This window comes from Somniosus microcephalus, unplaced genomic scaffold (assembly GCF_052327205.1).
Source record: "Somniosus microcephalus isolate GS21.2 unplaced genomic scaffold, FLI_Smic_1.0 unresolved_chr4, whole genome shotgun sequence".
Taxonomy (NCBI): domain Eukaryota; kingdom Metazoa; phylum Chordata; class Chondrichthyes; order Squaliformes; family Somniosidae; genus Somniosus; species Somniosus microcephalus.
The window spans coordinates 46,656,092-46,794,436 of record NW_028225182.1 but is presented as its reverse complement, the minus strand read 5'-3'; the positions used below and the strand labels follow the sequence as shown (position 1 = coordinate 46,794,436).

Sequence of the window (138,345 nt, the reverse complement as noted above, 5' to 3'; positions counted from 1 at the left end):
CCTTGATCCCTTTAGCCTTAAGAAATATATCTAACTCCTTCTTGAATATATTTAATGAATTGGCCTCAACTGCGTTTTGTGGTAGAGAATTCCACAGGTTCACCACTCTCTGGGTGAAGAAATTCCTCCTCATCTCAGTCCTAAATGGCTTACCCCTTATCCTTAGACTGTGACCCCTGGTTCTGGACTCCCCCGACCATCGGGAACATCCTTCCTGCATCTAGTCTGTCTAGTCCTGTTAGAATTTTATAAGTTTCAATGAGATCCCCTCTCATTCTTCTAAACTCCAGCGAGTATAAGCCCAATCAACCCAATCTCTCCTCATATGTCATTCCTGCCATCCCAGGTATCAGTCTGGTGAATCTTCACTGCACTCCCTCCATGGCAAGAACATCATTCCTCAGATAATGCGACCAAAACTGCACACAATACTCCAGGTGTGGTCTCACCAAGGCCCTGTACAACTGCAGCAAGACATCCTTGCTCCTGTACTCGAATCCTCTCGCTATGAAGGCCAACATACCATTTGCCGTCTTAATCGCCTGCTGCACCTGCATGCTTAGAAACATAGAAACATAGAAGATAGGAGCAGGAGTAGGCCATTCGGCCCTTCGAGCCTGCTCCGCCATTCAATGAGATCATGGCTGATCATCCAAATTCAGTACCCTGTCCCTGCCTTCTCCCCATATCCCTTGATCCTTTAGCCTCAAGAAATATATCCAACTCTTTCTTGAATATATTTAATGAACTGGCCTCCACCGCCCTCTGTGGCAGAGAATTCCACAGGTTCACCACTCTCTGGGTGAAGAAATTCCTCCTCATTTCAGTCCTAAATGGCTTACCCCTTATCCTTAGACTATGACCCCTGGTTCTGGACTCCCCGGCCATCAGAAACATCCTTTCTGCTTGCCTTCAGCGATCTGCCGGTTGAGCACGGGCTCGATTTTAAAATTCTCAATCCTTGTTTTCAAATCCCTCCGTGGCCCTTGCCTCCCCTCCCTATCTCTGTAATCTCCTCCAGACTCCGAGATCTCTGCGCTCCTCCAATTCTGCCCTCCTGCACATCCCCGATTTCCATCGCTCCACCTTTGGCGGCCGTGCCTTCAGCTGCCTGGGCCCTGGAATTCCCCTCCCTAAACCTCTCCGCCTGTCTCGCCCCCTTTAAGACGCTCCTTAAAACCTCCCTCTTTGACCAAGCTTTTGGCCGGCTGTCCTATCTCCTTATGTGGCTCGGTGTCAAATTCTCTCTGATAATCGCTCCTGTGGAGGGGGCCTGGGATGTTTTACCAAGTTAATGGCGCTATATAAATGATGTGGCTGTTGTTGGTGTTGTGCTGGCCAGAGGTGTACCCAGTAAGACTCGTTTTAACTTTTGTCTGTTCTGCTGTCTCTCCCAGATGGAGTCGTGCTGGTGGATCCAGAGTACCTGAAAGACAGACGAGGTGATTGCGTAGTTAAGTGTCATTCCTGCGTCGCGACAGAGATGGGCAGAAGTGGCCCAGAACATGGGGCTGTTTCATCTGACAGCAGATGACGAGGCACAAGAAAGTTGGGGTGCAGAACTCGCCCCCCCTTTATATTTACTGAGAACGTGCGTTGGTGGGGATTACTTTAAAATGGAGGATTGTAGATCGATGGGGAGTTAGCGGTGAAGACATAGACTTCTTCCTTGACAAAGACATGGCAGATGCAGTATAACGTGGATAAATGTGAAGTTATCCACTTCGGTAGGAAAAACAGAAAGGCAGAATATTATTTAAATGGTGATAGATTGGGAAATGTTGAGGTACGGAGGGACCTGGGTGTCCTTGTACACCAGTCACTGAAAGTAAACATGCAGGTGCAGCAAGCAGTTAGGAAGGCAAATGGTATGTTGGCCTGCATTGCAAGAGGATTTGAGTACAGGAGCAAGGATGTCTTAGTACGGTTATACAGGGCCTTGGAGAGACCACACCTGCAGTACTGTGTGCAGTTTTGGTCTCCTTACTGAAGAAAGGATATACTTGCCATAGAGGGAGTGCAGCGAAGGTTCACCAGACTGATTCCTGGGATGGCAGGACTGTCGTACGAGGAGAGATTGGGTCGACTAGGCCTGTATTCACTAGAGTTTAGAAGAATGAGAGGGGATCTCATTGAAAGGTATAAAATTCTGACAGGGCTAGACAGACTGGGTGCAGGGAGGATGTTTCCCCCTGGCTGGGGGGGTCTAGAACGAGGGGTCACAGTCTCAGGATCCGGGTAGGACATTTAGGACTGAGATGAGGAGAAATGTCTTCACTCAGAGGGTGGTGAACCTGTGGAATTCTCTACCACAGAAGGCTGTGGAGGCCAAGTCACTGAATATTTTTAAGAAGGAGATGGATAGATTTCTAGACACAAAAGGCATCAAGGGATATGGGGAGAGAGCGGGAATATGGTATTGAGATAGAGGATCAGCCATGATCATATTGAATGGCGGAGCAGGCTCGAAGGGCCGAATGGCCTACTCCTGCTCCTATTTTTCTATGTTGCTATGACAACATTTGGCGTTGCATGATAATTGGCACCAGGGCAAAAGAAGCCATCTTTCACTCCCAGCGGTGGGTCTCGCGAGGTGGGAATCTTTGGAGTGGGACTTGAACCCGCAATCCTCTGTCTCGGAGGAAAGAATGCCGCCCAACTGAGCCACGCCAGGTAACCCCGGACATGGCGAATCGACCGATCTCGTGATCCGTACGGTTTTGGGTAAAGCAGCTCTGTGTTGTTTCTGCCGCAGTGTACGTCACTCTGACCTGCGCGTTCCGATACGGGCGGGAGGACCTTGATGTCCTGGGGCTGTCCTTCAGGAAGGACCTCTTCATTGCGACGTTCCAGGCGTTCCCTCCGCTGCCCGAGGAGAAGAAGCCTCTGACCAGACTGCAGGAGCGGCTCATTAAGAAGCTAGGAGAGAATGCCTTCCCTTTCTTCTTCACGGTGAGTGAAGTGGGGGGGGGGGGTGGCTGGGGAATCCGACAACTCGTAACTGTGCGCGGGACCTGAACCCTCCACCTCTGACTCCGAGGCGAGAGTGCTACCTGACGTAATAAAATTGGTTTGAGCATAAAGCAAGGCTTTAATCAACTTGTTTCAGAACATGGAAGTCTAGTTGTACTTCACTAGCTCCTTGTCTTACAAAATGTCCCCGGCAAGCTGGGCCCACGCCCGAGTATTTATACTCCTTGGACGGCGCCACCAGCTGGCCGTCCAGCGTTATTTCATAAGTTGTTTCTTGATGATGAGATTTATAACACTACCCACGAGGGTTACCACCCTCCCGGAGTCTCCAGGATTTTTAGATTCCGATCCCGGACGCTGCTGCGAACACTTTCATTTACTAGTTATAAAAAAAATTATTGGAATGTGGGCCAAAGGCCTGATTGACCGACAACCAAGAATCAGCCAATCGGGTAACAAAAGAGCCTATTCGCTTTCCGATTGAGCGTGCAAAGGCGAGGGCGCCGCGTGGATGGGCATATCGGGCGACCAATGGCGGGAGGGGGCGGGACGGTTCGAGGCGGGAGGTCATGTGATGCGTCCCACCAGCAGTTGGCAACCCTAGTTACCACTGAGTCGAGGCTGACGCATTGAGGGAAGGGGAGGAACTCGCTTGTCGGGGTCACGGCAATAATGGAGGGCTGCGCTGTCTCTGTAATCTCCTCTTAGCCCCACAACCCTCCCCGAGATCTCGGCGCTCCTCCAATTCCGGCCTCTTGCGCAACCCCCGATTTCCACCGTTGGCGGCCGTGCCTTCAGAATTCCCTGCCTAAACCTCTCCGCCTCTCTCTCTCTCTCTCTCCCTTAAAACCTACCTCTTCGACCAAGCTTTTGGCCACCTGTCCGAATACCTCCTCCTGTGGCTCGGTGTCGAGTTTTGTTTGATAATCGCTCCTGTTGAAGTGCCTGGGGGACGTTTCACCATGCTAAAGGCACCAGATAAATGCAGGTTGTTGTTTAAATTTGTGTCTCTTCAGCTCCCACAGAACCTGCCATGTTCCGTTACCCTGCAGCCGGGCCCTGAGGACACCGGGAAGGTAAGGAAGCAGACTTTTGTTTCCTCCGACGGTTTTAAGAGTGGCTCGTTGGACTGAACCCGGAGTAATAATGTTCCCCTCCTCTCTCTCTCCACCAGGCCTGCGGCGTAGATTTTGAAATTCGAGCGTTCTGTGCAAAAACCATGGAAGAGAAGATTCACAAGAGGTAAGCCTTGTCCCACCATCCGTGGCCGGTGGAGAAATAAAGTTCAAAGTGAAACACCCCCTTTTTAGATGTTGCAAGGGTGCGGGGCGAGGCCCGATCCTGGGATTAAATCAGTCCAGGCGGCCATCAAAGGTGAGGGCTCATGGCCCAAAGATGCCTTTAACAGAAATGAAAAGGATAACCTATTTTTTCAGGGCAAATGGGTGGTCCATGGCCTCACCCCCCCCACCCACCCCCTCCCTATCTCTGTAACCTCCTCCAGCCCCACAACCCTCCGAGATCTCTGCGCTCCTCCAATTCTGGCCTCTTGCGCATCCCCGATTTCCATCGCTCCACCATTGGCGGCCGTGCTTTCAGCTGCTTGGGCCCTGAGCTCTGGAATTCCCTGCCTAAACCTCGCCGCCTCTCTACCTCTCCTCGTTTAAGACGCTCATTTGGTCATCTGTCCTAATATCTCCTTATGCGGCTCGTTGTCAAATTTTGCTTTAGAACGCTGCTGTGAAGCTCCTTGCGATGTTTCACTACGTTAAAGGCGCTTTATAAATACACATTGTTGTTGTTCTAGGGCTAAATGATATGTTAGTAAATCCACAAATCCAGGGGTCTGGGGGAACCTCTGTTCACAGAACCCCCCCCCCCCCCCCCCGAAGTGCCCCCCTGCACAGCAAGTGGCGTCACCTATCGCTGCTAATGGGTCGTCCTTTCATTTTAATGCAGGAATTCCGTGCGTTTGGTTATCCGGAAAGTGCAGTATGCTCCAGAAAAACCAGGGCCGCAGCCGATGGCGGAGACGACCAGGAACTTCCTGATGTCCGATAGATCCCTACACTTGGAGGCTTCGCTGGATAAAGAGGTCAGTCCAGAGAGAGAGAGAAAACCCTTGCTAGTGGTCAGTCCAGAGAGAGAGAGAGAGAGAGAGAGAGAGAGTAGCAACACTAGTGGTCAGTAGAGTAGATGGGGAGGAACTGTTTCCAGTGGCAGGAGGTTCGGTAACCAGAGGACACAGATTTAAGATAATTGGCAAAATAACCAGAGGGGGAGGTAAGGAGATATTCGGGCAGATGGCCAAAAGCTTGGTCAAAGAGGTCGGTTTTAAGGAGCGTCTTAAAGGAGGAGAGAGGCGGAGAGGTTTAGGGAGGGAATTTCAGAGCTCGGGGCCCAGGCAGCTGAAACCACGGCCGCCAATGGTGGAGCGATGGGAATCGGGAATGCTCAAGAGGCCCGAATTGGAGGAGCACAGAGATCTCTGGCCGGGTTGCAGGGCTGGAGGAGGTTACAGCGATAGGGAGGGGAGCTGAGGCCATGGAGGGATCTGAAAACAAGGATGAGAACATTTTTAAATCATAGTGTCGCTGGACCAGGACACAATGTTTCACCCAGTCCCACCTCCACCTTGCTGCAGTAAAAAGGCGGGGTGGTGGGGGGGGTGGGGAACGCGACACCCTCTGATGTCGGTCGGCCACTTTGGGCGGGGGGGGTGGGGAGGTGCTCAGGCGGGCGAATGTTTCCCTAATTCTCGTGTTGCCCATGTTACAGCTTTATTACCACGGCGAGCCCATCAGTGTCAACGTGCACGTAACCAACAACTCCACGAAAACCGTGAAAAAGATCAAGATTTCAGGTGAGTGCTTGGCCCACTGTGACGCCACCTGAGACCACGGAGGAACAGGGGGAGGCCACTCAGCCCCTCCAGCCTGTTCCGCCGTTCAGTGAGATCACGGCCGATTCGTATCTCAACTCCGCCTACCCGCCTTGGTTCCGTAGCCCTCAATACCCTTACCCAACAAAGTCTATCCATCTCAGTTTGGAAATTTCCAATTGACCCCCCCGCCCCGCAGCCTCGGCATCTTTTTGGGGGGAGAGTTTTCCAAATTTCCACCACCCTTTGTGTGAAGAAGTGCTTCCTGACATCACCCCTGAACGGACTGGCTCTAATTTTAAGGCTACACCCCCTTGTTCTGGACTCCCCCCTCACCCCCCCCCCCCCCCCCCACCAGAGGAAATTATTCCTCTCCATCTACCCTATCGAATCCTTTAATCTTCATAGAATCACAGAAAGTTACAGCACGGACGGAGGCCATTTCGGCCCATCGTGTCCGCGCCGGCCAACAAAGAGATATCCAGCCTAATCCCACTTCCCAGCTCTTGGTCCGTAGCCCTGCAGGTTACAGCACTTCAAGTGATTATCCAAGTACTTTTTAAATGTGGTTAGAGTTCCTGCCTCTCCCACCCTTTCAGGCAGTGAGTTCCAGACCCCCACAACCCTCTGGGTGAAGAAATTTCCCCTCAAATCCCCTCTAAACCTTCCACCAATTACTTTAAATCTGTGCCCCCTGGTTTTTGACCCCTCTGCTAAGGGAAATAGGTCCTTTCTGTCCACTTTATGTAGGCACCTCAATAAGGTCCCCCCTCAGCCTCCTCTGTTCCAAGGAAAACAGACCCAGCCTATCCAGTCTTTCCTCATAGCTAAGATTCTCTACACCCGGCAACATCCTTGTAAATCTTCTCTGTACCCGCTCTAGTGCAATCACATCCTTCCTGGAATGTGGTGACCAGAACTGCACGCAGTACTCTAGCTGAGGCCTAACCAGTGTTTTATACAGTTGAAGCATAACCCCCCCTGCTCTTGTATTCAATGCCACGGCTAATAAAGGCAAGCACTCCGTATGCCTTCTTAACCACCTTATCTACCTGGCCTGCTACCTTCAGGGATCTGTGGACATGCACTCCAAGGTCCCTTTGTTCCTCTACACTTAAACACCTCAATTAGATCACCCCTTACTCTTCTACACTCGAGGGTATACAAGCCCAACCTGTCCTCGTAACTTAACCTGTTAAGTACCTTGTATTTCGGACCCACTAGCGGTAACCCAGCAGTCACGGTTGCGATATTTAGCAGATGATGGTTTAGCGTTATCGCGGGACTCTCTCTGCCTGTTGTTTCAGCAGCGACATTAACCCGATTAATTGAACGGATCAGTGTCTAGGTTAGGATATCAGACAGGGGAGCATCACCTGAGTGCAGTAAACATCCGCCCTCTGCGATTACTGATCTCTCGCCTCATTGTTAGGGTGTTTTCTTGGAGCCATTTCTCCACAGAAAAGATTTGGCGGGGGACAAAAAGTGTTGCATTTTAAACGTTGGGGTTTTCTTTTAAAGCAAAGTGTATTCTCCTCGTTTAAAGAGAAAAATCAGGTCAGCAACAAAAAGTGGTTCAAAATGCGCACTTTTCCCAAAGACCGCACCAGGCGCGATTTGTTAGCTTCTCTCAGTAATTGATGAACACCTCACACCTTACATTGGGGGGTCCATGGTCCCAGGAGCGCAGTGGAGAGTTCCTCATGGGGGCCTTCCCTTCAGTTGTGAACAGAGGGCGGTCTTAAAAAAAAAAAAAACAATACAGAGGCCCAGTCAGTCAGATTTCGAAACAGAAATCTGCAAGCACAAGTTTCTATGATGGCAAATTTGAAGGGGAGGGGGACAGTACCTGAGGAGAGGCAACCATTAACAATATCGGCCAACATGGGGATCCAGGATGGGAAGTTGGATGGTCAGCAGTTTGGTGGGAAGAGGGTCGAGCGAGCAGGAGGTGGGTCTCGTGGGGAAGATGAGCTTGGAGATGGCATGAGAGGAGTGAAACTAGAGAAAGAAGCGAGTCAAGGGCTAGGGCAGGGGGGAGCTTTAGGGGAAGTTTGGCCTGGTGGGCTAGGGGAAGGTTAGGGAAGCGGCAGAGGCAGCTGAACGGGTGGTCTCAAACTTTTTTAATAATTTGTTTTATGGGATGTGGACGTCTCTGGCAAGGCCAGCATTTATTGCCCATCCCCCAAATTGCCCTTGAGAAGGTGGTGGTGAGCCGCCTTCTTGAACCGCTGCAGTCCCGTGTGGTGAAGGTGCTCCCACAGTGCTGTTAGGGAGGGAGTTCCAGGATTTTGACCCAGCGACGATGAAGGATCAGCGATATACTTCTAAGTCAGGATGGCGTGTGTGACTTGGAGGGGGACATGGAGGTGGTGGTGTTCCCGTGCGCCTGCTGCCCTTGTCCTTCTAGATGGTAGAGGTTGCGGGTTTGGGAGGTGCTGCCGAAGAAGCCTTGGCGAGTTGCTGCAGTGCATCTTGTAGATGGTGCACACTGCAGCCACGGTACGCCGGTCGAGCTCAAACTTAGTGACAAAGAAGTCCATGAGCTCCTCACACTTGTTGTCGGAGGTGAGGGTGGAGGAGACGAGAGAGGGGTTTAGAAAGACGGTTAGCCTGAGAATAGGAGCCTGGGGTTATCTTTGTATTCCAGGATGATCCTGGAGTAGTGAGCAGCTGTGGCAGATGAGAGCAGGACCCGATAGTGCTTTATGTGGTCCAGCCAGATCTGACGATGAATGGCTGAACCAGTTCTCCTCTATAAACGTTCAAGTCTGCGTCCCTTGGACTTAAGGGAGCAGAGATAGGGGCTGTACCGGGGTGGGGGGGGAGCGGAGATAGGGGCTGTACCGGGGTGGGGGGGGGAGGGGGGATGATCCGGCTAAGAGAGAGAGTAAGGGTTTAACTTAGGGACAAGGGCAGCAAAGGTGGTGGTGAGGGTGTGATTGAGCAGATCAGTAGCTGCAGAAATGTAGTGGCGAATTGAGGGTCAAAGGCTAGACAGACTGATACCTGGGATGGCAGGAATGACGTATGAGGAGAGATTGGGTCGATTGGGCTTATATTCGCTGGAGTTTAGAAGAATGAGAGGGGATCTCATTGAAACTTATAAAATTCTAACAGGACTAGACAGACTAGATGCAGGAAGGATGTTCCCGATGGCGGGGGAGTCCAGAACCAGGGGTCACAGTCTAAGGATAAGGGGTAAGCCATTTAGGACAGAAATGAGGAGGAATTTCTTCACCCAGAGAGTGGTGAACCTGTGGAATTCTCTACCACAGAAGACAGTAGATGCTGATTCATTAAATATATTCAAGAAGGAGTTGGATATATTTCTTAAGGCTAAAGGGATCAAGGGATATGGGGAGAAGGCAGGGACAGGGTACTGAATTTGGATGATCAGCCATGATTGCATTGAATGGCGGAGCAGGCTCGAGGGGCCGAATGGCCTACTCCTGCTCCTATCTTCTATGTTTCTATGTTTTGAAAGTGCCGTTGTAAGTGACTTGCGGGAGCGATTTTTCTAGGGGCGGACACAGAAGGAAGCGGGGTTGGGAGGGGGAAGGGGGAAGCGAGTGGAGAAAGATGCAAGGAAGTGATCAGAGATGACCATCTCCGATTAATTCTGGTTTAACCCAACTTGGGCAGGGTGCTAATCGCAAAGTTACTGGCCTTTGGAGGCTGTGGATAAGGAGCTGCACCTGGCTGAACCCAACTTGGCGAGCTTTCTGTATCTCTTACTGATCCTCCTTTCGTTCTGTGACGTGCGGTGCGACTGATCCCGTTTAATCCTGTGCGCCTCTTCTCTTCCAACAGTGCGACAGTACGCGGACATCTGTTTGTTCAGTACAGCCCAGTACAAGTGTCCCGTGGCTCACCTGGAAGCTGAGTGAGTATCATCAACCCATTCCCGCTTACTCCCATTTCCGTACAGCTGCTCGCAGAGCTCGCGGCAGATGTGTTGTGTTCAGTTTAACAATAAAATAATCTGGAAATTGCTAGGCCTACTTCAGATGGGCAGTTAAGAGTCAACCATTTTGGGTGTGGGGACTGGAGTCACATATAGGCCCCGACCAGGCAAAGATGACGGGCTTCCTTCCCTAAAGGGACATTAGTCGGGTTATTAATGACAATCTGACAGTTCCACGGTCCCTTTTATCGAGTAACACACTGCATTGCTTTAACTGATGGCGGCCTACTCAATGCTTTCCTTCCCTCGCAGGGTTCGCTTGCCTTTGAGAGATCGGACGGGCTCCTCGTTGTGTTTGTAAATGTCTTGCGATTCTGTTCCCAGTGACCAGGTCTCTGCGAGCTCGACCTTTTGCAAGGTGTACACGCTCGTGCCCCTGCTGGACCACAACAGGGAGAAGCGCGGCCTTGCGCTGGACGGGAAACTTAAGCACGAGGACACCAACTTGGCCTCCAGCACCATGTAAGTCTTGACGCGAGATGCGGAGAGTGACTGCGTCCTCTGGGACGGGCAGGGCTCGAACTGCCTGCTGGCACCTCGGTTTAAGCACAGTGCAGACAGACGGGACGGAGCTCGGTCTCGCTAATGCAGCTGAGCGACTGGTGCCGGGGTGTGTTAGAAAACAAGTGCATTTCCTCTGTCTGCGAGCCTCTTACTTTCTCTCCTTCTCCCGTCTCTCTCCTCTGGTCCACTTCTCTCCTCACTGTCGCACGCATCTCCCTTTCTCCCTTTCTCCCTCTCTCCCCCTCTCCCTCTCTCCCTTTCTCCCTCTCTCCCCCTCTCCCCCTCTCCCTCTCCCCCCTCCCTCTCTCCCTCTCTCCCCCTCCCTCTCTCCCCTCTCTCCCTCCCCTCTCTCCCTCCCCTCTCTCCTCCCCCTCTCTCCCCCTCCTCTCTCCCCCCCTCTCTCCCCCTCTCCCCCCCTCTCCCCCCCTCTCCCTCTCTTCCCCCTCCCTCTCTCCCCCTCACACACTCTCTCCCACTCTCTCCCTCCCCCTCTCTCTCTCTCCCCTCCTCCCTCTCCCTCTCTCCCCCTCGTTCTCCCACTCTCCCCCCTCTCCCTTTCCCGCTCCCCTCCTCCCTCCCCCTCTACACCTCTCTCTCCCCCTCCTCTCTCTCCCCCTCCTCTCTCTCCCCCTCCTCTCTCTCCCTCTCCTCTCTCTCCCACTCTCTCTCTCCCTTCCCCACTCTCCCTTCCCCTTCCCCTTCCCCCCTCCCTCTCTCTCCCTCGCCCCCCCCTCCCTCGCCCCCCTCTCTCGCCCTTTCACTCTCCCTCGCCCTTTCACTCTCCCTCCCTCTCTCTCCCCATCTCTCTCTCTCTCCCTATTTCTCTCTCTCTCTCTCCCTCTAATGATTATCTTTGATGAAGTAGTTGGATTAACTGTACCGTTATTTTGTGACCTGGAGTCTCCAGCTAGCCCTGAAGTGTTTGATGTTTGTGTTACAGAGTGAAAGAAGGCGCCAACAAGGAGGTTTTGGGAATCCTGGTTTCGTACCGCGTGAAGGTGAAGTTGGTGGTATCGCGAGGCGGGTATGTTATAGCACCGCGAAAAACACCAAACCCTGCTCCGAGTTTCATCAACGTTCCCTTCTGTACAGTGACCCAAATCTGAAAGGATCAGATCAGGGATTGGGGTGGGATCAGGCTGGGATTGAAATGGGACCTGAGGGTGGGATCAGGCTGGGATTGGAATGGGATCTGAGGGTGGGATTGGAATGGGATCGGAGGGTGGGATTGGAATGGGATCTGAGGGTGGGATTGGAGTGGGATCTGAGGGTGGGATTGGAATGGGATCGGAGGGTGGGATTGGAGTGGGATCTGAGGGTGGGATTGGAATGGGATCTGAGGGTGGGATTGGAATGGGATCGGAGGGTGGAATCAGGGTGGAATCAGCAGGTGGGATCGGAGGGTGGAATCAGCGGGTGGGATTGGAATGGGATCGGAGGGTGGGATCAGCGGGTCGGGGGTGGAGTCGCTGCTTGCCTTCAGGTACGGTGCTGTGCTGAATGTTAATCTGAGATTCTAAAGTCATCATATCGAGAGACACAGACTGAGGGGAACAATGTACTTGTTCTTTTAAAAAAATATATAAAGGCTCTCGTTGCCCAGTTTAACAGTCTAGAAATGTCCTTTCCTGTTTACCTCTTTCCTTTCCCCATTTTTCTTTTTCTTCCATACTCCTTGTGACGGTCTTTCCTTCTTTAACCCCACGGCCGCCGCTGGGATTTAGCATGGTGGGGAATCAACGTTGGTGCCTTTTAAGTTAGTTTCAGTGAAGTTTCATGTCAAACGTGACATGGGAGTAGGGGGTTCGTTGTGACCCCATGACAACATTTCACCCCCGTGTCTCTTCGTGAGGTCTCCCCACAATCTTTATCAAGCTGGGCAACGTCCCTTCGGTGTGTGGACGATGGGCCTCTTGGGAGGAACAGGTGACTTTGAACCTGTGGTCCCCAAAGCTCTGGGGGGGCTTTCCTCACTCCGTGTCTGCGTCTGGTCTGCTGTAGACTCATTGATAGAGATTGATCACCATGATAAGTCAACAACTCCACTAGTGTTGTGTCACGTGACTGCCAGGATGGTAGAAGGCGAACTAGATGGATCTTGGTCTTCTTTCATCCAGCAATTCCTATGTGTCATTCAAGGAATGAATGCAGACTCTACCAATCTGTCCTTTCCAAAGAGACTAAATTCTGAAAGATTGAACAGGCCGGGGCTCTTTTCTCTAGAAAAGAGAAGGCTGAGGGGGCGACCTGGTGGAGGTCTTTAAGATTGTGAAAGGGTTCGATAGGGTAGACGTAGAGAAGATAGTTCCACTTGTGGGAGAGACCAGAACTAGGGGCCATCAATCAATATAAGATGGTCACTAATAAATCCAATAGGGAACTCAGGAGAAACCTCTTTACCCAGAGAGTGGTGAGAATGTGGAACTCGCTGTCACAGGGAGTGGTGGCGGCCAATAGCACAGATGCATTTAAGGGGAAGCTGGATAAACACGAGGGAGAAAGGAATAGAGGGATGTGCTGATGGGGTGGGAAGAGGCTCGCGTGGAGCAGAAACACCGGCACGGACCAGTTGGGCCGAACAGCCTGTTTCTGTGCTGTGAATCCTGTGCAATATTATGTTCATCTGACTTTCCTACTTTGCTCTCGTTCCAGGGATGTGTCGGTGGAATTGCCCTTCGTGTTGATGCACCCCAAACCCATCGAACAGCCCGCTTCCAGGCCACAGTCAGGTAAGGCCATCACCTCCCTCGACCCTTGACCCGGCTACCCTTGTACGACCTGCGGTTTCTAGCCTCGGTGTATGTACCGATTGGGAGATTGAGTAGAACGGGCCTGACGTGAATCAACTGAGCAGCCTGCAGGTGGCGCTGCCCAGGGAGAGTATAAATACTCTGGCACGGGCCCAGCTTGCACAGGACATTCTTAACAGGAACTAGTAAAGGACACAACTAGACCTCCATGTTGTAAAACAGTTGATTAAAACTTCGTTTAACGCTTAGACCAAGTGCCTAGTAGTTTTCTTATGTCAGGGCCTACATTCTCTGGAGTTTAGCAGAACGAGAGGTGATCTCGCTGAAACGTATAAAATTCTTAGAGGGCTTGACAAGGTAGATGCTGAGAGGCCGTTTCCCCCCTGGCCGGTGAATCTATGAACCGGGGGGTCGCAGTCTTAGGTTAAGGGGTCGGCCATTTAGGACTGAGATGAGGAGAAATTTCTTCACTCAGAGGGTGGTGAATCTTTGGAATTCTCTGCCCAGAGGGCTGTGGATGCTCAGTATATTGAAGAGCGAGATCGTTAGATTTTTAGGCACTAAGTGAATCAAGGGCTATGGGGATAGGGCAGAAAAGTGGAGGTGAGGTTGAAGATCAGCCATGATCTTATTGAATGGCGGAGCAGGCTCGAGTGGCCGACTCCTGCTCCTAATTCTGATGTTCTGTGCCCAAGCGGGAGTTGATGCTGGGGAATGGAACCCGTTCTGTTGAAGGCACTCGGTGTCAGCACCTTGTAGCTCACCTATAGCGTGGGTTTAGGTGGACAATAAAGCTTCTCTGCTCCTAACATGAACCTTGAGCGCACCCTGTTGTACCGGCATGATACTTTTTCCATTTCCCACACCAGCCATCTCTCTGGCCTCTTTTGAGGTCAGATGACCAATTAGCCACGAGTTGGGGCAGTTTTTGTTTTCGCAGCGGGCTCCCCTTCCCCCACCACCAGCGGGTGGGGGGGTGGTCAGACTGCCACAGACTCAGAGGGTGGCGGTGACGGGGGGGGGGGGGGGGGGGGGCGGCATTCACCTCGTCAGCCTGGTGGGCCGGGCTTTGAACGTGACTGCCCAAAGGCGAATGGCCAGTGTCTGAAGATCAGGGTTATCTCAGATAGAACAGGAGCGTGGGCGAGACAGACTGCTGCAAGAACCAGAAATGTTTGCGGTGCTGGGGAGCAGGCGGGGAGGGAGGGTAGGGAGGGGGGGGTGGTAACCAAGCCGAACCGCGATTGAAGGGTTTAATCTTGCGTTGTTTCCGTCCTCCAGTTCTACCCGAGTCCGAGGCTCCGGTTGACACAAACCTGATCGAGTTCGACACCAAGTAAGTTGGGTTTTCTTTCTCGATCTTCCCGCGTTGCCAGCATGGCCCTATTGTCAGGCCATTAGCGTAGCTAAATGTTAAATTCAAGTCCCTCCACTGCCTCCCTATCCCTGTAACCGCCTCCAGCCCTACAAACCTCCCAGATCTCTGCGCTCCTCCAATTCCAGCCTCTTGCGCATCCCCCGATTTTAATCGCTCCACCATTGGCGGCCGCGCCTTCTACCGTCTAGGCCCTAAGCTCTGGCATTCCCTCCCTAAACCTCTCTGCCTCTCTCTCCTTTAAGACGCTCCTTAAAACCTACCTCTTTGACCAAGCTTTTGGTCACCTGTCCTAACATCCTTATGTGGCTCGGTGTCAAATTTTGTCCGATGACCGCTCCTGTGAAGCGCCCTGGGACGTTTTGCTACGTTAACGGTTGCGAGACTTGACCACCTGCCCAGACCCCACACGACCGCCACTCGTCCATCCGCCACCATCTCGCGCCAGTTGGAAAGGGAGCACCCTCTTTGTTACTCAGTTGGGCTCACCTTGATTGTTGGTGAACCAGCCTGTTTTCCCACCCCACCTCCCCAATATTTTTAGAACTAATAATTGAAAGTGTTTGAAGAAAAATGAAAAAAAACGCACAATATTTTTATGAGCCTCTGATTTTTTTCTCCCGGGGGTTGCTATCGGGTTGCCAACTCGGGTTGGTCTTTTTCCTGACGGTTTCATCACATGACCGCCAACCGCCCCGCCCTCTCCCCCCCACCCTCCCGCCATTGGTCACCCGACATGTCAATCCTCCCGGCACCCCGCCTTCCCGCGGCCAATCGGCAAACGAATAGACTCCTTGTTATTCACCTGAACAATTAAACAGCCTTTTCAAATTATTTCTATCACTAATGTACGGAACTGTTCAAAGAAAAATGAGAAAAAAACGCCCTTTTTTGTTTGCCGCCTTTTTGTTTTGTCTCCCGGGGCGTTGCTCGGAGTGATGCCCTGGAGATTAATCTTCAATTCCTGGAGGCTCCAGGGCAATCCTGGAGGCTTGGCAACCCTAGGGATGTGGGCGTCGCTGGCAAGGCCAGCATTTATTGCCCATCCCTAGTTGCCCTTGAGGAGGTGGTGGTGAGCCGCCGCCTTGAACTGCTGCAGTCCCGTGTGGTGAAGGTGCTCCCACAGTGCTGTTAGGGAGAGAGCTCCAGGATTTTGACCCATGATGGTACAGCCGATGTACTTCCAAGTCAGGCTGGTGTGTGTGTGTGTTTGTGACTTGGAGGGGAACTTGGAGGTGGCGGTGTTCCCTCGCGTCTGCTGCCCCTGTTTTCTCTCAGCAGCGTCCTGGAGATCAGTTCCTGGAGACTCCTGAAGGGTTGGCGACCCCAATTCCCAACGCCCGGACCCGCTCTCGAACGTGCCACGCCTTTAATCTCTCCTGTGTGTGTTTGTGTGACCTTTTTTTTTTCTTTGAATCCTCCAGCTTCTGCCAAGACGACGACATCGTGTTCGAAGACTTCGCCCGCCTGCGGCTGAAGGGGCTGAAGGACGACAAGGACGACGACGATCATTTTTGTTAAAGTGGAACTGTGAGAGGGGGAAGAGGGCAGGACGGCGGGGGGGTGGGGGCGGAGAAAACAGAGAGAGAGAGAAACCCCCACCCAGAGCGCGCGAGCGTGGGTCAGCGGCTTAGCGAGAAACCATTACCAACGAGAAGTCATCGTCTTTACGTCTGTGTGGGAGATGTCACTTTTTAGACTAACACTGAATCAAGGATCCATTTTATTTTTTCTCGCCTTTGAAGTCCGGAGTTCGGTGTCTTGTGAGAGTATATAATATTGCCTTTTTTTTGTTCATCCGATAACCGATTCTTGTAATTTGTTTTTCTTGATGTAAGAGAACACGTGTCTGCTGTCGCATATTCGTACTTTGAATTAGCCGGGTTTGTTCTTTTCTGTGTAATTCTTCAATGACAACATAAACCACCCAAACTGCAAAAGGTTCCCTTGAGCTGCCTGGAGGTTCCCCTGATCCCTTCGAGTGTTGGTTGGAAGTGGAGGTTGCGGGAGGAGAAGGACGGGATTTTCTGGCGTGGGATCTGTTCCGTTCTTCTCCTGAACTGTTCCGGGGTGGGGGGGGAGACGGGGTGAATGGGGGGATTGAACCAGCTCGAAAAGCTCCCGCCAATCAGCACCAAGTAAATCCAGGTCGCCATGTCCCCGCCTCCCTCCCTCCTTGAACTTTTTTTTTGTTGCAAATCCCAGACTCCAGTTGAGTGGCTCTTCAACCAGGTGATGCATCCGGTCTGCCGGTTTGGGACAGTGCAACCAGATGTTGAAGGGTTTGTTGAGGCGAATGCACAGGACGGCCGGGTCCCTCAGCCTGAGCAGGCTGCAGGGCGAGGTCTCAGAGTGAAGCAAGGGGGCTGTGCTCCTCTGCTGAGGACCGCCACGGTGCTCCCAGACTCCTCCCCCCCCCCCCCCCCGGTTCCGGCCTCGGACGATGTTTTAAGCTCGCTGGCGCTCTCTTTGGGCAGAAAGCAAGTATCGCGGGCACTGTGGGGGCTCGTGAACTGAAGTCCTCGTCGCTCTTGTGGTTCTCTCTCTCTCGCTCCCTCGTTCAAGGAGCAGGCTGTGAATCTCGCACCTGTAGGATTTTTTTTTTTAACTGTTTGATGTCTATTCGAGTGCTTGAAGATGTGTTGGTTCACGAACTCCCTCAGTTCTCGTTCAGTAGCGGTCGGCTCCTGCTCACATTCTTCCCTTCCCTCCCTTGATCATCTTCCCTCTCTGATGAAGTGGGCACAGTCGCAATGCCAGGAGAGGTGAACATTCTCCGCGTCTGAGCCCAAAGACTGACTGTTAGCAGTTTACGAGTGACAGCCCAGCATCGTCCCTTCATCATCCTGAAGGAGAATTCCCCGGGGGCCTCGATTTAATGTCTCATCTGAAAGACTGCCCCTCCGACAGTGCGGCGCTCCCTCACTACTGCCCCTCCGACAGTGCAGCGCTCCCTCAGTACTGCCCCTCCGACAGTGCGGCGCTCCCTCAGTACTGCCCCTCCGACAGTGCGGCGCTCCCTCAGTACTGCCCCTCCGACAGTGCGGCGCTCCCTCAGTACTGCCCCTCCGACAGTGCGGCGCTCCCTCAGTACTGCCCCTCCGACAGTGCGGTGCTCCCTCAGTACTGCCCCTCCGACAGTGCGGCGCTCCCTCAGTACAGCACTGGGAACTTGTCTCTGGAGTGGAACTTGAGCCCATGATCTTCTGACTCCGAGGTGAGAGTGCTAGCCACTGAGCCACGACTGACACTTGCAACAATGCCCTCACTCACTTACTCTCTCTCTCGCTCGCTCACTCGCGCTCTCTCTCTCACTCGCTCGCTCACTCACTCGGTTGTTCTCTAAATCAGAAGCTTTTATTTGTTTTCGAAAGCTCTCTCTGTTTAATTGGCGTTCTTTGGGGAGGAGGGAGGGAGGGGTGGTGAAATATCTCTTAACTAATCCGGGAGGGAGTGGCGAGCCGCCTTTTCTTCTGTGATCTGCGATTGGTGAACAAAATTGCCTTCTCCAAAATCGCACATTTCTAAGCCTGTGTCTGTTCGTGCGACCGTTGGTTGTGGAAGTGCTGGAAGCGGCGCTTTATTCCACCTGCCTTTTCCCTCCCCTCCCGTCCCTTCCCGAAACGTAATCACTCTACTAAAACGTTCACCGTTTAATAAAAGCTTACAAGAACATATGGGTCAGAAAAAGGTCGAGATGGCGAGAGAGAGAGGCGGGAACGGCGATGAGATGTTGCACTGTCGGCAATCCTAGGTTTGAGTGTTTAAATCAATTTTTTTCGGGCTGTGAGCTGCCTTCTTGAACCGCTGCAGTCCGTGCGGTGCAGGTGCTCCCACGGTGCTGTTAGGGAAGGAGTTCCAGGAATTTGACCCGGCGACGATGAAGGAACGGCCGATATACTTCCAAGTCGGGGATGGTGTGTGTGACACGGAGGCGGAGGCAGGGTGGAGGGGGGCGCGGGGAAACCTAGAAGTGATCTGTTTGGGATCATTCTGTTTAAGAATACATTTCTAACAACTCTTTCAACTTTCAAATGTCTGTCAAAAATGTCTCGCTGTAAAAGTTTTTTAAAAAAAAGAACACGTTTTTAGAAGTTAGGACTAGTTCTAACTTCCATGTAACTTGTGCTATATAATTTGTGTATATATAAATAATCTGTATAAAAAAAAAAAAAACGTTTTGTTGTGAAGCAGTTACGGCCCAGGCTTGACATAGCTTTGTGTCTGTTGTCAACGGAAACAATTCCCATGTCGGAGAACAGGAAGGGACAGAGGCTGCGGACATTTTGTTCTTGGGAGGGGGAGGAGGAGGAAGGGGCATTCCAGCATTTGCACCCAGCTTTTTCAACTGCCCCTAACCCAGCTTAAGAGGGAAAGGATATTGAAGGGCACAGTCGCAGCAGACGGCAGCTCTGCTAATAGACAGGCATGGGTAAATTGGGGAGCCCTTTGTGTCGATCGTACGGGGTTGTGGGTTGCTTTCGCTTTGGGGGTTATTCCTGCGAATCGTTAACTCCGGCCGGGAGCGCGTCTGGATATTCGGGCGGGCGCGCCAGAACCGGGCGTACCGCGGCTGGACCCGCGAGAGTTGGGGGTGGGCGGGGAGGCGAGTGTGGGGGCTTAACGCTGGTACTGCGTTCCCTCCAGGTGAGGTTTCTTGCACCTCCGTCTCGCGACCTCAGTGGAGGGAGAGGTAGGTTGGCGGGCGTGCGCGGTCCGGTCGTGAGAATTTGCTCAGATGAAACTAATGTGTGTGTGTGTGTGTGCGTGCAACGGGGCAAAATGTGAGGGTTTTGCTCCCTACAGTTCACCGAGTGCTTCTGTTTGTGATCTTGTGCTGCTTCCGGTTATCGCTTTGACCTTTCCCCTGAGGTTTGTTCCCCATTTTTTTTAATATATATTCGTTCCTGGGATGTGGGCGTCGCCGGCAAAGGTCAGCATTTACTGCCCGTCCTCTAATTGCCCTCGAGAAGGTGGTGGTGAGCCGCCTTCTTGAACCGCTGCAGTCCGTGTGGTGAAGGTGCGCCCCCATCCCCTCCCCTCTTCCTGTAATCTGGACTGTGCGTTGCAACATGAACCCCGGTGTAAGTATTTTTTTTGTGTGATATGTAAATACGTCGACCGTGTGATTTCCCCCCCCCCCCCCCCCCCCCGTGCTAAATGTATAGGCTGACTTTATTTTTTTGCGGAGCAGGTGTACAAAACATAGGAACGTTTCCTTGGAAAAGCAAAATGTGTGCGTTTTTTTTAAAAGTAGCGGTCGGTTAACCCTGTCAGTACCAAATGTCCTCAGCCAATTTCACAGCAACATAATCTTAAAGGGGACAATTGAGTTGGGGGCGGGGGGGAGTGGAACTACAAATCGCTATAACTTTGGGATCATTCTAACCTAACCAGTCCGTCGGGAAGCTGACAGGATCGGGGCGGGGTGCGGGCTGGTTTTGCTCTCCACAAGGCACCAGTAGCTGCGATGTGACTGCGGCCTAAAACTGGCGAAGCTTAATGCCCGCGTTTCTCCTCTTGACGCTTCTACCGATTCAGCGCTGCCGTGGGTGTCAGAGGGGTGACGCTCTGGAATGGTGGGCTCCTCCGGATTCTAGGAAGCGCTTGGCGGCAATGGTCAGACCTCGCCTGGCTGGGCTAAACGGGAAATGGCCTCTCTGGTATGGTGGGGCAAGGTGGCTTGGAGCTTGTGGTTAAGGGAGAATTAAGAGAGAGAGAAAAAGTGTTTTTGTTTTTGCTGGGCATCAGACCCATCGGCCCGCTCACTGGGGGAGATGGGAGGTGCTCGTTGTCTGGAGTAGGGGTATTGCCATCTCCGCAGATTGACGGCCATCACGAGCGCCGAAACCAAATCGAGCCTCGCTCGCTAAAGAGCTCTTGTCGTTCCTGGCTTTAGCTGCTGGTTTTTGATGTCACCCGCTTGATCCATGACATCTAGCTCTCGCAAGATCCGATCACAACTCGTTATCTGGACCCTTTTTAAAAAAAAAAAAAAACCCCAACCAATACCAGGTGTTGACAAGGGGGGAGGGGGGGAGAAGGGAGATATTATTAGTGCAGAGCTAGTGGAAGAAAAGGGTTTAAAAGAGGAGGGAGGAGGCGGAGAGGGTTACGGAGGGAATACCAGAGAGTAGGACCCAGTCGGTCAAAGGCTCGGCCACTCATGGTGGGGTGAGGGGAGGGAGGAGATGCATAACAGGGCCAGTGTGAGGGGTAGAACGTGTTTGGGGAGGTGGGGCGGAGGATGTGTGGCGCTGGAGAAAATGACCGAGTTTGGACGGCGCTGGGGCCGTGGATGGATTTAAAGGGGCAGGTTTTATCCAGTTGGTTACAGGAAACTTTTTTTTATCTGGGACCGGCGTGGTGCCGGTTTATCAAAAAGTCCGGATTACAGAGCGGTATAGTAAAAGGTACGAGAGCCCCGTACACAGCAACAAATCCAGGCTTCCCTGTTGCTTAGCAACAGGTGCAGGAACACCGGTTACACAGCCACAGATCCAGGAACGGCCACTAATATGAAGTAAAACTTACCTGAACCTACTCCTGAATTTTGCCGGTTAACAGAGATTTCCGGTTATTTAGGTGCCGTTAAATCGAGAGTTTCCTGTATATTGCAGTGTTCACCTGATGTGCAGGCCAGTGATGCGCCCAGGGGGGAAGGAAGGTAGGGAGCGATGGGGAGCGGGATGGGCAAGGTAAACAATTAATACTCGGCGGAGGGAGACTTTTAAAAGAGCTTCTTTGCGGAAATATATTTATATGTATAATTTGAGCTTAATATGAATAAATTGTTTGTCTGTTGCCTTTTGCCAACATCAATATTGTGTTTTCAGGGTCTTTGTGGGCATTACAATCAGGGCAAAATATGCTGCATTCCTATCAATGTTTAATATGTCCTCTGAAAAATGTTTGAAAATTAATCCATTTATTATTAAACTGGTGCATTTACTGCAAATGAGCGAGGTTTTTTTAAAAAAAGAACTTGCATTTCTCCGACGCCTTTCACCACCTCGGGACGTCCCAAAGCGCTTCACAGCCAGTGAGGTACTTTTCGAAGTGTGGTCACTGTGGCTAGCAATGAGGTACAGCAGATGATCAGGAAGGCCAATGGAATCTTGGCTTTTATTGCAAGGGGGATGGAGTATAAAAGCAGGGAAGTCTTGCTTCAGTTATACAGGGTACTGGTGAGGCCACACCTGGAATACTGCGTGCAGTTTTGGTTTCCATATTTAAGAAAAGATATACTTGCTCTCGAGGCGGTTCAGAGAAGGTTCACTCGGTTGATTCCGGAGATGAGGGGGTTGACGTATGAGGAAAGGTTGAGTAGGTTGGGCCTCTACTCATTGGAGTTCAGAAGAATGAGAGGCGATCTTATCGAAACATATAAGATTGTGAGGGGGCTTGATCGGGTGGATGCGGGGAGGATATTTCCACTGATGGGTGAGACTAGAACTAGGGGGCATAATCTTAGAATAAGGGGCTGCCCTTTCAAAACTGAGATGAGGAGAAACTTCTTCACTCAGAGGGTAGTAAATCTATGGAATTTGCTACCTCAGAGAGCTGTGGAAGCTGCAACATTAAATAGATTTAAAACGGAGATAGACAGTTTCCTAGCAGATAAGGGAATTAGGGGTTACGGGGAGCGGGCAGGGAAGTGGACGTGAGCCTAGGTTCGGATCAGCCATGATCCTATTGAATGGCGGAGCAGGCCCGAGGGGCCGTATGGCCTACTCCTGCTCCTACTTCTTATGTATAACGAGCAGATCATCCGTTTTAGTGAGGTTGAAAGAGGCTGATAGAATGTTGGTGTTTGTCTCGAGGGGGTTCGAATACGAAGGAGTGGAGGTCATCGTCGCACGTGTCTTCATACTGTTCCCTTTGGGGAACTGTATGAAGTGGTGGAAGGATTTCTGGCCGCGATTAACGCTCCTTCTGTGACCGTAACCATCTTCGTACCAGCCATTAGGGTGGTTAGTCCTATGGCGGGAGGGTTTTACGGGCTCCCACAACCCATACGAGGGGGGGGGGGCCACCCACACCCACGGACGCAAGCATCCCGCTGGATGTCAGCCCAGAATTTAGAGCCGGAGCTCCGACTGGAGTGGAGGTGAAGCTCCGGTTGTACACAGCCTCGGTCAGACCCCACCTGGAGTAACTGCGTTCAGTTTAAGACACCGAACCTCAGGAAGGATCTATCGGCCTTGGAGGGGGAACAGCACAGATTCACCAGAATGATGCCCGGGGGGGGCTAAAAGGGTTACATTCCGAGGACAGGTTGCACAGGCTGGGCTTGTATTCCCTCGAGTTTAGAAAGTTGAGGGAGGGGTGATCTGATTGAGGTGTTTAAAATGATGGATTCGATAGGATAGATAGAGAGAGAAACTATTTCCTCTGGTGGGGGTGGGGGGTCCAGAACATGGTTCACATGACCTTAAAATTAGAGCCAGGCCCTTCAGGAGAGAAATCAGGGCGCACTTTTTCCACAGAAAGGGTAGTGAAAATGTGGAGCTCTCTTCCCCCCAAAAGGCCGGGGGTGCTCGGGGGTCAATTGAAATTTTCAAGACTGAGATTGATACTGAGATGCTGTGTAAGGGTATCAAGGGATATGGAGTTGAGGTATAGATCAGCGTGATCTAATTGAATGGCGGAACAGGATCGAGGGGCTGAATGGCCTCCTATTCCCAAGTGGGGGTATCAACTCCGTTAAATGACGGGGAAAGGAATTTTGTGGGAAGCCTTTAACTATTCCTTCAGTAATAGTCCACTCAGCAGCTGCGATATGCATAGAGTCATAACGGCACAGGAGGAGGCCATTCGGCCCATCGTAGTCCGTGCCGGCTATCTGTGGAGCAATCCAGTCAGTCCCATTCCCCCGCTCTATCCCCGTAGCCCTGCAAGTTTATTTCCCTCAAGTTTCTATCCAGTCTCCCCTTGAAAACATTGAGTGTCTCCGCTTCTACGACTTCCGTCGGCAGCGAGTTCCAGGTCCTCACCACTCGATGCGTAAAAGAGTTTTCCCTCACGTCCCCCCTGTATCCCTACCTCAAAACCTTAAATCTGTGTCCCCTAGTCCTTGTACCATCAACTAGTGGGAACAGCCTTTCCCCGTCTAGCCTATCCAAACCCGTCATAATCTTGTATACCTCGATCAAATCACCCCTCAACCTCCTTTGCTCTAATGAAAACAAATCCAGCTTCTCCAACCTGTCCTTGTAGCTAAGATGCCCCATCCCCAGAACCATTCTGGTAAATCTCCTCTGCACCCTCTCGAGGGCCTTCACCTCCTTCCTAAAGTGTGGTGACCAGAACTGGACGCAATACTCCAGTTGTGGCCTAACCAGCGCTTTATAAAGGTTCAGCATAACTTCTCTACTTTTGTACTCAATACCTCTATTTATGAAGCCCAAGATCCCATACGCTTTGCTAACCAATCTCCCAATATGTCCCGCCACCTTCAGGGACCTATGTACATTAACCCCCAGGTCCCTCTGTCCCTGCACACTCTTTAATACTGTGCCATTAAGTGTATATTGCCGCTCCCTGTTCCTTCTGCCTTCAGCCTCTGGGTGCGCCACCATGTGCCTCTGGCGTGTGGGATTAAGTCCATCTCGGACTCGATTTAACAAAGCAAGTAAGTGACCTCGGGAAATCCAGCACAGACTGAGGGACTGAGCCCAGGTCCACCCTCCCCCTGTACCCCAATCGTGTGGGAGACAATGGAACGGTGTTAATTGGAAAGAGTTCAGGTTTATTTAATAGTTCTTTTAAGTCGGCAGTGTTTGTTCGTTTGGTCACCTGCAGGAAGGGACCGTTCAAAAAACAGCAACAGCTTGGATTTATACAGCGCCTTTAATGTAGTAAAACGTCCCGAAGGAGCTTCAACAGCGGCATTTATCAAACAGAATTTGACACCGAGCCACATCAGGAGACATCAGGACAGGTGATCGAAAGCTTGGTCAAAGAGGTAGGTTTTAAGGAGCGTCTTAAAGGCGGACAGGGAAGGGCTAGGAAGGGAATTCCAGAGGTTAGTAGGGCCCAGGCAACTGAAGGCACGGCCGCCAGCGGTGGAGCGATGGAGACCAGGGATGCGCGATCGTTCGCTCAGCTCCCCCATTGGCAAGACCCATAATCCACCACCCAGCCCTTCACTGCAGCAGCCATTACAAGGAGCCACCCAGCCCTCCAGTGTGAGGGCAGTGGGTGTGTGTGCCCAGTGTGTGTCTGCACGCCTATCCAGCGTGCTGCCCTTGATTTGTGATCCATTTATTTTAGTAGAAGGCATATGATGTTCCCGATCCGCGCTTCTGGTGGGCAAGAAGCCAACATCGATCCAAAAACTTGTCCCTCTGGTTTAAACTTTTGGTGTGAATCAATGATCCAATCCACTGGTCCAGAGACAACCGTGAAACGCGGAGTGCGCGGAACAACGGAGTGAGTGCTCGGGAATGATCTGGCCTGAACCAAGGTTTCTCCGAAGAACCTTCGCACCAGAGTGGCAGCTGTGTGAGATTTGACCCTTTCACCTTGGTGTATTAAAGGAATAAAATGGGGAACCGGGTGCCTCTGTAGGAATTACTGAAGGTTTCTTTTCCGAGTTTCACCTTGTTGGTGTCTGATCCCATTGATATTGCTTACAGCTGTATTAAAGAATGCTACGAGTAAAACACGAACATGTTTATGGTACTCATCAAAGGGTTTCTAAAAATCACAGACAGGTCACTTGTGATGAAAGGTGATTTTGTTATGCCAGCAAGCTGCAACTACATTGGTATAGCAACCAATTAGAGTTCAACTCAACCCAACTGACCCCCTTGGAGCTCATCTCAACTCACTCCATGGAAATTCAACTTACCTCGACTCAATCCACGAGTTCAACTCAAAACCCAACTCAACTCAACCCATGGGAGTTAAACTCAACCAACAACAACTTGTATATATATAGCACCTTTAACGTAATAAAATGTCCCGAGGTGCTGCACAGGAGTATTTTTTAAGACAACAAATTTGCCACCGATCCACATAAGGATAAATTAGGGCAGGTGACCAAAAGCTTGGTCAAAGAGGCAGGTTTTAAGGAGCGTCTTAAAGGAGGAAAGAGGTAGAGAGATGGAGAGGTTTAGGGAGGGAATTCCAGAGCTTAGGGCCCAGGTAACAGAAAGTACGGCCACCAAAGGTGGAGCGATTATAATCAGGGATGCTCGAGGGCAGAATTGGAGGGGCGCAGATATCGCGGGGGGGTTTGTGGGGCTGGAGGAGATTACAGAGATAGGGAGGGGGGGTGAGGCCATGGAGAGATTTGAAAACCAAGGATGAGAATTTTGAAATCGAGGCGCTGCGTAACCGGGAGCCAATGTAGGTCAGCGAGCACAGGGGGTGATGGGGGAATGGGACTCGGTGCGAGTTAGGACACGGGGCAGCCGAGTTTTGGATGACCTCAAGTTTACGTAGGGTGGAATGTGGGAGGCCAGCCAGGAGTGCGTTGGAATAGTCAAGTCTAGAGCAAAGAATGTTAAGGGGAGATTTAATCGAGAGGTTCACAATTGTGAGGGGTTTTGATAGAGTAATTAAGGAGAAACTATTTTCGGTGGCAGGAGGGTCAGTAACCAAAGGACACGGATTTAAGATAATCGGCAAAACGCCAGCGGGGTGATGAGAGTTTGTTTACACAGCGAGTTGTTGTGATCTGGAACGCGCTGCCTGAAAGGGCGGTGGAAGCAGATTCAATAGTAATTTTCAAAAGGGGAATTGGAGAAATACTTGAAAAGGAAACAGTTTTGTAGGGCTGTGGGGAAAGAGCACTAATTTGTAGCTCTTTCAAACAGCCAGCACAGGCATGGTAGTCTGAACGACCTGCCTCCGTGCTGTACGATGCTATGATGACACGCTGAGGACTCGGTAGCTGCTTACAGTCAAAGAGGAACTCCCGCTCATTCTTTTCGGGGCGAGGCTGGCCAATGAGTCTGGGTGTGGCAATTCGACTTTGGGTTGCCTCACTCCTGACCTCACCACCGCCCTCCGACCTATGTAGTGATTCTTGAATGGGGGCCCCAGCTGGGAGCAGAGAACGTGGTACGGAGCGGGGTTTGAACCTGGAACTTTGCATCCCCTGCTATCAGTGGCTAAATGCATTTTTAAAAATTTGTTTATGGGATGTGGACGTCACTGGCAAGGCCGGCATTTTATTGCCCATCCCTAGTTGCCCTTGAGAAGGTGGTGGTGAGCCACTGCTGCAGTCCGTGTGGTGAAGGTGCTCCCACAGTGCTGTTAGGTACGGAGTTCCAGGATTTCGACCCAGCGACGATGAAGGAACGGCCGATATATTTCTAAGTCAGGATGGTGTTTGACTTGGAGGGGAACTTGGAGGTGGTGGTGGTCCCATGCACCTGCTGCCCTTGTCCTTCTAGGTGGTGGAGGTCGTGGGATTGGGAGGTGCTGCCGAAGAAGCCTTGGCGAGTTGCTACAGTGCATCTTGTAGAAGGTACACACTGCAGCCACGGTGCGCCGGTGGTGGAGGGAGTGAATGTTTAAGGTGGTGGATGGGGTGCCAATCAAACGGGCTGCTTTGTCCTGGGTGGTGTCGAGCTTCTTGAGTGTTGTTGGAGCTGCACTCATCCAGGTAAGTGGAGAGTATTCCAACACACTCCTGACTTGTGCCTTGTAGATGGTGGAAAGGCTTTGGGGAGTCAGGAGGTGAGACACTCGCCGCAGAATACCCAGCCTCTGACCTGCTCTTGTTGCCACAGCATTTATGTGGCTGGTCCAGTTAAGTTTCTGATCAATGGTAACCCCCAGGATGTTGCGGGTGGGGGGGATTCGGCGATGGTAATGCCGTTGAATGTCAAGGGGAGGTGGTTAGACTCTCGCTTGTTGGAGATGGTCATTGCCTGGCACTTCTGTGGCACAAATATTACCCGCCACTCATGTATGGTGTGATGCTGAGAAGGCGGGGAGTTTTAACCTCACCTCCCTGGCAGGAAACTGACGGAATCGAGGCAAAGGCCGGATTGGCAGCCTGCCCAAATTTACTCTCGGTGGACTTCAATGTAGAGTAAAATTAGGGCAGGGGGTCAAAACACATGCGGCCCAACCCCATCAATTTTCTGTCAGGCGCGTTAGCTTGAAATTAATTACCCAGTTAGGTCCCAAATGCCATCTCTGTTCTGTGCCAAGATAACTGGCTTCAATCCAGACCACAGTAGAGGGTGCGGGGGGGCTGGGGTGGCGGGTGGAGGAGGAAGCAACAATTGGCTTCAGGGTTTTACGGCTAGGAAAGATGGGCCAGTCAGTCGTCATTCTACTGAACGCTATTCAGTGACTACGCTGCAAAGTGGCGTGTGTTGTAGATCTCACCTGGATATTATCAAGCTTATCAGTTTTTGGTCTCCTTATCTAAGGAAGGATATACTTGCCTTGGAGGCGGTGCAACGAAGGTTCACTAGATTGATTCCTGGGCTGAGAGGGCTGTCCTATGAGGAGAGATTGTGTAGATTGGGCCTATACTCTCCGGGGTTTAGAAGAATGAGAGGTGATCTCATTGAAACATACAAGATTCTGAGGGGAGATTGACAGAGTAGAGGCTGAGAGGTTGTTTCCCCTGGCTGGAGAGTCTAGAACTAGGGGGGCACAGTCTCAGGATAAGGGGTCGGCCATTTAAGACTGAGGTGAGGAATTTCTTCACTCGGAGGGTTGTGAATCTTTGGAATTCTCTGCCCCAGAGGGCTGTGGATGCTGAGTGAGTATATTCAAGGCTGAGATCGATCGGTTTTTGGACTCTAGGGGAATCAAGGGATATGGGGATCGGGCAGGAAAGTGGAGTTGAGGTCGATGATCAGCCATGATCCTATTGAACGGCGGAGCAGGCTCGAGGGGCCGTATGGCCGACTCCTGCTCCTATTTCTTATGTTCTGACGCTGGGGATGTGACTGTCCACAGTCGAATGCCCCACCCACTTTCTGCAGTCACTGGTTGAAAGGCTGGAGGGTTGCACCAATGATCACGCCTCATATCACCAGTTAGCACCTTCAGGAGAGCAGCGGAGAACAGGTGGGGTGGGGGGGGGAAGTCACTCAGGCAATTCCCAGGTTGGTACGGTTTAGATTCTTATTGCTACTGTCACACAATTGAAGAGTTAGGGCTTAGAAGATTGAAGGGTGATTTAATTCAGCTATTCGAAGGGATTCATAAAGGTTGACACTGAGGGCTGGATTTTGTCCAACCTCTGAGGGTCCGGGGTGGGCGATGTCGGTGGCATGTGGGGACCTCGAATCTGTGTCGATCCCAGCCTCCCAACAAGATATTCCGATGATTGGGCTTGTTAAGCCCGCCCTGCGAGGTTCCCAGCCAATTGCAGGAAGCGGGTCTGATGACCTCATTTGATGATGTATCATCAGCCAGTTGCCTTAAAGGGACCATGGCTAAATTCATTTTGACATTTGTGCTGTCTGTTCTACAGCACTGAGGTGTTGCAAACACTGACAATCACTGCACAGAGGTGCACGGCTGCACCCAGGCTCTCCCAGGACTCCCTCCATATGCTTATGCAGGGAGTCACAGCAAGCAGGGAGGTTCTCTTCCCTTCCGAAGGGCGGAAGAGACCTCCCCAGGAGACCAACGCAGCCTGGTTGCACATTGCACAGGAGGGCACAAGCAGGGATCTTGTCAGGAGGACCAGGCTGCAGTGGCGCAAACCTTTCAATGATCTCAGTAGATCACGAAACGTTACTGCAAAGCCACACTCAACCTCATCCTGCTGTGCCTCACATCACATCCCCATCACTCTGCCTTCCCTACCCTACTCCTGCACATCCTTACTCACACCAACTTACCTTGCACCTCCACCCATCCCTCTCTATCTATATTATCACATCCCCATCTCACTAGCCACTCCTCACACTCACCCTCATCATTGTCCAATCATACCAACTAACAACACACAAGGGTAGGCAGTTGGGTGTTATCGCCAATGTTCATGTAAAATTTCTGTTAATGTAGTGTCAAACAATGAAATCTTTATTTTCAACAAATTGCCTTCTTGGACAGATCTGTGTGCACCTTTGGAAGTGGCTTAGTGAGTTGCAGTGAATGGTGAGACATAACGGTACCCCCCGCAATGGCCATGAGTGTGAAAGGAATGGCTTGGGCATTGTAGGGATGCTTTATGGTGTTGCTGTGGGGTGGTGCCAACCTGGCGCATCATCTGGCAGCCAGGGTGTACAGCGTCAGGTGAAGTAAATCTGGCCATGGTGAGGACATCCCTGGTCTCCTGGGCAGCAATGTGGTTGGGTGTTGATGCCCTGTGTCCTGTGCTGCATCAGGTGATTGAGGAGAAGGTTGGTGGTGTTGGTGCTGCTGGTGTTGGGGCTGATCGTGTTGGGATTCTGAAGATCAAGGTGAGATTTTTTCAAGGACACCGATGCTGATGGAATAGATGGCAGGTGAGGTTAAGATGACAAGTGATCTGTTAATGGTGAGAGAGGTTGTTCTAAGGAGGTCACTTTATAGAGAGTTTGCTCCAAACATTTCAAACCTCCAAAAAGCTGAGAAGTGTATCCCAGATCCTGAAGGCTCCAATCCCTAAGATTTGAAAGTGACCAGCTGTGAAATGGTAGCTTATATACGACTTTTGCAGCTGTCACCTATTCACAGAAATGGAGAATTGTTTAAACCTGACACATGGACCTGGTGTGATCCCCGAGCGACATGAACCTCGTGGAAAACTTGGGAAAATGGTTTGTATCTGCTAAAATGCTGATTAAATTGCTTTAAGCACCCTATTAATTCTGAATTGCCTGACCAGCCGCTTAGTGCTGGGTCTGCAAAGCGCTGCACTGTCGGAGGGGCAGTACTGAGGGAGTGCCGCACTGCCGGAGGGGCAGTACTGAGGGAGTGCCGCACTGTCTGAGGGGCAGTACTGAGGGAGCCCCGCACTGTTGGAGGGGCAGTACTGAGGGAGTGCCGCACTGTCGGAGGGGCAGTACTGAGGGAACGCTGCACTGTCGGAGGGGCAGTACTGAGGGAGCGCCGCACTGTCGGAGGGGCAGTACTGAGGAAGCGCCGCACTGTCGGAGGGACAGTACTGAAGTAGCGCCGCCGTGAAATAAATTCTTATCCCCCGGTTAAAGAATCAGGTTGGGAGTGGTTTACTTTCTGGTGAGGGGATCACCAGACTGAGATTAGTACGGGGCTGTGGCACAAGTGGGTTAATTATTTGGGAACTGAGCTCTATAGCTCCCTCAAGTGGCTCAGTGGGTTAATACATTAAGCAGCTGAGGTCCCTGGTCAGTTTGGTAAATACAATTTGACACCGAGCCACATAAGGAGATAGTACAACAGGTGATCCAAGCTTGGTCAAGGAGGTAGGTTTTAAGGAGAGGTCTACAGAAGGAATTCCAGAGCGTAGGGTGGAGACAACAGAAGGCGGGGCCGCCAATGGTGGAGTGATTCAAATTGGGATGCGCAAGAGGCGAAATTTGGACGGATACAGAGATCTCGGAGGTTTTGGGCTGGAGGAGATTAGAGATAGGGAGGGGGATCAAATAGGACACGAAGGTAGTGAATGATCTGGTTCAGACTCATGCTCTGCATGGGGATTTTAAACCGAGGTCCTGTCTCCCCTGCTCTTTTCCGAAATCGTGCCATGGGATCATTGACATCCACCCGAGAGAGCAGACGGGGCATTCGTTTAACATCTCATCTGAAGGACGGGCACCTCCGACAGTGCGGCGCTCCCTCAGTACTGCCCCTCCAACAGTGCAGCACTCCCTCAGTACTGCCCCTCCGACAGTGCGGCGCTCCCTCAGCACTGCCCCTCCGACAGTGCGGCGCTCCCTCAGTACCGCCCCTCCGACAGTGCGGCGCTCCCTCAGTACCGCCCCTCCGACAGTGCGGCGCTCCCTCAGTACCACCCCTCCGACAGTGCGGCGCTCTCTCAGCACTGCCCCTCCCACAGTACCGCCCCTCCGACAGTGCGGCGCTCCCTCAGCACCGCCCCGCCGACAGTGCGGCGCTCCCTCAGCACCGCCCCTCTCACAGTGGGGCGCTCCCTCAGTACTGCCCCTCCGACAGTGCGGCGCTCCCTCAGTACTGCCCCTCCGACAGTGTGGTGCACCCTCCGTACTGCTCCTCTGACAGTGCAGTGCTCCCTCACTACTGCCTCTCTGACAGTGCGGCGCTCCCTCAATACCGCCCCTCCGACACTCCCTCAGTATCGCCCCTCCGACAGTGCGGCGCTCCCTCAGTACCGCCCCTCCGACATTGCGGCGCTCTTTCAGTGCCGCCCCGCCGATAGTGCTGCGCTCCCTCAGTACTGCCCCTCCGACAGTGCAGTGTTCCCTCAGTACTGCCCCTCCGACAATGCGGCGCTCCCTCAGTACTTCCCGTCCAACAGTGCGGCGCTTCCTCAGTACTGCCCTTCCCTCAGTGCGGAGCTCCCTCAGTACTGCCCCTCCGACAGTGCGGCGCTCCCTCAGTACTGCCCCTCCGACAGTGCGGCGCTCCCTCAGTACTGCCCCTCCGACAGTGCGGCGCTCCCTCAGTACTGCCCCTCCGACAGTGCGGCGCTCCCTCAGTACTGCCCCTCCGACAGTGCGGCGCTCCCTCAGTACTGCCCCTCCGACAGTGCGGCGCTCCCTCAGTACTGCCCCTCCGACAGTGCGGCACTCCCTCAATACTGCCCCTCCGACAGCGCGGCGCTCCCTCAGTGCTGCACTGGAGTGTCAGCCTAGCTTTATGTACACAAATTCTTGGAGTGGGACTTGAACCCACAACCTTCTGACTCAGAGGCGAGTGTGCTACCCACTGAGCCACAGCTGACACATAAGCTAAGAGTAAAGACAGTAGTTAAGACGAATAGCATCACTGCATTTAAAGGGATGCTGGATTAGCCCATGAGGGGGAAACGAATTGGAGGATATGCTGATGGGGTTAGATGAAGGACGAATGAGATTTGCCTCGTATGGAGCAGAAACACCAGCTTGGGCCTGCTGGGCTGGATGGCCTGTTTCTGGGCTGTAAATATGATGTAAGCCATTTGGGACGTGGCTGGATGATATCTTCCCCAGGTAGTGGCGCTGTTCTACACTACGGGATCAATGTTTACTTTTACCATCAGATATTGGCCGCCTGTTTTCCGCAGTGCCCAATCATCATGAGCAAAGCAACAAAGCAAGAATGGAAACATTGCTTTTGTTACACTTATTTTATTAACTTGGCGGTGAATTAGATGTTTTTGTATCGCACTGTTTAGGCATTCGCTTGATTTAGTTTTTGCAGGAGTCAGCGGCTGCTGTGGATGGTGCTCTCGATCCACTCGAGGTAATTCCTGACGTTGGTGTAGACCCCATACGCCCCGCACTTGACTCCCCAGGACACGATCCCCGCGACGTAAAACGTGCCGGAGCCCAGGGGATCGTCAAACACGAAGGCGCCGCCCCCGTCCCCCGTGCAAGCGTCGACGCCTTCGATTCCGGCGCACAGCATGTTCTCGGTCAGCGAGGCAGTCGTGCTGGCGGGAGAGAGGTTCCGGCAACTGGCCATCTCCGCCACGGGGACGAGGGCAAACATTAACACGTCGCTCTGGGCGAAACGCTCCGTCTTCCCGAAGCCAGATACGTAGCCCGCCTTGCCCACCCCAACCTTGTATTGGGGCTGCTTGCCCGGAAGGCAGATGGGCGAGATGGTCGGCCCCATCTTTACCTTCTGCTTGAGTTTAATCAAAGCGATGTCGTTGTCGAAGTCGGAGCGGCGCTGGCCGAGGGGCGGTCGGGTGAAGCCAGGGTGGGCGAGGATCTCCTCCGTCTCCAGCAGCCTCCACTGCGCCGCGGCGCCGCGGTCCGTCCCGCCGGCGAACATGCGCAGGGCCTGCTGGCGCTCCACGCACGAGGCGCTGGTCAGCACCCAGCGGTCCGAGATCAGCGCCCCGCCGCACACCGTGGTCTCGAAGTAAACCTGCCAGGGAAAGTTCCCGTCCTGCGCGGGGATGCCTCCGAAGATGCGCTGCGTGAGCGAAGGGGGCTCCCGTGGTCTTCCGCACACTGCCGGCAACAACAAAACCCTGCATTTATCCAGCGCCTTTAACGTAGTAAAAACAGGGCGCGTCACATAGAAACATAGAAGATAGGAGCAGGAGTAGGCCATTCGACCCCTCGAGCCCGCTCCACCATTCAATGCGGTCATGGCTGATCATCCAAACTCAGTACCCTGTCCCTGCCTTCTCCCCATATCTCTTGATCCCTTTAGCCTTAAGAAATATATCTAACTCCTTCTTGAATATATTTAATGAATTGGCCTCAACTGCCTTCTGTGGTAGAGAATTCCACAGGTTCACCACTCTCTGGGTGAAGAAATTCCTCCTCATCTCTGTCCTAAATGGCTTACCCCTTATCCTTAGACTGTGACCCCTGGTTCTGGACTCCCCGGCCATCTGGAACATCCTTCCTGCATCTAGTCTGTCCAGTCCTGTTAGAATTTTATAAGTTTCAATGAGATCCCCTCTCATTCTTCTAAACTCCAGCGAGTATAAGCCCAATCGACCCAATCTCTCCTCATACGTCATTCCTGCCATCCCAGGTATCAGCCTGGTGAATCTTCGCTGCACTCCCTCCATGGCAAGAACATTCTTCCTCAGATAAGGCGACGAAAACTGTACACAATACTCAAGATGTGGTCTCACCAAGGCCCTGTACAACTGCAGCAAGACATCCTTGCTCCTGTACTCAAACCCTCTCGCTACGAAGGCCAACATACCATTTGCCTTCTTAACCGCCTGCTGCACCTGCATGCTTACCTTCAGCGACTGGTACACAAGGACACCCAGGTCTCGTTGCACTTCCCCTTCTCCCAATCTATTGCCATTCAGATAATAATCTGCCTTCCTGTTTTTGACACCAAAGTGGATAACCTCGCATTTATCCACGTTATATTGCATTTGCCATGCTTCTGCCCATGCTTCTGCCCAATCAGCCAACCTGTCCAAATCATACTGGAGTTTCTCGTCACAGCAGTGTTAGCACACGAAATCTGACGCCGAGACACATGAGATATTAGGATGGGTGACCAAAAGCTTGGTCAGAGGGGGAGGTTTTAAGGAGCGGCTTAAAGGAGGAGAGAGGCGGAGAGGTTTAGGGAGGGAATTCCAGAGCTTAGGGCCCAGGCATCTGAAGGCACGGCCACCAATGGTGGAGCGATTAAAATTGGGGATGTGCAAGAGGTCGGAATTCTTGGAGTGCAGAGATCTCGGGGTGGGTGGGGTTTGTGGGGCTGGAGGAGGTTACAGAGATAGGGAGGGTTGCAGGGATGGAGGAGGTTACAGAGATAGGGAGGGTTGTGGGGCTGGAGGAGGTTACAGAGACAGGGAATGCTGTGGGGCTGGAGGAGGTTACAGAGATAGGGAGGGTTGTAGTGCTGGAGGAGGTTACAGAGACAGGGAAGGCTGTGGGGCTGGAGGAGGTTACAGAGATAGGGAGGGTTGTAGGGCTGGAGGAGATTACAGAGATAGGGAGGGTTGTGCTGGAGGAGGTTACAGAGACAGGGAAGGCTGTGGGGCTGGAGGAGGTTACAGAGACAGGGAGGGTTGGAGGAGATTACAGAGATAGGGAGGGTTGTGGGGCTGGAGGAGGTTACAGAGACAGGGAGGGTTGTAGGGCTGGAGGAGATTACAGAGATAGGGAGGGTTGTAGGGCTGGAGGAGGTTACAGAGATAGGGAGGGTTGTGGGGCTGGAGGAGGTCACAGAGACAGGGAGGGTTGTAGGGCTGGAGGAGATTACAGAGATAGGGAGGGTTGTGGGGCTGGAGGAGGTTACAGAGATAGAGAAGGTGTAAAGAAAGGCACGATGTTGAAATCAGATGCAGTAACCGGGGCCGAAGTTGGTCTCCGCCAGATGGGCCAGCGCCAAGTGGTGGCCATTTTATGCAGCGCCTGATTTTCGGATCGACAGGAGTGGAAATCGGACAGTTGGCAATCAGCCGCCGCCCGAGAAAAACTGCTTAGAATCACAGAATCATAGAAAGTTGCAGCACGGAAGGAGGCCATTCAGCCCATGGTTTCCGTGCCGGCCGACAAAGAGCGATCCAGCCTAATCCCACTTCCCAGCTCTTGGTCCGTAGCCCTGCAGGTTACAGCATCCCAAGTGCACATCCAAGTACTTTTTAAATGTGATGAGGGTTTCTGCCTCTACCACCCTTTCAGGCAGTGAGTTTCAGACCCCCACCACCCTCTGGGTGAAAAAAGTTCTCCTCAACTCCCCTCTAAACCTCCGACCAATTACTTTAAATCTGTGCCCCCTGGTTATTGACCCCTCTGCTAAGGGAAATAGGTCCTTTCTATCCACTCTATCTAGGCCCCTCATAATTTTATACACCTCAGTCAAGTCTCCCCTCAGCCTCCTCTGTTCCAAAGAAAACAACCCCAGCCTCTCCAATCGTTCCTCATAGCTAAAATTCTCCAGCCCAGGCAACATCCTCATAAATCTCCTCTGCACCCTCTCTAGTGCAATCACATCTTTCCTGTAATGTGGTGACCAGAACTGCACGCAGTACTCTAGCTGAGGCCTAACCACTGTTTTATACAGTTTAAGCATAACCCCCCCTGATCTTGTATTTTATGCCACGGCTAATAAAGGCAAGCATCTCAATTTTTCCTTTTATAAATCTAAATCTTAGCTGTATAGAAAAGATGGAGGAGCACCACTCACTCACCTGGCTGGCAGGTAGGGAGGACTTCCCCCACTTGGCTGTTCATCCATTTGCCGTTCGCTTGGCAGGTGTACAGTCCTGAAGGAGAAGGACAGGAGCAGGTGACCCGGATGTGAAGGTGGCATGCGCGCAGGCTCGGGGGCGCAAGCGTGCGATCTGAGGACGGTTGGTTGGTTGGTGATGTCACTCAGGGCGCGAGCATTCGGTCAGGACAGTTGGTGACGTCACTCGGGTAGGGTTAGGGTCAGACGTTGGGGTAGGGTTAAGGGTAGGGTTAGGGAGGATTAGGGGTTAGCTTAGGGTTAGAAACATAGAAGATAGGAGCAGGAGTAGGCCATTAGGCCCCTCGAGCCTGCTCCGCCATTCAATGAGATCATGGCTGATCATCCAAATTCAGTACCCTGTCCCTGCTTTCTCCCCATATCCTTTGATCCCCTTAGCCTTAAGAAATATATCTAACTCCTTCTTGAATATAGTTAATGAATTGGCCTCAACTGACTTCTGGGGTAGAGAATTCCACAGGTTCATCACTCTCTGGGTGAAGAAATTTCCCCTCATCTCAGTCCTAAATGGCTTACGCCTTATCCTTAGACTGTGACCCCGGTTCTGGACTCCCCCGCCATCAGGAACATCCTTCCTGTATCTAGTCTGTCTAGTCCTGTTAGAATTATATACGTTTCAATGAGATCCCCTCTCATTCTTCTAAACTCTAGCGAATATAAGCCTAATCGACTCAATCTCTCCTCATACGTCATTCCTGCCATCCCATGTATCAGTCTGGTGAATCTTCGTTGCACTCCCTCCATGGCAAGAACATCCTTCCTCAGATAAGGCGACCAAAACTGCACACAATACTCAAGGTGTGGTCTCCTTGCTTGCTCCTGTACTCGAATCCTCTCACTACGAAGGACAACATACCACTTGCCTTGTGCTTAGAATCATAGAATGATACAGAACAGAAGGAGGCCATTCGGCCCATCGTGCCTGTGCCGGCTCTATGGTAGAGCTATCCAATTAATCCCACTGTCTTGCTCTTTTCCCACAGCCCTGTAATTTTGTTCTGTTCAAGTATTTATCCAATTCTCTTATGTATGTTACTGTTGAATCTATTTCCAACACCCTTTCAGGCAGCGCATTCCAGATCACAACACCTTCAGTTTAACATCAGTGGTGGGTAAGGTTTTAGAAACAATAATCAAGGAAACAATTAATGGGCACTTGGAGAGGTTTAAGCTATTTGTAAAAGGCAGATCGTGTTTGACTAATCTAATTGAATTTTTTGATGAAGTAACAGGGAGGATTGATATAGGGAATGCAATGGATGTTGTCTACATGGATTTTTGGAAGGCGTTTGACAAAGTACCACATAGATGGCTGATTAACCAAATTGAGGCTCATGGAATAGGTGGGTCAGTGGCAGCTTGGAGAAGGAATTGGCTTAAGGACAGAAAACAGCGAGTTGTGGTAAATGGGTGTTTTTCAGACTGGAGGATGGTAGACAGTGGTGTTCCCCAAGGGTCAGTGCTGGAGCCACTGCTTTTTTTGATATATATATATAATTGACCTGGATATTGGAATAGAGAGTAGGATTTCTAAATTTGCTGATGACACCAAACTTGGGTGTGTGGCAAACAGTGAGGATGATACCAATCGACTGCAGCAGGACATAGAAAGGCTAACAGAATGGGGCAGACAAATGGCAGATGGAATTTAATACAGAGAAGTGTGAAGTGATGCATTTTGGTAGAAGGAACAGTGAGAGGCAATAAACACTTAATGGCACAGTTTTAAAGAGTGTGCAGGGACAGAGGGACCTGGGAGTTAATGTACATAGGTCCCTGAAGGTGGCAGGACATATTGAGAGAGTGGTTAGCAAAGCATATGGGATCTTGGGCTTCATAAATAGAAGTATTGAGTACAAAAGTAGAGAAGTTATGCTGAACCTTTATAAAGCGCTGGTTAGGCCACAACTGGAGTATTGCGTCCAGTTCTGGTCACCACACTTTAGGAAGGATGTGAAGGCCCTTGAGAGGGTGCAGAGGAGATTTACCAGAATGGTTCTGAGGATGGGGGATCTTAGCTACAAGGACAGGTTGGAGAAGCTGGATTTGTTTTCATTAGAACAAAGGAGGTTGAATGGTGATTTGATCGAGCTGTATAATATTATGACGGGTTTGAATAGGCTAGACGGGGAAAGGCTGTTCCTACTAGTTGATGGTACAAGGACTAGGGGACACAGATTTAAGGTTTTGGGCAAGAGATACTGGGGGATGTGAGGAAAAACTTTTTTACGCAGCGAGTGGTGAGGACCCGGAACTCGCTGCCGACGGAAGTGGTGGAAGCGGAGACACTCAATGTTTTCAAGGGGAGACTGGATAGGCACTTGAGGGAAATAAACTTGCAGGGCTACGGGGATAGAGCGGGGGAATGGGACTGACTGGATTGCTCCACAGAGAGCCGGCATGGATTACGATGGGCCGAATGGCCTCCTTCTGTGCCATTATGACTCTATGACCTCGCTGTGTAAAAGAATGTTTCCTCCTGTCGCCTCTGGTTCTTTTGTTAATTACCTTAACTCTGTGTCCTCTGGTTACCGACCCTCCTGCCAGTGGAAACAATTTCTCCTTATTTACCCTATCAAAACCCTTCATGATTTTGAACAACTTGATTAAATCTCCCCTTAACCTTCTCCGCTCTGAGGAGAAAACCCCCAGCTTCTCCAGTCTCTCCACGTGACTGCAGTGTGTTTCTGTGTTTGTGTGTGTGTTTGTGTCTCTGTGTTTGCTGGCTTCATTAGGCTTCATTCATATTGTCTTGAGACTCACCATTTCCACCACCTCTCCTGACATAATAATGCTGATTGCACTTGTAACTGACGGCTGAGGCGAGCAGGGTCCCATTACGGCCACTAATGTGTTCATAGCTGCCATTTTCTAGATCTTCAGGGATGCTGCAGTCCACGGCTGGAAACCAAAGCATCAGACGTTAGCTTCACCCATGAGGAAATATTTACTTTAAAAAATATATTATTACAACACAGACCAGGATCGCCCATTGGCCCGGTTCATCAAACATAGAAACATAGAACAGAGAACTTAGAAAAATAGGAGCAGGAGTCGGCCATTCGGCCCTTCGAGCCTGCTCCGCCCCATTCAATAAGATCATGGCTGATCCTGTATCTCAATACCATATTCCCGCTCTCTCCCCATACCCCTTGATGCCTTTTGTGCCTAGAAATAAATCTATCTATCTATCTAAAACTATCTGTCTATCTAAAACTATCTATCTATCTAAAACTATCTAAAACTATCTATCTATCTAAAACTATCGATCTATCTAAAACTATCTATCTAAAACTATCTAAAACTGTCTATCTATCTAAAACTATCTGTCTATCTAAAACTATCTATATCTATCTATATCTATCTATCTATCTATCTATCTATCTATCTATCTATCTATCTATCTAAAACTATCTCTCTATCTATCTAAAACTCTGTCTATCTATCTAAAACTCTATCTATCTATCTATCTAAAACTATCGAGGAATATCATCATCATTGTCCTTGCTTCCATGTACTTTAAGTAGGCTGTAATTGGTCCTTGATGAATTAATTTTAAACCAGCTAAGGATATTGTTGAAACACCTTACCTAGGGAATTCTTGTTGGGAAATATTGCCATCTGTAATATGTAGGCTTATTGTGATAGAAGACTATTAATGATGGAAAGGTTCCCTCTGTCTGCTATGTCTAGTCCAACTTTAGCCTGTTCTTTTCCAAAACATTTGTGATGTTGCTAATTCATACCAACCAAGGTTGGCCCACCCTTCGCCCACATACCTTAGCAAAGTTTTAGGAAAGAGACCAAGTATTTCTGTTGATAATGAGTAAAGTGAGCTCAGAGCTCTTTAAAAGGCAAAAGAAGGTGTCCTGCAAGGAAAAACACATATCCAACTGAAAGCAGAAAGATCAGAATGAATTGTTCAGAAACGGTATGAGGCGGTTTCAATAAAGGTAAATGGGGGGGGTGTTTAAATCAGTTACACTGGTCTGCTGAGTTGATATATGAGAGATATAAATTGAAAATCATCACCAAGATTTTCTGTTTACGTTCATCTTCAATGGACATAAAAATCGGGCGAAGATTCGCTATTGGCCATTTGCACTACAACCCAAGATGGATTTTTAACCTTATGTTCTTTTGGTGATGATTTTCAATTTATATCTCTCATATATCAACTCGCAGACCAGTGTAACTGATTTAAACACCCCCCCCATTTACTTTATTGAAACCGCCTCATAGTTTTGAACAATTCATTCTGATCTATCTGCTTTAGTTGGTTCTCTGTTTTTCTTGCGGACATTCTTTGTTTAAAGAGCTCTGCGCTCACTTTACTCATTATCAAACAGAAATAATTGGTCTTTTTAAAAATTTGCTCAAGGTATGTGGGCGTCGCTGGCAAGGCCGGCATTTATTGCCCATCCCTAGTTGCCCTTGAGAAGGTGGTGGTGAGCCGCCTTCTTGAACCGCTGCAGTCCGTGCAGTGAAGGTGCTCCCACAGTGCTGTTAGGGAGGGAGTTCCAGGGTTTTGACCCAGCGACGATGAAGGAACGGCCGATATATTTCCAAGTCAGGATGGTGTGTGACTTGGAGGGGAACTTGGAGGTTCCCATGCGCCTGCTGCCCTTGTCCTTCTAGGTGGAAGAGGTCGCGGGTTTGGGAGGTGCTGCCGAAGAAGCCTTGGTGAGTTGCTGCAGTGCATCTTGTAGATGGTACACACTGCAGCCACAGTACGCCAGTGGTGGAGGGAGTGAATGTTTAAGGTGGTGGATTGGGTGCCAATCAAACAGGCTGCTTTGTCCTGGATGGTGTCTAGCTTCTTGATTCAGATTCAGATATAGAGTCATAGGCCGGAATAACAGGCTGTTAACAGGCAGTTAAGAGGCTTTTTGCAATTTTGACTGTTCTACTGCGGGTTCCCCGACGTCCGGACACCACACCAGGTAAGCATGGCATGTTGTGGGTCTACTGTAGTGTTTCTGGATTGATGACAGCTGCAGAAGTGGTGTGAAGGATCCAATGGTGCACTGGTGAGTTTCAGAGGTAAGATAATGTTGGGAAAATCATTTTTAATGCACTTAGACTTTTCTGTAGGTAACAAGTTTTGAATTGTATGTGTCGTCCCACCTCTCTCACCAGTGACAGATTGCTCCTGTAACCTCACCATGCAGCTGCCATCTGTTCTAGCCTAAGGAGGGAGTCACTGGAGAGCCTGGGTGCAAGGGCTCACCTGTGAACAGTGATTGTCAGTGTTTGCAGCAGCTCAATGTGGTGAAGGTGCTCCCACAATATAAATGTCTTACCAACAGCTTCGTAAAAGACGGAAAATCCCCGTCGGCTTTCCTGATCCAAGGAATTGCAACGCACGCGAAGTTTAACACTGTGACTGTCAGACGCGGTTAATTTTGAGCTCGGTCGATGCACATGGATCGTCGTTCGGTTGCCGCAGATTTTGCCCAGTCGCTCTCGGTCAGCAAAAACCTGAGGTAATAAATGTGGGAAAAGTACAGAACTGAAAGAAAGGGTGTATCTGAAGCAGTCGCAATAAATGTTACAGGCTAAGGGGTAGATTTTCAACTTGCCCCCGGGCGCAAAGGAAGGATATACTTCCACAGTGCCAGCCATGGCTCAGTGGTTAGCACACTCGCTTTCTGAAGTCAGAAGGTTGTGGGTTCAAGTCCCACTCCAGGGACATGCGCACATAAAGCTAGGCTGACACTCCAGTGCAGTACTGAGGGAGCGCTGCACTGTCGGAGGGGCAGTACTGAGGGAGTGCTGCACTGTCGGGGGGCAGTACTGAGGGAGCGCCGCACTGTCGGGGGGGCAGTACTGAGGGAGCGCCGCACTGTCGGAGGGGCAGTACTGAGGGAGTGCCGCACTGTCGGGGGCAGTACTGAGGGAGCGCCGCACTGTCGGAGGGGCAGTACTGAGGGAGCGCCGCACTGTCGGGGGGCAGTACTGAAGGAGCGCCGCACTGTCGGAGGGGCAGTACTGAGGGAGCGCTGCACTGTCGGAGGGGCAGTACTGAGGGAACACCGCACTTTCAGAGGGGCCATTTCGGACTGAGATGAGGAGAAATTTCTTCACTCAGAGGGTGGTGAATCTTTGGAATTCTCTACCCCAGAGGGCTGTGGAGGCTCAGTCGTTGAGTATATTCAAGACAGAAATCGATAGATTTTTGGATATTAAGGGAATCAAGGGATATGGGGATAGTGCAGGAAAGTGGAGATGAGGTAGAAGATCAGCCATGATCTTATTGAATGGCGAAGCAGGCTCGAGGGACCGAATGGCCAACTCCTGCTCCTAATTCTTACGTTCTTATGTTCTTATGCAAAACTGGCATTGCAGAGATGACGCCGCTTATAGAAACTGTCAGATGCTCATTTCCATTGTTATTAATGGCCCAGAAATTCGGGTCTCCACGGATGAGTACGCACGGGGTACTCACCCGTAGGCCCAATGGAAGTGCCGGTTTTGTGCATGCACTGCGCATGCGCGGGAAACCGGCACTTCCATTCCCCTGAAAGAAGGGGTCCAGAGGTGGAACGCGTGCACAGGAGAGGCAGCGCGTGTGCATCGAACTTACGTATTTTTTGCAAGTTTTCCCGGGAGGGTAAGTCTCCACAATTTACACATTTAAAAAGCAGTCGTAAGGCCTGCTTTTTACAAGGTAAGTGGTGAATTAATTAAAATTAAAACATTTTTTCCACAGGTTTATTATTTTTAAATACTTTAAAGCAAGGTAAGTTTATTTTTAGCCCCGTTAGAAAATAAAATTATTTTTTTCAAAAATGTAAATTATTGTTTAAAATAGTTATTTCATGTAATTTATAGTTTATTTAAAAAATGTGATATGTTTTTAAAAATTATTTGAAGTTTTAGTGATGTTTTGGGGCTTATAGTATTTATAGGTTTGACAGCTCTTCCTGTCAAACTTATGAATGAAGCATTCCCTGCTCCGATTGGCTCTCCATGGCCCACGTGATCCCAGGGGACGCTTCGAACTAACTGCGCCCCTGGGATACGCAAGCACCGCGCGCCGGCAGTTGGAGGAGGCCCAGGATCGGAATCCCACGCGGGCCCACAGCTCAACGGCCGGCGCGCTAGGTAAGTGCAGGTCGGGGGCTTGCACCCGCGGGAAGCCCCCGACCCGAATTTCTGGGCCATTAATCGAAATTAAAATCAGGCGGTTTTTATAATGGGCGGGCAATCTGTAACGGCTCATTTAATGATCAAGGAGTGAATTTAAAATTCCCTGAAGCTAAAGCCTAATTGAGAGTTGTCACTAAGAGTAGGGCAGGGGTGAATCCTCTCAACTGTTGTCTCGCCAAGATGGGATCTGGAAGAAATTGCTCAAATTTTGCGGAAGTACAACCCCTTTATTCAGTCAAGTAAATAATTAGTCCAGTCAAATGAAGGAACAGAAAATAGCGCGTCATTTGCCCAGGGGTTTTGAACCAACTTATAATTTTGGCATTTTGGGGGTGAAATTGACCTCAGCAAGTCAACAAACCGGGCGGAGTGTGAAACGGGCGGCTGATTTGCCGTGAGCTCGTTTCGCATGACCATCAAAGACCAATTTCGGCCCCGTTGGTTTGAGACTAGGCTCGACTGATGGAAGGCAAAAACCTTCCTTTTCTGACGGCTGTAAAGAATGTGAAAGTAAGGAAGAGAGGAGAAGAAGGAAAGAAAGGAAAAAGAACAAAAGGAAGGAGTGAAAATTGCTCTGAAACCTTTTAGAATCTGAAATTAAGGCCCCCTGGTGCAGCAAGGTTGAATTAAGATTCTCCCCCTGTACTATAGCTGACCCACCACCACCAACAACAACAACTTGTATTTATATAGCGCCTTTAACGTAGTAAAACGTCCCAAGGTGCTGCGCAGGAGTGTTACAAGACAGACATTTTGACACCGAGCCACATTAAATAAATTTAAAATGGAGATAGACAGTTTCCTAGCTGATAAGGGAATAAGGGGTTACGGGGAGAGGGCAGGGAAGTGGACGTGAGTCTAAGTTCGGATCAGCCATGATCCTATTGAATGGCGGAGCAGGCCCGAGGGGCCGTATGGCCTACCCCTGCTACTACTTCTTATGTTCTTATAAGGAGATATTAGGACAGGTGACCAAAAGCTTGGTCAAAGAGGTGTGTTTTAAGGAGCGCCTTAAAGGAGGAGAGAGTGGTAGCGAGGCGGAGAGGTTTAGGCAGGGAATTCCCGAGCTTAGGGCCCAGGCAACAGAAGGCACGGCCACCAATGGATAGAGTCATAGAGTTTTACAGCACAGAAAGAGGCCCTTCGGCCCATCGTGTCTGCGCCGCCCATCCATCCCTGTCCAGTCTAATCCCATTTTCCAGCATTTGGTCCATAGCCTTGTATGCAATGGCATTTCAAGTGCTCATCCAAATGCTTCTTGAATGTTGTGAGGGTTCCTGCCTCTACCACCCTTTCAGGCATTGAGTTCCACATTCCAACCACCCTCTGGGTGAAAAAGTTCCTCCTCAAATCCCCTCTAAATCTCCTGCCCCTTACCCTGAATCTATGCCCCCTTGTTATTGACCCCCCTACTAAGGGGAAAAGTTCCTCTTTGTCTACCCTATCTATGCCCCTCATCATTTTGTACACCTCAATCAGGTCCCCCCTCAGCCTTCTTTGCTCCAAGGAAAACAACCCCAGCCTGTCCAGCCTCTCTTCATAGCTGAGGCGCTCCATCCCAGGTAACATCCTGGTGAATCTTCTCTGCACCCTCTCCAAAGCAATCACATCCTTCCTATAGTGAGGCGACCAGAACTGCACACAGTACTCCAGCTGTGGCCTCACCAGCGTTTTGTACAGCTCCATCATAACCTCCCTGCTCTTATATTCTATGCCTCGGCTAATGAAGGCAAGTATCCCATATGCCTTTTTAACCACCTTATCTACCTGTTCCGCTGCCTTCAGGGATCTATGTACATGTACACCAAGGTCCCTCTGACCCTCTGTACTTCCTAGGGTCCTACCACTCATTGTGTATTCCCTTGCCTTATTTGTCCGTCCAAAATGCATCACCTCGCACTTTTCAGGGTTAAATTCCATTTGCCACTTTTCCGCCCATCTGACCAACCCGTTTATATCGTCCTGTAGCCTGAGGCTTTCCTCCTCACAATTTACCACCCCACCAATTTTCGTGTCATCTGCGAACTTACTGATCATACCTTTTACATTCTCATCCAAATCATTTATGTAGATCACAAACAACAAGGGACCCAGCACCGATCCCTGAGGTACCCCACTGGACACAGGCTTCCAGTCACAAAAGCAACCTTCGACCATCACCCTCTGCCTCCTGCCACTCAGCCAGTTTATGATCCAACGCGCCAAGGCACCCTGGATCCCATGGGCTCTTACCTTCTTGACCAGTCTCCTATGCGGGACTTTGTCAAAAGCTTTACTGAAGTCCATGTAAACCACATCCACAGCATTTCCCTCATCCACCCCCCTAGTCACCCCCTCGAAAAATTCAATCAGATTTGTCAGACATGATTTACCCTTGACAAAGCCATGCTGACTATCCCCGATTAATCCTTGCCTCTCCAAGTGGAGACTAATTTTGTCCCTCAGAATTTTTTCCAATAATTTCCCTACCACAGATGTTAGGCTCACTGGCCTGTAATTCCCTGGTTTATCCCTGCTACCCTTCTTGAATAATGGTACTACGTTAGCTGTTCTCCAGTCCTCTGGTACATCCCCTGTGGCCAGAGAGGTTCTGAAAATTTGTGTCAGAGCCCCTGCAATCTCCTCCTTTGCCTCCCACAGCAGCCTGGGATACATCTCGTCTGGGCCTGGGGATTTATCCACTTTTTGGCCTGCTAAAACCGCTAGCACCTCCTCCCTCTCGATGCTAATATGTTCAAGTATGTCACAGCCCCCTTGCCCGATTTCTATGTCTGCATCGTCTTTCTCCATAGTGAACACAGATGCAAAAAATTCATTTAAAACCCCGCCTACATCATCTGGCTCTACACACAGATTGCCACTTTGGTCCCTAATGGGCCCTACCCTTTCCCTGGTTATCGTCTTGCCCTTAATATACTTATAAAACATCTTAGGATTTTCCTTTATTTTGCTCGCCAGTGTTATTTCATGGCCCCTCCTCGCCCTCCTAATTTCTTTTTTAAGTATGCCCCTGCATTTTTTATACTCCTCTAGGGCTTCTTCCGTCTTTAGTCTTTTGTAACTGCCAAAAGCTCCCTTTTTATTTCTAATGCATTTTTGTATATCCCTTGTCATCCAAGGTTCCCTTTGCTTGTTGGTCCCACCCTTGACCTTTACAGGAACATGTTGGCGTTGTACTCTCTCTATTTCCCTTCTGAAAGTCTCCCACTGTTTTGATGCGGATTTTCCTATAAGTAGCTGCTCCCAGTCCAATTTGGCCAGATCCTGCCTTATATTAAAATCGGCCTTCCCCCAATTTAGAACCCTTATTTCCGGGCCGTCTTTGTCTTTTTCCATGACCACCTTAAATCTCACCGAATTGTGGTCACTGTCGCCAAAATGCTCTCCTACTGACACTTCCACCACTTGCCCGGCTACATTCCCCAGAATTAGGTCCAGTACCGCCCCCTCTCTTGTAGGACTTTCTACATGTTGGCTCAAAAAGCTCTCCTGGATGCACTTTAAGAATTCTGCACCCTCTAAGCCTTTCACACTCTGACTATCCCAATTTATATTGGGGAAGTTGAAATCCCCCACTATTATTACCCTATTATTTTTGCACTTTTCTGAGATTTGCCTACATATCTGTTCCTCTATCTCCCCCTGACTGTTTGGGGGCCTATAGTACACTCCCAGCAAAGTGCTTGCCCCCTTTTTGTTTTTAAGTTCTACCCATATGGCCTCATTAGAGGAACCCGCTAATATATCATCCCTCCTTACAGCAGTAATTGACTCCTTAATTAATATTGCAACACCCCCTCCCCTTTTACAACCCCCTCTGTCTCGCCTGAAGATTCTATACCCCGGAATATTGAGCTGCCAGTCCTGACCCTCCCTCAACCATGTCTCCGTGATAGCAACAATATCGTACTCCCATGTGTTCAACAACAACTTCAGTTCATCCACCTTATTTGCAAGACTCCTTGCATTAAAATAAATGCCTTCCAGCCCTGCCATATTCTCTTTTGCCTTCACATATTTGCTTTGCCTTCCCAGCTGACTTGTTTTTCCCTCTGTATTTGGCTGTAAATCACCCCCTACTATAGCTCCACTCTGTACCCCATCCCCCTGCCAAGTTAGTTTAAACCCCCCCCAGCAGTGCTAGCAAACCTCCCCGCAAGGATATTGGTTCCCCTCTGGTTCAGGTGTAAACCGTCCGACTTGTACAAGTCCCACCTTTCCGAGAAGCAGACCCAGTGATCCAGGAAACTAAAGCCCTCCCCCCTGCACCATCCCTTTAGCCACGCATTCATCTGTTCTATCTTCCTATTCCTATACTTACTAGCACGTGGCACCGGGAGTAATCCAGAGATTACAACCCTTGAGGTCCTGCTCTTTAATCCTTCACCTAGCTCCCTAAATTCTTGCTGCAGGACCTCATCCCTCTTTTTACCTATGTCGTTGGTACCAATGTGGACCACGACCGCTGGCTGTTCACCCTCCCCCTCCAGAATGCCCTGCAGCCGCTCAGTGACATCCTTGACCCTGGCACCAGGGAGGCAACAAACCATCCTGGATTCACGTCTACGGCCACAGAAACGCCTATCTGTTCCCCTTACTATAGAATCCCCTACCACTATTGCTCTCCCACTCTTTTTTCCCCCCTTCCTGGGCAGCAGGAGCACCGCCAGTGCCAGGAAGTTGGCTGCTGCTGCCTTCCCCTGGTGAGTCATCCCCCTCAACAGTATCCAAAGCGGTATACTTGTTTGAAAGGGGGATGTCCACAGGGGTTCCCTGCACTACCTGCCTGCCTTTGTTGCTCCGCCTGATGGTCACCCCCTGTGCTGCCCTACCCTGAGGCGTGAACAACTCGCTAAACGTGCTATCCACGAGCCTCTCAGCATCGCGTATGCTCCAAAATTCATCCACCCGCAGCTCGAGCGCCACAATGCGGTCTACAAGTAGCTGCAGCTGGATGCATTTCCCGCACACATGGTCGCCAGGGACACTGGCAGCGTCCCTGATTTCCCACATAGAGCAGGAGGAGCAGAACACGGGTCTGAGCTCTCCTGCCATGACTTACTCCTTTAATTAATCTGAAAATTTATTCAATACCCCAGTTACAGGTATACTCTAGGGCACTTTATTTACCAACTGTCCTCACCACAACAGAGCCCCTAGAAATTTAACACCACAGAATTCAAGCTTGTAATGAAAAGAGAGAAAAGAGAGAAATACTCACGAACCAATCACTTACCTGCTCCCTGGTGACGTCACACCCCGATTACTTTTTACCTCCCTGCAACTACCGATTATAATCAGGGATGCTCAAGAGGGCAGAATTAGGGGAGCGCAGATATCTTGGGTGGGTTTGTGGGGCTGGAGGAAATTACAGAAATAGGGAGGGACGAGACAATGGAGGAATTTGAAAACAAGGATGAGAATTTTGAAATCGAGGCGCTGCTTAACCGGGAGCCAATGTAGGTCAGCGAGCACAGGGGGTGATGGGCGAACGGGACTTGGTGCAGGTGAGGACACGGGGCAGCCGAGTTTTGGATGACCTCAAGTTTACGTAGGGTGGAATGTGGGAGGCCAGCCAGGAGTGCGTTGGAATGGTCAAGTCTAGAGGTAACAAAGGCATGGATGAGGGTTTCAGCAGCGGACCAGTTGAGGCAAGGGAGGAGACGGGCGATGTTACGGAGGTGGAAGTAGGCAGTCTTGGTTATGCCGCTGATATACGGTCGGAAGCTCATTTCAGGGTCAAATATGACACCGAGGTTGCGGACCAGTGCTTGCTGGTGGCACGCAATAGCGGCAATGAGACAATGCATCACTGGCTAGCTTTGGTAATGTTCACCTGAATCTGCAAGAAATGACAATGAATCTCAATATAATGGCCCAGAAATTCAGGTCGGGGGCTTCCCGTGGGTGCAAGCCCCCGACCTGCACTTACCTAGCGCGCCGGCCGTTGAGCTGTGGGCCCGCGTGAGATTCCGATCCTGGGCCTGCTCCAACTGCCGGCGCGCAGCGCTTGCGTATCCCAGGGGCGCAGTTAGTTCGAAGCGTCCCCTGGGATCACGTGGGCCATGGAGAGCCAATGATAGCAGGGAATGCTTCATTCATAAATTTGACAGGAAGATCTGTCCAAACTATAAATACTATAAGCCCCAAAACATCACTAAAACTTCAAATAACTTTTTTAAAAATCACATTTTTAAAATAACTATAAATTACATGAAATAACTATTTTAAACAATAATTTAAATTTTTGAAAATATTAATTACATTTTCTAACGGGGCTAAAAATAAATTTACCTTTCTTTAAAGTATTTAAAAATAATAAACCTGTGGAAAAAATGTTTTAATTTTAATTAATTCACCACTTACCTTGTAAAAAGTAGGCCTTGCGCCTGCTTTTTAAAAGTGTAACTCCTGGAGACTTACCCTCCCGGAGAAACCTGCAAAAAAAAACGTAAGTTCGATGCGCACGCGCTGCCTCTCTGGCGCACACGTTCCACCTCTCAACCCCTTCTTTCAGGGGAACGGAATTGCATGCAGGAAACCGGCAGTTCCATTGGGCTTACGGGTGAGTACCCCGTGCGTACTCACCCATGGAGACCCGAATTTCTGGGCCAATATAATACAAGAACGTAAAAATACCTCCACATAGTTGTGCTCACATGACGAAGATGCCAAATAGTCAAAATGGCTCAAATGGAGTTTCAGTGCGAATCCTCGCGGGGTTTCAATATCCCAGCTGCTGATTTTCTTGGACTGATAATTCGGTGCGTGAATCTCCCCAAACATCCCAGGAAGGTTTGATTCAGTGACAGCACCAGTAAAGCCCCGTAATACAAGCAGAGCCCTGGAAAGAAGGGGGGGGGGAGAAATAATTAAAATAATAAAATGCGATACAACTGTCCCAGGCAGAGAATGCAAGAAGTCCGAGAGCATGAGAACATTCCTGACAGAAAATAAAAGATTAACATTACTACAGCGCCTTTCACGATCTCAGGTCGTCCCAAAGTGCTTTACAGCCAATGAAGTCCAGGCACTGTTGTAATGTAGGAAATGCTGCAGCCAATTTGCGCACAGCAAGCTCCCACAAACAGCAATGTGATCACGACCAGATCATCTGTTTTAGTGACGTTGGTTAAGGAATAAATATTGCCCAGGATACCAGGGAGAACTTCCCTGCTCTTCTTTGAAATCGTGCCACGGGATCTTTTACGACCATCTGAGAGAGCAGACAGAGCCACAGCTTAAGATCGCATCCAGAAGGCAGCAACTCCAGCAGTGCCGCGCTCCCTCAGTACTGCCCCTCCGACAGTGCAGGGCTCCCTCAGTACTGCCCCTCCAACGGGGTAGCACTCCCTCAGTACTGCCCCTCCGACAGTGCGACGCTCCCTCAGTGCCGCCCCTCCGACTGTGCAAGGCTCTCTCAGTACTGCCCCTCCGACAGTGTTGCGCTCCCTCAGTACTGCCCCTCCGACAGTGCGGCGCTCCCTCAGTACTGCCCCTCCGACAGTGCTGCACTCCCTCAGTACTGCCCCTCCAACGGGGTAGCACTCCCTCAGTACTGCCCCTCCGACTGTGCAGGGCTCCCTCAGTACTGCCCCTCTGACAGTGCGGCGCTCCCTCAGTGCTGCCCCTCTGACCGTGCAAGGCTCTCTCAGTACTGCCCCTCCGACAGTGTTGCGCTCCCTCAGTACTGCCCCTCCGACAGTGCGGCACGCCCTCAGGTACTGCCCCTCCGACAGTGCTGCACTCCCTCAGTACTGCCCCTCTGACAGTGCGGCACTCCCTCAGTACTGCCCCTCCGACAGTGCGGCACTCCCTCAGTACTGCCCCTCTGACAGTGCGGCTCTCCCTCAGCACTGCCCCTCCGACAGTGCGGCTCTCCCTCAGCACTGCCCCTCCGACAGTGAGGCGCTCCCTCAGCACTGCCCCTCTGACAGTGCGGCGCTCCATCAGTACTACCCCTCCGACAGTGCGGCGCTCCCTCTATAGTTCACTGGAGTGTCAGCCTAAATTTTTGTGCTCATGTGTCTGGAGTGGGACTTAAACCCATGACCTTCTGACTCAGAGACGAGGCTGCTACCCAGTGAGCCACGACTTAGGTGCAGTTTGACGAGAGCAACAGCCCCATTGTGGATATTCTTGCGGTCGTTTTAACTTTTAGTGTGAAATGGGCGATATCGGATCGGCTGTGCGTTATACAGCCCGCCCAATTGTCCTTTCTGTTGACTGTTGATAGCCTTACTGTGGTAATAAGTTTTGGGTTAGTATAAAATGGACGATATTGTATGTCTGCTCTTGATTTTTCTTACTTTTGAAGTCAATATGCCAATATACTTGTCTAGGTGTCATGCATGCTGCAACTTATTTCTGTTTCTTCAGCATACGCACTTTGTTGGTTTCTAAAGGCGTTCTTGTTACCTGAGCTGACTTGGTGGAATCTGATTCTCCCATTGGTGAAGACTATTAACAATTAACTTCAGATTTCTGGGTTGTGAAATTCGGCTCTTTTGCGCCTGCCGTTAGCGCCTCCGCCGGACGCTAACGGGGTGCAGCGGGCTTATCGCCCGGGCGGGGAAGCACCCCCTGAGAAATTCGCTCCACCGCCGCGATGACATCATCGGCGTGCGTCGCGATGCCTTAGCGCCACGCGGCAGAAATTTGGCTGCGCCCCGTGAGGCTGCAGCGGGCGATGTCAGCGCCGGCCTCGCGGGTCACGAGCCAGGCCGACCTCCACTCGTGGGGCGGTATTTAAAGCGGAGGTGCCGCCGCGACTCGCGCCGCCATTTTATTTTTTCTGGCCGACCTCCATGTCGGGCCCCCCCCCCCCATGGCGGCCCTTGGCGTGGCGCATGACCGCCATCGCGCAGCCCGGCACCGCGCCACCCTGCTGGGCTAGTGTAGTGCCGAGCTCACAACATCCCTCCCCTTTAACTGAAGGGAAGAGGCAGTGAAATGCGCTACGTAGCGCTCCGGCACTACCGCGCTTTGCGCCCCCGACAGTGCCCCGAGAGGATGTGGAGCGCCCGAGATAGCGCTCTGCTTCCTCGTTGGGATGGCAAGCGGAATTAGCAGTGGGGGGGTACTTCCTCTCCGGGCACCAAATCTCCAGTGATAATTCGCTTACCGCCCCAAACAGGGCGTAACCAAATTTTGCCCTCACCTAATGGGCTCGAATTTCCAAGCCCCATGGAGGCGGGAGTCGGGGGAAAATTGCAGAATCGGGGGGCAGAAACCCAACCCGCCTCCGTGCCAATGTCCCAGGAGGCGGGTGCCCGACCTGTGCTGGGAGCCGCCTCCCCGAGGCGGGAAGGGGATTAGTGCCAATTAACTGCCTGTTAACAGGTAGTTAACAGGCAGTTTTTGGCCTAACCCCTATTTTTGGCCCTGAAGTGTGGGCTTCCCGACGACTCCAAACCACGCCAAGTTAGCGAGGCGGACCGTCGGGCTGAAGGGCTTGGAGGGTTCGAGATGTCTGGTGTTCAGGTGAGTGATGGGTGCATGAGTGCAGAGGTAAGTGTGTTTGGTGTGTGTAAAGTGTTTAAAGAAGTTTTACTTACCTTTACAGCCTTCCTTCCTTCAGGTCTTGGGAGTTCCTCATCTCACCGGCACAGAAAGCAGAATGGCCGTGAGCTGTCAAAAGTTGCAGCATTCTGTTTTCTGTTCTGGAGAGATTTCTAACTGAGTCTGTGGAGAATGACTCAAGTTAGAAGACAGATTGTCAGTGTTTGACAGCTTCATAGAGCTGTCAAAGGCTGATATTTCACCTGTCAAAAGCTCTTGACAGATGAAATGTCAATCCCTGACGTCACCTATAACTGGGTGTCCCTTAATTGGCCTGCTGAGCCCGCTGGGCGGGCTCAACAAGGTCAATCAAGGGAAAATCGTGTGGGTTGGCCACAACTCGATGGAGGCGGGACTACAACCCCAAAAGTGGGAGTCCCGCCTCCAGCACACCCCCATTGACAAAATCCAGCCCATAGTCTTTATGAGCATCTATTGACTTCCCACCCAACTTGTTCCTTAAATACTTGTTGAAAACTCCCCTCCCTCCAACATCAACTTAGATTTTGCATTGCCAACTGATCTATTGTTCCTTTCTTGTTTGCAAATCTCTCCATGGTCTCGCCCTCTCCCTATCTCTGTAATCTTCTCCAGCCCTGCAACTCTTTAAGATCTCTGCACTCCTCCAATTCCGGCCTCTTGAGCATCCCTGATTTTCATCGTTCCACTATTGGCGGCCGTGCCTTCAGCTGCCTGGGCCCTAAGCTCTGGAATTCCCTCCCTAAACCTCTCCGCCTCTCTACCCTCCTTTAAGACGCTCCTTAAAACCTACCTCTTTGACCAAGCTTTTGGTCACCTGCCCTAATATCTCATGTGGCTCGGTGTCAAATTTTGTTTGATAATCGCTCCTGTGAAGCGCCTTGAGATGTTTTACTACGTTAAAGGCGCTATATAAATACAAGTTGTTGATGATGTTGTTGCGTTATGCCTCAACTGACTCATCCATGATTCATTCCTCAGTAACATTTGTTCCCCTGAGTTCTGAACATATTTCTGTTGTGTCTAAAAGCTCCTTTAAGTGCTGTATTTGATTGCTCTGGTTGAATTCGGTGACTGGCTACTTGAATGTTACGTTTGAGCTGAAAAAAGGTGGAAGGGTGCAGAGTTAAACTGTTTCTCATTTATTTTTCATCAGATGTCCCCCAAGTCGGTTAAAGCGCCACTCAGGTGAAGAGTGACAATCACTGAAGACTGTCTTAAGTAAACCGTATGGTCGCAGTTACCAATAAAAAGGAATTCAGTCTCTGGAAATCATAGTATCAAGTCTGTTAGGGAATCATCTACAGATTACTATTTGTGATATCAAATTGTCAGGAGCACATTTCTTTACCAGTCATTTGAAAGGTGATGTTTATTTTGAACACTGTACGCTCATCATAGAATCATAGAATGATACAGCACAGAAGGAGGCCATTTGGCCCATCGGGAAAGAGCGATCCAATTAGTCCCACTCCCCCCGGCTCTTTCCCCACAGCCCTGCAAATTTTTCCCCTTCAAGTATTTCTCCAATTCCCCTTTTGAAAGTTACTATTGAATCTGCTCCCACCGCCCTTTCAGGCAGCGCGTTCCAGATCACAACAACAAATTTTGTCCTCGCGTCTCATATTGCAAACAGCAATATGTAGCCAGTTGCATCTTCTTTATATATAAACATAAGAACATAAGAATTAGGAGCAGGAGTCGGCCATACGGCCCCTTGAGCCTGCTCCGCCATTCAATAAGATCATGGCTGATCATCGACCTCAACTCCACTTTCCCGCCCGATCCCCATATCCCTTGATTCCCCTAGAGCCCAAAAATCTATCGATCTCAACCTTGAATATACTCAAAGACTGAGCATTCACAGCCCTCTGGGGCAGAGAATTCCAAAGATTCACCACCCTCTGAGTGAAGAAATTCCTCCTCATCTCAGTCTTGAATGGCCGACCCCTTATCCTGAGACTGTGCCCCCTGGTTCTAGACACTCCAGCCAGGGGGAAACATCCTCCCATCAGCTACTCTGTCAATCCCCCTCAGAATCTTGTATGTTTCAATGAGATCACCTCTCATTCTTCTAAACTCCAGAGAGTATCGGCCCATTCTACACAATCTCTCATCATAGGACAGCCCTCTCATCCCAGGAATCAATCTAGTGAACCTTCGTTGCACTGCCTCCAAGGCAAGTATATCCTTCCTTAGGTAAGGAGACCAAAACTGTGCCCAGTACTCCAGGTGTGGTCTCACCAAGGTCCTGTACAATTGTAGCAAGACTTACTTACTCTTATACTCCAACCCCCTTGCAATAAAGGCCAACATGCCATTTGCCTTCCTTATTGCTTGCTGTACCTGCAGGCTAACTTTCTGTGTTTCTTGCACGAGGACACCCAAATCTCTCTCAACACCAACATTTGAACGTTTCTCACCATTACTGTTACTGTTTCTATGTACATGTGCTTGTAGTCCAGTGGTCTATAGCCAACTGTTGATCTGTGAGACCATAAAGCAGAACATTTACAGCACAGAAACAGGCCATTCAGACCAATCAGTCCACGCCGGTGTGTATGATCCACACGAGCCTCCTCCCACCCTACTTCATCTCACCCTATCTGCATATCCTTCTATTCCTTTCTCCCTCATGTGTTTATCTAGCTTCCCCTTAAATGCATCTGTATAAAGGCCCAGAAATTCGGGTTGGGGGCTTCCCGCGGGTGCAAGCCCTCGACCTGCACTTACCTAGCGCGCCGGCCGTTGAGCTGTGGGCCCCCGATCCTGGGCCTCCTCCAACTGCCGGCGCGCGGTGCTTGCGAATCCCAGGGGCGCAGTTAGTTCGAAGCATCCCCTGGGATCACGTGGGCCATGGAGAGCCAATGGTAGCAGGGAATCTGTATTCATAGATTTGACAGGAAGAACTGTCAAATCTATGAATACAATACAGCCCCAAAACATCACTAAAATGTCAAATAATTTTTTTTTTTAAATCACATTTTTAAAATAACTAAATTACATAAAATAACTATTTTAAACAATAATTTAAATTTTTGGAAAAATTAATTACATTTTCTAACAGGGCTAAAAATAAACTTACCTTTCTTTAAAGTATTTAAAAATAATAAACCTGTGGAAAAAATGTTTTAATTTTACTTAATTCACCACTTACCTTGTTAAAAGCAGTCCTTGCAACGGCTTTTTATAAGCGTAGCTGCTGGAGACTTACCCTCCCAGAAAAACCTGGAAAAAAAACGGAAGTTCCAGGCGTACGCGCTGCCTCTCCGGCGCACGTGTTCGACCGGTGAACCCCTTCCTTTAAGGGAACAGAAGTTCCGGTTTCCCACGCATGGGCAGTGCATGCACGAGACCGTCACTTTCGTTGGGCCTACGCGTGAGTACCCCATGCGTACTCACCCGTGGGGACCCGAAGTTCTGGCCCATGGAGGTCCCGGATGTTTCTCCTCCACTTTGTGCGGTCTTGGGCCAGGGATTCCCAGGTGTCGGTGGGGGATGTTGCACTTTTTCAAGGCGGTTTTGAGGGTGTTCTTGAAGCGTTTCCTCTGCCTACCTGGGGCTCTCTTACTGTGTCAGAGCTCTGAGTAGAGCGCTTGTTTTGGGAGTCTCGTGTTGGGCATGCGGACGATGTGACCAGTCCATCGCACCAACGCTCGTCTCGATCTTCCTTGCTGCAATGCTCCATCTCACCCTCAGTAAGCTCCCCGCTGGAGTGGAGCTAATTTACAGAACAAACGGGAAACTGTTCAACCTCCGTCGCCTCCAGTCCAGATCAAAGTGGAGATCACTGCCGAGCTGGTATCATGTTCTCACTTGATATCCATACAGGGGCAGTTTCCAGCAGGGGTTACTGGGTAACACAGAAAAGGGCCATAGAATCTGACACTAACTTGGGATGATTTTTCTCTGGTGCCATGGGAACACTCAGGTTAATTATTACACCATCTACATAGCTTGGCAGAGATAAGCTCACTCACAGGCAGACTATGGTCGGAACCTGTGACCTCCCCGGTGTGTATGTGTCAGTACTATTCCACAAACCGTATTGCCGACCAAGGCAGCATATGGACATCAACAACGGGCAAACGCCCAACCTCAAATAAAGTAGGCTTGGTGGAGATGTAGCCATTGACGCGCTCCTTCTAAATAAAAAGGTTTCATCGTCTTCCCGGACTGACCGCACTGTTGTCAATACTCAGCATTAGTACTCACCACACGCACACCAATCTCGCATCCATGTCGTTAGAGTGAAGACCAATAACGTGTCTTAAATTCAATTCTTAGCGGACAAGAAGCAGCAGCTCAGGCTGGTCATTGGAAGGAGTCAAACTGCTCCCATCGATTCAATGTTCAACTAGATCAGTAAACTAACTTCTTCTGGATTGCACATATTTATTCAGTGGGCCGCTATTGGCCTCCCGCAAAAGTAAACAAGTGAAAGAGAGAGAGGAAATCGTTGAGTACACCATGTATAGAATTGACAATGAAGCTCAGCGTAAGCTCGAGGAACAGCACCTCGTCTTTCGATTAGGCACTTTACAGCCTTCTGGGCTCAACATCGAGTTCAACAATTTCAGACCCTAACCTCGGCCCCTATCATTTTTTTTCTCTCTCTCACGTGGCAGCTGTCGATCATTCAGCCATTCCCATTTACACTTCATCTCGAGCCATCTTTTGTTTCTTAACTTGTCCCATCTCCATCTCCTTTTGCCTTGCACCATTTGTCTTGTAATCTCTCCTGCCTTCCGCCCTATCACAGACCTTCCCCTTTGTTCTTTCCTCCCCTCCCCCCTCTTCCTGCCCCTACACTTGCTTAAAAACCTGTTCTATCTCCAACGTTTTCCAGTTCTGACGAAGGGTCGCTGACCTGAAACGTTAACTCTGTTTCTCTCTCCACAGATGCTGCCCGACCTGCTGAGTATTTCCAGCATTTTCTGTTCTTATTTCAGATTTCCAGCATCCGCAGTATTTTGCTTTTGTATAAAATTGACAAATTAGTCGTAGTCTGTAGTCTTAGTTGTTGTGATCTGGAACACACTGTCTGGGCGGTGGAAGCAGATTAAATAGTAACTTCCTAAAGGGAAATTGTTATTTACTTGAAAGAGAAAAGTTGCAGGGGAGTGGGACTAATTCAAAGTGCCGGCACAGGCAGTGATGGGCCGAATCGGCCATTTAAGACTGCGATGAGGAGGAAATTCTTCACTCAGAGGGTTGTGAATCTTTGGAGATCTTCACCCCAAAGGGCTGCTGAGTTGTTGAGTATCTTCAAGGCTGAGATCGATAGATTTTTGGACTCCAGGGGAATCGAGGGATACGGAGATCGGGCGGGAAAGTAGAGTTGAGGTCGAAGATCAGCCATGATCGCATTGAATGGCGGAGCAGGCTCGAGGGGCCGAATGGCCAACTCCTGCTCCTATTTCTTGTGTTCTTATCATTTTATGATTTTACAACCACTTTGTTAACAATTACGGTTTAACATGTTAGGTATTTCCCACTTTGAAAGATATCTATCTTGTCTGACATACTTGCCCATACGGAGCATTAGATAGTGATCAGGAGCTGAAAGCAAAAGGTTCATTTTAAACTAACTCGATCGGTGAGAAACCCACGGGATTGGGTCGAACATTTGTTTTACACCCCGCCCAATGTTACTCTACATTGACTTCAGCCTCACAACTCTGCTGCCCTTCGTTCTAAATCTCCTACATTTAATCCTGTACGTATTGCCCGTCGTTTTTCACTCCTCAACTGCTAGGAATAAGAAGGTTCATGAGGTTGATTCCAGAGATGAAGGGGTTGTCTTATGAAGAAAGGTTGAGCAGGTTGGGCCTATACTCATTGGAGTTTAGAAGAATGAGAGGCGATCTTATTGAAACATATAAGATTCTGAGGGGGCTCGACAGGGTAGATGCAGAGAGGATGTTTCCCCTCGTGGGGGAATCTAGAACTAGGGGACATAATTTCAGAATAAGGGGGCACCCATTTAAATCAGGAATGAGGAGGAATTTCTTCTCGGAGGGTCGTGAATCTTTGGAATTCTCTTCCCCAGAGAGCTGTGGAGGCGGAGTCAGTGAATATATTTAAGGTGGAGAGAGACAGAATATTGAACGATAAGGGAGTCAAGGGTTATGGGGAGCGGGCAGGGAAGTGGAGTTGAGGCCAAGATCAGATCAGCCATGATCTTATTGAATGGCGGAGCAGGCTCGAGGGGCCCAATGACCGACTCCTGCTCCTACGTCTTATGTTCTTATGTTAATAGTCTACTTCTATCTACCCTGTCTCCTCCTTTTATAATTTTGAAAAGTTTTATAATACTGCTCCCGAATCCACAGTGTTCTATCAAAAAAGGACTTAGGGGGAAAAATTTGGTTGCTTTGCGCCTCCCGTTAGTGCCCTAAGTGGGCGCTAATAGGGCACAAAGCAACTAGCGCATGGGCGCAGCGATTTTAGCGCCGCTCGCGAAATTGGGCAGTCGTTTTGCGGTGGCACTAAACACTACCGCCACGGTCTCCTGCGCCCGCAGATCATGATGTCAGTCGAGCGTGCAACGCCCCGGACTGGATATTGAGTCGTGCCCCCTGCCTTAGCATCTGCCGCTAGGAACGACAGGTAGAGGGGAACGTTTTCAAGTCAGGAAGGGGTTAGGGGAGCGCTATTTAAAGGCGGGCGCTTCCTGCCTTTTCTTGTCAGCAAAATGTTTTGGTTTTAACGCTGTCCTAAGGAGTTTTGGCCCTCAGCACCAATTTTGAGGTTCCTAAGCGCCGAGCTCTTTCCCTGGGACTATGCATTAGTGCTTCCAACACAATTGCTTTTGAGGTCTCTCCAGGCCGAGATTCAAGGCTGCAATGTGCAGGGAGTGGCTGGCCAGCAAGATGGCCCCACCCCTTTAAGAACTGGATGGTGCCAGTCTGTCTGGCTTCCATGGTAATGGTCATCGCCTGAGCTTCGGTAGTGCTCTGAGGTAGCGCCTCGCTCCCTGACGTCTGCGCCTTAAGAGAGATGTGTAGCGCCTGATTTAGCACTCAAATCACCTCCAGGGGCGATAGAGGCCAATTTTACAGTCGGAGGCGATAATTAGAGCCGGGCGCTAAGCTTTGCGCCCGGCCAATATTAGTGCCCCGAAATGGGTGGTACCGAATTTATCCCCCTTAACTTTTCAAGCCCTTCTTCACATTTGTGTTTCTTCATATCAGATGACATCTGTGAATCTGTGTTGTGCCATTTCGACAACCTCAATTTCCTTCCTATAGTGCTGAACTCAACATTGCACACAGCACTCCAACTGATGACTTACTAACATTTCATAATTAATTGGCCCAGAAATTCGGGTCACAACGCGCGAGTACGCACGGGGTACTCACCCATAAGCCCAATGGAAGTGCCGGTTTCCTGCATGCACTGCACATGCGCGGGAGACCGGGTTCAGAGGTGGAACGCGTGCACAGGAGAGGCAGCGCGTGCGCATCGAACTTACAGTTTATTTGCAGGTTTTACCGGGAGGGTAAGTCTCCAGAAGTTAGACATGTAAAAAGCAGGCGCAAGGCCTGCTTTTTACAAGGTACGTGGTGAATTAATTAAAATTAAAACATTTTTTCCACAGGTTTATTATTTTTAAATACTTTAAAGCAAGGTAAGTTTATTTTTAGCCCCGTTAGAAAATGTAATTTTTTTTCCAAAAATTTAAATTATTGTTTAAAATAGTTATTTCATGTAATTTATAGTTTATTTTAAAAATGTGATGTTTTTTAAAATTTATTTGAAGATTTAGTGATGTGTTGGGGCTTATAGTATTTATAGGTTTGACACTTATGAATGAAGCATTCCCTGCTACCATTGGCTCTCCATGGCCTACGTGATCTCAGGGGACGCATCGAACTAACTGCGCCCTTGGGATACGCAAGCACTGCGCGCTGGCAGTTGGAGGAGGCCCAGGATCGCAATTTCACAGGGGGCCCACAGCTCAACGGCCAGCGCGGTAGGTAAGTGCAGGTTGTGGGCTTGCACCCGCGGAAGCCCCTGACCCGAATTTCTGGGCCATTAGCTCAATGCGGCCTCTTGCCTTTAACGTTCCATACCTCTTATGATAAAACGTAGAATTAAATTAGCTCTTTTTTGACAGCCTTATCAAATTCAGGTGCTGCCTTTAATGTCCCATGAACCTGTTCCCCCCAAATCCCTGTGCTCTTCCACAGCCCTGACCCTACTTCCATTCAGAGTATAATTATTGTTTTTGTTTACCATAATGTATCACCTCACACTTACTGACATTGAATTCCATCCGCCACTTTCATGCAATTCTCCCATCTTACAAATATCTCGTTGCAGTGTCCTTTGATCTTCTATTAAAGTACCTCCTATTTTGGTATCATCTGCAAACTTCGACATCACACCCTCTAGGGCTATATCCAAATCATTGATGTAAACCAGAAAGTTAGAATGTCTTGTGAAAGGTTGTCCTTATAGCGCTGGTGTGAATTTGATGAGTTGCCAAATATGATACAGGGAGAGGCAATGTACATTTAATGGCACAGTTTTAAAGAGTGTGCAGGGACAGAGGGACCTGGGAGTTAATGTACATAGGTCTCTGAAGGTGGCAGGACATATTGAGAGATTGGTTAGCAAGGCATATGGGATCTTGGGCTTCATTAATAGAGGTATTGAGTACAAAAGTAGAGAAGTTATGCTGAATCTTTATAAAGTGCTGGTTAGGCCACAACTGGAGTATTGCGTCCAGTTCTGGTCACCACACTTTAGGAAGGATGTGAAGGCCCTTGAGAGGGTGCAGAGGAGATTTACCAGAATGGTTCTGGGGATGGGGGATCTTAGCTAGAAGGACAGGTTGGAGAAGCTGGATTTGTTTTTATTAGAGCAAAGGAGGTTGAGGGGTGATTTGATCGAGGTGTACAAGATTATGATGGGTTTGGATACGCTAGACGGGGAAAGGCTGTTCCCACTAGTTGATGGTACAAGGACTAGGGGCCTCAGATTTAAGATTTTGGGCAAGAGATACAGGGGGGGATGAGAAGAAAAGCTTTTTTATGCAGCGAGTGGTGAGGACCTGGAACTCGCTGCCGACGGAAGTGGTGGAAGCGGAGACACTCAATGTTTTCAAGGGGAGATTGGCAAGGCACTTGAGGGAAATAAACTTGCAGGGCTACGGGGATAGAGCGGGGGAATGGGACTGACTGGATTGCTCCACAGGGAGCCGGCACGGACTCGATGAACAGAATGGCCTCCTTCTGTGCCATTATGACTGACTCGGTTAATCCTGGGGATGAGGGGATGGACATATGAGGAGAGGTTGAGTAGATTGGGACTCTACTCATTGGAGTTCAGAAGAATGAGAGGCGATCTTATTGAAACATATAAGATTGTGAAGGGGTTGGATCGGGTGGATGCGGGGAGGATGTTCCCAATGATGGGTGAAACTAGAACTAGGGGGCATAGTCTTAGAATAAGGGGCTGCTCTTTCAAAACTGAGATGAGGAGGAACTACTTCACTCAGAGGGTGGTAGGTCCATGGAATATGCTGCCCCAAAAAGCTGTAGAAGCTACATCATTACATAAATTTAAAACAGAAATAGACAGTTTCCTAGAAGTAAAGGGAATTAAGGGTTACGGGGAGCGGGCAGGAATTTGGACGTGAGTCTAGGTTCGGATCGGTCATGGCCCTGTGGGTAGCGGAGCGGGCCCAGGGGCCGTGTAGCCTGATCCTGCTCCTATTTCGTGTGTCTAATTCTGTTAGATTCAGGAGATGGTTCTGTGATAGTGGATTGGCGGTTAGGATCAGATCAGCCATGATCTTATTGAATGGCGGAGCAGGCTCGAGGGGTCGATTGGCCTACTCCTGCTCCTATTTCTTATGTTCTTATGTTCTATGATTATGCAATCCAATGATTTAACATGATAATGCATAGTTTGACCTTCTGCCATACTCCCCTGCATTCGACGGCCAGATGCAGCGCCTAATTGCAGACCGGATTGAATGACAGTATCTGATCACATGCAATGGTGGGAATCTGCGTCCTTTGTACTTTGTAGGAGGCCGTGAAAACTGAGGCAGGCAAGGACTTCCACAGGCGTTGAGCTTCTGGGTAAGAGTAGGACCCAATACGCTGAGGTTTGATTCCAAGCCAATTGCAGGATGCAAGCAGGGGACGTGTGTGAATTATTTCAACCTCAGACTGAGGTTAGTCATGTGGGATCATGTAGTTATATAATTTATAAAGAACGGTGATTGAATGTTAGAGATTTATTCGAAGTTGGTTAACAGTAAAATTTTATGGCAATGTTTGGTGCATGTTAACAAAAACAAAAGAACAACAACAAACTAATGGAAACATAGGAACATCGAAACATTGAAACATAGAAGATAGGAGCAGGAGTAGGCCATTCAGCCCCTCGAGCCTGCTCCGTCATTTAATATCATGGCTGATCATCCAAATTCAGTACCCTGTCCCTGCTTTCTTCCCATATCCTTTGATCCCTTTAGCCTTAAGAAATATATCTAACTCCCTCTTGAATATATTTAATGAATTGGCCTCAACTGCCTTCTGTGGTAGAGAATTCCACAGGTTCACCACTCTCTGGGTGAAGAAATTCCTCCTCATCTCAGTCCTAAATGGCTTACCCCTTATCCTTAGACTGTGACCCCTGGTTCTGGACTCCTCCGCCATCGGGAACATCCTTCCTGCATCTAGTCTGCCTAGTCCTGTTAGAATTTTATAAGTTTCAATGAGATCCCCTCTCATTCTTCTAAACTCTAGCAAGTATAAGCCCAATCGACCCAATCTCTCTTCATACGTCATTCCCACCATCCCAGGTATCAGTCTGGTGAATCTTCGCTGCACTCCCTCCATGGCAAGAACATCCTTCCTCAGATCAGGTGACCAAAACTGCACACAATACTCAAGGTCTGGTCTCACCAAGTCCCTGTACAATTGCAGCAAGACATCCTTGCTCCTGTACTCGAATCCTCTCGCTGTGAAGGCCAACATACCATTTGCCTTCTTAACCGTCTGCTGCACCTGCATGCTTACCTTCAGCGACTGGTGCACAAGGACACCCAGGTCTCGTTGCACTTCACCTTTTCCCAATCTATTGCCGTTCAGATAATAATCTGTCTTCCTGTTCTTGCCACCGAAGTGGATAACCTCGCATTTATCCACATTATACTGCATTTGCCATGCATCTGCCCAATCACCCAACCTGTCCAAATCATACTGGAGTTTCTCTGCATCCTCCTCACAGCATATACGCCCACCCAGCTTTGTGTCGTCTGCAAACTTAGAGATATTACATCTAGTTCCCTCATCTAGATCATTAATATATATTGTGAATAGCTGGGGCCCTAGCACCGATTCCTGCGGTACCCCACTAGTAACTGCCTGCCACTCAGAAAAAGACCCGTTGATTCCAACTCTTTGCTACCTGTCTGCCAACCAGTTCTCTATCCAAGACAGTACCTTACCCCCAATCCCGTGTGCTTTAACTTTGCATGCTAATCTCTTATGCGGGACCTTATCGAAAGCCTTCTGAAAGTTCAAATAATGTAGGTCACTCAGCCCCTGGAGCCTGTTCCACCATTTAATGAGATCATGGCTGATCTGTATCTTAACTCCAGCTACCCAGCTTGGTTCCATCACCCTTTATACCCTTGCCTAACAAAACTATTATCGATCTCAGTCTTGAAGATTTCAATTGATTCCCAGCAGTGGCGGGGGGGGGGAGAGTTCCAGATTTCCAGTACCCTTTGTGTGAAGACACTGTAGTTAGCTTTGTGAAGATCCTCTGTTATCTAATGTTCTGCAATTGTAACTATAGTTTCACTCCTGAATGACCCAGCTCTAATTTTAAGATTGTGCCCCCTTGTTTTGGATTTTCCCACCAGAAGAAATTGTTTCTCTCTGTGTCTGCCCGAATGAATCACTTGAAATAGCTGAATTAAATAACCCTTCAATATTCTAAACCCTAACACTTCAACTGGGTGAATGTAGAGATAAGAACCTATACCGTACTGACCTGAGAACGCCTAGCCTGCATTTTGTTCCCCACTCACACTCTTTGGTTTATTGACTAGCAAATCCTTACTAGCTTCCTGCTATAGTAACATCACCTGAGATCTGGAGGCCATTGAATATTGGCTCTTCCTGTTTTCCATTTCCTATTTTAAGGAACGTTTCTGCCTTAAAGTTGTAGCCGTGACCCTTCATTCTGAATTAAAGAATTTTTATCACTTCCAGAAGGGAAAAAACCCCATAAAACTCCAAAGAACGAACTCACCCACTAATTAGAAAGTAAAGTCTTTTATTTTACCTGCCAAGGACTTCTACAATTACAATTGCAGAACACTAGATAAGAGAGGATCTTCACAAAGCTAATTACAGCTCCACTTTGTGCATTCTACCATATCTCCATTCTCACATGATTGGCACCTTCCTTCGCCATACTGTACAATCACGGCAGCACAACTCTGTCGCCTGCCTGCCTGACAATGACTGGATCAAATTATACATTGCAGACAAAGGGCTGGATTTTGCCAGCCCTGAGGAGGCAGGTTTGGAGGCGGGACTGCCGGGAAAATGGCAGAATTTGGGGGCGGGTGCCCAACCCGCCTCCATCCGGGAAGGGGATTAATGCCAATTAACTGCCTGTTAACAGGTAGTTAACAGGCAGATTTTTGGCTAACCCCTATTTTGAGCCCTGAAGTGTGGGCTTCCCGACGGCTCTGAACCTCGCCAGGGTCAGCGAGGCGGGCCGTCGGTCTGCGGGGGTCGGAGGGGTCGAGCTGTCCGGTGTGCAGGTGAGTGATGGGTGCATGTGTGCAGAGGTAAGTGTGTGAGGTGTGTGTAAAGTGTTTTAATAAGTTTTACTTACCTTTACTTCTTCCTGCAGGCTTCCTCCCTTCAGGTCTCGGGAGTCCCTCAGCTCAACGGCACAGAAAGCAGAATGGCCGCTGAACTGTCAAAAGCTGCAGCCTTCTGCTTTCTGGTCTGGAGAGATCTCTAACTGAGTCTGAGTAGAAGGACTCAAGTTAGAAGACAGATTGTCAGTGTTTGACAGCTTCGCAGAGCTGTCAAACGATGACATTTCATCTGTCAAATGCTCTTGACAGATGAAACGGCACGCACTGACGTCACCTGTAAGTGGCTTTCCCTTAATTGGCCTGCTAAGCCTGCTGGGCGGGCTTAACAAGGTCAATCAAGGGAAAATAGCGTGGGTTGGCCACAAGTCGATGGAGGCGGGACTACAACCCAAAAAGTGGGAGCCCCGCCTCCAAAAGCTCCCCATTGACAATATCCAGCCCAAAGTGTTGGGTGTGTCTTGTCCTCCAAGGTGACCAATCCAAAATTTGATCCAATCCACTTGCATTTCAAATAGTCGCAGCCAACATTCTTCGCTCTATGAAGAACAATGCCAGCTTCTCTAGTGTCTCTCCATCACTGAAGTCCTCATGCTGAGGCCTGTTGCTGTCGGAAGGATGTGAGGCCAGAAATCCGCCTCTGTTGCAGGGCTGGCCCTGCTCCAAGTTGCCTGGAACATTTTGTGTTAACGACACATGGCCGGGACAGCCAAGGTTTTTCCACCATCTCACAATATAAGTGTAGATGGATCACTCCCAGTGTTATCAGTATCGCCTGGTGAGAGTGCAGAAATCCGGATTTCCTGGGCAGGAGCTAAAATCCGCCACTGCGAGTCGGTGACAAGGTTTGAGTTTAGGAATTACTAGCTGTATTTTGTGCTGTGCAGTACCTAAGAATGGGTATACTTGCCATAGAGGGAGTGCAGTGAAGGTTCACCAGGCTGATTCCTGGGATGGCAGGACTGTCGTATGAGGAGAGATTGGGTCGACTAGGCCTAGAGTTTAGAAGAATGAGTACAGGAACAAGGATGTCTTGCTGCAGTTGTACAGGGCCTTGGTGAGACCACATCTTGAGTATTGTGTGCAGTTTTGGTCACCTTATCTGAGGAAGGATGTTCTTGCCATGGAGGGAGTGCAGTGAAGATTCACCAGACTGATACCTGGGATGGCAGGGATGACATATGAGGAGAGATTGGGTCGACTGAGCTTATACTCGCTGGCGTTTAGAAGAATGAGAGGGGATCGCATTGAAACTTATAAAATTCTAACAGGACTAGACAGACTAGATGCAGGAAGGATGTTCCCGATGGCAGGGGAATCCAGAACCAGGGGTCACAGCCTAAAGATAAGGGGTAAGCCATTTAGGACAGAGATGAGGAATTTCTTCACCCAGAGAGTGGTGAACCTGTGGAATTCTCTACCACAGAAGGCAGTTGAGGCCAATTCATTAAATATATTCAAGAAGGAGTTAGATATATTTCTTAAGGTTAAAGGGATCAAGGGAAATAGGGAGAAGGCAGGGACAGGGTACTGAGTTTAGATGATCAGCCATGATCTCATTGAATGGCGGAGCAGGCTCGAGGGGCCGAATGGCCGACTCCTGCTCCTATCTTCTATGTTTCTATGAGAGGGGATCTCATTGAAACATATAACATTCTGACAGGGCTAGACAGACTGGATGCAGGGAGTATGTTTCCCCTGGCTAGGAGGTCTAGAACGAGGGGTTACATTCTCAGGATACGGGGTAGGACATTTAGGACTGAGATGAGGAGAAATATCTTCACTCAGAGGGTGGTGAACCTGTGGAATTCTCTACCACAGAAGGCTGTGGAGGCTCAGTCACTGAATATATTTAAGAAGATCGATAGATTTCTAGACACAAAAGGCATCAAGGGGTATGGGGAGAGAGCGGGAATATGGTATTGAGATAGAGGATCAGCCATGGCCATATTGAATGGCGGAGCAGGCTCGAAGGGCCGAATGGCCTACTCTTGCTCCTATTTTTCTATGTTTCTATGTAAGTGGACTGGATAGGACAAATCATGTAAATGGTGGGAGACGGTCAGATGAATGTATTCTGTCACTAATATCAATGTTTTCCAGAGACTGAAACATATTGGCCCAGAAATTCGGGTCGGGGGCTTCCCGCGGGTGCAAGCCCCCGACCTGCACTTACCTAGCGTGCCGGCCATTGAGCTGTGGGCCCCCGTGGGATTCCGGTCCTGGGCCTCCTCCAACTGCTGGCGCGCTGTGCTTGCGTATCCCAGGGGCGCAGTTAGTTTGAAGCGTCCCCTGGGCTCACGTGGGCCATGGAGAGCCAATGGTAGCAGGGAATGCTTCATTCATAAGTTTGACAGGAAGAGCTGTCAAACCTATAAATACTATAAGCCCCAAAACATCACTAAAACTTCAAATAATTTTTTTTTTAAATCACATTTTTAAAATAACTATAAATTACATGTAATAACTATTTTAAACAATAATTTAAATTTTTGAAAAAATTAATTACATTTTCTAACGGGGCTAAAAATAAACTTACCTTTCTTTACAGTATTTAAAAATAATAAACCTGTGAAAAAATGTTTTAATTTTAATTAATTCACCACTTACCTTGTTAAAAGCAGGCCTTGCGCCTGCTTTTTAAAAGTGTAACTGCTGGAGACTTACCCTCCCGGAAAAACCTGCAAAAAAAACGTAAGTTCGATGCGCACGCGCTGCCTCTCCGGTGCACGCGATCCACCTGTCAACCCCTTCTTTCAAGGTAACGGAAGTTCCGGTTTCCCGCACATGCGCAGTGCATGCAGGAAACCGACACTTTCGTTTGGCTTACGCGTGAGTACCCCATGTGTACTCACCCATGGAGACCCGAATTTCTGGGCCTAAACATTCAGGATAATACCATCCTGTGAATGAAAATATTTACCTTGACTAATTTTCATGATTGTGACAGGAGTGCAGTCGGGGAGAGGCGGTGCAAACTGTAGAAATGGTGTGAGATGATATTCTTGCAAGGGATAATAAATTTCATGAGAACAAAGCTTTCGTGTTATTTAGTTAGAAGCAGGTGAAGAAATTCAGATATTCAAACACAGTGGTACTTGGTGTTTTCTGAAAGGTTAATTATTGCTCATGATTTGCTCTATCCAGTCCAGATAATTGACCACTTTAGTGTAGAAACCGACCGTGCCGCATTTTATTCCCCAGGATACGATGCCCCCGACGAAGAACTCGTTCTTTCTGGGTTTGGGACGGGCGAACACGAACGCTCCCCCGCTGTCGCCTTGGCAAGAGTCCGAACCTCCCTCGTCGCCAGCGCAGATCATATTGTCCGTGATGGTGACCTGATGCCCCGCTGTTTGATTGCGGCACTCCTCCAAGTCTCTTACCGGCAGCCGCACAAACATCAGGTCGGTGGGCAACGTATCATTTTCGGTGACCCCCCAGCCAGAAACCAGTCCGACTTTATTCGCAGGTAACCCGTGTTGCGAGTCTCTCCTGGGGAGGCACACGGGGGAGAGATCAGGGCCCAATTGAACCTCGGATCTGAGTCTCACCAGAGCGATGTCATTGTCATAATTATGGCCCCCCACTTGGCCTTTGGGATGCTTGTAACCGGGGTGGATGAACACCTCTTCGTAGAGCAACCGTGTCCCGCGGTTTTTTTGTTTCAGGCTGGTGATGCCAGCAATCATGGAGAAACTGGGCGCCTTGTGAACGACGTGGGCAGCGGTGAGGACCCACCGATCCGATATAAGCGCCCCTGCACCTCTCGGCTGCTGGAACAGGACTTGCCAAGGGAAGTTGCCTCTCTTTGCTTCGGTCCCCTTGAGAACCCGTTCACGGAAGATGACAGGATTGCTTGGCTTGCCACACACTGTAAGATATCCAAAGGGTCAGCTTAGACAAGTCAGCAACTATCTCTTAAAACATAGGAATATAAGAAATAGGAGCAGGAGTAGGTAATTTGGGCCTTCGCACCTCCTCTGCCATTCAATGAAACCTTGGCGATCTCAACTCCACTTTCCCGCACTATCCCTATATCCCTTGTATCCCTTGATTCCCTGAGTGTTCAAAAATCTATTGATCTCAGTCTTCAATATACTCAATGACTGAGCATCCAGAGCCCTATCAGGTAGAGATCTCCAAAGGTTCACCGCCCTCTCAGTGAAGAAATTTCTCATCTCAGCCCAAAATTGCCCACCTCTTATTCTGAGACTGAGACCCCTGGTTCTAGACTCCCCAGCCAGGGGAAACATCCTCCCAGCATCTACCCTCTCCTCTTCCACCTAGAAGGACAAGGGCAGCAGGCGCATGGGAACACCACCACCTCCAAGTTCCCCTCCAAGTCACACACCATCCTGACTTAGAAGTATATCGGCCGATCCTTCATCGTCGCTGGGTCAAAATCCTGGAACTCCCTCCCTAACAGCACTGTGGGAGCACCTTCACCACGCGGACTGCAGCGGTTCAAGAAGGCAGCTCACCACCACCTTCTCGAGGGCAACTAGGGATGGGCAATAAATGCTGGCACTGCCAGTGACGTCCACATCCCATAATCAAATTAAAAAAAAGCCCCTTAAAAATGTTATATGTTTCAATGAGATCACCTCTCATTCTTTAAAACTCGAGGGAACATAGGCCTAGTCTACTCAATCTCCGCTCATAGGACAATCTCCCCATCCCAGGAATCAGTCTAGAAAGCCTTTGTTGCACTCGCTCTATCCTTCCTTAGTTAAGGAGACCAAAACTGTACCCAGTACTCCAGGTGTGGTCTCACCAAGGCCCTATATAATTGCAGTAAGACTTTACTCTTATACTCCAATCCTTTTGTAATAATGGCTAACATACCATTTGCTTTGCCATTAACTGCTCCTCAAACCGGCCGCTCTGTTCATTGGGGCCATGTATCAAGTGGGGAGTCAATTCAGTTCAATAGAACAATCTGTTCAGTCCCTTATCTGCAAATGGTGATTGATGCTCCTGTTCCAGCAACATAGGACCAGTGGTAGGACATTCAGCCTCTTGAGCCTGTTCCGCCATTCAGTTAGATCATGTTCTGTTCCACACGTCTCAGAAGTTTTACTTTACTCTTCCCCAATTGGCCTTTTATTATGCACCCATCCAGAATTAGTGCCCGCACACTTGTCTGCCATGAGCACATCAGTAAAGCATGCTGGAGTTCCAACCCACACCCCCCGCAGCGGTCACTGGATTACAGTTTGTGCTGTGGTGCACTTCATCCCTACTCCTCATCAGTGCCTAAGCACTGTGTAAATCAGTCACATGTTCTAAGGATAAGGGGTCGGCCATTTAGGACAGAAATGAGGAGGAATTTCTTCACCCAGAGAGTGGTGAACCTGTGGAATTCTCTACTCACAGAAGGCAGTAGAGGCCAATTCATTAAATATATTCAAGAAGGAGTTGGATATATTTCTCAAGGCTAAAGGGATCAAGGGGTATGGGGAGAAAGCAGGTACCGGGTACTGAATTTGGATGATCAGCCATGATCGCATTGAATGGCGGAGCAGGCTGGAAGGGCCGAATGGCCTACTCCTGCTCCTATCTTCTATGTTTCTATGTACATCCTGAACTGGAGCACTCTGGGCTATGGTGTGCTTAATATCGACTGATCAGTGTCAAATATGGTGTAAATTAGGTACCCTAAGTGACGTAAGAAAACTACGAGGCACTTAGTCTAAGCGTTAAACAAAGCTTTAATCAACTGTTTTACAACATGGAGGTCTAGTTGTGTACTTCACTAGTTCCTGTTAAGAATGTCCTGCGCAAGCTGGGCCTGTGCCCGAGTATTTAGACTCTCCATGGACAGCGCCACCCACAGGCCACTCAGTATTATTTCATAAGTCTTTCTTTCATGAATGACTGATTCATGTCACTAAGCTTGAGCCATTTCTACCACAGTGTCATGTGATCAGTGAACAGACACAGTAAATTGGTTACACTCAACAGGAGCACACTGTACTATCTCGTGCTTAATCTTTACTCCTTTCAGCGCCGTTAGTATTGTGCACATGACTGACAGAGTCGTTCTCAGTGTGCAAGGGGCACTTGTGTTTGCAATGCTAGTATCAGCTGAGAGGAGCTCCAACAACACTCAAGAAGCTCGAGACCGTCCAGGACAAAGCAGCCTGCTTGATTTGGCACCCCACCCACCATCTTAAACATTCACTCCCTCCACTACCGGCACACCGTGGCTGCAGTGTGTACCGTCTACAAGATGCACTGCAGCAACTCGCCAAGGCTTCTTCAACAGCACCTCCCAAACCCGCGACCTCTACCACCTAGAAGGACAAGGGCAGCAGGCGCATGGGAACACCACCACCTCCAAGTTCCCCTCCAAGTCACACACCATCCTGACTTAGAAATATATCGGCCGTTCCTTCATTGTCGCTGGGTCAAAATCCTGGAACTCCCTCCCTAACAGCACTGTGGGAGCACCTTCACCACACGGACTGCAGCGGTTCAAGAAGGTGGCTCACCACCACCTTCTCGAAGGCAATTAGGGATGGGCAATAAATGCTGGGCCTTGCCAGCGATGCCCAGATCCCAGGAATCAATTAAAAAAAAGTTGGTGCCTGGAGGTACATGAAGAGCCATCAGGTCCGAATGAGGTTGCTGCCTTCTACCTCAGAGACACAAGGGGTAGATTTTACTCTTTGAGGCCAGGGCGTGTGAATTTTGCGAGGCAGAAACTCTTGTGGCAAAATTGGCCATGAGCCACTCATCCGATTTCATCCGTTAAAATCACTGGATGGAAAACCGTGAGCACCTTGTTGTCCCATCCTGTGATGGGGGCTCCTACTCCCGTCTAGCTCTGAGACCCCAGCGTGAAGAGGGAGATTTACCCACAGGCCTCGGTGAACTGCAACTTGGTGTTTGGCCCCAGTACCCTTTCGCTCTTTGTTCCCAGTGTGCAATAATGTCTAATAGTCAGGTTTAGAAACAATGCTAAACAACCTGTGACGTAAGAAAACTACTAGGCACTTGGTCTAAGCGTTAAACAAAGCTTTAATCAACTGTTTTACAACATGGAGGTCCAGCTGTGTCCTTCACTAGTTCCTGTTAAGAATGTCCTGAGCAAGCTGGGCCCGTGCTCGAGTATTTATACTCTCCCTGGACAGCGCCACCCGCAGGCCACTCCGTATTATTACATAAGTCTTTCTTTCATGAATGACTGATTCATGTCAACCTGTTTAAAATACGGGGTGAATTCACACTTTTAATGGAGGGTGGGGAACGGGCGGTAGTGCGTCAGTCTTTTTTGTTTCCATCGAAGTCAAAAAAATTTGCCCCAATGGAGAGTAAAATCGGGTGCGACGCAAAAACCAACGTGGCACCCGATCCCGTCCATTTCTTCTTTTTCCCACATTTATGGTCATAATAAATTTTTTCAACTTTTTCCACTATAAATTTCTGTGTCCATATTCATAATGGAAGGCCACATGTGAACTTATTATTAATTAGTTAATCCGTTTTTCAGACTGGAGGATGGTAGACAGTGGTGTTCCCCAAGGCTCAGTGCTGGGGCCACTGCCTTTTTTGATATATATAAATGACCTGGATATTGGAATAGACAGTAGAATTTCTAAATTTGCCGATGACACCAAACCTGGGGGTGTGGCAAACAGTAAGGATGATACCACTTGACTGCAACAGGACATAGAAATGCTAGCAGAATGGGCAGAGAAGTGGCAGATGGAGTTTAATACGGAGAAGTGTGAGGTGATGCATTTTGGCAGAAGGAACAGGGAGAGGCAATATACACTTAATGGCACAGTGTGTGCGGGGACAGAGGGACCTGGGAGTTAAAGTACATAGGTCCCTGAAGGTGGCAGGACATATTGAGAAAGTGGTTAGCAAAGCATATGGGATCTTGGGCTTCATAAATAGAGGTATTGAGTACTAAAGTAGAGAAGTTATGCTGAACCTTTATAAAGCACTGGTTAGGCTACAACTGGAGTGTTGCATCTAGTTCTGGTCACCACACTTTAGGAAGGATGTGAAGGCCCTCAAGAGGGTGTAGAGGAGATTTACCAGAATGGTTCTGGGGGTGGGGGATCTTAGCTACAACGGCAAGTTGGAGAAGCTGGATTTGTTTTCATTAGAGCAAAGGAGGTTGAGGGGTGATTTGATAGAGGTGTTCAAGATTATGACGGGTTTGGATAGGCTAGACGGGGAAAGGCTGTTCCCACGAGTTGATGGTACAAGGATTGGGGACACAGGTTTAAAGTTTTGGGCAAGAGATACAGGGGGGATGTGAGAAAAACTTTTTTACGCAGCGAGTGGTGAGGACCTGGAACTCGCTGCCGACGGAAGTGGTGGAAGCGGAGACACTCAATGTTTTCAAGGGGAGACTGGATAGACACTTGAGGGAAATAAACTTGCAGGGCTACGGGGATAGAGTGGGGGAATGGGATTGACTGGATTGTTCTACAGAGAGCTGGCGTGGACTCGATGGGCCGAATGGCCTCCTTCTGTGCCGTTATGACTCTATGGGCTGGATTTTCATTGAGGAGGCTGGACTACAACTTTTGGGGTTGTAGTCGCGCCTCCATCGAGTTGTGGCAAACCCACGCGATTTTGACTTGATTGACCTTGTTGAGCCCACCCAGTGGGCTCAGCAGGCCAATTAAGGGCCACCCGGCAACAGGTGACGTCACAGATTGACATTTCACCTGTCAAGACCTTTTGACAGATGAAATATCAGCGTTTGACAGCTGTTTGAAGCTGTCAAACACTGACAATCTGTACTCTAAGTTAATTCCTTTCTCTCAGGATGATTTAGAGATCTCCCCAGAACAGGAAGCTGAATGCTACAACTTTTGACAGCTCGCGGCCATTCTGCTTTCTGTGCTGGTGAGATGAGGGACTCCTGAGACTTGAAGGAAGGAAGGCTGTAAACGTAAGTAAAACTTCTTTAAACACTTTAAACACACTTGCCTCTGCACTCATGCGCCCATCACTCACCTGAACACCGGACATCTCGAACACTCCAAGCCCGACCACCTGCCTCGCTAACTTGCCGTGATTTGGAGTCGTCGGGAATCCCACACTTCACCAATGAAAATAGGGATTATGCTAAAAACTGCCTGTTAACTACCTGTTAACAGGCAGTTAATTGGCACTAATCCCCTTCCCGCCTCAGGGAGGCGGGTCCCAGCACGGGTTGGGTACCCGCCTCCTTTGAAACTGGCATGAAGGCGGGATGGGTTTGTGCACCCCCGATTTCGGAATTTTAACCCCCCACACGCCTCCAATCCCGCCTCCACGGCCCAATGAAAATCCTGCCCTATAACTCTAATGTACATTCGTCATTAACTCTTACCTGGTGCGCACTTAGGGAGGGCTTGCCCTGTCCGATTATTTTCCCACATTCCTTCAGCTGTGCAAAGGAAGTCTCCTGTCAATAAAATGCAACAAAGTTGTAAATAGCAGAGTTCACTAAATCACAAAAATATAATGGCCCAGAACTTCGGGTCCCCACGGGTGAGTACGCGTTGAGTACTCACGCGTTGGCCCAATGGAAGTGCCGGTTTCGTGCATGCACTGCACATGTGCGGGAAACCGGAACTTCCGTTCCCTTAAAGGAAGGGGTTCACAGGTGGAACGCGTGCGCCGGAGAGGCAGCGTGTACACCTGGAACTTTCATTTTTTTCCCAGGTTTCTCCGGGAGGGTAAGTCTCCAGCAGCTACGCTTGTAAGAAGCAGTCGCAAGGCTCTTCCTGTCAAATTTATGAATGGGCATTCCCTGCCACCATTGGCACTCCATGGCCCACGTGATCCCAGGGGACGCTTCGAACTAACTGCGCCCCTGGGATACGCAAGCACTGCGCGCCGGCAGTTGGAGGAGGCCCAGGATCGGAATCCAACGCGGGCCCACAGCTCAATGGCCAGCGCGCTAGGTAAGTGCAGGTCGGGGGCTTGCACCCGCGGGAAGCCCCCGACCCGAATTTCTGGGCCATTCAGTTGAACAGGCGCTCTGAGCTGTTGCATTTTCAGAATTACAGCCCGAGTGGCCTTTGGATTCATCTCCGAGTTTCTCTTTCTTGTACACGCCCAGCGACCTAGTTTAAACCACCCTCGTCATCAACCAGTTCCAGCCGTGATTGCCTTCCCTGTAAATAGTTTCTGTCCACTGTTCTAAATTGGCTCTTGCCTACCGTGGATCAGAGTCCCCTTCTCCTGCTGTGTTTGGATGTACTTTCACTGTTATACTAAGTATCTTGCAGACCATTTACGAGACCACATAGGGGATGTCTCTTTTCGAGGCTTATGAATCATAGAATCATAGAATTATACAGCATAGAAAGAGGCCATTCGGCACATGGGATTGGGAGCAAGGTACTGACTTGGATAAAGAACTGGTTGGCAGACAGGAGGCAAAGAGTTGGCAGGCAGTGACTAGTTGGGTACCGCAGTGATCGGTACTAGGACCCCAGCTATTCACAATATATATAAATGATCTAGACGAGGGAACTAGATATAATATCTCCAAGTTTGCAGACGACACAAAGCTGGGTGGGCGTGTGTGCTGTGAGGAGGATGCCGAGAAACTCCAGTATGATTTGGACAGGTTGGGTGATTGGGCAGAAGCATGGCAGATGCAGTATAATGTGGATAAATGTGAGGTTATCCACTTTGGTGCCAAAAACAGGAAGGCAGATTATTATCTGAATGGCAATAGATTGGGAGAAGGGGAAGTGCAATGAGACCTAGGTGTCCTTGTGCACCAGTCGCTAAAGGTAAGCATGCAGGTGCAGCAGGCGGTTAAGAAGGCAAATGGTATGTTGGCCTTCGTAGCGAGAGGGTTCGAGTACAGGAACAAGGATGTCTTGCTGCAGTTGTACAGGGCCTTGGTGAGACCACATCTTGAGTATTGTGTGCAGTTTTGGTCATCTTATCTGAGGAAGGATGTTCTTGCCTTGGAGGGAGTGCAGCGAAGATTCACCAGACTGATACCTGGGATGGCAGGAATGATGTATGAAGAGAGATTGGGTCGATTGGGCTTATACTCGCTGGAGTTTAGAAGGATGAGAGGGGATCTCATTGAAACTTATAACATTCTAACAGGACTAGACAGACTAGATGCAGGAAGGATGTTCCCGATGGCTGGGGAGTCCAGAACCAGGGGTCACAGTCTAAGGATAAGGGGTAAGCCATTTAGGACAGAGATGAGGAGGAATTTCTTCACCCAGAGAGTGGTGAACCTGTGGAATTCTCTGCCACAGAAGGCAGTGGACGCCAATTCATTAAATATATTCAAGAAGGAGTTAGATATATTTCTAAATGCTAAAGGGATCAAGGGATATGGGGAGAAGGCAGGGACAGGTACTGAATTTGGATGATCAGCCATGATCTCATTGAATGGCGGAGCAGTCTCGAGAGGCCGAATGGCCTACTCCTGCTCCTATCTTCTATGTTTCTATGTTTCCCCATAGACCTGCAGTTTTTTCCCCCTTCAAGCTATTTCTATGTAACGCTGTGGATCAGCCTACTTCTGTCCGCTGTAATGACCTGTAGGATGTTTTTAGGTGTCAATGATCTAAACTACACACCATGTTCAAAGTTCGGAAGAGACAGAGCACCAGTGACTAAAGTGTCCTTCAGAAACCTGTTCAATTTCTTCAACAGATGCCAATACCTTATACCCTTTGCCACGATTGAGGCTTTATGGGTTCAATACAATAGTACAAGTGTTGGTCTGATCACCACACCATGTGGGCTTAAGTGATGCCTCATTTTAAAGTATTGCCAGTGCTCTGTACTTTTACCACCGTCCCGGCCCAGAACGTAGTGACACATCCTGGGCTTTAGATCCAAGGACGATGCTCTCTGGTACCCAACTCGTCATCCTTCATTTAACGGACTTATAAAATGAGTTGTGAGGAGGGTGCTGTGGTAAACCACTTTTATCGTTCACTATCGTTACACTATGGTTATCACTGTTATATCGTTACACTATGGTTATCACTGTTTACACTGTTGTATCACTACACGAGGTCGCCTCTTGTCACGCTGTTATACCTGGGCTGACCACTGCTGACTCCGCCCATGGCTCCACCTACTTGCCCAGGTATAAAGGTGGTCGACTGGCTGGTATTCCTCCTTGTTGGATCCGATCACCCACGAGGGTGGGCTCTGTTATTTAGCCAATAAAAACCTATAGTTACTGTCTTAACTCGTCGCTTTTCATTGGATGAATTGATAGGTATATCAATTTTATTGGCTAAATTTTGAAATGTCTTTAACGGAGCAGCCAAACGACCAGTCAGACGCCCAGCTACAACAGCCACAGCAGCCGGCCTGGCTGCGAGCCCTCCGACCGCCGTACCTGGATCTAAACCCACAGGCAGCAAACTCAGCCCTCGACTTCAAACACTGGCTGAGCTGTTTCGAATCCTACCTGGGAGAATCCGGCGTGCCTCAGAGATCCAAACTAAGAGTTCTGACCGCCCAAGTGAGCCCTAAAGTATTTGCACTCATCCAGGACCTTACTACATACGAGGCCGCCCTCAACCTGCTGAAAGAGCAGTACCGGAGCCCGGTAAATTCTATGTATGCCAGACATCTCCTAAGATCCCGCCCGCAACAGCCAGGAGAGTCTGTAGATGAATTTTTACGGGCGCTACAAACACTCGGCAGGGACTGTGACTTTAAAGCTGTAACGGCTGCAGAAAATACTGAAGAGAATATCCGCGATGCCTTCGTGAAAGGCCTTCAGTCCGACTACTCACGGCAAAGACTGCTCGAATCAAAGGACCTCGACCTGAACACAGCTGCAGCCCTCGCTCGCTCTCTGGAAGTGGCCCATCGGGATCTCGAGGCGTATTCCAGGTACTGTGCTGCACGACCCTGGGACTCGGGCCCGACCCCGACCGCAATACCCCTCGCACCTCCGCCTCTGGGACCTACCTCAGCGTCGGCATCCCGGACCCGATCGGGACCGCCACCACTGGTACCGGCTGCGACATCGGAGCCCCGCGATCGGGCCACCGGCTGCTTTTTCTGTGGCCAGGCGAAACACCCGAGGGCGCGCTGCCCTGCAAGAAACGCGACCTGCTCCGACTGCCACAAGAAAGGCCACTTCGCGAAGGCCTGCAGGGGGAAAGCCACAGACGCCAGCAGTGCCTCATGCGAGTTGTGGGGGCGGCCATCTTTCATCAAGGCCACAGGTGACAGTATCCCCTCGTGTGAGTCGTGGGGGCGGCCGTCTTTGATCAAGGCCACCGACACTGGCAGTGCCTCATGTGAGTTGTGGGGGCGGCCATCTTCTCCGCCATTTTATGCAACGCCGTGGGCACCGCCATTTTGTTCACCACACTCGACCGCCACCTTGTCTCCAGACCCGACCGCAGCCTCACCCGCAGACTACAGCAGCTCGCTCAGCCATACACTAGCCTCCGTCACACTGGACCAAGCTCGCCCGCATCACCTGTCCAAGTCCATGATGGACATCAAAGTAAATGGCCACGCCACGACCTGCCTGTTCGACAGCGGAAGCACGGAGAGTTTCATCCATCCAGACACGGTGAGCCACTACTCCCTCACTGTCCAGCCAACGCACAACCGGATCTCGATGGCGTCGAGGTCCCATTCAACAGACATCAGCGGATACTGTGTTGTGACCCTGTCGGTTAGGGGCATGGAGTATAAAAATTTTAAACTTCTCGTCCTGCCCCAACTCTGCGCTGCCGTCCTACTAGGGCTGGATTTCCAATCCCACCTTCAAAGTGTCACTTTGGCATACGGTGGACCCCTCCCCTCACTCACAGTCGACAACCAACAGCCTTTAAACCGCCCACCGCGTACCACCTGCGGCCTATCCACCCTCAGGGCTCCGCCCCCCTCCCTGTTCGCCAACCTCACCCGCGACTGTAAACCCGTCGCTACCAAGAGCAGGCGGTACAGCGCCGGGGACAGAGCTTTTATTAGCTCTGAGGTGCAGCGTCTCCTGAAAGAGGGCATCATCGAGAGGAGCAACAGCCCCTGGCATGCCCAGGTCGTAGTCATTAAGACCGGCGATAAAAACCGCCTAGTCATCGACTACAGCCAAACCATAAACCGGTACACCCAGCTGGACGCATACCCCCTTCCCCGCATATCTGATATGGTCAATCAGATTGCACAGTACCGAATATTCTCTACCATCGACCTTAAGTCGGCCTACCACCAACTCCCTATCCGCCCTAAGGACCGCCAGTATACCGCCTTCGAGGCGAATGGCCGCCTCTACCACTTCCTTAGGGTTCCCTTCGGCGTCACCAACGGGGTTTCGGTCTTCCAAAGGGAGATGGACCGGATGGTTGACCAGAACGGGCTGCAAGCCACGTTCCCCTATCTAGATAACGTCACCATCTGCGGCTGCGACTGGCAGGACCATGATGTTAATCTGGAGAGGTTCCTCCGTACGGCCCAACGGCTGAACCTCACCTACAATAAGGAGAAATGTGTGTTTAACACCTCGCGCCTTGCCATCCTCGGCTGCGTAGTAGAGAACGGAGTCATCGGCCCCGACCCCGAAAGAATGCGCCCCCTCATGGAGCTTCCCCTCCCCCACTGTCCAAAGGCGCTGAAGAGGACCCTGGGGCTCTTCACCTACTATGCCCAATGGGTGCTGAATTATGCGGACAAAGCCAGACCCCTCATGAAGTCCGCCTCCTTCCCCCTGACGGCAGAAGCGTGCGCAGCCTTCTCCCTCATTAAGGGAGACATTGCTAAGGCCACAATGCACGCGGTGGATGAGTCTATCCCTTTCCAAGTGGAGAGCGATGCATCTGACTTCGCCCTAGCCGCAACCCTTAACCAGGAGGGGAGACCGGTGGCCTTCTTCTCAAGGACCCTCCAGGGCCCTGAGATCTGACACTCCTCGGTCGAGAAGGAGGCCCAGGCGATCGTGGAGGCTGTACGACGCTGGAGGCATTACCTGGCAGGCAAACGATTTACCCTCCTCACCGACCAACGTTCGGTCGCTTTTATGTTTAATAACAAGCTGAGGGGCAAAATCAAGAACGACAAGATCTTGAGGTGGAGAATCGAGCTCTCCACCTATGATTATGAGATCTTGTACCGGCCTGGTAAACTGAACGAACCCCCAGATGCTCTATCACGAAGTACATGCGCCAACGCACAAATTGATAGACTGCAGACCCTCCACAACGACCTCTGCCACCCCGGAGTCACCAGACTTTACCACTTCATTAAGGCCCGCAACCTGCCCTACTCCATCGAGGAGGTCAGGACCATGACCAGGAACTGCCAAACCTGTGCCGAATGCAAACCGCATTTCTTTAGGCCGGACAGAGCAAGCCTGATCAAGGCCACCCGCCCCTTCGAGCGCTTGAGCATCGATTTTAAGGGGCCCCTCCCGTCCTCTGACCGTAATGTGTACTTCCTCAACATCATTGATGAGTACTCCCGTTTCCCCTTTGCCTTCCCCTGCCCAGACATGACCAGTACCACGGTCATCAAATGCCTGAATGACCTCTTCGCCGTGTTCGGGTTCCCGAACTATATACATAGCGACCGGGGCTCCTCCTTCATGAGCAAGGAACTTCGCCAGTTCCTACTAGCGAGAGGTATTGCTGCAAGCAGGACCACCAGCTACAACCCCCGAGGGAACGGCCAGGTGGAAAGAGAGAGCGCGACTGTCTGGAAGGCCGTTCTCTTAGCCTTAAAGTCCAAGGGCCTCCCAACCTCTCGCTGGCAGGAAGTCCTCCCGGCAGCGCTGCATTCCATCCGGTCACTGCTTTGCACTGCCATTAACGCCACCCCCCATGAACGAATGTTTGTTTTCCCCAGGAAGTCAACTACGGGAACCACGCTACCAACTTGGCTGACCTCTCCGGGGCCCATCTTGCTGCGAAAGCACGCGAGGGCCCATAAAATGGACCCCCTGGCCGAGAGGGTGGACCTCCTGCACGCCAACCCCCAGTACGCCTATGTGGCATACCCAGACGGGCGGGAGGACACAGTCTCCTTACGAGACCTCGCACCCTCGGGCATCCCTGAGACACCACCGTTACCCCCCACCACCCCCCCAAATCCAGCCCAGGTAGACGGCATGCCGGAACCCCACGAGCCTTCGCCGACCACGCAGACACCAGCATTAACATCGGATACTGCATCACCGCCGCCGCTGCTGCGACGATCGGAAAGGCTTACGAGGCCTCCGGACAGACTGACATACCCGAACTGGTAGTACACTTCACCCTGCCGGACTCAAATCTAAACAAGGGGTGAATGTGGTAAACCACTTTTATCGTTCACTATCGTTACACTATGGCTATCACTGTTATATCGTTACACTATGGTTATCACTGTTTACACTGTTGTATCACTACACGAGGTCGCCTCTTGTCATGCTGTTATACCTGGGCTGACCACTGCTGACTCCGCCCATGGCTCCACCTACTTGCCCAGGTATAAAGGTGGTCGACTGGCTGGTATTCCTCCTTGTTGGATCCGATCACCCACGAGGGTGGGCTCTGTTATTTAGCCAATAAAAACCTATAGTTACTGTCTTAACTCATCGCTTTTCATTGGATGAATTGATAGGTATATCAGGTGCAAAGAGACTTCAAGGCGATTTAGACAAGTTGAGTGAGTGGGCAAATACATGGCAGATGCAGTATTACATGGATAAATGTGAAGTTATCCACGTTGGTAGGAAAAACAGAATGGCAGAGTATTATTTAAATGGTGATAGATTGGAAAATGTTGATGTACAGAGGGACCTGGGTGTCCTTGTACACCAGTCACTGAAAGCAACCATGCAGGTGCAGCAAGCAGTTAGGAAGGCAAATGGTATGTTGGCCTTCATTGCAAGAGGATTTGAGTACAGGAGCAAGGATGTCTTACTACAGTTATACAGGGCCTTGGTGAGACCACATCTGGCGTACTGTGTGCAGTTTTGGTCTCCTTACTGAAGAAAGGATATACTTGCCATAGAGGGAGTGCAGCGAAGGTTCACCAGACTGATTCCTGGGATGGCAGGAATGACGTATGAGGAGAGATTGGGTCGACTAGGCCTGTATTCACTAGAGTTTAGAAGAATGAGAGGGGATCTCATTGAAAGGTATAAAATTCTGACAGGGCTAGACAGACTGGGTGCAGGGAGGATGTTTCCCCTGGCTGGGGGGTCGAGAACAAGGGGGTCACAGTTTCAGGGTACGGGGTAGGACATTTTGGACTGCGATGAGGAGAAATGTCTTCACTCAGAGGGTGGTGAACCTGTGGAATTCTCTACCACAGAAGGCTGTGGAGGCCAAATCACTGAATATATTTAAGAAGGAGATCGATAAATTTCTAGACACAAAAGGTGTCAAGGGGTAAAGGGAGAGAGCGGGATTATGGGATTGAGATAGAGGATCAACCATGATCTTATTGAATGGGGCAGAGCAGGCTCGAAGGGCCGAATGGCCAACACCTGCACCTATTTTTCTATGTTTCTATGAACGTGATCACTCAGGCTGATCACAGCAGACCCGAATCCTCATTCAACATCAGCTCCTCACGATTTCCCATCAGCTTGTGCCTGTTTTTTGGGGGATTATGCCATCCGGGCATAGAAGAGGAACTAAGTCTTAACAACAGAAGGCTGGAAGTCCCCATTACCACGAGGAGGCAGAGAACTCTTCACGTATCTCTGTCACATTTAATACAGAGAAGAGTGAGGTGATGCATTTTGGCAGAAGGAACAGGGAGAGGCAATATACACTCAATGGCACAGTTTTAAATAGCGTGCAGGGACGGAGGGACCTGGGAGCTAATACAATAGCAAAATACGGCGGATGCTGGAAATCTGAAATAACAACAGAAAATGCTGGAGACACTCAGTAGGCCAGGCAGCATCCATGGAGAGAGAAACAGAGTTAACGTTTCAGGTCTGGGACCCTTCATCAGAACTGGGAGTTAATATACATAGGTCCCTGAAGGTGGCAGGACATATTGAGAGAGTGCTTAGCAAAGCATATGGAATCATGGGCTTCATAAATAGAAGTTATGCTGAACCTTTATAAAACACTGGTTAGGCCACAACTGGAGTATTGTGTCCAGTTCTGGTCACCACACTTTAGGAAGGATGTGAAGGCCCTTGAGAGGGTGCAGAGGAGATTTACCAGAATGGGTCCGGGGATGGGGGATCTTAGCTACAAGGACAGGTTGGAGAAGCTGGATTTGTTTTCATTAGAGCAAAGGAGGTTGAGGGGTGATTTGATCGAGCTGTATAATATTATGACGGGTTTGGATAGGTTAGCAGGGAAAGGCTGTTCCCACTAGTTGATGGTACAAGGACTAGGGGTCACAGATTAAAGGTTTTGGGTAAGAGATACGGGGGGATGTGAGGAAAAACTTTTTTACACAGCGAGTGGTTAGGACCAGGAATTCGCTGCCAACGGAAGTGGTGGAAGCGGAGACACTCAATGTTTTCAGGGCGAGACTGGATAGAAACTTGAGGGAAATAAACTTGCAGGGCTATGGGGATAGAGCGGGGGAATGGGACTGACTGGATTGCTCTACAAAGAGCCGGCACGGACTCGAGGGGCCGAATGGACTCTTTCTGTGCTGTTATAACTCTATGGGCTGGATTTTGACAATGGGGAGCTTTTGGAGGTGGGACTCCCAATTGTCGGGTTTCAGTCCCACCTCCATCGACTTCTAGCCAACCCATGCTATTTTCCCTTGATTGACCTTGTTAAGCCCGCCCAGCGGGCTCAGCAGGCCAATTAAGGGGAAGCCAGTTACAGAGAACGTCAGTGAGTGACGTTTCATCTGTCAAAAATTTGACAGATGGATTGTCATCGTTTGACAGCTCTGTGAAGCTATCAAACACTGACATCTCTGTAGTTTGATGAGTTCTTGAATTCAAGACTCATCCAACCTCTTTCTTTTGAAGAAATTAGGTGGTTGTTGGATCAGAGAATGCAATGGTCATCTGTCACCTCTGCCGGTGAGGTGCGAGACTCTCCGCATCCCCACCGACTGAAGCCTGCAGGAAGAAACAAAGGTAAGTAAACTTTTTCTAACACTTTCCACTTACCTCACATACTCACCTCTCCACACTTGCACCCATCACTTAGCTTCGCAGCGCACTTTTGCACCTCTCCGACCCCCGCAGACCCACTACTCACCTCGGTGACCCTGGCAGGTTTCGGAGCCTTCGGGAAGCCCGCACTTGTGTGGGGAAAAAAGGGGATAATCCTGTTTTCTGCCTGTTAACTACCTGTTAACAGGCAGTTAAGTGGTTGTAATCCCTTCCCGCCTCCAAGGAGACGGGACCCGGTGCGGGTCGGCTACCTGCCTCCTGGCAAGATGGCACGGAGGCAGGTTGGGGGCGGGTTCGGCACCCACCCCCAAATTCTGCCATTTTCCCGGCAGTCCCGCCTCCAAACCCACCTCCCCAGGGCTGGCATAATCCAGCCCATAGACTCTATGACATTCCTCCATCTGCCATGTCAAGTTGTCTGTTGCCACATAGGTTTTTAATACAGACTTACTGGAGGGCATTTCCAGCTTCACTGGTTAGGCGGTAGACTGGCGGAGCGAATCGCACTGTCGTTATGGACACCGCCTGATTTTTATAACTGAAAACTGGGCCGTTTCTATAAGGGCTGACCCATCCACAATGATTCACACCCAGGCGTGAAAATCTACCTCATTAAGAGTGATCCACTAAAATAAACAGTGGTAACGTCTAGTCTAGCGTAGAATAGGAAGAGAGTGTTTGGCGACCAGGACCTCAAACCCAGCACCAAGCTCATGGTCTACAGAGCAGTAGTGATACCCACCCTGCTGTATGTTTCAGAAACATGGACCATGTACAGCAGGCACCTCAAAGCACTGGAGAGGTACCACCAACGCTGCCTCCGCAAGATCCTGCAAATCCATTGGCAGGATAGGCGCACCAACGTCAGTGTTCTCGCTCAGGCCAACATCCCCGGCATCGGAGCTTCGACCACGCTCCATCAGCTCCGATGGACAGGCCACACTGTCCGCATGCCCGATACGAGACTCCCAAAACAAGCACTCTACTTGGAGCTCCGGCATGGTAAGAGAGCCGTAGGTGGGCAGAGGAAACGCTTCAAGGACACCCTCAAAGCCTGCTTGTAAAAATGTAACATCCCCACTGACAGCTGGGAATCCCTGGCCCAAGACCGCTCAAAGTGGAGGAGAAGCATCCGGGAAGGCGCCGAACATCTCGAGTCTCTTCGCCGGGAGCAAGCGGAAGCCAAGCGCAAACAGCGGAAGGAGTGCACATCAACCCAAGCACCCCACCCACCCGTCCCTTCAACCACCGTCTGCCCCACCTGTGACAGAGACTGCAGGTCCCGCATTGGACTCATCAGTCACCTGAGAACTCATTTTTAATGTGGAAGCAAGTCATCCTCGGTTCTGCGGGACTGCCTAAGAAGAAGAAGAAGAAGAGCGTAGAATAAACCACAAGTGAATCTTCTTCTTCTTCTTAGGCAGTCCCTCGGGAACCGAGGATGACTTGCTTCCACACTAAAAATGAGCTCTCAGGTGACTGATGAGTCCAATGCAGGACCTACAGTCTCTGTCACAGGTGGGGCAGACGGTGGTTGAAGGGGCGGGTGGGTGGGGTGCTTGGGTTGACGTGCGCTGTTTGCGCTTAGCTTCCGCTTGCTCCCGGCGAAGAGACTCGAGGTGTTCGGCGCCTTCCCGGATGCTTCTCCTCCACTTTGTGCGGCCTTGTGCCAGGGATCCCCAGGTGTCGGTGGTGGGGGATGTTACACTTTTTCCAAGGAGGCTTTGAGGGTGTCCTTGAAGCGTTTCCTCTGCCCACCTGGGGCTCTCTTGCCATGTCGGAGCTCCGAGTAGAGCGCGTGTTTTGGGAGTCTCGTATCGGGCATGCGGACGATGTGACCCATCCATCGGAACTGATCGAGCGTGGTCAAAGCTTCGATGCTGGGGATGCTGGCCTAAGCGAGAACCCTGACGTTGGTGCGCCTATCCTGCCAATGGATTTGCAGGATCTTGCGGAGGCAGCATTGGTGGTACCTCTCCAGTGCTTTGAGGTGCCTGCTGTACATGGTCCATGTCTCTGAGGCATACAGCAGGGCGGGTATCACTATATTATGTCAATAATATATTATATCAATATTTTGTCAATGATCCACTGGCATTCAGAATATTTCTTTTTGAAAAGCATATATTTTCCTTTAAAACCGTCTGCTTACTGTTACTGTCTGATTCCAGTTGATAATAAGGCTCATTGCACTGGTACCGAATCGAGGATCTATAGGTGGTGACGTCTGTCTCAGTAATGAAGGCAAACCGTCCGTTCTGAAGCGAAGATGGAGCAGAACATTCCACAACTGAAGAAAAAATGGAGAAGAAAACAAATGCAGTTATCATCTTCCAATCAAATTACCGATCCTGGATGTGCTGGTGTTGGTGTTTGACTTCAATGCAGAGTTAAAAGTCTCATTCGCCCATCACCCGCCCGTGCTCGCTGACCTACATTGGCTCCCGGTCCAGCAACGCCTCGATTTCAAAATTCTCATCCTTGTTTCCAAATCCCTCCATTGCCCTCGCCCCCTCACTTCCTATCTCTGTAACCTCCTCCAGCCCTACAAACCCTCCGAGATCTCTGCGCTCCTCCAATTCTGGCCTCTTGCGCAGCCCCCCGATTTCCATCGCTCCGCCATCGGTGGGCGTGCCTTCAGCTGCCTGGGCCCCAAGCTCTGGAATTCCCTCCCTAAACCTCTCTGCCTCTCTCTGCTCCTTTAAGACCCTTCTTAAAACATAGAAACATAGAAGATAGGAGCAGGAATAGGCCATTCGGCCCCTCGAGCCTGCTCCGCCATTCAATGCGATCATGGCTGATCATCCAAATTCAGTAGCCTGTCCCTGCTTTCTCCCCATATCCCTTGATCCCCTTAGCCTTAAGAAATATATCTAACTCCTTCTTGAATATATTTAATGAATTGGCCTCAACTGTCTTCTGTGGTAGAGAATTCCACAGGTTCACCACTCTCTGGGTGAAGAAATTCCTCCTCATCTCAGTCCTAACTGGCTTACCCCTTATCCTTAGACTGTGACCCCCTGGTTCTGGACTCCCCTGCCATCAGGGACATCCTTCCTGCATCCAGTCTATCCAGTCCTGTTAGAATTTTATAAGTTTCAATGAGATCTCCTCTCATTCTTCTAAACTCCAGCGAGTATAAGCCTAATCGACCCAATCTCTCCTCATACATCATTCCTGCCATCCCAGGTATCACTCTTCGACCAAGCCTTTGGTCGCCTGTCCTAGAATCTCCTTACAAGGCTCGGTGTCGAATTGTATTTGATAATCGCTCCTCTGAAGCGCCTTGGGGCATTTCATGATGTTCAAGGTGCTATATGAATGCAAGTTGTTGTTGAGGTGTAAAAGCGGCGGTCCGCTTGATCGCATCAGTTTCCCGCTGGGCGGGTTGGGTTAAAATACCCTCGGAGTGGTGATCCAAGCCCAGAAGTTACCATCGGCAGATCGTTTAAAGGCATTGATCTGATATTACCCTATTTGTTCCTCCAATCGCTGGTTAACTCTTGCAGTTGAAATGGCTTACAAAATTAGTACGCAGCGCAAGGTCACAGCAGCACTTGAAGCCTTATTGGGTCAGTAGAGCCAGCCATTTCTAGGTGCATGTCACAAATACAGGAACAAAACCTTCAAACTCATGAACCTTTGACCGGGCCAAAACTGAATGTTGCTGTGATTGTAGACTGGGGTAGTGGAATTCAACGGGTGGGGGGTGCAGAGCAGGAGTTAGCGGCCTATTTTATTTTTTATCAAACTGGCGACCGCTCTGCTACCACTCGTTTTGCGTCCCCACCAAAGTTGAATTTCATAGAAGCATGGAACAATAGGAGCAGGAGTCAGCCATTCGGCCCTTCGAGCCAGCTCCGCCATTCAATATGATCATGGCTGATCCTCTATCTCAATCCCATATTCCCGCTCTCTCCCCATACCCCTTGATGCCTTTTGTGTCTAGAAATCTATCTATCTCCTTCTTAAATATATTCAGTGACTTGGCCTCCGCAGCCTTCTGTGGTAGAGAATTCCAGAGGTTCACCACCCTCTGAGTGAAGAGATTTCTCCTCATCTCAGTGCTAAATGTCCTACCCCGTATCCTGAGACTGTGACCCCTCGTTCTAGACCCCCCAGCCAGGGGAAACATCCTCCCTGCATCCAGTCTGTCTAGCCCTGTCAGAATTTTCAGATCATTTCTGTGATCTTCGATCTAGTTCCATCTTTTTTTAATTGCCAATATGACTGCTGTGATGAACGTGGTGACAATACTTCGCAGGCCAATGCTAGCGCGGCTACGCACTATTCAATTTCAATCCTAAGAAAGAAAATGTTCCAATAATGCGTGATACCACTTACGCTGACATCTGTACGCGGGGGTCTTCCAAGCCCCATCCTGTTGACATTCAGCAAAAAAATATGGGATTGTCTTGAAGCGCTAAGAGAGACGTTACAACAAAGTTATAATTTTTACATGACAACTATCTGTCGCATATTAGTCACCATATGACCCAAGTTAATTCAGATTCTCATCCTTGTTATCAAATCCCTCCGCGGCCTCGTCCCCTCCCTATCTCTGTAACCTCCTCCAACCCTCCGAGATCTCTGCGCTCCTCCAATTCTGGCCTCTTGAGCACCCCCGATTTTCATCGCTCCGCCATTGGCGGCCGTGCCTTCAGCTACCTGGGGCCTAAGCTCTGGAATTCCTTCCCTAAACCTCTCGATCTCACTAGCTCTCTCTTGTCCTTTAAGACTCTCCTTAAAACCTACCTCTTTTACTGAGCACCTAACCTAATGGCCCAGAAATTCGAGTCTGGGGCTTCCCGCGGGTGCAAGCCCCCGACCTGCACTTACCTAGCGCACAGGCCATTGATCTGTGGGCCCGCATGAGATTCCGATCCTGGGCCTCCTCCAACTGCCGGCGCACGGTGCTTGCGTATCCCAGGGGCGCAGTTAGTTCCATGCATCCCCTGGGATCACATGGGCCATGGAGAGCCAATGGTAGCAGGGAATGCTTCATTCATAAGTTTGACAGGAAGGGCTGTCAAACCTATAAATACTATAAGCTGCAAAACATCACTAAATCTTCAAATACATTTTTTAAAAAATCAAATATTAAAATAACTATAAATTACATGAAATAACTATTTTAAACTATAATTTAAATTTTTGAAAAAATTAATTATATCATCTAATGGGGCTAAAAATAAACTTAACTTTCTTTAAAGTATTTAAAAATAATAAATCTGTGGAAAAAATGTTTTAATTTTAATTAATTCACCACTTACCTTGCTAAAAGCAGGCCTTGCGCCTGCTTTTTATATGTGTAACTCCTGGAGAGTTATCCTCCCGGAGAAACCTGCAAAAAAAACCGTAAGTTCGATGCGCACGCACTGCCTCTCTGGTGCACATGTTCCACCTCTCAACCGCTTCTTTCAGGGGAACGGAAGTTCCGGTTTCCCGCGCATGCGCAGTGCATGCACGAAACTGGCACTTTCGTTGGGCCTACGCGTGAGTACCCCGTGCGTACTCACCCGTGGGGACCCGAATTTCTGGGCCATTATCTTTTTATGTGGCTCGGTGTCAAATTTTGTTTGATAATCGCTCCTTTGAAGCACCTTGGGAGATTTTGCTATGTTAAAGGTGCTGTATAAATACAAGTTGCTGTTATTGTATATTTGCACTCTTTAACCCTTTGTGCCTCATTAGTATTGTGATTCAGTGGCTAGCTTGAGATGTTATATGGGCAAATGCAGTTGCTGCTAACTTCGTTTTCCCTTTGATACAGCCTACTTCTCCCCACTCTGCAATCTTAGTCATATTCGGACTTGTTCCTCCCAGACCTGCTTTGTAACTGGCTTTCCTGAACTGTGAGGGTGGGTGAGGAAAATAAAAATGTAAAGTAGGGAAGAAAAAAATAAAAGAACATCATCGAAGCAGATAAACTTACAGCACAGAAGGAGGCCATTCGGCCCGTCGTGCCTGTGCTGGCTCGTTGAAAGAGCAGTCACACTTAGTCTCACCCTCCCCGCATTCTGTCCGTAACCCTGTAAGTTGCTCAACCTCGAGGGCCTGTCCGACTCTGTTTTAAAATGATTTATGGAATCAGCTTCCACCGCCTTTCCAGATCCAGCGTTCCAGATCCTCACAACTTTCTGAGTGAAAACAATTCTCCTCATCTCCCCTCCAGATCTTTTTCCAATGGTTTTGAATCTGTGACCTCTGGTTATCGACTCACTCACCTGATGGAAATTTTTCTCTATTTATCGAGCCAAACCTCTCACCATCTTGAAAACCTCTATTAGGTCACCTCTTAACCTTCTCTGTTCCAAGGAGAACATTCCAGACTTCTCCAACCTCTCCTCATAACTGAAGCCCCTCATCCCTGGTGACATCCCTGGTAAACCTCCTCTGTACCCTTTCGAAGGCCTTTTACATCTTTCCTGAAATGTGGTGTCCAGAATTGTCCTCAATACTCCAGCTGAGGCCTGACATCGATGAAAAAGAAAAAGGAGAAATGGAGGGAGGAAGAGAAAGAAAGAAAGACTTGCGTCTCTACAGCGCCTTTCATGACCACCGGATGTCCGAAAGCGCTTTACAGCCAATGAAGTGGAGTCACTGTTGTAATGTGGGAAACATGGCAGCCAATTTGCACATAGTAAGCTCCAACAAACAGCAATGTGATAATGATCAGATAATCTGTTTTAGTGATGTTGATTGAGGGATAAATATTGGCCCCAGGAAGAACTCCCCTACTCTTCATCGAAATAGTGCCATGGGATATTTTACGTCCACTTGAGAGAGCAGACAGGGCCTTGGTTTAATGTCTCATCCAGAAGACAGCACCTCCGACAGTGCAGCGCTCCCTCAGCACTGCACTGGGAGTGTCAGCCTAGCTTTATATGCTCAAGTTACACTCCGACAGTGCAGTGCTTCCTTAGCACTGCACTGGGAGTGTCAGCCTAGCTTTATATGCTCAAGTTCCTTGGAGTGGGATTTGGACCCACAAGCATCTGGACTCAGAGGCAAGTGTGCTACCCACTGAGCCACAGCTGACACTCAAAGAGCAAGGATAGCAGGAAGGAAAATATAATGGTTGAAAAGACAGAAAGAAGAAACTTCACAGGAAAGTGAGGAAGTATTTGATGTGATGGACAGTACAGAGGGGATTTATCTTTGTGTCTGTTGTATTGTACCTGCCTGGCAGTGTTTGATAGCATCATGTATACTGCAAAGGGAGCTATGCTTGTATCTAACCTGTGTTTATCTGACCTGTAGTGCTCAGTTTCATGTTGTACAGAAAACATTGACCCAGAAATTCGGGTCGGGGGCTTCCCGCGGGTGCAAGCTTCCGACCTGCACTTACCTAGCGCACCGGCCATTGTGCTGTGGGCCCACGTGGAATTCCGATCCTGGGCCTGCTCCAACTGCCGGTACGCAGTGCTTGCATATCCCAGGGGCGCAGTTAGTTCAAACCGTCCTCTGGGATCACGTGGGCCATGGGGAGCCAATGGTAGCAGGGAATCTCTATTCATAGATTTGACAGGAAGACCTGTCAAATCCATGAATTAGAGATCAGCCCCAAAACATAACTAAAACTTCAAATAATTTTTTTTTAAATCACATTTTTAAAATAACCATAAATTACATAAAATAACTATTTTAAACAATAATTTAAATTTTTGAAAAAATTAATTACAGTTTCTAATGGGGCTAAAAATAAACTTACTGGCCTAGAAATTGGGTATAGCCCCGCTTGAGGCGTTAGAACTGGCGATGTGCAAAGTTTATAGCCAGACGAAACTTATCGCTGCCTGGTGCGATATTGGGTTGCATCGCCCCCAGAGGGGATTGAGGCGCTAAATCAGCCATTGCACGGTGCTCTTAAGGTGCAAAAGGTCAGGCGCTACTCAATATCGACGCGGACGGGCGCAGCACAGGTGAACTCAATGACGGGAAAGCACGAGACCTCCAGGCGCCGGCCGGCTCTTAAAGGGGTGGGTCAGTCAGCCTGAGCATCAACACCTAACGCCCTGTAGGCCTCAGATTCGGCGCTCGCCCTTGTCTGGCGGTACAAACTTGTTCATCATGGAGAAGGTTAGACAGAGAGCAGAGTGCTTCAGCACTTAGGCTCTGGACCACTTGGTGGCTGCAGTTGAACACCGTCGAGAGGTCCTGTATCCGGATAATGGCAAGAGGCCGAATCAGAAGGCTTACCGATGATCTTGGAGGGAGGTTGCTGTGAGGGTCAACTCCAGCAGCATGGCGACCAGGACCCCTGTTCAGTGCAGGAAGAAATTCAACGACCTCACACGGATCGTTAGGGTGAGTGATGGTTTACCAAACTTGTGCTTCCCTCCATCTGCAGCTGACTTCGGGCACCCTGTTGCCATGATGCCCCAATGGCCATCTGTCAGCAAGCACCCATGACCCTTTCTGGCCACACACATGGACAGATGTCTCAAGGCCTCATGTAAGGGCTCTTGCACCATGGGGGGCATGTGAAGAGGTCTCAAGGCCTTATGTAAGGGCTCTTGCACCATGGGGGGCATGCGAAGAGGTCTCAAGGCCTCATGTAAGGGCTCTTGCACCATGGGGGGCATGCGATGAGATCTCAAGGCATCATGTTACAGAACTTCCCCTTCTTTCCCCTGCAGTCCAAGCTGGCGATGATTCGAAAGGAGCAGTGTCGAACCGGTGGTGGACCTCCACAAGTGGTCACTCTCACGGATCTGGAGGAGAGAGTGCACCAGATACTTGGAGGATGTCTGGCTGGTCCTGTGACCACTGCATCTGCCGACCCCATTACCGACAGCGAGGGTAAGACTCTCACCTTTTTCACCTGTTGCCTTCCACTTGGTCCCCCCGCCAGCATGCATCCTCAGTATGCAGCCATGTCAGAGCCTTGCCGCAATCTGGCATGCCTTTCAGCAAAGCTGTCCTTTTGCTAAAGCCACTCTTCCACCTCCCACTTTCAGATGAAGCAGCACCAACTCAGGCTCAACACGCTGAAGCTGCCAGTGCCAGTGCCACCGGAGGCGAGGACCAGGAGGAATCCGGACCAGCCGTTGCAGAATCCGGGGAGCTGACACATCTACAGATAGTAGTCCCCTGGAGGGGAGGCGGGGGGGCTCTGAGGATGAACCAGTTGCCGGACCAAGCGGCATGCAGCCACGCACGGGGGATAGGCAAGTGTGGCCACCGTCTCCCCACAGGGCAAGGCAGGTCGTCATGACTGCTGCACAGAGTGCAGATGAGGTCCGTCGCCTGGCTGAGATGAGCAAACAGGCCCGGCTCAGACACACGGAGCTGATGGCTGCAGTGGAGAAGATGCCTGAGTCAATAGATTCATTGGCTAGGAGTATGTTGGACTTCGGGGCAACAATGGAGTGGACTCTGCAGGGCTTTGGGGCAGCAATGGCGAGGTCTCTCCAGGTGTTTGGGGAAACAATGGACAGGACTATCCAGGGCTTCGGCCCAACAATGGAGAGGACTGTCCATGGCTTTGAGTCGGCGATGGAAAGGACTGTTCAGGGTTTCGGACAATCCCTGGAAAGGTCTGTGCAGGGCTTGTCCGAGGCAGTGGAGCGGTTGGCACCTGCCTTGTCCGAAGCAATGGGAAGAACTGTCCAGGCCTTCTCTGAAGCACTGGCACCTGGCACACAGGTCCTCACTGTTGCCACGCAGTCACTTGCTGGGCTCCTCCACAGCCAGATTGACGCAATGCGATCTCTCACTGCAGCCACCCTCTCTGCATCAGACAGGATCACCCCGGGCCCTTCCACTCCCGTACAAGGCCAGGAATCAGTGGAGCATGCGATTGTGGCGGATGAGCCGAGCCGCTCCCCTCAGATAGCCAGTGTGTCGTCCGACCATGGTGCAGGTGTCCTCTCTCGGCAGGAGACCATTGCACATGCCAGTGCTGGGACGCCTGCATTGCAGCTGCCACCACCTGCAGGCCACACTGCTTCCAGCCATGGTCACAGCAAGCATCCTGCGTCCGCACCCTCCAAGCCCAGAGGTCAGCTAGCCCGTCCCTCAGGGGCTTCTGCACTTCCAGACAGTCAGGAGGCATCCCCCAGCCTTGAGCCCGCCACTGGGGTCCACATACGTAGAAGCAGCAGGGAGGGAAGGGGCCAGGCGCGAAAGAGAAGTCATTCTCCCTCAAGGGGCCAGTTGTAGAGGGAGGTGCTGAGACATTTGTTTGTCCAAATTCAAGGACACCCTCACATGCTGTTATATTTGCAGAAGGTTTGTTGAGTTTTGCGGCTTTGCCGAACAGTTCACAGTTATTTTGAAAGTTATGGTTTCTGCTGACATGACGTTGTTTAGCTGTAATGAAAGACTTTTGTACCAATAAACAGAAGTTTCAATGTGGCATGGTGCATGTGACCACTTTCAGTGATGCTGGCATTCAGAGGCCCTCAAACATCCAAAGTGCGCATGAGTTAAGACTCTCATCATTCCACCACAGGGGTGTCGACAGGAGTCCAGAGGAGCCTCTGACGTATGGACCTTCCACTTTCAGCAGCCCTTCCATCTTCCTCCTCCTCCTCCTCCTCCTCCACCTGCTCTTCCTCCTCCTCGTCCTCCTCCTCCTCATACTCCTCCTCCTCCGCCTGCTTGTGCAGGGTCCGAGGGAAGGTAATGAAATGACGCGTTCGCCTATAAAGGCCATCTGTCACTTGCCGGATGCAACAGTGGACTGCAGCCTGAGTGACAGTCGCATTGTCCCCAATGTCTGACTGAAAGGATCCGTTGGCATAAAAATGGAGGCCATCAGTCAGTTTAGCCATCACGGACAGAGAGGTTCTGCAGCGTTCACGCGGCTGCAGATCCTGACCAAGCAGGTGGCACAGATCAGTAACAATGTCCCTCCAGATTCGGATCCTTTCCAAACACTGCTCCTCCGACATGTCACGGCTTGTCACCTGCTGCCTAAAGACCCTCGCAGCATCCCATCGCATTGGCCGACCTCCATTGCCCCTCCTCCTTCTGGCCAATCCCGGCCCTCTCTCCCGCCATCTCTCTGCCCCTTCACAGTGTTGGGCGATGAGGCCGTCGCCCTCCCAACAAGCTCCCATTCCGATGCCAGTTGGTCAAAAGGCTTTTAGGTGTAGTGCTGCAAGTGCTTCGGACAGGGTTGAAGGTCCCAAGTACTGTAAAGCTAAATTCCCAGAACTCTGCTCCACATTAGCTCACCAACTCTCTTTAGCAGCGATCGCAATGAGCAGGCCAAGTGGCAGAAGATTCTGCAGTGGAGCTGTCCCCTTTAAATAGCGCCCCCCTACTCCGAGAAGGGCCTGTTAGCCCTCCCTCAAACTGTCACTAATAGTGCTGGGTGCTAAGGCTCCGGGCGCCACCCAATATGCGCTCAGGCGCTCCTGAAAGGCGTTGCACACTGAAATGATGTCATGAGCTGCTTGCGCTCACGGGCGCGCGCAAACACTTAGCGCAGGCGCTAAATGTATAGTCAATATCTGAGTTGGCGCTATCATCATAGCGTCCGCCCCAACATAGTGCTTCGCCCCAATTCTAGGTCTCTTTAGGCGCTCAGCGCTGGCGCTACCAACCCAATTTCTAGGCCACCTTTCTTTAAAGTATTTAAAAATAATAAACCTGTGGAAAAAATGTTTTAATTTTACTTAATTCAGCACTTACCTTGTTACAAATAAGGCCTTGTGACTGCTTTTTAGAAGTGTAGCTCCTGGAGACTTACCCTCCCGGAGAAACCTGGAAAAAAACCCGGAAGTTCCAGGCGTACGCGCTGCCTCTCCAGCGCACGCGTTCGACCTGTGAACCCCTTCCTTTAAGGGAACGGAAGTTCCGGTTTCCCGCGCATGCGCAGTGCATGCACAAAACCGGCACTTTCGTTGGGCCTACGCGTGAGTACCCCGCGCGTACTCACCTGTGGAGACCCGAAGTTCTGGCCCATTACTGTATGTGTCTCATTTTCTGATCCACATGATCAGGGATACTGGCTGTGCATTCGTCTCAGCTTAGTGACAACCCCATCAGATTATTGAGAAACACCATTCAGTTGAAACACTTCCATTTATACAGTGCCTTTCAATGACCACTGGACGTCCCAAAGCGCTTTACAGCCAATGAATTTGAAATGTAGGAAACGCAGCAGCCATCTGCGCACAGCAAGCTCCCACAAACAGCAATGTGATAATGACCAGATCATCTGCTTTTTAGTGATGTTGATTGAGGGATAAATATTGGCCCCAGGACACTGAGGATAAGCTCCCCCTGCTGTCCTTTGGAATAGTGCCATGGGATCACTCACCTCTCATCAACAGTGTGGCACTCCCTCAGTACTGCACTGGGAGTGTCAGTCTAGATTTTTGTGCTCAAGTCCCTGGAGTGGGACTGTGAACCCACAACCTTCTGACTCAGAGGCGAGGGCGCTCCCCACTGCGCCACAGCTGTCCCAGAATACAGCATCAACCCGATAAAAGGACGACGTTAAATGCTCACCTCAACTATTTCATATCCTCGGACACAAGTCACCTTTACTGTGTCTTTAAAATTGAATTTCAGCCACGAAGGCTCCAGAAGGCTGTTCGGTAAGACTCGATTGGAGCAAGTTGTTTCCACTTCTGTAGGTAAACCCAAATATAATCAACAGAGCTCTTGGCTATAATGATTCATTCTTTCAATTTTAAAAGCTGTTTTGCTGGTGCTGATTAACAGGCAAAGGCGGTCCTCATACGATTAAATAGAATTTTCATGCTTTGCTCAAAAGAATACTCATTTACTCATTTACTATGGGCTGGATTTTGTCAATGGGGAACTTTTGGAAGCGGGACTCCCACTTGTCGGGTTTTAGTCCCGCCTCCATCGACTTGAGGCCAACCCGCGCTATTTTCCCTTGATTGACCTTGTTAAGCCCGCCCAGCAGGCTTAGCAGGCCAATTAAGGGGAAGCCGGTTACAGAGAACGTCAGTGAGTGACGTTTCATCTGTCAAAACCTTTTGACAGATGAATTGTCATCATTTGACAGCTCTGTGAAGCTGTCAAATACTGACAGCCTCTGTAGTTTGATGAGTTCTTGTATTCAAGACCTCATCAAACCTCTTTTGTGAGCAGAAATTAGATGGTTGTTGCATCGGAGAATGCAGCGGCCATCTGTCATCTCTGCCGGTGAGATGCGAGACTCTCCGCATCCCCAACTGTTGAAGCCTGCAGGAAGAAACAAAGGTAAGTAAACATTTTCTATCACTTTGCACTTACCTCACACACTTACCGCTCCACACTTGCACCCACCACTTACCTCCACAGCGCACTTTTGTACCCCTCTGACCCCCGCAGACCCACGGCTCACCTCGGTGACCCTGGCGGGGTTTCCCGATGTTTGGAAAAATGGGGATAATCCTCTTAACTGCCTGTTAACTACCTGTTAACAAGCAGTTAAGTGACTGTAATCCCCTTCCCACCTCAGGAGATAGGACCTGGCGCAAGTCGGCTACCCGCCTCCTGGGAAGATGGCATGGAGGCGGATTGGGGGTGGGATGAGTACCCGTCCCCCAGATTCTGCCATTTTACCAGCAGTCCCGCCTTCAAATCCGCCCCCCCAAGGCTGGCAAAATCACCCCCTAGGACTTTTACCGCAACACTAAAATCATAGGGAATTTCAACATGGTGCCACGCAATGGAATCAAATGATTGAATATTTAAAATCACTTTGTCCGGATACAGGGGAAATGAAAGAACTAATAAGATGATTGTTCTCAGAAGGCTAAGTAGATCTATGTGAGAAAGGAAGGATAGAGGGAAGGAAGGAAGAAATAAAGGCCACTGTCACTGCCTCACTGTGTAAAGTCAAAAGTCAGTGTGAAGCTGAACTGGATAACTTCAGGAAGACCAACAGGGTTACAATTGGCTTCAATGCTCCTGACATAGGGATTCTAAAAGATAATTTTAAAAGATAATGGAGCATTAGCCAGTAAATTCACTAATAAATCCGATAGGGAATTCAGGAGAGTGGTGAGAATGTGGAACTCGCTACCACAGTGAGTAGTTGAGGTGAATAGTAGATAAACACATGAGGGAGAAAGGAATAGAAGGATATGTTGATGGGGTGCGATGAAGAGGGGTGTGGGGAGGTGGGGGGGGGGTGTCAAGTAGTTTGACACCATCCAGGACAAAGCAGTCCCGCTTGATCGGCACCCCATCCACCACCTTATACATTCACTCCCTCCATCACCGGCGCACCGTGGCTGCAGTGTGCACCATCTACAAGATGTACTACAGCAACTCGCCAAGGCTTCTTCGGCAGCACCTCCCAAACCCGCGACCTCTACCACCTAGAAGGACAAGGGCAGCAGGCACATGGGAACACCACCACCTCCAAGTTCCCCTCCAAGTCACACACCATCCTGACTTAGAAGTATATCGCCGATCCTTCATCGTCGCTGGGTCAAAATCCTGGACCTCCCTCCCTAACAGCACTGTGGGAGCGAGCACCTTCACCACACGGACTGCAGCGGTTGAAGAAGGCGGCTCACCACCACCTTCTCAAGGGCAATTAGGGATGGACAATAAATGCTGGGCCTTGCCAGCGATGGCCACATTCCATAAAAAAGAATTATTGTTTTTTTTAAAGTCACTTCTGCAAAATTACATATCTAGAGGGCGATTTACGCTGATGCCCATCTAACTGTATCCCAGCTTCATCCAGTGTCCTTAAAGAGGAGTGCGGCAATGGGAAACAAGTTATAGTTGGAGGTGACAACTAATCCTTTTTAATCCTTCTCAAATCCAGATAATAGAGATTTTATCATAGGGTACTGTCAGTTAATGCGAGGGGTGTTATGATTGACATTACCATGAATTAGAAGTGAAAAACAATTGCGGGTTTGGTTTATTTAATCCAAAATGCACCCAAACTTACTTTTACAGTTCCGTTTGTCGCTCTGAATCACAAATCCAATTGGGCAGTAGCAGTGATATCCACCAATATTATTCCCACAGTAATGGCTGCACCCGTGAGCATCAAGCTCACACTCGTTGACATCTGGGCAGAAGAGACCCGGTAATTGAAGTTTGACAGAGATAAAGGAAGAACAATTAGAGTTCTGAGTGAAAGAGAATTTCGATCACGTAGAATTTACAGCCCGATGTCTTCTGTTCATTGTAATGAAATTGTAAGTGTGTTCTTTAAACTGATCATTGTGTGTAGTGTAAGAAGCCTTCTCCACAACTTTACAATTTTTAAAATTCATTTTCGGGATGTTGGCGTCGCCGGCATTTATTGTCCATTCCTAGTTGCCCTTGAGAAGGTGGTGGTGAGCCTTCGTCTTGAACCGCTGCAGTCCGTGTGGTGAAGGTACTCCCACAGTGCTGACTGCACCTCCCAAATTCACAGCCGCTACCACCTAGAAGGACAAGAGCACCACCTCCAAGTTCCCCTCCAAGTCACACACCATCCTGACTTGGAAATATATCAGCCGTTCCTTCATCGTCACTGGGTCAAAATCCTGGAACTCCCTCCCTAACAGCACTGTGGGAGCAGCTTCACCACACGGACTGCAGCGGTTCAAGAAGGCGGCTCATCGTGATCGTCTCGAGGACAACTAGGAATTGTCAATAAATGCTGGCCTTGCCAGTGACACCTACGTCCTGTAAATGAATTTAAAAAAAATTAGACTGGTTCAGATGTGTGAAGATAAATATATTGGCCCAGAAATTCGGGTCTCCACAGGTGAGTACGCGCTGGGTACTCACCCGTAGGCCCAATGAAAGTGCCGGTTTTGTGCATGCACTGCGCATGCGTGGGAAACCGGAACTTCCATTGCCCTAAAGGAAAGGTTTCAGAGGTCGAACACATGCGCCGGAGAGGCTGCGCGTGCACATGTAACTTACTTTTTTTTTGCAGGTGTCTCCGGGAGGGTAAGTCTCCAGGCCTGCTTTTAACATGGTAAGTGGTGAATTAATTAAAATTAAAACCTTTTTTCCACAGGTTTATTATTTTTAAATACTTTAAAGAAAGGTAAGTTTATTTTTAGCCCCATTAGAAAATGTAATTAATTTTTTCAAAAACTTAAATTACTGTTTAAAATAGTTATTTTATGTAATTTATAGTAATTTTAAAAATGTGTTTTTTTAAAATTTATTTGATGATTTAGTGATGTTTTGGGGCTTATAGTATTTATAGGTTTGACAGGTCTTCCTGTCAAACTTATGAATGAAGCATTTCCTGCTACCATTGGCTCTCTATGGCCTATGTGATCCCAGGGGATGCATCGAACTAACTGCACCCCTGGGATACGCAAGCACTGCGCGCTGGCAGTTGGAGCAGGCCCAGGATCGGAATCCCACGCGGGCCCACAGCTCAACGCCCGGCGCGCTAGGTAAGTGCAGATCAGGGGCTTGCACCTGCGGGAAGCCCCCGACCCGAATTTCTGGGCCATTAGACATATTCCAGGCAGCAATTCACTTAAGCTGTGAAATAGTGCCATATATGATCATAATGTAAGCTGTGTCTGTGGGGATAGCAAACAATGTCCAAGTAACAGGGTCTAGCCTTGGCCTAGTAATCCAACATAATCAATTATTATGTCCCCGGTCAAATTCTTCAATTCGTGACTTACCAACGCGCGAATAGAGTGCCAGAAACCCAGTGAATGGTTTGGTTTCAGAACCATCTGACGTAAATAAAACCCTCAGTGAGTTACTGGTGGAATAGTATTCCTGCAGTCCTGGATCACCTCCATCATCTTCTCGTTTGCCACACAGCTTAGCCAACTGGTTGTCCTCTGATAGGATCTGTTGTAATAGTATTAACACTAATCATCACCACACACCTTTGGTTTAATATGCTTAAAGTTCCATGAAACAGGGTCGGTTTTGCTTTTAATGCCTGGTGGAAAACGAGCGGTAGTGGGTCACCCGCCCGTTTTGCACCCCGTCCGATTTCTCGCCAAAGGCAACGGAAATAGGGCAGTGTGATGATGCACTACCACCTGTTCGCTACAAAATGGCAAGAATGAACGCAGACAATACAGTTGTCTATGAACCCGACTCCTTTCAATGGTCACAGGCTTTTCTAAACATTTGAAGAGGTTCAGACTGCTGTGCGAGATCAGTAACCAACACTTTAATGGGTCTTTCTGCCCTTTGTTCATGAACTAAGTTAACTTTCGGGGTTGTAGTCCCGCCTCCATCGAGATGCGGCCAATCCACGCGATTTTAACTTGATTGACCTTGTTGAGCCCACCCAGCGGGCTCAGCAGGCCAATTAATGGCCACCCGACAACAGGTGACATCACCGACTGAAATTTCATCTGTCAAGATCTTCTGACAGATGAAATATCAGCGTTTCACAGCTGTTTGAAGCTGTCAAACACTGACAGTCTTACTTCTAACATGAATCCTTCTCCACAGACTCAGTTAGAAATCTCACCGGCACAGAAAGCTGCAGGCTGTCACTTTTGACAGTTCGCAGCCGTTCTGCTTTCTGTGCCGGTTAGATGATGGACTCCCGAAACCTAGAGGAAGGAAGGCTGAAAAGGTAAGTACAGGTAATTTAAACTTCTTTACACACTTTAGACACACCAAACACACTTACCTTTGCACTCATGCACCCATCACTCACCTGAACACCGACATCTCGACCCCTCCAAATCCTTCAACCCGACGGCCCGACTTCTCTAACTTGGCGTGGTTTGGAGCCGTCGGGAATCCCACACTTCAAGGTTTAAACATGCAGTTAATTGGCACTAATCCCTTCCCGCCTCAGGTAGGCGGGTCCCAGTGCGGGGTGGGTACCCGCCTCCTTTGAAACTTACATGGAGGCGGGTTGGGGGCGGGATGGTGTCAGGACCCCCGAATTCGGGCCTTTAACCCCCTGCACGCCACCAATCACGACTCCAAGGATCAGTTAAAATCGAGGCCAAAGCGTCTGTTTAGCCTTCATTAAAATGGATATGCTTCCGACAAACTTATTCTTGCACTTTGCCTAATATCGCACAGCCTGATTTCAGTTCCTTCGGGGGGTCATGTTAACTTTGGGCGAGAGTGTAAGACAGGCAATATCGGAGCCACCATCTCCTGTACACCTTCCCCTGATTTTGATTCCCAGGTCACCTCTCAGCCTTCTCTCGGCATATGGGGTGGGACATTTAGGACTGAGATGAGGAGGAATTTCTTCACTCAGAGGGTGGTGAATCTGTGGAATTCCCCACCACAGAAGGCTGTGGAGGCCAAGTCACTGAATATATTTAAGGAGATCGATAGATTTCTAGATACAAAAGGCATCAAGGGGTACGGGGAGAGAGCGGGAATATGGTATTGAGATAGAGGATCAGCCATGATCATATTAAAAGGCGGAGCAGGCTTGAAGGGCCGAATGGCCTACTCCTGCTCCTATTTTTCTATGTTTCTATGTACACCTTCCCCTGATTTTGATTTCCATTGAATTCAATCAGGTCACCCCTCATCCTTCTCTTTTCTAGGGAGAAGAGCCCCACCCTGTTCAATCTTTCCTGATATGTATAAGCTCTCTCTTGTAGTATTATCCTTGTAAATCTTGTTTGCACCTTCTCATCTAGAACTAGGGGGCATAGTCTCAGGATAAGGGGTTGGCCATTTAAGACTGAGATGAGGAGGAATTTGTTCACTCAGAGGGTTGTGAACCTTGGGAATTCTCTGCCCCAGAGGGATGTTAATGCTGAGTCTTTGAGTATATTCAAGGCTGAGATCAATATATTTTTAGACTCTAGGGGAATCAAGGGATATGGGGATCAGGTGGGAAAGTGGAATTGAGGTTAATGATCAGCCATGATCTTATTGAATGGCGGAGCAGGCTCAAGGAGCCGTGTGGCCGACTCCTGCTCCTGTTTCTTATGTCCTTATGTTCTCCAGCACCTCTACAGTCTCAATACCTTTATATTGTTTGTTTGGCATCCTTCCGACCATTCAATGTCGATGTATGGTATATAAATTTTGATAATATAACCTTGTGGTGCTGAGATGTCCCACACCTCATTGCTGTTAGCTGGATATCGCAGAGGGTGGTTGGGAGAAGAGAGTTCTCCAAAAGGTTGGTTCAGATGAATGGTACAGGATGCAGATATCACTAGTGACAAAAATACAGGTGACCTGTTGCAAATCAATTAAATACCTCTGTTAGGATCAATCAAAGCAATTCAGCAGAAACATATAGAGATATCATCAGCAATGGGTGCATACATACATAGACACAATAATATATGGGTCTGTGTGTGTGTGTGTGTGTGGATGGGTCTATGTATGTGTATGGGTGTGTGTGGGTCTGTGTGTGGGTTTGTGTGTATGGGTCTATGTGTGTGTATGGGTCTGTGTGTGTGTGTGTATGGGTGTGTGTGGGTCTATGTGTGGGCTTGTGTGTCTGTGTGTGTGTCCGTATGTATGGGTGTGTGTGGGTCAGTGTGTGTGTGTGTGGGTGTTTATGTGTTTATATATGTGTGTGTGTGTGTATAGGTCTGTGTGTGTGTATGGGCCTGTGTGTGTGTGTGTGTGTGCGTGTGTATGGGTCTGTGTGTGTGTGGGTCTGTGTGTGTGGGTGTGTGTATGGGTCTGTGTGTGTGGGGGGTCTGTGTGTGTCTGTGTATGGGTCTGTGTGTGTGTGGGGTCCCTGTGTGTGCGTGTGGGTGTATGTGGGTCTGTGTGTGTGTGTGTGTGTGTGTGTGTATGGATGTGTGTATGTGTGTGTGTGTATAGGTCTCTGTGTGTGTATGGGTCTGTGTGTGTGTATGTGTGTGTGTTTGTTTGTATAGGTCTGTGTGTGTGTGGGGGGGGTTATGTGTGTGGGGGGATATGCGTGTGTGTGTGTGGGTGGGTGTGTGTATGTGTCTGTGTGTGTGTATTGGTCTGTATGTATGGGTGTGTGTGTATATGTGTGTGTTTGTATAGGTATGTGTGTGTGTGTGTGTGTATAGGCCTGTGTATGTGTATGGGTCTGTGTGTGTGTGTGTATGGGTCTGTGTGTGTGTATTGGTCTGTATGTATGGGTGTGTGTGTATATGTGTTTGTTTGTATAGGTCTGTGTGTGTGTATGTGTGTGTGTGTGTGTATAGGCCTGTGTGTGTGTGTGTGTGTGTGTGTGTGTGTGTGTGTGTGTGCCTGTGTGTATGGGTCTGTGTGTGTGTGTGTGTGTATGGGCCTGTGAGTGTATGGGTCAGTGTGTGTGTGTGTGTGCATGGGTCTGTGTGTGTATGGGTCTGTGTGTGTGTATGGGTCTGTGTGTGTGTATGGGTCTGTGCGTGTGTGTATGGGTCTGTGTGTGTGTGTATGGGTCTGTGTGTGTGTGTGTGTGGGTCTGTGTGTGTGTGTGTGTGTATGGGCCTGTGTGTGTATGGGTCTGTGTGTGTGTGTGTATGGGTCTGTGTGTGCGTGTGTATGGGTCTGTGTGTGTGTGGGTCTGTGTGTGTGGGTGTGTGTATGGGTCTGTGTGTGTGTATGGGTCTGTGCGTGTGTGTATGGGTCTGTGTGTGTGTGTATGGGTCTGTGTGTGTGTGTGTGTGGGTCTGTGTGTGTGTGTGTGTGTATGGGCCTGTGTGTGTATGGGTCTGTGTGTGTGTGTGTATGGGTCTGTGTGTGCGTGTGTATGGGTCTGTGTGTGTGTGGGTCTGTGTGTGTGGGTGTGTGTATGGGTCTGTGTGTGTGGGGGGTCTGTGTGTGTCTGTGTATGGGTCTGTGTGTGTGTGGGGTCTCTGTGTGTGCGTGTGGGTGTATGTGGGTCTGTGTGTGTGTGTGTGTGTGTGTGTGTGTATGGATGTGTATATGTGTATGTGTGTGTGTGTATAGGTCTCTGTGTGTGTATGGGTCTGTGTGTGTGTATGTGTGTGTGTTTGTTTGTATAGGGCTGTGTGTGTGTGGGGGGGGTTATGTGTGTGGGGGTGATATGCGTGTGTGTGTGTGGGTGGGTGTGTGTATGTGTCTGTGTCTGTGTATTGGTCTGTATGTATGGGTGTGTGTGTATATGTGTGTGTTTGTATAGGTATGTGTGTGTGTGTGTGTGTGTGTATAGGCCTGTGTATGTGTATGGGTCTGTGTGTGTGTGTGTATGGGTCTGTGTGTGTGTATTGGTCTGTATGTATGGGTGCGTGTGTATATGTGTTTGTTTGTATAGGTCTGTGTGTGTGTATGTGTGTGTGTGTGTGTGTGTGTGTGTGTGTGTGCCTGTGTGTATGGGTCTGTGTGTGTGTGTGTGTGTATGGGCCTGTGAGTGTATGGGTCAGTGTGTGTGTGTGTGTGTGCATGGGTCTGTGTGTGTATGGGTCTGTGTGTGTGTATGGGTCTGTGTGTGTGTATGGGTCTGTGCGTGTGTGTATGGGTCTGTGTGTGTGTGTATGGGTCTGTGTGTGTGTGTGTGTGGGTCTGTGTGTGTGTGTGTGTGTGTATGGGCCTGTGTGTGTATGGGTCTGTGTGTGTGTGTGTATGGGTCTGTGTGTGTATGGGCCTGTGTGTGTGTATGGGTCTGTGTGTGTATAGGTCTGTGCGTGTGTGTATGGGTCTGTGTGTGTGTATTGGTCTGTATGTATGGGTGTGTGTGTATATGTGTGTGTTTGTATAGGTCTGTGTGTGTGTATGTGTGTGTGTGTGTGTATAGGCCTGTGTGTGTGTGTGTGTGTATGTGTCTGTCTGTGTGTGTATATGGGCCTGTGTGTTTATGGGTCTCTGTGTGTGTGTGTGTGTGTATGTGTCTGCCTGTGTGTGTGTGTGGGTCTGTGTGTGTGTGTGTGTCTGGGTATATGTGGGTGTGTATGGTTCTGTGTGTGTATGGGTCTGTGTGTGTGTGTGTGTATGGGTCTGTGTGTGTATGGGTCTCTGTCTGTGTGTATGGGTCTGTCTATGTGTGTGTGGGGTCTGTGTGTGTGTGTGTCTGGGTATATGTGGGTGTGTATGGTTCTGTGTGTGTATGGGTCTGTGTGTGTGTGTGCGTGTGTATGGGTCTGTGTGTGTATGGGTCTGGGTATATGTGGGTGTGTATGGTTCTGTGTGTGTATGAGTCTGTGTGTGTGTGTATGGACCTGTGTGTGTGTATGGGTGTGTGTGTGTCTCTGTGTGTGGGTCTGTGTGTGTGGGTCTGTGTAGATGTGTGTGTGTCTCTGTGTGTGTGTCTCTGTGTGTGGGTCTGTGTAGATGTGTGTGTGTCTCTGTATGTGTCGCTCGCCTTCATTTGTGTCCTCGCACGGCTGATACAGCCCTCATCAGTTCCTTGAAATAAACCAATAAATTAAAAAAATGCAAATGATCTTGAAATGCACATTAAACATTCATACATTGAGGATTTCTTTATAACTTACCACATGTTTCCTTCATCGAAAGTTGTACTGAGGTAAAGGATTAACTTATTAAAGAACGGGCTCCTGAAACATACTTTCCCCTGTAAGTCAATATTTACTCTCCATCCCATAAATAGGCTGCTGAGAGACCAGACTCCACCTTCACCTTCCGCTGGAACTTTAACATCTCGGTTAATGATACTTGGTTAGAGATTAGAGATTTTTCCGCATAGTCAGAATTTGCTAATTTATCCCAAGGATTCCTGCTCGTACTTTAACACAGCATTTGTGTTAAAGATTAGAACGTTTTTTGATAAACGATGGAAAATCTGAATAATGAAGAAGGGAAAACAGAAAGCTATAAATAAAATCAAACCAATAAACAGTAGCAGATATAAACTTATATAGAGATAGAGAAAGAGATAGGGAGACAAAGATAGATAGAGAGATAGATAGAAAGATAGATAGATAGAGAGCGATAGATGGAGAGAGAGATAGAGATAGATAGAAAGATAGATAGATAGAAAGCGGTAGATGGAGAGAGAGAGATAGATAGAGAGATAGATAGATAGATAGAGAGCGATAGATGGAGAGAGAGATAGAGATAGATAGAGAGATAGATAGAGAGATAGATAGAAAGATAGATAGATAGAAAGCGATAGATGGAGAGAGAGATAGAGATAGATAGAGAGATAGATAGAGATATAGATAGAAAGATAGATAGATAGAGAGCGATAGATGGAGAGAGAGATAGAGAGATAGATAGAGAGATAGATAGATAGATAGATAGAGAGCGATAGATGGAGATAGAGATAGATAGATAGATAGAAAGAGAGATAGATAGAAAGATAGATAGAAAGAAAGCGATAGATGGAGAGAGAGAGAGAGATAGATAGAGAGATAGATAGAAAGATAGATAGATAGAGAGCGATAGATGGAGAGAGAGATAGAGATAGATAGATGGAGAGAGAGATAGAGATAGATAGAGAGATAGATAGATAGAAAGATAGATAGATAGAGAGCGATAGATGGAGAGAGAGATAGAGATAGATAGAGAGATAGATAGAAAGATAGATAGATAGAGCGCGATAGATGGAGAGAGAGATAGAGATAGATAGAGAGATAGATAGAGAGATAGATAGAAAGATAGATAGATAGAGAGCGATAGATGGAGAGAGAGAGAGAGAGGTAGATAGATAGATAGAAAGAGAGATAGAAAGATAGATAGAAAGAAAGCGATAGATGGAGAGAGAGATAGAGATAGATAGAGAGATAGATAGAGAGATAGATAGAAAGATAGATAGATAGAGAGCGATAGATGGAGAGAGAGATAGAGATAGATAGAGATAGATAGATGGAGAGAGAGATAGAGATAGATAGAGAGATAGATAGAGAGATAGATAGAAAGATAGATAGATAGAGAGCGATAGATGGAGAGAGAGATAGAGATAGATAGAGAGATAGATAGAGAGATAGATAGAAAGATAGATAGATAGAGAGCGATAGATGGAGAGAGAGATAGAGATAGATAGAGAGATAGATAGAGAGATAGATAGAAAGATAGATAGATAGAGAGCGATAGATGGAGAGAGAGATAGAGATAGATAGAGAGATAGATAGAGGGATAGATAGAAAGATAGATAGATAGAAAGCGATAGATGGAGAGAGAGATAGAGATAGATAGAGAGATAGATAGAGAGATAGATAGAAAGATAGATAGATAGAGAGCGATAGATGGAGAGAGAGATAGAGATAGATAGAGAGATAGATAGAGAGATAGATAGAAAGATAGATAGATAGAGAGCGATAGATGGAGAGAGAGATAGAGATAGATAGAGAGATAGATAGAGAGATAGAAAGATAGATAGATAGAAAGCGATAGATGGATAGATAGAGAGATAGATAGAGAGATAGATAGAGAGATAGAAAGATAGATAGATGGATAGCTAGAAACAGATAGATAGACAGACAGATAGAGAGATAGAGATAGATAGAGAGAGAGAGATAGAGAGAGATAGATAGAAATAGCTAGGTGGATAGATAGAACGATAGATAGACAGATAGATAAATAGAAATAGATAGACAGGCAGATAGAGAGAGATAGAGAGAGATCGAGATAGATAGATAGAGAGATAAATAGAAATAGATAGAAAGAGAGATAGATAGAAATAGATAGATAGACAGAGAGATAGATAGAGAAATAGAAAGATAGACAGATAGATAGATAGAAAGATAGATAAATAGAAATCAATAGATAGATAGACAGAGAGATAGATAGATAGAGGGAGAGAGTGAGAAATAGATAGATGGATAGATAGATAGAAATTAATAGATAGATAGATAGAAGGAAAGATAGATAGATAGATGGATAGAAATAAATAGATAGATAGATAGATAGACAGGCATACAGATAAATAGACAGATAGATAGCTGATAGATAGATACTTTCTTAGGGATAGAGAGATACATAAACATAAAGCAGTGGAGAGTCAACAATACCTAAGAATTGTTTGCGGGAGATTTTGATTGATTTGTAGTAAGATAAAACTAACGGTATATATTGTTAAATTGCATTCACTGTGCTGAGGGTTATAAAGTATAGATTCCATTAAATTCAAGTACTAATCGCATCCGGGACTGAGCTGCCCACAGAGCAGTTTATCGGAGTATATATTTGAGTACTATCCTCACGCTATTTAGGGAGATCGAGGTTCGGCCACCCTGTAGCTTGAGATCAATAATTGTACTGAGTGGTCTCCTGAAGCCCTGCGTGTTCCTTGTATCAATTCCTATAATAACATCTCTAAAACTAAGACTCTGCATTTAGAATCTTAATTCCTAGCTGTTTTCTCTAATTATATTAATTAACAGCTGGGTTAGCTGGAGGGTGTGTTTTAACTTAAGGTGCCGTTCTAGTTTGAGGTGATGTTTTAGTTTATAGCACTGGGTTAGTTTTAGCCGCCGTACAAGTTTGAGACACTTATCTAGTTTTAGTTGCTGCTACTGTGTCAGTTTGAGGCGGTATTAGTTTGATTTACTGCATTACTTTCAGGTCGTTCCAGGTATTTAGCTTGAGGTGATCAATTATGTTGAGGTGCTGAATTTGTTTATGGTGCTGCATTAGTTTGAGGTGTTGTATTGGTTTGAGGTGCTGTATTATTCTGATGTGTTGTATTAGTTTGAGGGGCTGTATTAGTTTGAGGTGCTGTATTAGCTTGAGGTGCTGTATTAGTTTGAGGTGCTATATTAGTTTGAGGTGCTACATTAGTTCGAGGTGCTGTATTAGTTTGAGGTGCTGTATTAGTTCGAGGTGCTGTATTAGTTTGTGGTGCTGTAATAGTTTGTGGTACTGTATTTGTTTGAGGTGCTGTAATAGTTTGTGGTACTGTATTAGTTTGAGGTGCTGTATTAGTTTGAGGTGCTGTATTAGTTTGTGGTGCTGTAATAGTTTGTGGTACTGTATTAGTTTGAGGTGCTGTATTAGTTTGAGGCGCTGTATTAGTTTGAGGTGCTGTAATAGTTTGTGGTGCTGTATTAGTTTGAGGTGCTGTATTAGTTTGAGGTGCTGTATTAGTTTGAGGTGTTGTATTAGTTTCTGGTACTGTATTAGTTTGAGGTGCTGTATTAGTTTGAGGTGTTAGATTTTTTCGAGCTATTGTATTAATTTCATATAGTGTATCATTTTGAGAATTTTTATTAGGTTGAGGTGATGCATTAGTTTTAACATCTGTATTAGTTTGAGGGGCTGTATTAGTTTTAGGCATTATATTAGTTTCAGATTCTGTATAAGGTTGATGTGCTGTATTAGTTTGAGAAGCTACATACATTTTCAATTTGTTGTTGTTATCCTTAAGAAGCTATAGTTCCAATTAATGCCTGAACATCCCGTTGTGCGAATGGAGCCTGTTTGTCGGACAGGGCTACATCCAAGGAAGGAGTGTGGTTAGGAGATAAGGGAAGTGATACTCTGGTAACAAGGTCGGGTAATATAAAGAGAAAATGCTGGAAACACTCAGCAGGTCAGGCAGCATCTGTGGAGAGAGGAACAGAGTTAACATTTCCGGTCGATGACATTCCATTAGAAGGTGGGCAGTTGTGTCATGTAGAAGAGGCGAGGAAAAGATGTAAAAGTGGCCTTTGGAACCGATACTTTAGAATCCGATAAAGGTTTGATCAACTTGTATCTCGAACTCGGAACTATAACGTATTTGAGTTCTCCGGTTAAAATTCGCGAGGGTTTGTCTAAATGCTGTTGTTAATTATAAGTCTAATTATTGCGGGATTAATAACTCTGACATTTAATGTTGCGAACCCTTTTACTGCACTGCGCGTTTTCCAGCTGTGCTCGGAGCGCCGTCCCCTTCAGTCCATCGCTCACAGGGACTGTTCCATTCAGCGTTTCTATTCTCTGGCCCTTGGTGAAATTTCATAGATTGAAAGCGACGTGTCTCACCCCAAGCTCGTCACCGACTCGCTAACCGCTGCACAGCGACCACACTCTGCTCCCGTGAGATGGAAGCCCAGGTGCTGTTTCAAGCTCGAGTGCAGTTACAAGCAGAACTCATTCAAAGAAAGTCCAAGTCATTGAGGCGCCTGATTCTTTGCACCTTCCCAAAGTGTTGAGATTCACGTGGGGGTGATTTGGGCACGCCTTTCCCCACATTACAACACTTCAAAGGTACTTCAATGGTTATAAAGCGCTTTGGGACGTCCTGAGTTCGTGAAAAGCTCTGTATCAATGCCAGTGTTTTTTTTTGGCAAAAGTTCGAACAGCAAGTTCATAATTCGCGAGCAAAATAAGGGCTCGTCCGGGATTTGAACCCGGGACCTCTCGCAAGTTTCAACTAATAACCCCGAAGCGAGAATCATACCTCTAGACCAACGAGCCAACTGACAGATATTGTTGGAGATAAAAGCTAACCATTGTAAAACCATTTTTTCTGTGTAGTTGTTCTTGATGATCAGAGCACTTGAGACCGAGACAATGACTTTGCCCTTTGGACCTGTCTTCTGAAGCGCCGCCCGGTCCCAGACCTACAGTTAATGAGCTGTGGTTCAGATATTGGATGGGAGAAAAATTGATAAAGAGGAGGTACTAGAAAGTCTGGCTGTAAACCTTTTGTTTATATTCTCTTCTGGACGCCGGTTAGCTGCCGCTCTCTTTTTCCCATAACATACTGAAAACCAAGGAGCCGACTGGTTAAAAGTAGTGGAGATAAGAGGTAACTATTGTAAAAACCATTTTGTGTATGTGGCTATTCTTGATGAGCAGAGCACTTGAGACCGAGAGAGTGACTTTGCCTTTTCAACCTGTCTTCTGAAGCGCCGCCCGGGCCCACTCCTACAGTTAATGAGCTGTGGTTGAGATATTGGATGTGATAACAATTGTTAAAGAGGAGGTACCAGGAAAGCTGGCTGTATTTATGTCCATAAGTCACCAGGACCAGATCAAATGCATCCTAGGATGCTCAGGGAAGCACAGGTGGAAATTGTGAAGTTACTGGCCACAACCTTCCAATACTCATTGGATACGGGGGTGGTGCTAGACGTCTGGAGAATTGCAAATGTTACACCCTTGTTCAAAAAGGTGTATAAGGTTCAACCCAGCAACTACAGGCCAGTCAGCTTAACGTCGGTAGTCAGGAAGCTTTTAGACAGGATAATCCTGGACAAAATGACCGGTCACTTGTACAAGTGTGGATGAATTAAGGAAAGTCTGCACGGATTTGTTAAAGGCAAATCGTCTTTTACCAACTTGATTGAATTTTTTGATGAGGTGAAAGAAAGGGTTGATGAGGGAAATGCGGTTGATGTGGTGAACATGGACTTCCAAAAGGCATTTGATAAAGTGCCGCATAACAGGATTGCCAGCAAAGTTGAAGCCCATGGAATAAGAGGGACAGTGACAGCATGGATGTGAAATTGGCTAAGAGACAGGAAACAGAGTAGTGGTGAACGGTTATTCCTCTGACTGGAGGAAGATGTCCCCCAGGAGTCGGTACTAGGACCACGGCCCATCTTGACATATATTAATTATTTGGAGTTAGGTGTCCAGGGCACAATTTCAAAATTTGCTGATGATACAAAACTTGGAAGTATAGTGAGCAGTGAGGAGTGAAGTGATCGACTCCAAGTGGACATGGACAGGCTGGTGGAATGGGCGGACATGTGGCAGATGAAGTTAAATGCAGAAAACTGTGAAGTGATACATTTTGGTTGGAAGAATGAGGAGAGGCAATATAAATTAAAGGATACATTTCCAAAGTGGGTGCAGGGACAGAGAGAACTGGGGGTATATGTGCACAAATCATTGAAGGTGGCAAGACAGGTTGAGAAATCAGTTTAAAAAGCTTATGGAATCCGGGGCTTTACAAATAGAGGCATAGAGCACAAAAGCAAGGAAGTTACGATGAACCTTTATAAAACACTGGTTCGGGCACAACTGCAGTATTCATGTTCCAGAAAATGTTATTCTGACAATAACCGGTCCTGTTAAATTGAACAAAAGTTGCACAAGATTCCTGGTGACATAAGCAATGAACATTTTAAACCAGACTCCTGAAATACAATGGGCCTGGAAATTGCGATCGGGGGCTCGCCACCGGCTAACGCCTCGGAATCGAAAAACAAATGCGAATTACCTGGTGTCTCCGGAGCTTCGGACTCTTGCCGCCCAGGGCCCGCTGGCGTCCGCCTGCATAAAGGCCCACGGATCCCAGGGGCGCACAAGGTTCGCAACCATCTCTGGGGTCACATGGCCCAGGCCAACCAATCAAAAAGGGGATTCCTATGAGGCTAATGGGGATTCCATTTATGTATGGAATCCTCAAAACCACAATCGAAATCTCCAAATAAAAAACATTTCACACCACGGAAATAAAAATAAATGATCACTTGTTCAAACTTAATGAAATTAATTAAACATTTAAAATACAATTTTTAATTTTATGAAATATAAATTTGAACATTTTAAAGCGGGCCAGAATTTACCTAAACGAATTTAAAATGTATGTATGTTCATATCATTAAAAAAAATATTTTAACATTTATTTTCACCCGTGCACTGGCAAAAGAAGGTCTTACGCCTGCTATTAGGCTGGATCGCTCTTTCGACCAATGTGGACACTAAGAACCGAATGGCCTCCTTTTGTACCGTAAATTTCTCTGATTCTATTACCTGGTGTAAGGGTTTCCTGGACATTCGCTGGGCAGTAGTTAGCCCAACTCTGCACCAGCAAAAGTGATGTTGTAGCAGATGCGGTGGATCTGTCCAAGCGAAACTTGACAGATCACAAGTTCTGGGCTTTCGGGCGTGCGGAAACCTGGAACTTGCGGGGTGGTTCTGAAGGCGTACGAGAGCCTACGCTGTGCATTCGCTGTCGGAAGCACCGTAAACCCGGGCCATGGTGTAAAATGAGATATGCATAACAATTCATCACATAGAAAGCACAATACACGTTATTGAAGCATCTTTAGCATTTAATTCATTCTGCAAATTAAGATTATCGGTTAATTAATGCTAATTAAAACATTTGTTCACATTAGATACATGTAAGTAATTTTAACAAGTTAGTTTAAATTAATTAAAGACTGTTACAAAAGTTACTTCCCTGACCGGGAATCGAACCCGGGTCGCGGCGGTGAGAGCGCCGAATCCTAACCACTAGACTACCAGGGAACACGGAAGTCGAATGCGATAATTGTACATAGAATGGACAATCCGTATTGGATACAAATTCATTTTTGATTGTTCACATCTAAAAGCATTTCATGACTCTGCGGCTTACAAATCTAGTTACATGTACCTGAAATATTTTCTCAATTATTGGGGTGCATTTATCTTCATTCGAAACCTCAGTAAAATGCTCCAACCTCGTCTGTTTCCCTCATACCGGCTGTGCAACATCCACAAATCAAATGTAATCTCACACGGCGCGCTGGCCTCTACCAGTTCTATATGTGTATATAGAGAATTAATGACGAAAGGTCATCGACCTAAAGATTACACATACATGTAAAAATATTTATAAGCAGCAGAGCCATGAACTTCATTTACATGTAATACAAGTCAGAAACATACTTGTATTTCTATTTCTATAGCATTCTGGACACAACATCGAGTTCAACAATTTCAGGCCATAACCTCTGCTCCTATTTTCTCAGATGGCAGCTGTTGATGATTCTGCCATTCCCATTTACACCTCCTCTGGTCCCATCTCTCCTTCCTTTACTTGTCCCATTGACATCTCCTTTTGCCTCGCACCTTCATCCCTTTTGTCGTTTAATCTCTCCTGCCTTCCACCTTATCACCAATATTGCCTCTTGCTGTTTCCTCCTCTCCCCCATTTGCCTAAAATCTGTTTCATCTCTAACTTTTCCCAGTTCTGACGAAAGGTCATCGATCTGAAACGTTAACTCTGTTTCTCTCTCCACAGATGCTGCCTGACCTGCTGAGTATCTCCAGCATTTTCTGTTTTTATGTCAGATTCCCAGCCTCTGCAGTATTTCGCTATTGCATAATTAAATCCGAATAGACTCAAATGCATTGATAAATATTGTGACGGTGCAATGCAACGTTCCCTAGTGGGTAGGATTCAGCGTTCTCTTGGAGTTTATTCCAGGTCAGGGGAGTAACAGTTTTTACTTCGAGACCTGATTAAAATGAATTACATGACTTTCATGTGGAAAAAAGAATAATTGGTTTAAACATCATTTATTAATCCATAAAGTTATTTTGTAGAAATTCAATCATTTATTTAGCCCTCAGCATGCGATGAACCTTTATCCCTATCTCATTGTATTTTAGGAGCCTTGGTTTAAAATGTTGAGTGTTTATGACACGCACCCAGCCCCAGAATCGCCACTGTGAAAGTAGGAAACTGCTCGAAATACACAACAGGGCGGGCAGCTTGTGAAAAACAATTAAACTTTTGGCGTGTAGACTTTTCATAGAAATGGAACCAGCTTCGTGTGACAATATGAGCTGTGAGTGTGTGTACATGGGTGGCCTGTTTCTGTATCAAGCGAGTGTTTGTGTTCTGATGCGATCCTTTGCATGTCAATGAGTCATAGAGTCTAAGCGGCACATAAAATGTGCTGGGCTACGGGGAGAGGGCGGGGGAGTGGGACTAGCTGAAGGGCTCTTGCAGAGAGCGACACGGGCTGGACGGGCCGAATGGCCTCCCTCTGTGCTGTAACCATTCTCTGATTCTATGATGTCGATCTGTAAGTGATGAAAGGCGACTACAGTGTTTCACCACCACCTCGGAGATGGGCAATAAATGCTGGTCTTGCCAGCGAGACCTACATCCCAGGAACAAATATAAAAAATATATCTAACACTCATTGTTGTGAGTTAACAAATAAGATATTAATTGTCCAGACTGATAAGAGCTGTAAAAGAACAGTGACCCCGACGTGATTTGAACACGCAGCCTTCTGATGTGGAGTCAGACGCGCTACCGTTGCGCCACGAGGTCTAGTCAGTTTTTGTTGTGTATTCAAGTTCATATATACAGAAGTATCATACCTGGTTCCTGGTGGTCGAATGACACTCACCCGCTTTCGATTCTCAATCAAAGAATTTATGTTGACACAAGATTTGGGAACAGTAAATTGCAGAAAGATAATTCAAGTCTGTGAGACGAGTAATAATTGCTTTAATCTTGGTTAATAAATCCATTACTTTCTGTTACAGATTTCGGTTACAGACGCTCTTTGCGTGACATTTGTTCCGCGCTTAATTTTACAAACTGGGTGAGATCGCTAATCGCGGGGAGACAGTGGGAGCTTCAACGGCCCCACTGTCAGGATGTGGAAGGATTCACGTTCGGGGTGTGTGGGGGGATCAGTGACATTTTTTGTAAAGCGCAGCGGGGGAGAAGGACAGAGCATTCAGTGTGGGACAGAAGCTGTTTAAATTGAGGCAACCCATTGCCGATCAGCACAGAGGGAGTTAACTGACTCAGTAGCCCTCTGCTGCTGCTTCAGAGCCGGTGATTTCCACATTGTCGCGGTTATCAAGTTCGAGCCCGGGTGGAAACATATATTTTTTAAACTTGCTGTGGCGAACATCCAGAGGCGAATTTATTCTCCTGTCAAAAGGGCCACAGCGGCTTCTACCTTGTTCTTTAGTTGCTCTTTATTTCACTTCACTGAGTTAGATATATTTCTTAAGGCTAAAGAGATCAAGGGATATGGGGAGAAGGCAGGGACAGGGTATTGAATTTGAATGATCAGCCATGATCTCACTGAATGACGGAGCAGGCTCGAGGGGCCGAATGGCCTACTCCTGCTCCTATCTTCTATGTTTCTATGTTTCTATGAATAGATAACTTTGAGTGAGAGAAAACGGATCCAGAAATGTAATCCATTAATCTGCAGGGTGGCCGTCAGTAAGAGGCCTTTTCTCTCTGGATCCGGTAGCGGATCTGGTTTCAGGCTCAAGATTGCCGGTACTGTCGATAGATTTTTGTTGAGTAAGGGTATTAAGGGTTAAGGAAACAAAGCGGGTAGAGGGAGTGAAGATACAGACTAGCCCTGATCTAATTCAATGACGGAACAGGCTTGAGGGAATGAATGGTCTCCTCCTGTTCCTATGGAGTCGCTGCAATACAATGTACCCGAGTGCTGGACGGTTTCTGGTGTGTAATGGTTATCGCATTCCGCTAACACACGAAAACTCAATGGTTCGAAAGTGGGTAGAGGCAATTTAATGCCTTTTCTCCATTCAAGTTTACTAAATATGAAAACAGGAATAATTTATATGCTTGTTTAAGTACAAATAAAACACGCATTGTCAGGCGAATTATACCTTTCAAATGGCACCGTTACAGTGAGTGAAGTAATTCTGAATGATATTTCCCATATCGGTCACAGTTTGGATTGCGGTACTTTAAGCAGGATTTGGGGAAAGTTGGCATGATTTAGGGAATCTCCCCCTCGCGTGTCGCTACATGAAAGAGGTTGAGAATGTGGAAGCAAAACAACACAGATTAATAGGAAAACACAGGGTCAGCGACGGGATTCAAAGTGCAGTTTCAATCGGGCTGTCTGGGTGTCCTTTCAATAAGAAACAAAGAAAGTGCGTCTCCAAAAATGTCCCACACCGTGTTATGATTCAGGAAACTGAGACAGCGGGTAGAAATAGAGACATAAAAGCAGAGTGATATAGAGAAGAGTAAGAGAGAAGAGGGAAAATACTGTTTCCACGGAGAACTAATGCAGAGACTCCTCTGCTGCGCCTGGAGTGGCCTCCTGCAGCCCGGATACATTAACATCCCAACAGCTCATTAACTGTAGGAGTGGGACCGGACGGCGCTTCAGAAGACAGGTCGAAAAGGCAAAGTCACTGTCTCGTCTCAAGTGCTCTGCTCATCAAGAATAGCCACACACGCAAAATGGTTTTAGAATGGTTACCTCTTATCTGCACTAGCGCCAATCAGTTGTCTCTTTGGTCTAGGGGTATGGTTCTCGCTGCTTAAAACTTGCGAGATATCCTGGGTTGAAATCCTGGACGTGCACTACTTTTGTCCGCGGATTTTGAACTTGCAGTTGAAACTATTGCAAAGAAAGACTTGCATTGATACAGCGCTTTTCACGAATTCAGGACAGTCCAAAGCGCTTTACAACCATTGAAGCACCTTTGAAGTGTTGTAATGTGGGGAAAGATGTGCTCAAATTCCCCCCACGTGAATCTTAGCACTTTGGGAAGGAGTTCGGTGCAAAGACTCAGGCTCCTCAATGACGTGGACGTTGTTTGAATGAGTTCTGCTTGTAACTGCACTCGAGCTTGAAACAGCTCCTGGGCCTCCATCTCACGGGAGCAGAGTGTGGTCGCTGTGCAGCGGTTAGCGAGTCGGTGACGAGCTCGGGGGCGAAACCGGTCGCTTTCAATCTATGAAATTTCACCAAGGGCCAGAGAATAGAAACGCTGAATGAAACTGTCCCTGTGAGCGATGGATTGAAGGGGACGGCTCTCAGAGCACAGCTGGAGAACGCGTAGTGCAGTAAAAGGGTTCACAACATTAAATGTCAGATTAATTAATCATGCAATAATTAGACTTATAATTAGCAACAGTATTTAGACAAATCCTTGCGAATTTTACCGGAGAATTCAAATACGTTGTAGTTCCGAAATCGATATACAAGTTAATCAAACCTTTATCGGATTCTAAAGTATCTGTTCCAAACGTCACTTTTACATCCTTTCCTCTCCTCTTCTACGCGGCTCCTCAAACTATTACAGCTGTTCAAATGGATGCATCACCTCACCTAATACAAATTCTCAAACTGATACACTATCTCAAATTAATACAACACCTCAAAATAATGTAGCACCTCAAACTAATACAGCACCGCAAACCAATTCAGCTCCTCAAACTAATGCAGCACCTCAAACTAATCGAACACCTCAAACTAATACAGGTCAAACTAATACGGCACATCAAACTAATACAGCACCTCAAACCAATTCAGCTCCTCAAACGAATGCAGCACCTCAAACTAATCGAACACCTCAAACTAATACAGGTCAAACTAATACGGCACATCAAATTAATACAACACCTCAAACTAATACAGCACCTCAAACCAATACACCTCAAACTAGTACACCTCAAAATAATACACTACCTCCAACTAATACAAATTCTCAAACTAATACACGATGTCATAATAATACAACTCCTCAAGCTAATACATTGTGTCAAAATAATACAACAGCTAAAAATAATACAGCCCCTCAAACTAATATCGCACCTCAAACTAATGAAAAACCTCAAAATAATACACCTCAAAATAGTACACTACATCAAACGAATACACAACCTCAAACGAATACAGCAACTCAAACTAATAAAGCACCTCAAACTAATACAGCACCTCAAACTAATACAGCACCTCAAACTAATAAAGCACCTCAAACTAATACAGCACCTCAAACTAATAAAGCACCTCAAACTAATAAAGCACCTCAAACTAATACAGCACCTCAAACTAATACAGCACCTCAAACTAATACAGCGCCTCAAACTAATACAGCACCTCAATCTAATACAGCACCTCAAACTAATACAGCACCTCAAACTAATACAGCACCTCAATCTAATACAGCACCTCAAACTAATAAAGCACCTCAAACTAATAAAGCACCTCAAACTAATACAGCACCTCATTCTAATACAGCACCTCAAACGAATACAGCGCCTCAAACTAATACAGCGCCTCAAACTAATAGAGCATCTCAAACTAATACAGCACCTCAATCTAATACAGCACCTCAAACTAATAAAGCACCTCAAACTAATACAGCACCTCAATCTAGTACAGCACCTCAAACGAATACAATGCCTCAAACTAATACAGTGCCTCAAACTAATAGAGCACCTCAAACTAATACAACCCCTCAAACTAATACAGCACCTCAAACTAATACAAGATTCAAGATCATTTTATTGCCATATGTAACTAGTACAATGGAATGCTTACTCCCCACTCACTCCCACAATACAAGCATCTATATATATAAATCTTTCGATCTGTCTGTCATTCTGTCTGTCATTCTGTCATTCTGTCTATCTGTCATTTCCTGTGCATCTGTCGGGCTATGCGCTCGAAAGTTACAGGGCGTACCTACGCGCGCGTTACCTCCAAAGAAAGCTTATGCTTCAGAGACGGTTTTAAGCGTATTTACTTTTCGGTCGGACGAAAATTATTCGCGCCTTATGCAAAAAACCTTCCAAATTAAACTCATTATCTTCTAGCATTGATTGACTGACATCAAGGTTCCACCAATCCTGTTTCGTCACGATTGACCAATCCTACAGTACGGTCCCCTGATGGTTGGCCAATCGGTGTGTGTGGGCGGGACTATTCGTTTTCATCTCGGGGAGCTGCCAGCCATTGTTTCACTACCAGCTCTGTTCAGCTTGCAGCCCAAATGACTTCAGCTTCCAGCTAAAACGACTTTCCAAGTTAGTATCTCTTTTAAAAATAACATAAGATTTACCAAAAACGTTTTATAAGTACTTTCACTTTCAATTTTCAACCTTTTAAAAGGTAGACATACAGGGACACAGACAGGGCCCTAAACCTACCACTCGATTTAAAATGTTGCCCAGCACCAGATTCACAAAGGGACACAGACAGGGCCCCAAAGCCATAAGTAGTTTCACTTTCATTTTTCAACCTTTTAAAAGGTAGACAGACAGGGACACACACAGGGCCCTAAAGCCTGCCACTCGATTTAAAATGTTGCCCAGCACCAGATTCACAAAGGGACACAGACAGGGCCCCAAAGCCATAAGTAGTTTCACTTTCATTTTTCAACCTTTTAAAAGGTAGACAGACAGGGACACACACAGGGCCCTAAAGCCTGCCACTCGATTTAAAATGTTGCCCAGCACCAGATTCACAAAGGGACACAGACAGGGCCCCAAAGCCATAAGTAGTTTCACTTTCATTTTTCAACCTTTTAAAAGGTAGACAGACAGGGACACACACAGGGCCCTAAAGCCTGCCACTCGATTTAAAATGTTGCCCAGCACCAGATTCACAAAGGGACACAGACAGAGCCCCAAAGCCTGGCACTCGATTTAAACCGCCTGCCCCAAAACAGCCCCGGCAACGCTGGGCTCCCCAGCTAGTATAATATAAAAGCAAAAAAATAAAAACAAGTTTAAATAAAAACAATAAGCAAATAAGCAAAAAGTATAGCAATAACAGTCCAAGTTGCAGGATATGATGAATAGTGCAAAAAAGCCTCAATTACCACTGGAAATAATAGTAATGTAATATGATAAATATATGGTAATATAAGTATAATATATATATTTACATAAACATATAATTATAATATATGGGGCAGTGCGATTAGCAGTTCAGTAGGTGCACTGCCTGTGGATAGAAACTGTTCTTAAACCTGCTGGTCCTGGTTCGGATGCTGCAGTACCGACGTCCAGACCACAGGAGGGCGAACAGTTTGTGCCCAGGGTGATTGGGGTCCTGGATGATGGAGCGGGCCTTGTTCCGGCACCTGGTCTGGAAGATCTCCTCGATGGACGGAAGTGCACACCCGATGATCTTTTCTGCCGTATTCACAACTCTCTGGATGGCTTTCTTGTTCTGTGCAGTGGTGTTACCATACCACACATTGACACCACTCGTCAAGGACACTCTCTATGGTGCCACGGTAAAAGTTCACAAGCCACTGTGTGCTTATGCTGCATTTCCTCAGGCACCGTAGAGGGTAAAGGCGCTGGTGTGCCTTCTTCAGCATAGCCTCAGTATTATGGTTCCAGGCCAGGTCATCAGAGATCTGCAGACCCAGGAATCGGAAGCAACTGATGACTCCCACTGGTGTCCCGTCTATGCTGATGGGGCGATGGTTCCCTCGGTGGCTTCTGAAGTCCACGATGAGCTCCTTAGTTTTGCCAACGTTCAGGGCAAGGTTGTTGTCATTGCACCATCTCATCAGCTGGACTATCTCATCTCTGTACTCCGTCTCGTCATCGTTGCTTATCAGGCCAATTACTGTGGTGTCATCGGCAAACTTGATAATCCGATTATCGCTGTGTATGGCTGTACAGTCATGTGTAAAACGAGAGTACAGCCAAGGACTGAGGCAGCAGCCTTGTGGCGCTCCGGTGTTGAGAACCAGAGTGGATGAGGTGTTGTTTGCTATTTTCACCACTTGAGGCCTACCAGTCAAGAAATCCAGAATCCAAATGCAGATGGGGGTGCCCAGGCCTAGGTCCCTCAGTTTTAGGACCAACTTGGAGGGCATAATAGTATTAAATGCAGAACTGTAGTCAATGAACAACAGTCTGACGTAAGTGTCCCTCCTGTCTAGGTGTTCCAGGGCAGTGTGTAGAGTTAGGGAGATGGCATCGTCTACAGACCTGTTCGCCCTATATGCGAACTGGAACGGGTCCAAGGAATCGGATATGACGCTGCTTATGTGTGTCATGACCAGCTTTTCCAGGCACTTCATGGCTATGGATGTCAGAGCCACGGGACGATAGTCATTGAGGCCTGTTACCTTGGTCTTCTTAGGTAACGGCACAATGGTTGTCTCCTTGAAGCACACTGGTACAACAGACTGCTGCAATGAGATGTTAAAAATGTCCGTGAACACAGGAGCCAGCTGGTCTGCGCAGGTCTTGAAGATATGGGGTGAAACCCCGTCTGGGCTGGCTGCCTTCCGTGCTTTCACCCTCCTGAAGGTTCTCCGGACCTCGGATTCAGTCAGCTGTAATGTGTAATGTACAACACCTCAAACTAATACAGCGCCTCAAACTAATACAGCACAGCAAACTAATACAGCACAGCAAAGTAATACAGCACCTCAAACTAATACAGCACCTCAAACTAATACAACACCTCAAACTAATACAGCGGCTCAAACTAATACAGCACATAAAATTAATACAGCACCTCAAACTAATACATCGCATCAAACTAATATAGCACCTCAAATCATAGAAAGACAGAGGATAGGAGCAGGAGTAGGCCATTCGGCCCCTCGAGCCTGTTCTACCATTCAATGAGATCACGGCTGATCATCCAAATTCAGTACCCTGTCCCTGCCTTCTCCCCATATCCCTTGATCCCTTTAGCCTTAAGAAATATATCTAACTCCGTCTTGAATATATTTAATAAATTGGCCTCAACTGTCTTCTGTGGTAGAGAATTCCACAGGTTCACCACTCTCTGGGTGAAGAAATTCCTCCTAATCTCTGTCCTAAATGGCTTACCCCTTATCCTTAGACTGTGACCCCTGGTTCTGGACTCCCTCGTCATCGGGAACATCCATCCTGCATCTAGTCTGTCTAGTCCTGTTAGAATTTTATAAGTTTCAATGAGATCCCCTCTCATTCTTCTAAACTCCAGCGAGTATAAGCCCAATCGACCCAATCTCTCCTCATACGTCATTCAATTAGATCAGAGCTGATCTGTTCTTCACTCCATCTACCCGCTTTGGTTCCGTAACCTTGAATACCCTTACCCAACAAAAATCTATCGCCAGTATCGGCAATCTTGAGCCTGAAGCCATCTCCTCGCCCGGATCCAGACAGAAAAGGTTTCTTACTGACTGCCACCCTGCAGATTAATGGATTATATTTCTGAACTTCAGCGATTCGGAGATTCCAGTGCTTAAAAGTGAACAAAAGATGAAATGGGTCTCACTGTGGATCAGTTTTCTCTCACTCGAAGTTATCTATTCAGTGAAGTGAAATAAAGAACAATTAAAGAACAAGGGAGAAGCCGCTGTGGCCCTTTTGACAGGAGAATAAATTCGCCTCTGATTGTTCGCCAAACCTCGAACGTGACAACCGCGACACTGCGGACACCCCCGGCTCTATAGCAGCAGCAGAGGGGACCTGACTCAGTGAACTCCCTCTGTGCTGATCGGCAATGTGTTGCCTCACTTTAAACAACTTCTGTCCCACACTGAAAGTTCTCAGTCCTTCTTCTCCGCTGCCCTTTGCAAAAAATGTCACTGATTCCCCCCGCACACCCCTAACGTGTTCTCTTCCGCACCCACACAGTGGGGCCGCTCAGACGCCCCTTGCCTCATCACGATCAGCGATGTCACCCAGTTTGTAATATTAAACCCGGAACAAGTGCCCCGCAAAGAGAGTCAGTAACCTAAATCTGTAACAGAAAGTACTGGGTTTATTAACGGTGATTCAAGCAATTATTACTCGTCTCACAGGTTTGAATTATTTTTATACAGTGCTTTATACAATCTTTTGTCACGCTGAATTCCTTGAGTAAGAATCGTAACCGGATGCGTTCCAGTCGACCACCAGGGTCCAGCTATGATGCCTGTATATATATAAGATATAATATATATATCAACCTGAATATGACTAGGAAGCTGTCTAGACCTCATGTCGCAACGGTCGTGCACCTGACTGCAGATCCTGAAGTTGCGTGTTCAAATGATGTCGGGGTCACGGTTCCTTTACAGCTCATATGAGTCTGGATAATTAATATATTAATTATTATCTCACAACAATGAGAACTTGCATTAGATGCGTTTTTTATATTGGCTCAAGGGATGTAGGTCTCGCTGGCAAGGCCAGCATTTATTGCCCATCCCTGGGGTGGTGGTGAGACACTGTAGTCGCCTTTCACCACTTACAGATCTACATCATAGAATCATAGAATGGTTCCAGCACAGAAGGAGGCCATTCGGCCCGTCCAGCCCGTGCCGGCTCTCTGCAAGAGCCCTTCAGCTAGTCCCACTCCCCCGCCCTTTCCCCGTAGGCCTGCACACTTTATTCCTTCAGTTACATATCCAATATTTACATGTATCGGTATTATTTATTCATTTATTTGGGTGAATCTGTCTCATTCAAAAATATGTTCTGGCTATTTATTTCTGTCTTACTTTTAAATTACACGCAAATGACTTTATACAGAACACCGATACACACAAATACATTGATCAATAACACACAGATACATTCACATTTATTCATCAGCAACGCAATGATACACCCAAAATCCATTTAGAAGAATCACAGTTTCAAACACAGATATTTATATATTAATATCCTGAAGAATGTTATAAAAATAAAGAAAATAAATCTACAACTGACTCCAGTATTTTTACATGTATGTGTAACCTTTACGTCGATGACCTTTCACCATTAATTCTCTATATACATATCTAGAACTGGAAGATGCCAGTGCACGGTATGAGACTGTGGTTGTTGTACAGCCGGTCTGAGGGAAATCGAAGAGGTTCGAGCACTTTAATGAGGTTTCCAATGAAGATAGATGCACCCCAATAAATGACAAAATATTTCAGATACAATGTAAATAGATCTGTAAGCCGCAGAGTCATGAAATGCTTTACATGTAAACACGCAAAATTAATTTGTATCCAATACAGATTGACTCATTCTAATTACGATTATTGCGTCACTTTACTTCAGTGTTCCCTGGTAGTCTCGTGATCAGGATTCGGCACTCTTACTGCCCGGGTTCAATTCCCGGTCAGGGATGTCATTTTTATAACAGTTTTTTATTAAATTAAACTAATTTTGTTTCAACTCTAACAGGCATCTAACGTGGAAAATTGTTTTAATTATTATTAATTAACCGATAATCTTAATTTATAGAATGACATAAATGCTAAAGATACTTCAATAACATATATTGTGCTTTCTATGTGATGAACTGTTATGCAGATCTCATTTTACACCATGGCCCGGATTTTACGGTGCTTCCGACATCGAATGCACAGCATAGGCTATTGTGCGCCTTCAGAACGACTACACAAGTGCCAGGTATCCGCACGCCCAGAAATTGCGGTCTGTCAAGTTTCGCTTGGACACATCCACCGCACCCGCTGCAACATCACTTTTGCTGTCACAGAGTTGGGCTAACTACTGCCCAGCGAATTCCCACGAAACCCTTACACCTGGTAATAGCAGGCGAAAGGCCTTCTTTTACCATTGTAAGGGTTAAAATCAATATTAAAATTCGTTTAGGTAAATTTTGTTAAGTTTTAAAATGTTACATTTATATTTCAAAACATTCAATTTGAATTTTAAATCATAGATTCATAGAATCAAAGATTGATACGGCAAAGAAGGAGGCCATGCAGCCCATTGAGTCTGCACTGGCACTTTGAAAGAGCTCTTCAAATAGTCCCACTCCCCTGCTTTTCCCCATAGTCCTGCAAATTTCTCCTTTACAATTATTTATTCAATTCTCTTTTGAAAGTTACTATTGCATCTGCTCCACCGCCCTTTCAGGCAGCGCATTCCCGATCACAACAACTGGCTGCGGTAAAAAAAAACTCCTCATCTCCCCTCTGGTAATTTTGCCGGTTAGGTTCAATCGGTGTCCTCCAGTTACCGACCCTCCTGCCACTGGAAACAGATTCTCCTTATTTACTCTTATCATAACATCTTGTAAATTTAAAAACCTCGATTAAATTTCCTCTTAACCTTCTGCAGATAACAATTGCAGCTTCTCAGTCTCTCAAAATAACTGAAACAGCGATTTACTTGTACTTCTTGCAAATTAATATACTGTATTCGCTGCTCACGATGCGGTCTCCTCTACATTGGGGAGACCAAACGCAGATTGGGCGACCACTTTGCGGAACACCTCCGCTCAGTCCGTACGGGTGACCCTGAGCTTCCGGTCGCCTGTCACTTTAATTCACCGCTTCACTCCCACTCTGATCTCTCTGTCCTCGGGCTATTGCATTGTTCCAATGACGCTCAACGTAAGCTGGAGGAACAGCACCTCATCTTTCGATTGGGCACTTTGCAGCCTGCCGGACTCAACATTGAGTTCAACAATTTCACATAATTATCCCTGCCCCCATTTTTCATGCAGTATGATTTTTGCCATTCCCATTTGCAACATTTTATCTTTCCTGCCTCTTACAAAAGTACAGGATGTTCTTTCTATTTCTTCGTCCCCTCCTAACCCCGCCCCCCTGTCTCTGCACCTGCTCAATATCTGTTACATCTCCAGCTTTTTCCAGTTCTGATGAAGGGCCCCAGACCTGAACCGTTAACTCTGTTTCTCTCTCCACGGATGCTGCCTGGCCTGCTGAGTATTTCCAGCATTTTCTGTTGTTATTTCAGATTTCCAGCATCCGCAGTATTTTGCAATTATATTGAAGTCAACTCATCCCTGGGACCACTCTCTCTTTGTGCGTGCCTCTCTTTCTTACTCTCTATCTGTCTCTCTCTCTTTGTCTCTGCCTCTCTCATTGTCCCTGTCTCTCTCTCTGTCTGCCTGTCTCTTTCTCACTCTGTTCACAGGTCCATTCTAGTTCTGATCAAACACTGCATTTTTTAGATCCCCGTTAGTATAGTGGTGAGTATCCCCGCCTGTCACGCGGGAGACCGGGGTTCAATTCCCCGACGGGGAGGTTTTTTTTTAACAACCCCAATTTTTTAACTTCTTCCCAGCTCCTTGAAATGCTCCTTGGAAAAATTGAACTGGAAAAGTTCAAGTGAAATAATTTTAAAAGATTTACTGGCATATGAATAACTGTATAAAAACTTCCTGCACCTGTTCCTCGTTGGAATCGTGCTCTCCCTCTATTTCCCTCTCACTGTTGTGTGGGGCAGAGAGGAGTCATAACGGCACAGAATGAGACCTTTGAATGCTTCATTAAATTCATTTATTTTGAACATGTGACCAATTATTCTTACTTCCGTGGTGTGAAATGTTATTTATTTGGAGATTTCTATTATGCTTATGGGATTCCGTACATACAGCATCCTAGGAATCCCCTATGTGATTGGTTGGCCTGGCCAACGGATGCTGCCGAACCGTGAGCGCCAATGGTATCCGTGGGCCTTTATGCAGGCGTACGCCAGCAGGCCCAAGACCGCGAAGCTCCGGAGACACCAGTTAATTGGGATTTGTTTCTCAGTTCGAAGGCGTAAGCCGGCGACAAACCTCCGATCGCAATTTCAAGGCCCATCGTATTTTAGGAGGCTGGTTTAAAATGTTCATTACTTACGACATCAGGAATCTGGGACAAATTTTGTTCAATATAACCGGACCGGTTATTGCAGAGAATAACAATGTTCCACTCGAACATATCCACCCGGGTTCGATTTGGGAACTGTTCTTGTAGGAGGCGAACATGATAGTCGCTGCACTACGGAAACCGACGCGTTAGTGTCCACGGAAAAGCGAATCAGCAGCGAACATAAAATCTCATGTTGATCATTTTCAGATTCAATGCAGTCAGCCATTAAATAAAGTGAAATAATTTTACAGTGAAAAGATTTGGAAGTGTTACTCGCATCTGTGCCTTTAATTAAAGTTTGTGGCGTCTGACTCCCGTTCATGTCTTTGAATAAGAAAGAGAGGCTTGACGTTGACCAGACTGCACTGTGCCTGATGTTTGTGAACTCATCCTTTATATTGAGCGGTTTCTCATCCTTTGATCGGCGTCAGGTTTAGCTCAGCGGTAACTTCGTCAGCCTTAATTTAATTGTATGCTCGAACTCTTTCTCACAACGGGCGCTATATGGTGATTTTATTGTCATATTCAATCCCCTTCTTCTACACCGAAACAAATTGTAGCCGTGATTTTAAACCTATGCTGCGTGATTCATAGCGATCACCTTTAAATGATTCAGAAAACCAGTCCTTTCACCTCCGCCACACGGTTTCGATTCCTGGTCAGGAAAGTGACTTTTATAACACAGTTTTTAAATCACAACCTGATGAAATTGAGTACATTCAGCTGATTTGAGAAAATTAGAATTGTATAAATTACCATTACTTACCCCATAACTTTCATTTGCAGAACGAAAGAATTAATAGCTTTGCACCATTTAAAAATATTCTGTTTGTCTATTCTTCCTACCAAAGTGAATAACCTCACATTTCCCTACATTATATTCCATCTGCCACCTTATTGCCCGCCTACTCACTTAATCTGTCTATATCCCATTATAGGCTCTTTGTGTCCTCCTCACAGCTTACTTTCCCACCTAGCTTTGTATCATCAGAAAATTTGGATACATTACACTCTGTCCCTTCATCTAAGTCAGTAATATAGACTGTAAATAGCTGAAGCATGCGCACTTGATCCTTGCGGCACCCCACTAGTTACAGCCTGCCAATCTGAAAATCACCCGATAATTCCTGCTCTCTATTTTCTGTCCGTTAACCAATCCTCTATTCTTGCTAATACATTACCTCCAGTCCCATGAGCCCTTATCTTGTGTAACAAGCTTTAACGTGTTTCCTTATCGAATGGCTTTTGGAAATCCAAATATGCTGCCTCCACTGGTTCCCCTTATAGTTCCAATGAATGCCTGAAGCAGAACATCCCGTTGTGCGAATGGAGCCTGTTTGTCGGACAATGCTACATGTAAGGAAGGAGTGTGGTAAGGAGATAAGGGAAGTGATACTCTGGTAACAAGGTCGGGTAATAAAAATAGAAAGTGCTGGAAACACTCAACAGGTCAGGCAGCAGCTGTGGAGAGAGAAGCAGATTTAACGTTTCCGGTCGAAAACCTTCCATCAGAAGGTGGGCAGTTGTGTTAGGTTACACTATTAAACGTGCAAATTGTCACGCAGTAGAGGTAAGGAAAATATATCAAAAGTTTGGAACAGATACTTTAGAATTCGATAAAGGTTTGATTAACTTGTATATCGAACTCGGAACTATAACGTGTTGGAGTTCCTCGGCTAAAATTCGCAAAGATTTGTTTAAGAGCTGTATTTAATTATATGTCTAATTATTGCGGGATTAATAAATCTGACATTTAATGCTGCGAACACTTTTGCTGCACTGCGCGTTCTCCAGCTGTGCTCGGAGCGCCGTCCGCTTCAATCCATCGCTCACAGGGACTGTTCCATTCAGCATTATTTTTCTCTGGGCCTTGGTGAAATTTCATAGATTGAAAGCGACGCCTCTCAACCCCAAGCTCGTCACCGACTTGCTATCCGCTGCACAGCGACCACACTCTGCTCCCGTGAGATGGAGGCCCTGGAGCTGTTTCAAGCTCGAGTGCAGTTACAAGCAGAACTCATTCAAAGAAAGTTCACATCATTGAGGCGTCTGAGTCTTTGCACCGAACTCCTTCCCAAAGAGTTGAGATTCATGTGGGGGTGATTTGGGCACATCTTTCCCCACATTACAACACTTCAAAGGGACTTCAATGGGCTTAAAGCGCTTTGGGACGTCCTGAGTTCGTGAAAAGCTCTGTATCAAAGCCAATGTTTTTTTTTGCAAAAGTTCGAACAGCAAGTTCATAATTCGCGGGCAAAATAACGGCTCGTCCGGGATCCCTCGCAAGTTTCAACCAATAACCCCGAAGCGAGAATCATACCAACGAGCCAACTGATAAGTTTGACTGGAGATAAGAGGTAAGCATTGTAAAACCATTTTGTTTGTGTGGTTGTTCTTGATGAGCAGAGCACTTAAGACCGAAACAGTGACTTTGTCTTTTCGAACTGTCTACTGAAGCGCCGCCCGGGCCCACTGCTACAGTTAATGAGCTGTAGTTGAATATTGGATGGGATAAAAATTGATAAAGAGGAGGTACTAGAAAGCTGGCTGTACCAGGACCAGTTGAAATGCATCCTAGGATGCGGAGGGGAGTAAAGGTGGGAATTACGGAGGTGCTGACCATAATCTTCCAATAATCATTGGATATGGGGTGGTGCCAGACGTCTGGAGAATCGCAAATGTTACACCCTTGTTGAAAAAAGTGTATAAGGCTCAACCCAGCAACTACACGCCAGTCAGCTTAACGTCGGTAGTGAGGAAGCTTTTAGAAAGGGTAACCCTGCACAAAATGACCAGTCACTTGGACAAGTGTGGATTAATTAAGGAAAGTCTGCTCGGATTTGTTAAACGCAAATCGTCTTTTCCCAACTTGATTGCATTTTTTGATGAGGTGAAAGAGAGGGTTGATGAGGGAAATGCAGTTGATGTGGTGGACATGGACTTCCAAAAGGCATTTGATAAAGTGCCACGTAACAGGCTTGCCAGCAAAGCTGAAGCCCATGGAATAAAAGGGACAGTGGCAGCATGGATGTCAAATTGGCTAAGTGACAGGAAACAGAGAGTAGTGCTAAACTGTTGTTTCTCTGAATGGAGGAAGGTACACAGTGGTGTTCCCCAGGGGTCGGTACTAGGACTACGGCCCTTCTTGACATATATTAATTATTTGGAGTTAGGTGTCCAGGGCACAATTTCAAAATTTGCAGATGATACAAAACGTGGAAGTATAGTGAGCAGTGAGGAGTATAGTGATAGACTTCAAGAGGACATGGATAGGCTGGTGGAATGGGCGGACATGTGGCAGATGAAGTTAAAAACAGAAAAGTGCGAATTGATACATTTTGGTCGGAAGAATGATGAGAGGCAATATAAACTAAAGGATACATTTCCAAAGTGGTTGCAGGAACAGAGATACCTGGGGGTGTATGTACACAAATCGTTCAATGTGGCAGGACAGGCTGAGAAATCAGTTTAAAAAGCTTACAGAATCCGGGGCTTTATAAATAAAGGCGCAGAGTACAAAAGCAAGGAAGTTATGATGAACCTTTATAAAACACTGGTTCGGCCACAACTGCAGAAATTATGTGTTCCAGAAAATTTTAACCTGTGCAATAACTGGTCCCATTAAATTAAACAAAAGTTGCCCCAGATTCCTGGTGACATAAGCAACGAACATTTTAAACCAGACTCCTGAAATACAATCGGCCTGGAAAAAGCGATCGGAAACTCGCCGCTGGCTAACGCCTCGAATCAAAAAACCAATACGACTTACCTGGTGTCTCCAGAGCTTCGGACTCTTGCTGCCCTGGGCCTGCTGGCATACGCCTGCATAAAGGCCGATGGATCCCAGAGGCGCACACGGTTCGCAAGCCTGGGTGTCCTTGTGCACCAGTCGCTGAAGGTAAGCATGCAGGTGCAGCAGGCGGTTAAGAAGGCAAATGGTATGTTGGCCTTCGTAGCGAGAGGATTCGAGTACAGGAGCAAGGATGCCTTGCTGCAGTTGTACAGGGCCTTGGTGAGACCACATCTTGAGTATTGTGTGCAGTTTTGGTCGCCTTATCTGAGGAAGGATGTTCTTGCCATGGAAGGAGTTCAGCGAATATTCACCAGGCTGATACGTGGGATGGCAGGAATGACATCTGAGGAGAGATTGGGACGATTGGGCTCGTACTCGCTGGAGTTTAGAAGAATGAGAGGGGATCTCATTGAAACTTATAAAATTCTGACAGTACTGGAAAGACTAGATGCAGGAAGGATGTTCCTGATGGTCGGGGACTCCAGAACCAGGGGTCACAGTCTAAGGATAAGGGGTAGGCCATTTAGGACAGACATGAGGAGGAATTTCTTCACCCAGAGAGTGGTGACCCTGTGGAATTCTCTACCACAGAAGGCAGTAGAAGCCAATTCATTAAATATATTCAAGAAGGAGTTGGATATATTTCTTAAGGCTAAAGGGATCCAGGTGTATGGGGAGAAAGCAGTGACCGGGTACTGAAATTGGATGATCAGCCATGATCGCATTGAATAGCGGAGCAGGCTCGAGGGGCTGAATGGCCTACTCCTGCTCCTATCTTCTATGTTTCCATGTTTCATTCCTGGGATCACATGGGGCAGGTCAACCAATCAAATAGGGGGATTCCTATGAGGCGAATTGGGATTCCATTAATGTACGGAATCCCCATAAGCATATTAGAAATCTCCAAATAAAGAACATTTCACACCACGGAAATAAAAATAAATGGTCACTTGTTCAAACGTAATGAAATTAATTAAAGATTTAAAATATAATTGAATGATATGAAATATAAATTTGAACATTTTAAAGCAGGCCAGAATTTACCGAAAGTAATTTTAAATGTATGTGTTATATCATTAAAAAAAATGTTTTAATCAACCGACAAAAAATTGTGTTGCACAATGAAGGAATTGCTAACATGTTTGCTGGGTGACAGTCAAACTCTAATAACCTTTTTATAGAATCAGAGATTTATGACAGACGCCGATCACTCAATCCAATGTTATCGTAGTGTAGTGGTTATCACGTTCGCCTAACACGCGAAAACTCCCCGGTTCGAAAGCGAGCAGAGACATTTTGTAAATCGTGTTCATTTAAATAGTAGAAAAAATGGAACAATTCGCATTTCTAATGCAATGTAACAAAATCCTGTTACATTTGTGTTTCTCTGTACAGTTCTGCACTCACTCAAAGCACTACAGTGTCGCTCGCTCACTCCCGTTTCCAGCTCTGGCCGTGCAGACAGCCCCTCTCAAAGCTGCACATTCCGGCTGCTTTCAGTTGAATTGTGAAAGATTATTCAAGGATCCTGCAGCTTTACCTCGGTTCACAACAGCAGATCTGTGCCGCGTTTCTGCAAACTACGAACCATGTTTTCCAGAATTCCAAGGTGTATAAGGAAATCAACCATTAAAAACCCTTTCATTAACCACAGGAGTTCAGGAAATTTTCTATGATTCTATAACATGTTATTAAAGTTTGTCTGTCATCCGGTATACATGTTAGCAATTCCTGCAGTGCGCAACAAAATGTTGTGGGTTGATTAATGATAATAGAAACAATTATGAAGTGTCTCACAGACTTCAATGATCCCTTAATACCGTTGGTTAATTAAATCTATCAATCGCAGGTTAAAATGAGCAGTTCATGTTGCATCTTTGAAAGAGATATCCAATCAGTCCCACTCCGCTGCTCTTCCCCCATAGCCCTGCTGACACTCCTGCCAGTGGAAACTGTTTCCCCCATAATTTTGATCACCTCTATTAAATCTCCCCTGACCAGTGATTAATGGAGTTCAACGCGGGCAAGTATCAGATCATCCACTTGGTGCCTAGCAAAGATCGGTCAGTGTGTGGTCTGAAAACATCATGCGAGAGAATAGGTTTTTTTTCTGTGAAATAGCCGGTCCCGTTAAATTTAACAAATGTTGCCCCAGATCGCTGCTCTCTCAAGCAATGAACATTTTAAACCATTCTCCTAAAATGCAATGTGTAAAATGAGATATGGGTTAACAGTTCAGGAGATGCAAAGAGCAAAATAAATGAATGAAGTTTCGACTGCCCCTCAGTAACCATATTATCATGTCTTTCATTCTGCAAAATAAAGTTACCGGTTAATTAATGGTGATTAAAGCAGTTCTTATTTATTCACATTAGATGCATGTAATTAATTTAATAAAATTACATCGCATTCAAGAATAAAAAACGGTGATACCTAAATTTCTTCCCTAACTGGGAATCGAACCCATCTCGCAGCGCTGATAGAAATACGTTATTGAATAATTTTATGATGCCCTCGAAAAATGTCACACTGCTAAATTAAAATCACTGCTATAATGTGTTTCATTGTTGAAGAAGGGGATTGAAAATGACAATAAAAAGCCCAGACTGCGCCCGCAGTGAGACAGAGTTCGAACTTAGAAAGAAGTTGGTGCTGCGAAGTAACCGCTGAGCGAAAGCTGACACCGGTTAAAAAACGAGAAGCCGCTCAATATAAAGGATGAGCTCACAAACACCAGGCGCAGTGCAGTCTGGTCAACGACAAGCCCCTCCTTCCTTATTCAGAGACATGAACGGGAGTCAGACGCCACAAACTTTAATTAAAAGCACAAATACGAGTAACACTTACTTCCAAATCTTCACTGTTAAAATGATATCACTTTTTTCCAATTCGGGCTGCGTAGAATCTGAAAATCAGCACCATGGGATTTGATGTTCACTGCTGATTCTATTTTCCTGTTCAATATGACAAAAGTTGGCCCAGATTCCTGGTGTCATCAGCAATGAGCACTTTAACCCAGACTCCTGAAGCTCAGTGTGTAAAATGAGATATGGGTAACAGTTAACATGCAAAGCAAAAATAAAGTGATTGAAGTATCGACTCTCGCTCAGTTACCATTTCTTTCATTGGGCAAAAGAACATTATCGGTTAATTAATTATGCTTTGCCGTGAAAGCAAAATAAAAGTTGAACAAAAATAATTCTCCCAACATGGGGCTCGAACCCACGACCCTGCAATTAAGAGTCCCGACCGACTGAGCTAGCCGGGCTGGAGAAGCTGATGCGTTCTTGTCTTTGATTGCAGCCAGGCGCCAAGTGGCTCGGCCCCAGGGTAAACCAAGAACCAGGTTCTCATTAATTCCAAGGTGTGTAAGGAAATCAAGCATCAAAAGCCCTTTCATTAACCACATGCGTTCAGGCAATTTTCTGATCGCAAAGCGCTTTCTCACCTTGTCAATATCTCTCGTCTATTTGCCGGTGTTTCCCGATTCTGCCTGTCTCTCTGGCTCTGTTTATTCTGTGTGACCACCTGCAGGTTGATTTTGAGCGAATACCTGTGCTTGTGCCTTGTCACATTAAATAAATGAGGAATTGTGGCGCTTCTCTCCCTGACACTGGGGAAAGAGTGAGACAGTTTTTGGAGCAAGTGTCTGGTTATTGTGAAACAGCAAAAAAAACATCAAATCCAGAAAAACAGCGACCGCGACGTGATTTGAACACGCAGCCGTCTGATCTGGAGTCAGACGCGCCACCGTTGCGCCACCAGATCCTACACTGTCAACCGCGCTGTTTTTATATACACACGTTCCACAAACACTGTTTCATTCCTCCTGCCTTCTCCCGATTCCTCAGTGTCATGCACAGAAGCGCCTGATGCCCTCATTTGTTTAACGTCACAAGCAGACACAAACACAGGTATTCCTTCAAAATCAACCGGCAGGTGGCCACAGACACAATAAACAGAGCCAGAGAGAAAGACAGAATCGGGAATCTCCAAGAAATAGACAAGAGATATTGACAAGGACGAAAGCGCTTTGCGATCAGAAAATTGCCTGAACCCCTGTGGTTAATGAAAGGGATTTTGCTGCTTGAGTTCCTTATACGCCTTGTGATTCTGGCGAACATGTTTCGTAGTTTGCAGAAACGCGGCTCAGACATGCTGTTATGACCGGGCCGCAGCCAACAGGTTCCTGACTGCAATCAGCGACAAAGAAATGCACTTTTACCAGGCCCGGCTAGCTTAGTCGGTAGAGCATGCGACCTTTTAATCTCAGGGTCGTGTGTTCAAGCCCCACGTTAGGCGGTACTTATTTTGTTAAACTTTTATGTTGCTTTCAAAGCACAATGAAATAAATGCGAACTGAGAAAATACTGCAGATGCTGGAAATCTGAATTGAAACAGAAAATGCTGGAGATACTCAGCAGGTCAGGCAGCTTCTGCGAAGAGAGAAACAGAGTTAAAGTTTCAGGTCGATAACCTTTCGTCAGAACTGGAAAAAAGGGGTAATGGAACAGATTTTTAAGCAAGTGTAGGGGATTCTATGAGATCATGGCTGATCTCCTGCCTCAATTCCATTCACCGGCCCTATCGCCACATCCCTTGATGCCCTTACCAGTCAGAAATCTACCGACTTCTGTTTTGAACATACCCAATGACTGAGCCTCCACAGCCCTCTGGGGTACAGAATTCCAAAGATTCACCACCATCTGTGTGAAGAAATTTCTTCTCCTCTCAGTCCTGAATGGCCTAACCTTTATCCTGAGGCTGTGGCCCCTGGTTCTAGACTCCCCAGCCAAGGGAAACATTCTCCCAGCATCCAACCGGTCAAACCCTGTAATAATTTTGCATGCTTAATGAGATCCCCTCTCATTCTTCCGAATGCAAGAGATTGCAGGCCTAGTTTACTCAATCTCTTCTCATACGAGGTCAGTGACAGTCTTGCAAATGGTGACTTGATATTCGGTAGTGGGGTCATGGTCCAGGCGGAGGTAGGAGGAGGTGTTGGAGAGTTGGCGTACAGCTTCCACTAGGTAGAGGTCGGTTCGCCAAACAGCAACAGCACCACCCTTTTCAGCAGGTTTTGTGCTTTGCATGTTAACTGTTACCCATATCTCATTTTACACAATATATGGGCAATTCCAGCTCCTAATTCTTTTGTTCTTAGTTGTTATTTCCTCACACAGGAGAGCAATCTCGCCCCTGGACAAGCAGAAGGAGCAAGTTCCAACAAAACGATTCCGCAAACGTGATAACTGCTACACTGTGGAACCGTCTCCACTTTCAGTACCAGGTCAGATGGAAATGTTAAAATTTTTTGAGGATGTAACTGGTAGAATATATAAGGAAGAACCAGTGGATGTGGTGTATTTGGACTTTCAGAAGGCTTTCGATAATGTCCCACATAAGAGATTGGCGTGCAAAGTTAAAGCACATGGGATCGGGGGTAAGGTACTGACTTGGAGAGAGAACTGGTTGGCAGACAGGAAGCAAAGAGTATGTCTAAACGGGTCTTTTTCCAAGTGGCAGGCAGTTACTAGTGGGGTAGGGCAGGGATAAATGCTAGGACCCCAGCTACTCACAATATATATTAATGATCTAGAAGGTTGAACTAGATGTAATAACTACAAGTTTGCAGACGACACAAAGCTGGGTGGGCATGTGTGCTGTGAGGAGGATGCAGAGAAACTCCAGTATGATATGGACAGATTAGGTGATTTAGCAGAAGCATGGCAGATGCAGTATAATGTGGATAAATGTGAGGTTATCAACTTTGGTGGCAAAAACAGGAAGACAGCTTATTATCTGAATGTCAATAGATTGGGAAAAGGGGAACTGCAATGAGACCTGGGTGCCCGTGTGCACCAATCGCTGAAGGTAAGCATGCAGGTGCAGCAGGTGGTTAAGAAGGCAAAGGATGGCCTTAATAGTGCGAGGTTTCGAGTACAGGAGC

At 48.1% G+C, this 138,345-nt stretch overlaps 2 protein-coding genes and 4 non-coding genes across 9 annotated transcripts in view; 2 read left to right on the top strand and 4 right to left on the bottom strand.

The window, feature by feature from the left end:
- LOC147091019 (arrestin red cell) overlaps positions 1-21,408 on the top strand; it is a 301,496-nt gene extending 280,088 nt beyond the window's left edge. For all 4 annotated transcript variants that reach the window (XM_085977455.1, XM_085977454.1, XM_085977453.1 and 1 more), the window contains 12 exons: positions 1,398-1,442; positions 2,756-2,952; positions 3,990-4,049; positions 4,148-4,215; positions 4,933-5,068; positions 5,752-5,836; positions 9,668-9,740; positions 10,146-10,283; positions 11,266-11,349; positions 12,978-13,054; positions 14,357-14,411; positions 15,875-21,408. In XM_085977455.1, the coding sequence (XP_085833581.1) occupies positions 1,398-1,442; positions 2,756-2,952; positions 3,990-4,049; positions 4,148-4,215; positions 4,933-5,068; positions 5,752-5,836; positions 9,668-9,740; positions 10,146-10,283; positions 11,266-11,349; positions 12,978-13,054; positions 14,357-14,411; positions 15,875-15,971 (1,115 nt within the window). In that variant the 3' untranslated portion in view covers positions 15,972-21,408. The remainder of the gene's footprint in view (positions 1-1,397; positions 1,443-2,755; positions 2,953-3,989; positions 4,050-4,147; positions 4,216-4,932; positions 5,069-5,751; positions 5,837-9,667; positions 9,741-10,145; positions 10,284-11,265; positions 11,350-12,977; positions 13,055-14,356; positions 14,412-15,874) is intronic.
- Positions 21,409-32,634: 11,226 nt separating this feature from the next.
- Positions 32,635-113,824, bottom strand: LOC147091017 (complement C1s subcomponent-like). Its single transcript, XM_085977155.1, has 14 exons — positions 113,724-113,824; positions 103,699-103,915; positions 101,407-101,581; positions 99,708-99,830; positions 97,292-97,413; positions 89,168-89,246; positions 86,976-87,113; positions 75,107-75,181; positions 68,884-69,637; positions 55,322-55,385; positions 41,510-41,687; positions 38,970-39,107; positions 36,148-36,222; positions 32,635-33,484 (listed from the first exon to the last, which is right to left on the bottom strand). Exons 1-14 carry the CDS (start codon positions 113,822-113,824, stop codon positions 32,727-32,729), a joined length of 2,997 nt encoding a protein of 998 aa, XP_085833281.1. The 3' UTR covers positions 32,635-32,726.
- Positions 111,883-111,970, bottom strand: trnap-cgg (transfer RNA proline (anticodon CGG)). The gene is given in 2 exon segments: positions 111,883-111,918; positions 111,935-111,970. It is a non-coding gene; the product is annotated as a tRNA-Pro (tRNA).
- An 864-nt stretch (positions 113,825-114,688) lies between the features above and the next one.
- Positions 114,689-114,760, bottom strand: trnae-cuc (transfer RNA glutamic acid (anticodon CUC)). Its single transcript has one exon. It is a non-coding gene; the product is annotated as a tRNA-Glu (tRNA).
- Positions 114,761-116,489: 1,729 nt separating this feature from the next.
- On the bottom strand, positions 116,490-116,561 carry trnaw-cca (transfer RNA tryptophan (anticodon CCA)). The gene has a single exon. It is a non-coding gene; the product is annotated as a tRNA-Trp (tRNA).
- An 11,357-nt stretch (positions 116,562-127,918) lies between these two features.
- On the top strand, positions 127,919-127,990 carry trnad-guc (transfer RNA aspartic acid (anticodon GUC)). The gene has a single exon. It is a non-coding gene; the product is annotated as a tRNA-Asp (tRNA).
- Positions 127,991-138,345: the final 10,355 nt, after the last annotated feature.

Excerpts from the sequence above, each read along its gene's own strand:
- LOC147091017 (XM_085977155.1), bottom strand. The coding sequence starts at position 113,824 with ATGGTTGCGAACCTTGTGCGCCCCTGGGATCCGTGGGCCTTTATGCAG. Across the intron at positions 75,182-86,975 it reads ACTGGAATCAGACAGTAACA|GAGACTTCCTTTGCACAGCT; the intron begins GTAAGCAGACGG and ends TTTTATTGACAG. Across the intron at positions 39,108-41,509 it reads CGTCTTTTACGAAGCTGTTG|CCGTGGACTGCAGCATCCCT; the intron begins GTAAGACATTTA and ends TTTGGTTTCCAG.